At 42.2% G+C, this 144,179-nt stretch overlaps 3 protein-coding genes and 1 long non-coding RNA gene across 7 annotated transcripts; 2 read left to right on the plus strand and 2 right to left on the minus strand.

Annotated features, from left to right (window-relative positions):
- Positions 1-7,736: 7,736 nt before the first annotated feature.
- On the minus strand, positions 7,737-67,264 carry blvra (biliverdin reductase A). The gene is made up of 7 exons (XM_075484190.1): positions 67,109-67,264; positions 45,990-46,109; positions 36,426-36,545; positions 33,246-33,343; positions 32,784-32,891; positions 11,724-11,892; positions 7,737-9,458 (listed from the first exon to the last, which is right to left on the minus strand). Exons 2-7 carry the CDS (start codon positions 46,106-46,108, stop codon positions 9,203-9,205), a joined length of 870 nt encoding a protein of 289 aa, XP_075340305.1. The 5' UTR covers position 46,109; positions 67,109-67,264; the 3' UTR covers positions 7,737-9,202.
- Positions 67,265-79,078: 11,814 nt separating this feature from the next.
- On the plus strand, positions 79,079-114,412 carry coa1 (cytochrome C oxidase assembly factor 1). 4 transcript variants are annotated; one of them, XM_075484191.1, is made up of 6 exons: positions 79,079-79,177; positions 93,336-93,385; positions 93,561-93,668; positions 107,807-107,958; positions 108,321-108,397; positions 113,648-114,412. In XM_075484191.1, the coding sequence occupies exons 3-6, from the start codon at positions 93,575-93,577 to the stop codon at positions 113,787-113,789; spliced, it is 465 nt and encodes a 154-aa protein (XP_075340306.1). In that variant the 5' UTR covers positions 79,079-79,177; positions 93,336-93,385; positions 93,561-93,574; the 3' UTR covers positions 113,790-114,412. The 4 variants fall into 4 exon arrangements, with proteins under 4 accessions (XP_075340306.1, XP_075340308.1, XP_075340307.1 ...); XM_075484193.1 differs by having other exon boundaries at positions 93,336-93,375; XM_075484192.1 differs by lacking the exon at positions 93,336-93,385.
- A 5,974-nt stretch (positions 114,413-120,386) lies between these two features.
- LOC142399485 (uncharacterized) lies at positions 120,387-130,562 on the plus strand. Its single transcript, XM_075484196.1, has 10 exons — positions 120,387-125,998; positions 126,660-126,897; positions 127,167-127,440; positions 127,528-127,705; positions 128,007-128,083; positions 128,188-128,368; positions 128,849-129,097; positions 129,221-129,392; positions 129,481-129,629; positions 129,776-130,562. Exons 3-10 carry the CDS (start codon positions 127,225-127,227, stop codon positions 129,952-129,954), a joined length of 1,401 nt encoding a protein of 466 aa, XP_075340311.1. The 5' UTR covers positions 120,387-125,998; positions 126,660-126,897; positions 127,167-127,224; the 3' UTR covers positions 129,955-130,562.
- LOC142399486 (uncharacterized) lies at positions 129,692-130,638 on the minus strand. The gene is made up of 3 exons (XR_012772871.1): positions 130,567-130,638; positions 130,314-130,468; positions 129,692-130,097 (listed from the first exon to the last, which is right to left on the minus strand). It is a non-coding gene; the product is annotated as an uncharacterized LOC142399486 (long non-coding RNA).
- Between the last annotated feature and the right edge of the window lie 13,541 nt (positions 130,639-144,179).

The raw sequence follows: 144,179 nt of genomic DNA on the forward strand, positions 1-144,179 counted from the left end.
TGGTGTTTTGGGTAAAGTAGATAGGTCAAAGAAAACACAGAAATGATCAGATAAAGCGACATCAACGACATCCACGTTTGAAATAACAACACCCCTTGAAATGAGCACATCCAGAGTGTGCCCCCTGCTGTGGGTGGGCTCAGTCACATGCTGAGTTAGACCAAACATTTCAAGGACAGCAGTGAGCTCTTTAGCTTCCTTGTTATGCGCTACGTCCACATGCACATTCAGGTCCCCTGTTATGACTAAACAGTCAAAAGCAGTGCACACAATTGAAAGTAGTTCAGTAAAATCATCAATAAAACAATTCTGTGGTGGTTTATAAATGGTGATATAAAGTATGGAAGATTGTTTTATCTCCATTTTGAATGACACATACTCAAATGATGAAAAAAACCCAAATGACAACTTGTGGGTGGGTATATTGTCCCTGAACATGGCACAAACACCCCCACCCCTCTGGTTTTCTCGTGTTTCAGACACAAAATTGAAGTGAGGTGGACTAGACTCAATCAGGACTGCATTTGCTGTGTTTTTGTCGAGCCACGTCTCAGTTAAAAACATAAAATCAAGATTGTGAGAGGAAATAAAACTATTAATTAGAGCAGTCACCCACCAATCAGAAGCTCAGTGGATCAACTCCAGCCTCCCCGGGCCACATATCAAAGTGTCCTTGGGCAAGATACTGAACCCCATGTTGCCAACCAATGCATCCATCTGTGTGTGAATGGATAGGAAGCATATAGTTATGCACAGACTAAGACTAAGGTGAATGTGGCATGTAGTGTTAGCAGCACTTTGAGTAGTCAGTTAGACTAGGACCTGCTTTAACTTAACGTGCAGCACATTCCAGAAATATTACAAAGGTGCAAACATCCTGCTCTGCATATGATTATTTTGTCATATTATACCATGACAAAATTAAGCTTTCACATGCTAACACCAACATGCATACAGATGAGCCACAAGAGCCAGCCTTTGTTTAAATTTTTACTGTCATTTTGTCCTCGGTGAGCTTACATGGTGAGGGCTGCCCTTTTTGTGTATTTCTTTCTTTTCTCCTATTTACTCAAACATACACACACAGAGAGATTGTCCTTGTAATGTACTTTAGTTGCTTTGTATATTTTATACATTTTGTTTATTAAATCAATCATTGTGCCCAATTTAAAGAAAAAATTAAAAAGATCCTTGAGTATTTGTACTGATAACTGCTGGTTGTAAAATGCTTAGATTCATATTTGTTTCATAGAGAGAGAAACCAATAATGTTATTAGTACCCAGTCTAAGTTGTTCTAATCACCAGGCCAGTGTTAGTAGTTTTAATATTTGTGTGGCAGCGAGGAGATTGGAGGAAGACACTAAGGTGCCAAATGTTACTCAGACAAATATGAAAAGGTCGACAATGCCACTCTGGGAATTTCACTCAGAGAATCACTAGTGCACAAGGAACACGGGTCTGTTTGCTCAGGAAAGCAAGAGACGTGGTTCCCAGTTTACAATATACAGTAAATGTTATTATCACATTATACCATTAAAAATACCTGTAAAAACTCACTCACACAAAAGAAACAAAACATCCATCCATTATCTATACCGCTGAATCCGTCGGTCGGAAACAAAACAGAATTAACAAATTAACTTAAATCACCCAACGCACGTGTCAGACTCTGTGAAATAACCCTACTTCCCAAGAGCAAAGCAAGACAAGACAGGAGGACGCCACCACCAGTCACCATCACCGCCACCACCGGCCTCCAGCAACTCTAAAGGAAAAAGGGAAGAAAAATAAAGGTTACTGAGGTAAAAAATAAAACAACAAAACTCAATTCAAATCATTTCCCCAGCGGCAATAAAGTAACCCACACTTCCACACACTTATAGTAAAAGAAATGTCCCCGCCGCAGAACAATCAGCAAATGCCGTGGAGACAAAGCAGCAGAAGCCCAGTTAAGATGGACACAGCACAAAAACAGCATTAGCTACATACGCTAATATATTATGCGGTTGCACGTTACAATCTCTAGACATACCTTTTAGCGGCGGCAGACTCACAGACTCATGAGGAGGGAGGAAGAACAGGCCCGGCAGCTACCTATGACCACACTAGTATTAGCCACCTGTTAGCATTGACCCTACCGCAGAGCCTGAGAGGACCCTTACCACAGCCAAACAAACACAGCCCACTTACAAGGGGAGGTTAGGAAACGGAGCCAGACACACAGTCGCCCTACACACACACAACACAATTGCTTTTAATGTACTGACAGCACTTCTATGCTGCTACATTCGACAATAACTAAGCTAGCTCCAACAATATCCAGCATTCTTGTTTTTGCCAGGCGCTCAAGCTAGTTCAGAACTTGGCCATTTTAGTCAAAGAACAGCTTGGATCTTCCACAGCACCACGCATGGTGTCCCTTTAAATTTCACTTCCAGTATAGGTTTGTTCCTCCAGGAGACATTTTATCTTCAGGAATTTTGTAGTAGGCTAGTAGTTTCTCTCATTTCCCTGCAGAACAATTGGCCTCATGCAACAACCGTTCGTACGCACAGATTTGTTCTTAAGTCGTGTGTACGAGTGATTTAAGAGAATTTGCGCATTCACCAATCTTTTTGTATTTTACGTTTTCTTTCAGGTACGAACAGAATTTACGAGTGATCCAGAGCTGTCGTAGGAGTTTCCTAAAATAGTCCGCTGTTATTCCAATCAAGTTTGCTTGACTAATGGATTGTATATTTAATTACTTTGAAGCAAACATAAATAAATATACATTATACCCCATAATTATGGTGACATTATTCTGTTTGACTTAAATGATGCACTAATTGAAGGTTAATTTGACTGCAAATAATAAGGTCAATGGGAAGCGTAACTGCTGACTAGTAGCTGACTTGCTACTTTTGGATACCTTAGCGCATGTGTGCTCCAAGACCGTGTAGATACCCACGTGGAGACAGAAAAATGGCTGACATTGCCAAGGACTGTGCTGACATTTAGATTGCCAAGGACTGTGCTGCTGCAAATATGCAGCTTGCTAGAGCCACAACTCCAGAGAAAAACACGCCGATCAAACCCAATTCCACCACACGTCCAGGTCCTCACCAGCCTTGGATTTTGGCCACTGGAACCTTTCAGAGGGAGATTGGAGACAGATCGGGGGTGTCCCAGTCCTCTGTGCGCTCCCCTTGGTCATCAAAGCTCTCATCAGTTTATCACCCATGGTACATCAGATTCCCATACACCGCAGTCCAACAAGTACAAATTAAGAGGGACTTTCATGCCTTGGCTGGACTGCCAAACATAATCGGAGCAATAGACTACACACATATACGCATCAGAGCACCCGTGCTGCTGTGGAGCGCACTGAGCTGAAGGCCAGGTGGGTGTGTCTCCATACAGCGGGGGGCAAACTGCTCTATAGCCCAGGGAAGGCATGCCAGATTTGCACAAAATTGCCATGAACGAGGGTCTCCACCTGAACCAGCCCAGGCAGACCAGAAGGTGTGGTGCCAGAAGACCCCCCTCATGGACCGCCCCATCAAAGTGCCATCATGATGAGGCAACAGCTGATTGCACGGCTTTAGTTGCAGTCATCGAGCGCCTGGCCATGGCGAGACGTTTTTTTTTTAAGCTATTTTCATATCAAACCATTTCTTCTTTATTTCGGTGTAATTAGGAACTACAGGTGACACGGAATTAACAGCACTCGTAATAACTTCCCATTTCTTGGCTTTAGCAGGTCCCGTAATTCCACTGCTGACACTGCTAAAAATGACAGATTTTCCTTTTTGGGCCTCTGAAAGCAGAACTTCAGTCTCAGAGCCCCTAAAGTTGTTCTTTGTGCGCCTTGATGCCATTTTCATGACTCAACACTTCCTGCCACAGGAGAGAGGAAGCACAGCCTTATATGGTATTATTTTGGGCGTGGAGTATGCAAATCTACTATCCTCGTGCACTTAAATACGCACGCGTGGCATTCATCATTTACGCAGGTCGTTTACACACTTTTTCCAAAGTTAAGAGCGTTTGTTGTATCTGATGTGGCGTGTTCGTACCAGACCATCGTACGCAAAAAAGTAAGAGAAATTTAGAATAAAAATACGAAAATGTTCTTGCATGAGGCCCAATATGCGTTCAAAAGAGTAATACATTTGCATCACAAAATCGTTCTCCAGGAAAAAGTCAGAGCTCACGATCGCTTGGCGCTATTTTCTCTCCCTTCGTATCACTGCCTGCTGCCGCCTGCCGCACCTGTTACGGTGTTTGCTGCTCGGAACCAGGGGACTGCTCCGTCTGCACTTCGGTCTGCACGGTCTGCACAGCACACAACCCAATAGAGGCTCCAGAGGCTGGAGCAGGTGCAAATAGAAGTAGACTAACTGGGATCCTTTAAGTCAGAAGAGTATTTTAAAATACTATGTTGGAATTTTGAGATACTAACTAAGATTTCTGCAGTAAATCAGAAAACTAAGACAATTTCTCAGATTTTTTTTTAGATAATTTCACACAATTTAAGACATCAGGAGTTTTAATGAGGGAATTGCTTGTGTATTTAACAGTGGTGGAAATGTGCTTTCATATGTACATCCATAGAACTCAAATTATCGGATGAACAGATGATTGTCTATATACACTCCACACACTTTTGTTTTGAAGGTTATTTATTATTCATTTCAGATTATCCAGCCTGTCAGCTGTGAGATAAAAAGGTCACTCTCATGTTCTAAGGCAACTGTGAGTCAATTGATGTCTTGGTTCCCTCACATTTTCTCTCTAGTATATATTGGGTATCAAAATTCATTTTAATCAGACTGTCCCATCCATATTGTACATTGTATAATATATCCAAATGACTTGCTGCCATCCAGTGTTAGAGTTTTACAACTACAACTCCTTCTTCTCCTTTGTGTCAGTTCAATTAAATTCAATGTGATTTTTATAGCACCAAATCACAAAAAAATGTCATCTCAAAGCACGTCATTAGCCAGGCTTTCATGTTTGACTTAGTTTGAAACAAATTGAGTGAGAAAATTAAGATCAAAAGAAGAAAGCTACGATTCAACCTAAAATGTAGTAACTGTCACTCATAACTGAAGGCTCTGCCTCCCATTCTACTTTTAGACTCTGGGAACCACAAGTAAACCTGCAGTCTGAGAGCGAAGTGCTCTGTTAGGGAAATATCTAACAACAAAATCTTTTATGGTGGAGCTTAGTCATTAAGAGCAAGAACATCTCTAAAGAAGCAGTTTCCTGATTTTCTCTATTGCAAGTCTTAACCTGAGCTCGCCACAATATTTTACAAAAGTATTTTCAGTGTAAACAAAATTCAAGTAGACACAAAATACGGAGTGATGATTATACCTGTGTAAAATACTACACCAGACACTTAATGTTGCTGTAGACCCTGAAAAATTCACTTTACACATCCAAACCAGAATCTTGGAACAAAAAGCCCAAAAAGGACAATGTTCTTGATAGCATCCACCTGCTCTATAGATCTGGAGACAGTCTCCTCACCAACAACATTCTCCACACTGCTGTCCACCTGAAAAAAAAAATTACTGTTATGCCCACCCACAGCGCCACAGTTACTCATAACCATGTGTTATTTGAAAAGTTTTTTAACCCTTAGGAGTCTGCGCCTGCGTTGCACATTTAGCTGATTTTTCAGCAATTGAATCACCCACAGAAATAATTTTTACATCAACTGATGTAAAATGTGGTAGTTAGTAAGGCGGTTCCAAACCCAACCAAGGGGAGGAAGTGGAATCCAAGAACGGCAGCTCCGGAGGCAGAAGCAACTCTTAGACATGCAGAGATTGTGGGTAATGTGCATTGGGTTATGGTTATCATTTTATCTATTTTCGCCTCTGTCATGTTACTTTTCCTGTGAGCCTACCTCTGAACCTGCCTCTGAGCTGCCTCTGAGCTGCCTCTGAGCTGCCTCTGAACCTGCCTCTGAGCTGCCTCTGAACCTGCCACTGAGCTGCCTCTGAGCCTGCCTCTGATCCTGCCTCTGAGCCTGCCTCTGAGCCTGCCACTGAGCTGCCTCTGAGCCTGCCTCTGAGCCTGCCACTGAGCTGCCTCTGAGCCTGCCACTGAATCTGCCTCTGAGCTGCCTCTGAACCTGCCACTGAGCTGCCTCTGAGCCTGCCTCTGAGCCTACCACTGAGCTGCCTCTGAGCCTGCCTCTGATCCTGCCTCTGAACCTGCCTCTGAGCTGCCTCTGAGCCTGCCACTGAGCTGCCTCTGAGCCTGCCACTGAATCTGCCTGAGCTGCCTCTGAACCTGCCTCTGAGCTGCCTCTGAGCCTGCCTCTGAACCTGCCTCTGAGCCTGCCACTGAGCCTGCCACTGAGCTGCCTCTGATCTTGTCTCTGAGCCTGCCTCTGAGCTGCATCTGAGCCTGCCTCTGAGCCTGCCACTGAGCTGCCTCTGAGCCTGCCTCTGAACCTGCCACTGAGCTGCCTCTGAGCTGCCTCTGAGCCTGCCTCTGAACCTGCCTCTGAGCCTGCCACTGAGCTGCCTCTGAGCCTGCCTCTGAACCTGCCACTGAGCTGCCTCTGAGCCTGCCACTGAGCTGCCTCTGATCCTGCCTCTGAACCTGCCACTGAGCTGCCTCTGAGTCTGCCACTGATCCTGCCTCTGAGCCTGCCACTGAGCTGCCTCTGATCCTGCCTCTGAGCCTGCCACACTCTTGCGGTCCTCGTCAACTAAATGTTAATATCAGATGGAAATTATTCATACAGTATGTCGCTAACATTACTACAATCAACAGGACCTGGATGTTTTACGTTACAGGATTCCCATCCCTACCGATCACCACAGAAAAGACTTTCTGTCCACAATAAACTCAACTTTTTGCACTTCATCTGTCTCTCCTGCCTCTGAGTCTCCGCACTGGGGTCTTTACAACAACGAAGTGTGACATAGTGTGATCAACGACTTTCAGGTCATTCTCATAGTTTATTTTGTTCTTTTCAGATGCAGGGGTCTTATAGTGGAGGTTGGGACCTTCTAGTGGCAGCATCTCCTTCCATTGTGCTGTGTGGTCTTGAATCTCCTAGTTTGGGTGACACTATTGTGTAAGTCAGTCACAAACTATGTCAATAGATGGAACATGTCTCCTGTATTAAGTATAACAAAGCTGAATGCCTTTTTGGGTGGAGTAAATGCATTTTCTTTAATTTTCTGTGGGTGAAATTCCCAGGGTGATGTTGTCTCTTAATCTGACCCCCTAACCTTAGTATTGCCACACAATGATAATTCCTTTTTTTTAATAGAAGTTTTATTTAATTTGTTTGTTTTGCATTGTTACTTAGTTTGTAACCTGTAAATAGTCAATAGGAACAGATATAGTCTGGACATGAGGCCAGTAAGGTTTCAGGGAGGAATTAGGTGCATCTCCCTGATCTATATGAGGCAAGTATGAACCATGTTAAAATATGTGTACAACCGGATGCTACTGTGGTACTTGGTGTCTGGTTGTATATTGCATGAGTCTATGGATGGAGATATTTTTAACAATGCTTCGTTAAAGGACAAATTAAAATAAATGAACATGGTTTCTGCTTCCTCAACCAGTTAGTAAACAATTGCCTGGTAAGATTCACTGTTGCTAGTTTTTCATATTTGGAAAAGAAATCTGTCTCAGTGAGGAGCTGTAGCTAAATGGAGTAAAGAAGATGTGAGAGAAAGAAGCATGTGTGGGAAAGAATGTCCAATTAAACATGTTGCAGCAAAGTATTGTTTAATACAGCAGAAAGGGGCCGAAAGGGGCAGTGCATGTATCTTTCACATCATTTTCAAGTAATAATTCTTCGATCTTTATTTGAGCCATCATTGATTTAGTTATACTGTTCAAACAGAAGCTTCAACACCTCATTAAAAAGGAATAGGCAAATAAAATGGGTTTACCTCTGAATGTCTGAACTTCTCAATATTGTAAATGTAGTGACATCCGATTCATCAGGTTGACTAATCTTTTTTATGGGATCATCTGAGCTTCCTGAATCATCTTCAGACACTGACCAAACCAAAACTAAATCTTAAATTTAAAAAGTAAATCATCAAATTCAAGATTTCAGACTGTACCCTGCGAGTACTTAACAGAGGCCGAAAGACAAAATAAAACATGCTCCATGCCATTTTGTATTTCACCCAAGAATGTAACTCCAGAATGAATGAGAAAAACAGAGAGAAGAAAGGCCTGACTGATGTGCAATTTGAAAAAGAAAGAAAGAAAGAAAGAAAGAAAAGTACAAAATAAACTATAGCCCCTTTCACACTGAGGAAGAACCCACGTTTAATTTGCAAATTTAGCGTGTCCGCTGTTCCTTTCACACTGACGATCCGGGCTGGCGTGTCAACTGGATTCGCCATTCGACCCGCGTCGGACCCTAGTCTTTTTGCCGAGCCGAGTTTGGTGTGAAAGCAATTGACGCGGGATGGACGTGGGCGTGGCGTGACTTGAGGGGTTTAAAAGAGGTTTTAAAGGAGGTCCGCGAGCTCCTCAGCCTCCGAGCAGAGGACGTTATTTACCGCCACATGTCGGGGACGGTGAAAGATGGACCTCTGCTGGAAGGGCTGGCGAGAAAGATGGGAGAGCGCGGTTTCCCACGCAGCAAGACGCAGGTGACCAACAAACTGAAAGCCATGAGGAAAAAGTTCCACGCATGGCTTGTGCCTACGTCATTGTACACGCCCAGCATTTTATGTGTTTCGTGTGACGCTCTGCCACTAGGCAACGCCCCCTGAACTCGGCTTCAGGCGACACGGGTCACCCTGACACGCCAAGCGTTCACATTGCTCGATGCGGGATGAAGTGGCAATTTGGACCCGCTAAGGTAGCGGATCTCAGTGTGAAAACAGCTTATGGTTCTTTTATTAGGGCTGGTAAACATTCTGTTGACACTGAGATCTTAGTAGTGTCATCTATTTATGCCCCCACATGGCAATTAATCAGAACCTAGCCACCCCAATCTTTGCTCAGTGCTGGAGACCAGCCCGATATGTCCCCCATGTGTTATTCAATTAAAAAAAAACACAAAAACCTTTAAACTGTAATCTTTGATCTAAAAAGTAACGTTAGGATTTTACAATTCCGAACAAAAACATAAGGACATGGTGATGGAATAAACGTTGATTCAAGTTAAAATAAAACAAAGCATTATGAAGAACAATGAGTGGAGAAGCCCCTTTAATTTTGGCAAAGTTGCTGTATCCTGTCAGCCAACTCCAGGCAGTGCAGGATCCTGACTTTCTCTCTCTGAAGCTCCTTGGGGCTCACTTGGCCTAATAACTTGGCAGAGAGTTGGATCAGGTCTTGCATGAAGAGTCCCACTGTTGCTCTCGGTGCAGGAGGTATCTGGGTCACGGTGCAGGAATCAAAAACAAAGTTGATCTTTTTTTCCCTTGGTAGGCCTGTTTGCCGCTCCTCAACCCACGTCAGAGGTCTACAAGTAGAAGGAAAAATGACAGTTAATGACACATGCCGCCTGGATCATTTTCTCTCTGTATTTCTCTCTGCATTGACACATGATAACTTTCTGTTCTCATGTGTCTATGCATGAAATCTGCACGCTATCTTTTAACTTATCTAAACTGTTGCTTGTTTTTAAATTCATTTAAATGATTTTATTTGTTTCTCTTTATATTCTTTTATGTATTTTTAATGCTTCTTCCACTCCCTGCTGCAATGCTTTTATTTTATGTAAAGCACTTTGAATTGTTTGTACATGAAATGTGCTATATAAATAAATTTGATTTGATTTGATTTGATAATTCTCCACGACTGACTGAAACATGCACAGAAGCATGTGCAGGATTTCTCTTTCAATATTTAAGTTCTGCGGTATTTAGGACATGGGTACCATCATTGAGCATTGTTCTTTTTTGGGTGTGTGTTGAGATTATGATTTGTTTCCTTCTACTGATGTGCATCATCTAATTCAAGTTTAAGTTTAAGATATTGTGTGTTTGGAAATGCTCTTCCACATACCTTAGTTGTAAGACATGTTTGGGTTACTGGTGCCTTTCTACCACTTCAAACATGTCTGGCAATTCTCTGACTCCTGGCATTGGTGAGTCATTTTCAGCCTCTTAACTGGATATTTTCTCTTTTCAGACCATTTTACGTACACACACGATAGATAGCTGGGAGTGAAAATCCCAGTAGATCAGCTGTCTTTTAAATACTTAAGACACTTAAATACAAGCCTGCCTGCACCAACAACCATATCTTATTCTGAAGCCCTGTAATCACCAGTCTTCCTCATTCTGATTCTCAGTTTGACCTTCAGCCGTTGTCTTGACCGTGTCTATATGCCTGCTGTGTAACCAGCTGTTAAATATTTATGTAGAAGATGAGTTGAAGTGATGTACCGAATGATATTAGCGGTAAGGCAATGAAGCAAATCTAAAGCAATCTTCCATTCATCCATCCATCGTCTTCCGCTTATCCAAAGTCGGGTTGCAGAGGCAGCAGGCTCAGGAGGGAAACCCAGACATCCTCCTGGGATCCCAAGGCGTTCCCAGCCCACAAGGGACACATAATCCCTCCAGTGTGTTCTGGGTCTTCCCCGGGACTCCTCCCAGTTGGACATGCCTGAAAAACCTCCAAAGGGATCCTAACAGGTGCCTGAACCACATCAGCGGCTCCACCTGAGCTCCTCGCCCCTTCTCTAAGCCCCCCTCTGAAGGAAACCCATTTCAGCTGCTTCTACTCTCATCTACGGCCACCAGATCTGGGTGGGAAGAAGCAGCTAAAGCAATCTTTTGAAACAAAAACAAAAAAGAGGGTGGCTGTATAGCTTACATTTCTAGGTTTTTACAGTTTCCATTCTCCTTTTCTTACATTTTCTATGTGCACATCAAAAAGTGCAATGGAAACCCAGCCACTAGCCACGTCAAGTAGACTCCATTTGCCAGAATTTGCTCTAAAGAAAAAAAAAATGTTTTCACTATAAATTTTTTTTTTTTTTAACGTTTCAACAAATGTTTTAATTCTAACCAAAAGATCACCAGCAAGTATTTTGCTGTTGACATTTTCTAGTTCTATTTGTTGAATTGGGATTTTCATTGTATCTATTTATATGTTTTATTTTGGACAATTAAACCTATTCTTTATGAATGGATAACATCCGATTATTTGAAACACTTGGACTTGCATGAGTAACGTTTATCTGGTGTTTTAAGGCAAATTAATTATGTGGTTTGAAAAAGTAAATCATTTGCAGTTAAAAAAAATACAAAAGAAATATTGTGCGACAGGGAATGTTACGATCCGGCCTCTGGAACAGTAACTCTGAGTCGTCTATACCAAGTCACGGTTAGATCTGAAACACAGCAGTATTCCATACTGTTTTTAAGTAGTTACCTCAACTCAGGTTCAAGTACACTATACTAAATAGACATATGTTAGCAAAACACTCAGTTGCACTTGTTTTTAAGGAAATCTGTTTCCATGTCATTTCTAAGGTAAATAAGTGGGTTTTACAGTGGTCCAATTAATTCAATTTCGAAAATAATGCTTGTCTGGATATATATATGTATACTGTAACTGTAAAACTAAAGAAATGAACGTGGATTACTCCATCAATGAACACAGTTTCCAACAAATGCTCCGACTATTTCCTCCTGCTGAGGTAAGTCCGTACGAGCTGAAAAACACGAGCAGCTGCATGTGTGTCTCTGTGGAAAGCAGATCTATACCACCTCACCGGTTGTCAGAAGTTAGCAGCTTTGCAGTCATCTTGCTGTAGCTGTTTGCAGAGTCCTCCTCCAAGGAAGCTGCTGTTACGGATAGTTCACCGAACAAGTCAACCAACCAGGTGAGGCGAGCAATCCCACTGAAGGCTGGAAAACCAAATCCAGGCTTCAGAGCTCCACCTGGGACGGATAAAGGACATTTACAAGCAACGAAAGGGCCGTTATTCAAGAAAATTATTTGTATGTACGTAAAGTGTGCTCTCAGTTGTGTTATGTCTTATTTTCTTATGTTTATTATGTTCCATGATGAACAGTGATAACTGCCTGTTCCTTTAAAAAGGGTGCACCAAAAATAAAGCTGAAATCTAACTGCAATACAACTGATGCAAGTCTAATACAAGTCTCTCTTCTCCGTAGATTTAGGCCCCTTTAGGTATACATGTGAGGACTGCTGCATATCATTTAGCTCTGCTAACAGTCCAACATCAACAACTAAAGAGCTCTTTTAACCCATTTAGCATTGCCGCATTTCTACCTTTAAACCCGGGGGCGCTGTTGCGTTATTCTACCTTTAAGGCCGGGAAAGCGTACACGTCTTTTTTCCTGTATGTAGAAAACATGGCTGTTATGCTGATTAACCTCATCCCAGCACTTCTGTCACCTGAAAATCTGGTGGAAAAAGAAATTGGAGGAGTAAAACTCACCTGCAGTGACCTGCTGCACTACTGCAAAGTGAGTTTACGTTTTATACTCGGTACACTGAGTTTGTAAGAATCACACCTTTCTGCTACATCAGGGGTCGGGGAGCCGCAGCTTCGGAGCCGCATGCGGCTCTTTCATCCTGATGCTGCAGCTCCGCGTGGCTTGGGAAAATAAATTCAAAAAGTATCCAATTGAAGTGTATTTTATTTGTGTTTTAACTTTTTTTTTTTGTAGTTCTAAATTGGAAGATTATTGTGATCTTGAAATATTAAAATAAATTATATATATATATATGTATAAATTAGTGGTGGGCATAGATTAATTTTTTTAATCTAGATTAATCTCACTGAAATCTTGAAATTAATCTAGATTAATCTAGATTAAAATGGCTCATTCAGGGGTCCGGCAATCCGCGGGGTTCGCGGAAACAGACGTGTAAACTTTGGTTCCTATCCAAACAATAGTCGTTTAATCCTGAGACTGTTGCAATTGCCGTGTCGAGTGCTTCAATACAATAGTGTAGTAACCCCACGCATACCTTTCTCACTGCAATTAAGTTTTATTTCGGATTTATTTCGAATTTAGTTTCTTTTTCACAGCTGCCTCTGCTATTCCTGCTCTTCTCAGGTGTACCTAATGTAGTTTTACATCATTTGTAACGTGATGTATATCTTGAAAAACAAATTGTAAAAAACAACACGTTTATGCGTGTCCCTGCCCTCTCTTTCCTCATGTTTTTTTCTCATGGGGGTGCTGCACAGCCGTTACCTGACTCCCGCCCTCTGGTATTCGCATACGGTTGTGTGAGGAAAGGGAACGCCCCCGCGTGTAGTTGGTGAACGCAGCCAGATGACGTGAGTCAGGTTAGCACAGCCGCGGGGCCTTAAAGAATTTAACATTCTAAATGTGACGTCACGAGCTACCAAAGCTACCAAAGCAAATTCTCAAGCGAAGCTTCTCCAGCGAGGTCGCTCTTGGTGAACACGCAGCAGGCAGACCAGCTTATTCACATGTATGGCTCCAGCAGTTTCTCTAGCTTCGCCAACTTCTCATATTCAGCACTTGTTGGGAGGGCCAGGTGGTGCTGCTGTTGAGATAGCGTTGTGTGCAGTGCGTCTCTGTTGCGCCACACGCGCTTGATCATCTCGAGGGTGGAATTCCACCGTGTTGGAACATCTTGCACGAGCGGCTCCTGAACTTGCCCAGGGGAGGTTTGCTGGACTTTCAGCTCGTCTGCGTTGGCCGGACTGTGTTTGATATAAACTGATATAAAGTTTGGTAAAAGTCATCACAGTTTGCTTACCTATTTTGACCCAGTTCCCAACCCAACTTTGAGAATAGATTAACGGCGATATTCTTTATATCGCCCGATAAGACTCTCAAATTATCGCAGCACGTTAACGCCGATAACGGCCCACCACTAGTATAAATATATATTTTATTTTTTTTGTCGCTCAAAATATGAGTCACACTCGCCAAAAGCCGGTATATGCCTGCTAAAACGCTGTGCATTTATCGAGACTTTCAACCCCAGGTAGGCCAAGTACGGAGAAATGTAAGAAAATAAAAGTATCTGAAGAAAATTGGTGCAAAACGTGAAAAAAGACGTGTACGCTTTCCCGGCCTTAAAGGTAGAAATGCAGCAATGCTTTCCCGGCCTAAATGGGTTAACACTAAAGGTCATTTTTCAAGAAAAATTCCAGAACCTAAAATGTCGCTGAGAGGTAATGTCCATATTTCTCAATGTGTTCCTCAAGCCAGGGATTAAAGCAAAAAAAAGTCGTCTGACCGATTAAACATCAGATTGAGTACCCCTTCGTAAACCAATGTAGCCATACCTCTGCCCTCAATACAGAACGTACATTGGTTCTATGCAAGCAATGGAGGGATAATGGAGATACTTGATCAGATGCCTCAGCAGACTGTATGATTCTATAACATGTGAAAGTGTGTCCTTTATGCTGTCCTAGCCCAATTTTACACATACCTTCCTAAGACCTAATGCAAGTGTTCAGTTTTGTTTCCAAGGGATAAAAACTTTCACAGTGGATTACACACGCATTCATTTTAACCGCCTGGAAGGGGGGAAAAGTTTTAGTCTATGCATTCTTGTGGCAGCACATTAGATAGTTATTCTGGCTATTTAATGGCATTCCACAGAGTGTTAGCTTTGTGAAAAGGCTAAGTAGGTTAGTTTATGATGAACTGTAACTCCTGTAGTTGGCGCAGTGCAAAAATGCTAGAATTCTATAGAATAGAATTCTACTGAATACCAAGTGGTTTTTAATTGAGCTGTGTTTATGGAGGCCTACACTGTCATAGGTGCCCTTCTTTTTGTTAATCACCTACAAATGACAAAAAAAAAAAAAAACGAATTAAGTGCAGAGATTTATTGCTTTTGGGCTTGTTTTCAGGACGGCAGTCGCTTATTTCAAAGTATATGCTATATTCTACATGAATTTTTATGAATTTTTATGTTGTAGAGTTGTGAATTTATTTTATCAATGGAGAAATTGAGCAGCCTTGCTTTGTTGTCTACAGTAGTAGATCAACCCTCATCTTACTTTGAAGCTCCCAGATCAAGGAAGTGACGTCGACGCAGCTTTAGCAGCAGAGAAGCTATCAGGCTTGTGTTGATAATAATAAACTCCTGGACTATGTACAAACTTCCAAATGCATCGTTTTGTGAGTACAGACCATATTTGTACTACTGTAGAAGTTTGGTGTCATGGCATGTGATTTTAGTGTGGTAATTTTGGAGATACTGCCTAGGTTCCATTAGCGCTTGTACGAAGCTATTCGGGATAACTCAGTAACTCAGCTGATGTTCAGCCAATATCGGAAAAACTTCGGGTGGGCTACTTGGCTGGATGTCACGGTTCAAATGACCCCAGGGTGAATCTAGTCCGAACTATCACTTTCACAGACTTGACAAACGCCTTTTCTAATGGGGGTTTCCAATATGTAAAGGCCTCAGGTACCAGTCCAGCATTCCTTCTATATTGCTCTAACGCAGGGATGTCCAAAGTCGGTCCTCGAGGGCCGCTGTCCTGCAGGTTTTAGATGTTGCCCTGCTTCAACACACCTGATTCAGATCAAGACATCATTAACAGGCTTGTGCAGAACTTAACAATCTGTTGAAGAGATCCATTTAATCTGAATCAGGTGTGTTGAAGCAAGGCAACATCTAAAACCTGCAGGACAGCGGCCCTCGAGGACCAACTTTGGACATCCCTGCTCTAACGAAATACTATTTTAAGGCGTGTATTTGTAAATTATGGCTAGCTAGGACTAATAATTACTGTAAGTCATTTTTCCACGCAGTTGTAGCCCCAGCCCCCACGCCCTGCCCCCGCCGTTGACAACTCGTGTTCCTTTTTTTGCCGCACCTTACTTATCAGGGGAGGGCGCAGCTCAAACATAAAGGAATCAAAACAAATACTGCTGTTAATTTAATCTGTTACATCAGTATTATAATAAAATCCATACACCAAACACCCGTCACAACCCACCCTCCCCTTTCTCGATCAGGACGATCTCCCATTTGAGTTCAGTTGACGGAAATCCGTCTGGACAAACTATGCAGGCTGTTCAGCTGACGGAAATCTGTCACAGCGACGGAGAACTTTAATCCATGGGTCCTCAAGCACTAGGGTTACGACCCGTCCCTTGAAATACGGAATCGTCCCTTATTTTGCAACAAAATGTTGCGTCCCGTATTGAACTAATACGGGACGCGATTTGTTCCGTATTTTCACAAATATCCAATACATGTCTGTCCCACACGCATCCAAACAAAGCCCCGCCTCCCCGGCTGAGCTCCTCTGTGAGTCGCAACGGTCTCGCACCCTGCGCGAGGTGCTGTCACTCACAGTTGCTTAGAGACACACACACCAGCGCGGCACAAAACCCGCGAATTTTTGAAAATGTCAACTACACCCGACGCTCAACAACAGCCTAAGCGAAAACGCTTACAAAAATACAGGCGTGAATGGGAAGAGGCTCATCTATGGCTGGACAGAGTCAGTGGCGATGAGTACAAAGCCAACTGTAAATCGTGTCGGCGAGTGTTTTCTGTGGCTCACGGTGGGCTGTCTGATGTCAGGCAACATGCATCAGGAGAGCAACACAGCAGACAGATAAGAATGCACACCCAAGCCTCAGTGTCACAGTTTTTCATTCCCCAATCATCTGCTGACTCTGATAAGGTATGGAACAGTAAATAAATAAATTAGTTATATATAAATGAATAAATAAAAAAATATATATATATAGAGAGAGAGAGAGAGAGAGAGAGAGAGAGAGAGAGAGAGAGAGAGAGAGAGAGAGAGAGAGAGAGAGAGAGAGAGAGAGAGAGAGAGAGAGAGAGAGAGAGAGAGAGAGAGAGAGAGAGATTTTATATTAGCTTTAAAATATTTTGTGTGAGGAATACAGTCCTGCAACCTTAATCAGGCCAGGTACTCTCCTTTATGGTCATAAGACAGGTAGAAGACAAATACTGTTTAATTAATTGACAATTTGTTTAATTTAATTAACAATCCTACTTCTCCCTCTAGGTTACCGCAGCTGAGGTGACACAGGTGTACCACACAGTCAGACACAACCTAAGCTACAACAGTGCTGACTGTGCACATAAACTGAATCAAAAAATACTATCTGATTCACAAATTGTAAAAAAAATGACAATAGGGAGAACAAAGGCAGAGGCATTGGTTACAGATGTCCTTGCTCCAAAGGCAGTGGGTGATGTTCTCAAGGCCCTAACATCAGATAAACCCCTCCATTCTCAATTCAGACAGATGCATCAAATAAAGGCAACAGGAAGATGTTTCCCCTTGCTGTTCAATACTTCAGTCCAGAATGTGGAATCACCAACAAAATGCTGGATTTCAAAGAAAATGCAGATGAAACCGCTGCTGGGATTGCATCTCTTATAGAACAGTCACTTGAAAAATTTGGCTTATCATTTAATCAAGTGACAGCATTTAGTGCAGACAATACAAATGTGAATTACAGAATTCACAACTCTGTCTTCACCAACTTGAAAAAGAAACAAAAAGATCTGTTGCAAGGAAACTGCCATGCCCACATTGTACACAACACAGTGAAACATGCTCTTAACCAGCTCACTGTAGATGTGGAAAATGTTGTGCTGAAGGTCTATGGCTTCTTTTCCATATCAGCCAAACGAAGAGAATTGCTAAAAGAGTTTTGTAGGTTTTGTGATGTTGAGTTCCAGGAAATTTTACACAACCAGGTGGCTCTCCCTTAATCCTGCCATCACCCGGCTAATGAAAACCTGGACTGCACTGAAATCAAACAAACTGAAATCTGATAGATTTCAGTTTGTTCTTGTAAATGAAGAATCTTCCTCACACACCAGAGTAAGTCATGGAGTTCCCCAGGGTTCTGTGCTTGGACCGATTCTTTTTACTTTATACATGCTTCCATTAGGTAACATTATTAGACAGCATGGCATAAATTTCCATTGCTATGCTGATGATACTCAGCTGTACTTATCTATAAAACCAGATGAAACCAATAGGTTGGTCAGACTACAAGCATGTCTTAAAGACATAAAGACCTGGATGACTCAGAACTGTCTGCTGCTAAATTCAGACAAAACTGAAGTCGTTATCTTTGGACCTGAGCGCTTCAGGGAGAAATTGTCTAGCTATATAGTTACTCTAGATGGTATTTCCTTGGCTTCTAGTTCTACAGTGAGGAACCTTGGAGTTATTTTTGACCAGAACTTATCATTTGACTCGCATATAAAACAGGTTTCTAGGACTGCCTTCTTTCACCTTCGTAATATTGTTAAAATCAGGAACATCTTGTCTCAGAGTGATGCAGAAAAACTAATTCATGCATTTGTTACTTCAAGATTGGACTACTGTAATTCTTTATTATTGGGCTGTCCTACATATTCTCTGAAAAGCCTCCAGCTGATCCAAAATGCTGCAGCCAGAGTTCTGATGAGAACTAACAGGAGAGATCATATTTCTCCAGTTTTAGCTTCTCTTCATTGGCTCCCTGTTAAATTCAGAATAGAATTTAAGATTCTTCTCCTTACATATAAAACTCTTAATGACCGAGCTCCATCATATCTTAAAGATCTCATTGTAAGATATTTTCCTAACAGAGCACTTCGTTCCCAAACTGCAGGTTTACTTGAGGTTCCCAGAGTTTCTAAAAGTAGAATGGGAGGCAGAGCCTTCAGTTATCAGGCCCCTCAATTGTGGAATAAGCTGCCAGTAAATGTCCGGGAAGCAGACACCCTTTCCACTTTTAAGACCAGGCTTAAAACTTTCCTTTTTTATAAAGCTTATAGTTAGGTCTGTTGAATCTGATAGTGTGTCTGCTAGTGTGTCTTGTTCTGCCTCCACCTCTGGCACCCTCTATACTTTCATTACCCCCTACCCGAACCAGGGTTTGAATCCCATTCCCGCTTCTCTTACCTCTTTTATTTCTCCCCCTACCTGAACCAGGGTTTGCATCCCCACCCCGCTGTGACTGGTGTGCAGTTGGTGAGAGGCTGAGGTAGCTTGTGGCTGTAAAAAGATGGTTGTTGTGGTGTGAGGAGCAGATCTATATAGGGAGTATAGGGAATTACTCACTGAGTCTGGTCCTTTACTTTATTTTATTATTTATTTTTTCGTTAGCACAAGTTTCTTGTGTTTACCTTGAATAGGGATGGCTCATGTGATCCTGAAACATCCCATAGTTAAGCTGCTATAGGCCTAGACTGCTGGGGGGCCTCATCTGACACACCTTTCCTCACTTTACTCTCTTTATGTATATGTGATATTATTGTGGTCATTAACTCGTGTTTCCCTGTTCCAACAGATATCCTTTGAATGGTGTTACAGTGCCGCCGTCGCGGTGGCCCCCTGCCCCCCTCCCCCCCCTTTTTCTGTCTTCTCAAACCCCAGCTGGTCGAGGCGGATGGCCACCCTTCCTGAGTCTGGTTCTGCCAGAGGTTTCTTCCTGTTAAAAGGGAGTCGTTTCTCTCCACAGTCGCCTCAGGCACGCCGCTCAGGCCGGGAGATTGGACCGAAAAACAAAAAGTTTTCAGTGCAATCTGTTGGTTTTCTTAGCTAGGAAATATATGAACGAATTGGATTATTTTATGAATTATGATTATTATTAATTAATTGAATTCCAATTGGCTTGAATTGGACTTACTATCTAAGTGCCTTGAGATGACATTTGTTGTATTTGGCACTATATAAATAAAAATGAATTGAATTGAATTGAAATCATACTTCAGCAGCATGGGGGAGGAGTGTCCCAAACAACTTCGAGATTTGTTAAAGCTCAGTGAGGAGTCGGACTCAACTGAGGAAGATGGAGACATTGTGGAGGTTTACCTTCTCTTCTGCAATAATATCCTCACTCTATTTGAGGATGTTGTAAGGAAGCTGGAGAGTGATGATACCACCTGTGTTGAGTTATATTCCATTATGAATAACTTCAAGCAAAAGCTCACACAGAGACGAGATGACCAGTTCTATGGCTACTTAACTAAATTGAAGCAGCAGCGTCTCCGTCCATGTGATGCAGACATGGCAAGGGCAGATTTTACTGCATTTCTCAACACAGCACTCTCATATGTTGAGAAATGGTTCAACTTCTCAGAAGACAGCTGGCTGTTCTCACTGCAACCTCTTTCTCTGCACCATGGCACCTTGACCTTTAGTGACATTGAGAGGGTGACCGCCAAGCTCAACCTCATCCATAAAGTCAACATGGATGAACTTTATGATGAATGCTCCACAGCAAAAGCTCTTCTGAAGAGAATCAAAGAAGATGCTGGAGATGAATGGAAGTCCAAAGGTGTGGCTGCCAGGTGGGTGGCTCTTTTTCAAGTAGATGACCTGCCCAACGTGCTGTCTATCATCAGCCACATCCTGAGCATCCCAGCATCCACTGGATATGTAGAAAGGATATTTTCCAGAATGGCCAACAAATGGAGTGACAGCAGGAACAGGTGCTCCATGGAGCTCATGAGAAGTGAGCTTCTGATCACTCTCAACTTTGACCAGTCCTGTTCAGAGTTTTACAACAGTGCTTTGAAAGACAAAGAGTTACTCAGTGCTGCAAGGAGTAACAAAAAGTACACCTGGAAAAATAAGTAAACACTTCTGATGAAGATGGTTGAGGGAATAAGTAAAATTTTGCACTTCCTTTTTTCTAAGTGAATGAGCAGAAAAGTTTACAAATGTTTTTTTTGTTCTGTTTTTTTTCCCTCCTGTAAGTAAAAATGTCCAAGAGGTTCATATGGTTTTGCACTTAAAAAGTTACATTAAGTTATCAATTTATTTATTTTATAATTTAAAAGTTCATTGTTCCACACTCCACACAGATTTAATTTAAGATTTAATGTGTGTATTGGTAATAAAGCATTTCAAGTCAAATCAGTCAAGTTGCTTTTTTTTTTATCATCACCACTGTACTAAAGACACTGGCACAAAATAACATATTACTGCTGCGAGCAGTGGCCAAAGGAGTCGGCGGTGGTGGTCATAGCCCAGACGAGCCATGGTGGGCGTCCCTTATTTTCATTTCTGAAAGGTGGCAACCCTATCAAGCACATCTTTCTTTATAGCCTCTTTTACAAATGTGCCTTTGTTGCATTGAAAAGAGACGAAGAGAGAAAATAGTTGGAGTGATGAATCCTGTCGAAGCTAAATCTGTGCTGATCGCACGTGTGAAAGAACAGGGACAGGACCAAGGGTCAAAGGTGAAAGGATCTTTAATTATGAGGAGCAGCAGTTTAACAGACATCTTTTTTTCACCACGAAGGCACAATCATAGTGGGAAAGAGGCTCAACGGTTCCACAACAGGGCCAGAGCGTTCCAGAATTAGACTCGCTGTAATTGTTGTTCACCGCAACAACGGACAACAAAGCCTGCACTCCATCCAGTGGTTTAAACATTTTTTGCCTGATTCCATCTTGTTCACTGTCTATAATGACTTTTTTTTTTGGGGGGGGGGGGGGGGGGGGGGCTTTTTATGCCTTTATTGTATAGGACAGTGGAGAGAGACAGGAAGCCGGGGGCAGAGAGAGGGGGAATAACACGCAGCAAAGGGCCGTCCGATGCGGGATTTGAACCGGGGCCAGCTGCAGCGAGAACTGTAGCCTCTGTACATGGGGCGTCCGCTGTACCCACTACGCCACAGACCGCCCCAACTAGTAATTACTTTTGTCAGGGTTTGTCAATATACACATCCCCTCATGAGAGCCAGCCCACACGGTCTGGTCAATTCAGAAAACTCATCCAAACCTGACCCAAACCCTAATCCCTTTTGAAGAAAGGCTTGATTGAAACATCGCATCCTACAATTTCACTCTATCAAGTTAACTCCCGTCTCACACATCAAATAGGGACTTTTTTAAAAACTGACTAAAATCACCATAAAAATAGTACGCACTGAACCAGGTTTACCCCGGTTTTCAGAATCAGAATCAGCTTTATTGGCCAGGTTTGACTAAACAAACAAGGAATTTTACTCCGGTAAAACTTCACTCGCAAAGTACAACACATAACACACAAAGTGCAACACAAAGTACATAACATAAAAGAATAAAAATTAGAAATGCAGAACAGTAAGAATGCAATTGAGTATGGGTGGTTAATAGGGATGTGTATGAGAATAATAAATACAGTATGTACATTTGCAATAAATAGACACTGTGGCTGGGAATGTCCGCCTTCTTGTTGTCCCCGTCAGTGTACCATGGTCATGGACACCTCAACAGGTGCAAGCAAAACACTTGCTTCTCCTAAAGTCCATTTTCATCTCCACAGTCTTCTTGGGGTTAAAGGTCCTATGGCATGAAATTTTCACTTTTTAAGGTTGTTTAACATTAATATGAGTTCCTCTAGCCTGCCTGCGGTCCCCCAGTGGCTAAAAATGACGATAGACCTAAACCATGCACTGGAAATTATTCTCCGCCTTTGGAAATGTGACCATGCAGATGGCCTGATCGGGAAAGCCGCCACTTATGACGTGGGCGCCGCTTATGACGTGGAGGTTGTTTCCACCCAGAGCCAATGAACTGCCTTTCCCCGCCCACAGCTCTTTGGCCAGCTCATTGCGCTTTATGGATGTAAAAAATCTGTTTAGAGCTCCTGCATCAGAACCTCTAAAGAGCCAGTGGACAGATTTTGTTTTTTTCTGGGAAAGTGACGACAGAACTGAAGAGATTTGTGTATGTGTGCGCCAAATATTTCACCAACGAATGTTTCCAGAACTTGGGCCAATACCGAGCCCAAGGGAGAGCCCAGACACCCTGCGGAGGAAACTCATTTCAGCCGCTTGTATTCGCGATCTCATTCTCTCGGTCACTACCCACAGCTCGTGACCATAGGTGAGGGTAGGAACATAGATTGACCGGTAAATCGAGAGCTTCGCCTTCTGGCTCAGCTCCTTCTTCACCACGACGGGCCGGTGCAGAGCCGCATCACTGCAGACGCCGCACCGATCCGCCTGTTAATCTCCTGCCCCATTCGCCCCCTTACTTGGGGAAGGATCTCATTCCCGATAGTAAGTAATTTAACGCTCTATTATTGTGTTGCTTTCCTGTATGTACAGTATAGTTATATAGCTTGTTACCACAGGAAAGGGTTTGTATCGTTAGCAGCTAACGTTAGCTAACGGTTAGCTATGCAGCTAATAGCATCTGCAAGCTCTTATCTTTGCCAACTGGGCTGTTGGAGGTGTTTGCATGCCCATGAGATGGTTAGCTCGCTCATTTTAGACCAAAACCCCCTACTTCAAGCTTCCTGAAGAAGAATGAATCCGCAAATTCAGTGCATTTCATCAGGATAATGATTCATTCATAGTTCCAGAGTCAAAACGGTCAGTCTGTCTGTGTCGTTAGCTCTGCAGCTAATAGCTCGGTCACTGTCGCTAATGTAACGGTAAATAGCATGAGGTATGCGAGTGGACACCTCATTTACTGTAACGCGAGTGTTGTGTACTTATTTGTTGTTTTGATAGCCGTCCTGCTGTTGGTGTTATGGCGCGCACGATATCTGCCTTTCCCCTGATTGAAATGACTCGCGCTACGTGCATCTTTGCAAACCAGAGCAATCAGCTGAGAATGTCAAAATCCTCACTCCTGCTTTCCCCTTCACGCACGCCTTTTTTGCTGTGTCTTGTGTAGCACTTGCTTGATGTTTGACTGTGTTAGGAGAGTTGTTCAGTAACTAGTTCGTCATATTGTCAAAGTAAGCTCATATCAACAGGTTTCGCTAGTTTTACGGCATAGGGCTGCAGCGCCATCTACGTGCCATAGCGATTCACAAAACATTTGCGCAAGGTACCACGGGCGTAAGTAAGGCCACACCCCCACTAAACAGCTCATTCTGAGGATCCTAAGGAAAGCTCATTTGGACTGGCTGTAATTCTGCACCAAGGCAGAATTTTGGGGAAAAAAACTCAGATACAGTATTAGGGGACCACTAAAGCCTATAAAAATACATAAAAGCCTCCATTTATTTTCATGCCATAGGACCTTTAAGCTCCAGGTGGTTCTGACTGCACCACTGGACCAGCTGCTCCACCTCCTGTCTGTAGTCAGACTCCTCACCATCCTGGATCAGACCAATGAAAGTGGTGTCATCCGCAAACTTTTACAGATGGGCTCTTTGAGGTGCAGTGGGGAGAGGATACACCCCTGTGGGGCGCCTGTACTGATAGACCGGCTCTTTGATGAGGTACTCCCCAGTCAGACAGGCCTGTCTCATGTTTTACACAATACTTCACAAATCGGTCTATTTTTATTGATTCTAGAGATTTTGATTGTTGATGTGCCCCAGCACACTGGCAGCAGCAGCAGCTCCAATATTGTTGTGTGCATTTTGTATTTTGTTGAGATTTTCCATTGAGCTTTTTTCCCAAAAAACATTTTGACAGATTTTTTATGCTGCTCGAGTGATTTCACTTTGTCCTCGTACTTTTTAACATGATGAGTTACCATGCCTATGGAAGAGTGAGAAGCAGAAGGTAAAGTTTTAAAAAGAAAAATATTGCTTCCTAACCACAGATGGGGTAATCCTGAACCCAACACTACCCAGGGAGTTCCCCTGGGTTATTTTAGTAGCAATGTATATTTTCTCCTGCGCCACTGCAGACAGACTATGATGTCATCAGGTCAGTCGTTGCCAAGTTACAAACAAAAAAACATACATTACAAACAAAAAAAACACATCTCAATGCATTCATGGCGGCTTATGAAGATAGCAAACATGCCCCCTGAGTTTGTTTGTCATGTGCTCGACTGAATCATTTCTATCCTTTATGCTCACATGATCATTAGCAGTTTTTACTGTGTAACTGCTTATGTTGCCACTATCTTACCTCTAAGTAGAATAGCAGCTGCACTCGGAGGTCGCCACTGTCTGCTCTGTGCTCCAGAAAAGAATGTTCCACCGCCTCAGCATAGTCAACACCACTGTCTGCTCTCAGTAGGGGTGGGATGATATGCTTTGGTCACGATTCGATTTGTATCACGATTCTTGATAATTGCGATTCTACAAGTATTGCGATTCAATATAATCAGTAGGGGTGGGAATCGCCAGAGACACCACAATACCAAATATCACAATATATAGCAAAATTTTCAGCTGCAAAGGATACCAACATAATTAATCTTGATCAACATGCTTATCTGTTAAAAAAAAGTTTTCAGTCAATTCATCTTACTTCAAATATTTACTCCAATAAAATGGACAACTCATTCAACAAGTGCAAATACTCAGTTAAAACTGAGTAGAAAAATAAAACATGTCTGTCTTTTCCCAACTACAATAGAAAATGTCCTCTTTATCTGACCAACGTAACTGTCTGTATTTCAGTCTAGTCAATTTCTTCCGCGTGCGTGATGTCCGTCTCATTCAAAGTGAAGATTTCACTACCACTCCTTCTCACAGGAGACAACAGGGCTGCACAAATCACAGGCTGTTGTCCAAGAAACCTCAGAAGCATTTCGTATGCACTATTCCATCACGTGGTTACGTTAGTTTTGAGTTTGTTGCTCGGAAGCTGCAACATTTTCTGCTTTAATTCCAAAGCGTGGTTCGCCACCGTGCTTCTGTTGAAAAAGGCAGTGATGCACCACACTCTCGCCATAAGCCTGGCTACTGTTGGCAGCTTTAATGCCAGCTGTGATGCAAGATTAAGTGTGTGGGCGAAACACTTGACATGGACGTATCCCGCTAACTGAATGGCGACACACATATTAGAAGCGCTGTCTGTTACTACAACCAAGTGTTTATCTGCAATCCCCCATTCTTCTGCTGCATTTCACAGGTCTGCGATGTTGGCCCCGGTGTTGCTTCATGTACCGCTCGCGTTTGGAGTCGGCTACATGAGACTGCAGTTCCCAGTCCTCTGTGATGTGGTGCGATGTTACAGTCATGTATGAGTCCACTGACCTCAACGTCAAAGCGTCACTAGTTAATGCAACCCTTCCTGCTGTTCTCAAGGATTCTTCCACTTCAAGCTTAGTTCCTCGGTAGAGTTTAGGCACAGCCGTCTCGGCAAAGAAACGGCGAGACGTAATCACATACCTGGGCTCAAGCGTCTTTAACATGTTGCAAAACCCGGCATTTTCCAACACGCTGAATGGACGGAAGTCTTTCACCATGAAGTAAACAATGGACTGAGTTAACTTTCTTGCACGCTCAGAATGTGAAGGTAGCTTTGCTAATCTCAGAGTGTCCAGTGTCGGTTGTTTTTTTTTTGTTTGTTTTTTTTGCAAGCGCTGGTTTCGTTTGGCTCCCCTGACCTGCCTGTGCTGCTGGGTGGTAGCGGGAGGGGTGAACTCGTAAGGCGCTAGCATGGTTGACGCGTCTGTCACGGCGGTGGCGGACCGTGACGTCAAAATGACGTATCAAGCATGGCTCTTGCCTTGAAAAGACGGCGCAGCGCGTTGTCGTGCACCAGTCAATTTTTGTAACTTGGCGGCGCCACCAACGAAAAACCGGATGGACGGTTGTGAGACCAGACTCAGTGAGGAGGTGCATTTGTACAGGCAGCTGTACGAAATTGCAGTGAAACAGCACAGGGAGCACGTAAACCCCCAAAACTGGTGGACAGAGATGGGCAGAACTTTGGGGAAAGAGGGAGAGTTCTGTAAGAATGTGTGGAAGAAGCCACAGGACAGATACGTGAAGGCAAAGAAGAGGGCAGAGACTCCAAGTGGTGATGCCGGGGGCTTCAGACCATCACCTCTTTTAACTGAATTAAAAAAATAAAATTATCCGAATACTGCAGCAGTATCATTAATGACAGTATTCCTGCTCTTCATTGTTTTCTTCTCCACTTTCGTGGTTGTAGCGCTAACCTTCACGTAGCAGCCCCACCTCTGTGACGGAGAAAATTGCAACTACTGGCGCAACGACTTGCGCCACTATATATGGTGGGCATGAACTCGTGACGTCATCAACACCGCTCGCGCGAGCAGACGCGACAGCCATGCTAGAGCCTTTATGTTAAGCTGAGTTTATGCTTTCGACGCATAGCCTCTGCAACCGTCAAATCTGTCTCTGTGCGCGACCATGCCCCCCCGCGCAGAGGGTCTGCACCCGTAGTCGCGCACCTCAAAAAAATCCTGACTACACGTCGGACGGACGCAAACCCACGCAGAGCTCAAGCGGAAGTGCGCAGACAAAAAGCAGCTGTGATTGGTCCTTGGTATGCCTTTCCGGTTGTCTGTGTGGTTGTTCCTCTCGTTCAGTGCTTTGCATTTTCGCCAACTCCAATAAAAGAAGCTGTTCTTCTTCGATGTCGAGCAACTCCAGATCCATATCTTGCATACACGCCATTGTTGTTTTGAAAGATAAACACTTCCGCCAGCGCCGCCGAAGTTCTCGTCACCGCCCACCGAAATTCTCGCGAGTTCTCGAATACTTTTGGGGGGAAACTGCTGTGCGTCCCTAGAAATTCCAGACCGAGGGCGCAGATTAGGGCTGAACGATATGGACAAAATTTCATATCTCGATATTCATGCCAGATATCTCGATATCGATACGATATGACTACGGGTTCGGTGAAAACCAAGCATTTTTCAGAAAAATAAAAACATCATAAAACAAAAGAGTGCAGTTTTATTGATTAATTTTTGCCAAGCACGACCTGCACAACACCTCGCTCTGGTCGACATCATCCTTTCTAAATCCAAAATACCTCCAAATAATGGAGGATGATTTATGTTTTGGCACAAAATTAGATTCTGCACTGCCACCGGCCGAATTATCTTCCGCGCTCATGTCACTTTTCTTTCGTTTCTTTCGTTTTGATTTCGCCGTGAATTCCCCGTGAATGTGTGTGGCTGTGTGCGTCTCAGTCTACTTCTCCCTCACTCCCACCCTCCTATGTTTGTCATTGGTTGGCTTCAGCTGTCGATCCACAGCAAGCGTGAAATAAGCTTTGTGGTTGGCTGGCGGTGGGGTGCGTTCAAGCGCAATCTTAAAAGTAATGTTTATGGTGACTGCCGGAGCTGTATAAGCAGGGCGAGCGCGGGGGAAATATATCGTTTATATCGTTGCTTTTTCGAAATTACTTTCTTGAATGTTCATATCTCGATATAGATACGATAACGATATATCGTTCAGCCCTAGCGCAGATGCATAACAGCAAAACTGGTTCGCGACCAGACCCAAGCGACAATTGATGTGCGCAGTTGCAGAAGTCTAATTTGCCCTTTAGTTGTGTTCCCGGAGTATTTCACTTTCGCACGAGAGTCCCTGCAGATCGCATGTGTCATCTCAATGTCTTTCTTTCCCTCTTTGTTCAAAAGTCCAAAATAAGTCCAGACATTTGACTTAAATTTTGATGGCACATTTATCAGTTCTCCTTCCTACATGTTGCTGTGCTCTGATCACCTATGACCTAGTTCACGTGCCAGCCAGATCTTACAAGAGCCGCGCTTCACTGTGTTGAGCTCACCAGACAGTAAACGGTTAGCACCATTTAGTGGACTAAAGCAGCAATTGATTTTATTTTGGTGCATAATACAAAGTTTATTTCTTTATGTGTATGTGACCAAAATATCGATATTTGGTGTCTCTGAATCGATACAATATCGCCACGCGAAATATCGCGATATGACTCCTGAATGAAAGACCTCCAGCACGACGTTTGCTGACAAAAAGAGGCCGGGACCCGCTGGACTGCGGAGGGGTGACGAGATCCACGAATGTTGATAACTGACAACTTAGCAGGATGTCCGATTCATAAGGTAGGACAAAAGATTTCTACTCATTTTCTCCTACTGCAATAGATTTAAAGTCGAGACTTTAGAAACAAGATCCGGGTTAAGTCTGGGACTTGAATTTAGAAATAAGATCAGGGATCCTAAAAAGGTCAAGGACTTCAGAAAACCTTATAAAAGATTTAAAGTCGCAACTTTAATTTTAAAATGAAATAACATTTTATTGGGACTTAAAAAATATATATGAATAAATAAAAAATTAAAAATCTGGATTAAATCTGGGACTTTAATGAAAATCATTAAAAATTAAAAAGGAAAAAAAAAGAAGTACAGAAAAAAGGTCAGGGACCTTACATCCTTAAATCCTAGGGATTTAAAGTCAGGGAATTCAAATAAAAAATGTAAAAGATTTAAAAAGAAAAAACAAAATGTGAAAAAAAGGTCAGGGAGCTGATCAGTTCATAGTCTGTGTGAGAAGAGGACAGAGGACTCCGTGCACACGTTACAAAGATATGGGTCAGATATTGCAGAATTTTAACATCAATTATCACAGTTATGCAGACGATACACAGCTTTATGTGTCTCTGTCACCGGACGACTGCAGCCCAGCAGACGTACTGTGTCAGTGTCTGGAGGAAGTAAACACCTGGATATGAGAGAATTTTCTACAATTAAATGAAGACAAAACTGAGATCATTCTGTTTGGTAGCAAAGAGAAGAGGGTCAGCGTTGGTGAATCGGGCCCTTACAATCACTGACCAAGTTGGTAACCTCGGAGTGTTGATAGACTCAGATCTGACTTTCAGCAGCCACATCAAAGCTGTCACCAAGGCAGCTTTTTACCATCTCAGAAACATCAACAGAATTAAAGGTTTCCTCTCCCAAAAAGACCAGGAGAAACTCATCCATGCATTCATCTCCAGTAGACTCCATTACTGTAATGCTCTTTTAACTGGACTTCCCACAAAGAGCATTAACCATCTGCAGCTCATCCAGAACGCTGCTGCTGGAGTTTTAACCCGGACTAAGAGATCTGAACACATCACAGCAGCTTTAAAATCTTTACACTGGCTTCCAGTTAGTCACAGAATAGATTTTAAAAGCCTGCTGATGGTTTACAAATCCCAGAACTGTTTAGGCCCAAAATACATCTGTGATATGTTCAGAGAATATAAAGCCAGCAGAGCTCTTAGATCCAAGGACTCAGGTCAGCTGGTCCAGTCCAGAGTCCAGACTAAACATGGAGAAGCAGCATTTAGCTGTTCTGCTGCAAACAAGTGGAACAAACTGCCAGTGGAGATTAAACTTTCACCAAATGGAGACATTTTTAAATCCAGGTTAAAAACATTTCTGTTCTCATGTGTCTATGCATGAAATATCTTTTAACTTATCTAGACTGTTGCCTTATTTTATTTGTTTCTCTTTATATTCTTTTATGTATTTTTAACGCTTCTTGCACTCCCTGCTGCAATGCTTTTATTTTATGTAAAGCACTTTGAACTGTTTGTACATGAAATGTGCTATACACATAAATTTGATTTGATTTGATCAAAATAACAATGGGGAGAAAATGATGAAATGCAATGAAGATGCAAAATGAATGTTTTGTAGAAATAAAGATAATATAAAATACTTTTGAAAAATGGGAAAAGAAATACAGGTTTTCAGGAAGGTTAGTAGTGATTAAGAGAGAGAGAGATTGGAGACTGTAGAAGAAAAGACCTAAGAAATAAACCTAAGAGAAAAAGGCAAAGAAGGTGGAAAGATGGATACAAAGACAGAAGTGATGACTCTGACTAACAGAGAAGACGACAACGTAGATGCTCCACTTGGACCTATGCCGAAAGGAAGGAAAACATTTAAGGTCAGGAAGTACAGGCAGCCGTTTTGTGACAAAACACGTGATAGACCGCCGCACAGGACATTTGACCAGCGCATGATAAACATGCTGACAGTCACTTTTAGGACAAGAAAAAGATGAAAAAAGCACAAGTCATTAATATGTTAACTGATGAGGAGGAAGAGATTGTGTATGAGCATGGCTGGTGGATGAGCGGGAAGAGGCAAACCTCAAGGTGACAGAGACTCCTACTATGTTTGTGGTAAGCCGGGGACACTGGAGAAAAAGAAAGGACACACCTCCGGGAGGTGAAGAAGGCAGCAACCACTGGACTGCGTGACTAAAAAAAAAGGTCTGACATCACATACAGAATACAGATTAAAGCTACTTTTAGTTTCCATCTTTGTTCAAACATATTCTCCATGATAAGTGTGGCCTGATGTGGAGGAGAAAAGGTTCGACACATTTAGAAGATGAGACAGAAAATGTCTTTGGAAGAAGTGTTATGGATTTGATCCCAAATTTCATTGACAGGAATTCATTATTTTCATTCATCATCAACTTTGAGCTCAGACCTACATAAAAGAAAAAGCAAAAAAAGAAAAGATCAACAGAGGTGGAAGCTTGGCCTGAGAGCAAAGTCTCTAACTGCAGATCAGCTGGGCAGCATCACAGGAAACAATGAATCACAGAGATTAAAAGCTCCAAACGCCTTTTCAGATGACAGATAACCTCCAACAGGAAACCAACAGATTGCACTGAAGACAAGTTTCGGTTTAATCTGTTGGTTTCCTTAGCTTGGAAATTGTTTTTGAATTGGCTTTATATGAATGAATTGGATTATTTTTAAATTAATTAACTGAATTTCATTGGATTATGATCACAATGAATTGAACTCCATCCATCCATTATCTTCCGCTGGTCCGGGGATCGGGTCGCGGGGGCAGCAGCTTGAGCAGAGAGACCCAGACGTCCCTGTCCCCGGCCACTTCCTCCAGCTCTTCTGGGGGGACCCCGAGGCGTTCCCAGGCCAGCCGAGAGACATAGTCTCTTCAACGTGTCCTGGGTCTTCCCCGGGGCCTCCTCCCAGTGGGACGGGCCCGGAACACCTCACCAGGGAGGCGTCCCCCCCTTGAGCTGTCACCTTTCCGTGGTGGGGGGAATTGAACTCCAGTTGGCTTGAATTGGACTTTATTTATAAAGCGCCAAATTACAACAAATGTCATCTCAAAGCACTTGAATAATAAACTGAATTGAAATTGAATGACCTGACTTCACCTGATTTCAAGATTTAAGTGTGACTAATGGCTTTCTTGATCACCCCTTTACTAAAAACACTTGCAGAAAATAAAACCACTGCTGCAGGTCATGGCCCGGAGGAGCTGTGCTGGGCGTCCCGTATTTTCATTTCTGAAAGGTGGCTACCCAACTCAGTGGTTCCAGTGGGTCGTCCAATAACCGGAAGGTTGGCAGTTCGATTCCCACTCTAGCCACTTAAAGACTGAATCACTCAAATTGGTGAAACTGACAGCTGGAGGTTCACCTCCTTGCCACGGCCGAGGTGCTCTTGAGCAAATCGGCAAGAAAACTGCAATCGGTGCACCCCTAGTTTTTATAGTCTGTAAAGGAGAGATATGTTAATGATATCCGGGAGGTTAGGAAACTGTAGACTTTTTCTTTTAAAAGAGGTGTCAAAGTCATTGCAGACTTCAGTAGATAAAAATTCAGTGGCTACAGGTTTTTAATCTGTCGGCAGGGAAACGGTAAGCAAGAAGGAGCGTGCATTGTTATTGTTCTTGGTGAGGATGTCAGAAGAAGAGGACTGTCTTTCATACCTCAGAAGATAAATGAAGTCTTTCTTAGTAAATCTGATGGTGAACATGGAGATTGGTTTTTCACCACCGACATTCAGCTCGTTGTTTTTTCCATCCTGACTGGCATGGTGTTTCTCCATCAGCTAGATGGATGTAAAGCCATCCGTAACCTTTCGTTCTTTAGAATTGTGAAGTTCTACGAGCAGATTACCTGAAACCAGGGTCCAGGGATGAGGGTGTGGCAGAGTGAACCATGAATAATTCTCTGCTCTTTTCCATAGACATGCCATATTTGGATGCATTTAGCCTTGGCTACTTGAGTACTGCAGATAATAAACAGGAAAGGAACAGGGCAGCCACCGTGTATGTGAGTGCATTTGAGAAAAAGAGGATGCAGAGTGGACCAGTAATCTATATCTTCCTAATAAGTTCTTACAATGTATTTGTAATATTTCTCCAACATTTTAAACCAAGTCCCCAGTCTCTTACCTGTGAAGTGAAGAGTCCCCTCCTGAAGAACTTTTCCCTCTGCTACTTTCTTCAGTTCTTTGAAGTCCTCCGTCAGCAGCTCTATGTGTTCTTCATGAAGAGTCACTCCTAACATGCACAGACACACACAGTTATTGGAAACCATTTGGCAGAAGAGGCTGCATACACTTTTGGCTTTGAGAAACATCATCAAACCAAGAGCTGATTCAAAGTTCCAAGTACAGATCTGAGGATGCAGTTTTCATGGAAGGAATGAAATCACCAGCACAGATTTATTACTAGCAGCTTCCTCGCCCTGTCAATCACCCTCTAAAGCTAGAGTTGATAATCATACTGTATCTGGAAAAAATAACTGACTTACATTTCTTGGGAGATTTATCACAGCTGAATTACGCTTTTACTCTGAAGTTGGGTTATATACGTTTTTTTTTTTATATATACAGTATCATTTAATAGTATCACCTTTTTTCTGAGCTAAATCCCAGAGATCCAATGCAGCCTTGTGGGACATGGTCATGGGATACTCCACACAGACGTGTTTCCCTGCCTGCAGAAACGTTCTGATGACACAGCAGAAGGGAATGTTGTTGTAAGATAACTGGAGCTCCCATTACAAATCGTATTCTTCAGCAGAAGAAACAGACAATTTTGTAACAATAAAAATGATTAAAAACACATGATTGCTTTGCTCAGAAAAAATACACTGCTCAAACATGAAGGGAACACTAAAATAACACTTCCTACATCTCAATAAATGAAATATTCCAGTTGAAAATCGTTATTCATCACATAGTGGAATGCTTTGAGAACAGAATAACATAAAAATGATCAATGTGAATCTAAAGTATTATCCATGGAGCTCTGGATTTGGAATCTTACTCAAAATGAAAGTGGAAAATCACATGACAGGCTGATCCAACTTCAGTGGAAATGAAGTTAAAACGAGGCTCAGCAGTGTGTGTTGCCTCCACCTGCCTGTGTTGCCTCCACCTGCCTGTGTGACCTCCACCTGCCTGTGTGGCCTCCACCTGCCTGTGTGAGCTCCACCTGCCTGTGTGGCCTCCACCTGCCCGTGTGAGCTCCACCTGCCTGTGTGAGCTCCACCTGCCTGTATAACCTCCACCTGCCTGTGTTGCCTCCACCTGCCTGTATAACCTCCACCTGCATGTGTGAGCTCCACCTGCCTGTGTGAGCTCCACCTGCCTGTGTGGCCTCCACCTGCCTGTATAACCTCCACCTGCATGTGTGGCCTCCACCTGTCTGTGTGGCCTCCATCTGCCTGTATGACCTCCACCTGCATGTATGACCTCCACCTGCCTGTGTGTTGCCTCCACCTTCCTGTATAACCTCCACCTGCATGTGTGAGCTCCACCTGCCTGTGTGGCCTCCATCTGCCTGTATGACCTCCACCTGCCTGTATAACCTCCACCTGCATGTGTGGCCTCCACCTGTCTGTGTGGCCTCCACCTGCCTGTGTGAGCTCCACCTGCCTGTGTGGCCTCCACCTGCCTGTGTGGCCTACACCTGCCTGTATGACCTCCACCTGCCTGTGTGACCTCCACCTGCCTGTGTTGCCTCCACCTGCCTGTGTGGCCTCCACCTGCCTGTGTGGCCTCCACCTGCCTGTGTGACCTCCACCTGGCTGTGTGACCTCCACCTGGCTGTGTGGCCTCCACCTGCCTGTATGACCTCCACCTGTCTGTGTGGCCTCCACCTGCCTGTGTGGCCTCCACCTGCCTGTGTGAGCTCCACCTGCCTGTGTGGCCTCCACCTGCCTGTGTGGCCTCCACCTGCCTGTATGACCTCCACCTGCCTGTGTGGCCTCCACCTGCCTGTGTGACCTCCACCTGGCTGTGTTGCCTCCACCTGCCTGTATGACCTCCACCTGCCTGTGTGGCCTCCACCTGTCTGTGTGGCCTCCACCTGCCTGTGTGAGCTCCACCTGCCTGTGTGGCCTCCACCTGCCTGTGTGGCCTCCACCTGCCTGTATGACCTCCACCTGCCTGTGTGGCCTCCACCTGCCTGTATGGCCTCCACCTGCCTGTGTGGCCTCCACCTGCCTGTGTGGCCTCCACCTGCCTGTATGACCTCCACCTGCCTGGGCTCCTGATGAGGAGGCGGATCTTCTCCTGAGGGATCTCCTCTCAGAGCTGGATTAAAGCTTCAGTCAGCTCCTGGTGCAACGTGGTGTTGGTGGATGGAACCAGACACGATGTCCCAGATGTGCTGGACTGGATTCAGATCTGGGGAGCGGGCAGGATTCAGGTCTGGGGAGCGGGCAGGATTCAGGTCTGGGGAGCGGGCAGGATTCAGGTCTGGGGAGCGGGCGGGCCGGTCCGTAGCATCAATGCCTTCATCATGCAGGAGCTGCTGACTCACTTCAGCCACATGAGGCCGAGCGTTGTCATGCATCAGAAGGACCCCAGGGCCCACTGCACCAGCATGTGGTCTCACACTGGGTCTGAGGGTCTCATCTCGGAACCTAATGGCAGTCAGGGTACCTCTGGCTGGCACATGGAGGGCTGTGCGGCCCTCCAAAGAAATGCCTCCCCTCACCATCACTGACCCCCCACCACCCGGTCCTGCTGGAGGGTGCTGCAGGCAGCAGGACGTTCTCCACGCCGTCTCCAGACTCGTCACGTCTGTCACATGTGCTCAGTTCTCTGGTAAATGCTAATCTCCCTGCACGCTGTTGGGCTGTGAGCACAAGTCCCTCGCCCAAAGGAGGAGGTAGGGGTCCTGCTGCTGGGTGGTTGCCCTCCTATGGCCCCCTGCACGTGGTCTCCTGGTAACTCCTCCATGCTCTGGACACTGTAGTCCCCACCTGCAGACCCACTCCTTTATAGGGGTGGTCTTGCTAACTGCCTTTCACTCCCACCTGCTGTCTGTTCCATTTGCACAACAACTTATGATGCCTCCCTCACCTGCCTGTCTGTTTCCTGTGGACAAGTGAAGAGGCAGATGTGAAAACTGAAACAGGTCCAGGGTCCCGAAGGCTTGCACAAACAGCTATGTGGGAATCTACAGGACCCTTTCAGCCTTAGTCTGAATCAGGAGAACGCTCCAATGCTGTAGAAAACATTCTGCCCCTTTCTGGTGCCTTAAAAAAACCTCATCCATCTGCAAACCAGTTGCCTTTCCATCCCACATCCTCAAAGTCCTGGGGAGACCATAGGGAGGATATTCTCAGTGACTTTAAGAGTATACAGCCTATAAAAAGAGGAAACTCCAGAACATACAGGTGGATGTTTCCACAATCTCCTGGATTACTGACGACCTGATAGATGCAGAGGGCTGGGGGAGGGCTGGCTCTGTGTCGGTGACTGCTCTGAGGCCCCCGGGGCTCTTTGTTGGAAAGATGGATGCTGCATACATGATTACATGTAACAAACAACATTGCACACCCTGTATGCAACTTACAGATGAAACGGCAGAGCTGCAACGAGGACCTTTGGCTGCCTGAGTTCTGAGATGCTGCAGTCCCAGACCAGTGACAGGGCATCTTTCCATTCAAACTTTGAGCATTTCTTTCTGGTTTTTAACATTGAGCAACTCATTCATAGATAGTACAGAGGTATTTTGTGCAGCAAATATTGAGGTCAAAGACTCGTATCTTGTTGCATCTCACATCCATTATAGTACCTGACATTGTCTTCATGGGAGTCATTCTCTGTGCAGATAAAAGCCAGATGAATGTCTTCTCTGCTCAAAGCTTCCTCCATTGAGATCTGACTCACTCCCTGGTTGGTGTCCAGGCTTCTCCTGTTGGCAAAAACATTCTAATGAGAACATTACTTTGAACAGAAACAAAGAAGATCTCTGCACTGACAGCAGAACGACTGCTTCCTTTTCACAGATGATGCTGTATATAGAGAAATGTGAGCATGTACTGCAGTTAATTAGCCCTGCAGTGTTTAATATATTCCTGGGTTTATCAGAGAATATAAAGCCAGCAGAGCTCTTAGATCCAAGGACTCAGGTCAGCTGGTCCAGTCCAGAGTCCAGACTAAACATGGAGAAGCAGCATTTAGCTGTTATGCTGCAAACAAGTGGAACAAACTGCCAGTGGAGATTAAACTTTCACCAGATGGAGACATTTTTAAATCCAGGTTAAAAACATTTATTTTCTCATGTGCATGAAATCTGCACGCTATCTTTGAACTTATCTAGACTGTTGCTTGTTTTTAAATTCATTTAAATGATTTTATTTGTTTCTCTTTATATTCTTTTATGTATTTTTAATGCTTCTTCCACTCCCTGCTGCAATGCTTTTATTTTATGTAAAGCACTTTGAACTGTTTGTCCATGAAATGTGCTATACAAATAAATTTGATTTTATTTGCAGAAATATCAGAAATGATCAGTACTCTACTCTTTAAGTAGATAAAGAGAACCCAGTTTACTATACTACAAAAGTTTCATGTTTACAACATGTTTGTAGAAGAATAAACAAAGAGAATTCCAATTCGGGGGCCGGTGGTCTGGAGCCCATCCCCAGAGAGAGGCACGGCACACCCTGGACAGGTCAGTCCATCACAGGGCCAACACAGAGACAAACCAGACACACAACCAAGCATGCTGACATGTTTTTGGACTCCAGGGAGAAGCAAGTGTCTGGAGAGACGTCACACATGCAAACCTCCAGAGATTCAAACTGGGAGCTCTAAACCACCACACCACCTGGGCCAGTTATGGCTGTCCAGGTGTGTGAAAAAAACAAGGCAAGGGAAGCATCTACTCACACAAAGAGCATCTTTTATATATCAGTATATACGAAAACACACATCAAGCTCAGATAGCATCAAATACTGTTCCTTTTTCCAGATAAGTAGGAAAGTGTTTCTCACTCTGGCTCTTTTTGTATTTCCCTGTTCGGAGCGTGTTTTAGCCCTCTGGCCTTCTTTAAAAAAAGCAATGGAAGTAGGACAGAAACTACAAATACAACTCTTTTGAAAAACTGTACATTGAAATGATTTATTTCAGGAAAGGTTTGCTTTATTTGGAATGTGCAGTTGAAAGAGACCATTTTATTTCATAGTACGAGTTATGGTGATGTTTTAACATGAATAATTAGTTGTTCAGCAGACTTTATCAAACCACCTGGAGTGATGTTTGGTTGAAAAGACTTCTAAGAGAAATGTAAATGGCCCATAGACGTGGAGCTAAAACAGAGGTTTTGGTTTAGATGGTAAAGTTTACAAGACATTTAGGTCACCTGAAGAGGTTGATAAAACATTCACATTTAAAATGAAAATTCACTACATAGATTTAACTAAGCACATAGATAAGATCCCCCCCCATTGGTAAAGTATTATAGTGGATAAAATGTTTCAGCTGGCAAGTTATTCAACCCTAACTGCTTCACATAATAACTCCACATCGCTTCCTTTAGCAACAACTATGGAAAATACATTCTTTGGTCCTGAAAAACCGAGGGGTCATGTTTCAGAGGGGTCAATTCATTGGTCTGCATCACGCAAACAAAAACAACTAACGAGATTAGTGCAACTATTAATCAGAATCAGCTTTATTGGCCAGGTTGGACTAAACAAACAAGAAATTTGACTCCGGTACAACTTCACTCACATAGTATAACACTCAACAATAACATAAAAGAATAAAAATTAGAAATGCAGAACAGTAAGAGTGGAATTGAGTATGGGTGGTAAATAGGGATGTGTATGAGAATAATAAATACAGTATATACATTTGCAATAAATAGAAACTATGGGTGGGGATGCTTTTCAATATGCAATATTGCAATATTCAAAAATTATGGCCAAACTCTGTTGTGTGCAATATATCCACATACTTGAACCTACTAACACCTTATTTTATCTATTACCACTAACACCATATTTGATTTTATTTATTTTATTACCGTAAAAAACTGTGCATCTTACATCCTTCCCTTTTTTACATTACTTATATATTTTTTATATTCGCACTCTTTGCACTGTTTTTGGTGGCTTTAAATTTCGTTGTACCACATACTGTATAATGACAATAAAGGCATTCTGATTCTGATTCTGATTTTCCTGGGTGTTCAACAGAGTGACTGCTTGGGGGAAGAAGCTGTCTTTGTGTCGTATGGTTTTGGAGAGCAGTGCCCTGTATCGTCTGCCAGAGGGGAGGAGATTGAACAGTTTGTGACCAGGATGTGAGGGGTCTGCAGAGATTTTTACTCCCCTTTTCCTGGCCCTGGACATTAAATAATAATAATAATATACATTACATTATATTGGCTCATGTGCCTTTACACACATATGAACTTCAGTGACCTCCCATTCTTAATCCAGAGGGTTTAATATGACGTCAGCCCACCCTTTGCAGCTATAACAGCTTCAACTCTTCTGGCCAAGCTTTCCACAAACTTTAGGAGTGTTTATGGGAATTTTTGACCATTCTTCCAGAAGCTCATCTGTGAGGTCAGACACTGATGTTGGACAGAAGGCCTGGCTCACAGTCTCTGCTCTAATTCATCCCAAAGGTGTTCTATCGGGTTGAGGTCAGGACTCTGTGCAGGCCAGTCAGGTTCTTCCACACCAAACTGGCTCCTCCATGTATTTATGGACCTTGCTTTGTGCACTGGTGCGCAGTCATGTTGGAACAGGAAGGGGCCGTCCCCAAACTGTTTCCACAAAGTTGGGAGCATGAAATGGTCCAAAATCTCTTGATCTGCTGAAGCATTCAGAGTTCCTTTCACTGGAACTAAGGGGCCAAGCCCAGCTCCTGGAGAACAACCCCACACCATAATCCCCCCTCCACCAAACTTTACACTTGAACACGTCTCCACTGCTGTAGAGTCCAGCGGCGGCGTGCTTTACACCGCTGCATCCGACGCTTTGCATTGCACTTGGTGATGTATGGCTTGGATGCAGTTGCCATGGAAACCCATTCCATGAAGCTCTCTACGCACTGTTCCTGAGCTAATCTGAAGGCCACATGAAGGTTGGAGGTCTGTAGCGACTGACTGCAGAAAGTTGGTGACCTCTGAGCACTATGAGCCTCAGCATCCTCTGACCCGCTCTGTCATTTTACCTGGCCGACCACTTCCTGGCTGAGCTGCTGTCGTTCCCAATCACTTCCACTTTGTTATAACACCACTGACAGCTGACTGTGGAATATTTAGCAGAGGAAACTTTACAACTGGACTTGTTGCACAGGTGGCATCCTATCATGGTACCATGCTGGAGTTCACTGAGCTCCTGAGAGAGAAAATTCTTTCACAGATGTTTGTAGAAGCAGTCTGCATGCTGAGGTGTTTGACTTTATACACCTGTGGCCATGGAAGTGACTGGAACACCTGAATTTTGTTATTTGGATGGGTGAGTGAATACTTTTGGCAATAGTATGTTCAAGTGCTATTCGCTACCTTATTAAAAGCTGGATGTACACTGGTGAACCGTCGTTTTCAGATTGAAATGTGGTTGTAAGAAAATCTGGAATGATCTTTATTGGAGATCTAGATCATATCACTTAAATATTTTATTAAATCAAGTTGAACAAAATCTACAGCAGAATGTTCAGTGTTTAACAGTGAAAGGTGGGATTTCCCCCTGCATAATAGGAAGAGATTTAAAACTTTATTAATCCCTGAAAGGATTATATTATATATTGCACTATAAATTGTAATTGCAATATTTTTCTAGACAGATAGTAAATAAAATTAGAAATATTGGTTGACAAACTTTTGGAAAGTGCAGCAGAGAGAGAAGTTGGTTCAAATCTTCAACGACAATTGGGCTGTTATTTTTTGTAGCTTGGCAACAACCTAGCTTCTAGGAGAGTCCCACTCTGTCTCAGCAGGTAACACAAGGGAACTCTTTCAGGAGACAACACAGCCAACAGTTTAACATCTGAGGTTGGGGGAGACACTCCTCAGACACACGTCCAAGATTACACCATCTGTTGTGAACCCTCCTCCTTGTGTCTACAGCCTTTTATAGCAGCTGTCTCTGAAAGTCAGGTAGAGAGGTGTCAGAGTTGTCCCTGCAGCCATGAAAAAATAACCCTGCCCTTCTGATATTCCTATTGTGTCCATGCCAGCTCTTCAATCTCGTCCAGTTTTTCTGCCACTGACCAAACATTTCCCATGACAATGAAGGGAGGAAATGGTTTAAACTTTCTAAACGACTACTTTCTAGACTAAAAAGGTTTCAAATGTTGCTAAAGTTATATATTTACAGAGTTTATAGCTTAAACGAAATCAGCTTCAGGCCGGCTGATTTCGGCTTGGGCAGGATGCATTGTGGGTAAACGCTCCGCATACTGTCTGATCGATCAGTATGCCGTTTGCAAGTATGTAGTATGTAGTATGTAGTAGGCGGTTTCGAACACAGCCCAGATTTTTCCATCAACATGTTTTTTAAAAAACGCTGGTGGTACAGGCATTCTCCAAAGTAACAATACTAGAAATCATCATGCTTCAATTATGAAAGAGTAGTTCAGGAAGCAAGAGACATCTTTTTCACACAAAGACCGGCCACCACAGAGTCCAGACCTTAATCTTTACAATCTTTGGAGTGTGCTGGACAATAAAATATGCATCTGTCACATTTTCCCATCATTCATTTAAGGTCTTGGGGAAAGAAATGCAGCTCTGAATGGAAATGAATGTTGTAACATTGCATTAGCTTATCAAGAAGGTAGTGTAGCTTTCTCACTATTAAATTAAATAATCCTCAATAACAGGGGGGCACCATCCTTCTAAAGAAGGAAAAAATCCATAAGTCTTCAATCAGTCTCACAGTGCTACTTCAGGAGTTCTTGCTTGAATTGACTGAAATTACATAAAGAAACCTTCAACAATGACTTGTTAAATACATTTGAACTATTTATTGAAAGATGTAACCAAAAACATGAACCTTAAAGTACAAACAGGAGAAATGTGTGTTTGTGGGTTGGAAAGGGGCAAGAGAATGGAGAAATGTACCAGAATTGCTCAGAATAATCACTACTTATGTTTAAAGGTTAACAACTTTGGAGTCGTTTATCATTTTAACAGTGAACTCTCTCGACACCACCGTACCGTCTGAAAAGGAGAAGAAGATGGTAGACCTGACTTTGGTTGGCCCTTAGCCCGGTTAGTCAGCTGTGAACACACCAGGTGATGGCCAGCGGTGTCCAGGTGGGTCTCTCTCGGCTCCGCTGTCTCTGGGCCTTTCTGCAGTCAGTTGATGGTGAGTGGGTTTCTGTGGACTTTCAAGGTGCCTGGCAAGTTGTGGTGGGTCTCTCTTCTCCACAGGGGGCTTCTCGTTGCCAAGGAGACGGAGGTTTGATAACTGTATGTGCGTTCCCCTGAGAGTTGGAGCTGGTTCCTTTGTTTGGTCAAATAAGCAACTCTTCAATTCACAAAAATATTCACAAAAAGTTGACCAGCTGAGCTGGCTTTCTCTGCAGGGAAAATATTCCTGTGGTAACGTATGCAGCAGCAGAGGTTAAAGCGGGCGCTGAAAACCCAGAAACAAAACCAGTACAGCTTTCTGTTACTTCATTCTTCTTTCTCTCAGATCTTTTTTTTCTTCCTCATCTCTCTATCTGTCCAACCCACTTTCCTTTTTCTTCCAACTTCTATTCCTTGTAATCTTCTTCTCGCGGGTCTCCTGAGTTTGACTAGCAGAGGCGGGTCATCACTCAAACTTGCGGTCCACTCTCAGCCAATAATAGGCCTGAAACCGTGATGGCGTTTGCCTGGGCGTGTAAAGTAGAAGTTTTAATTCTAGCGTTAAAAGTTTGATAAAAACAAAGAAAACTACATTTCTCCATTCTTTTGTCTTGACACACATTTGTTCAGAGGATTCTGAAATCACCTTATTAAGATATGAAGGTAAAGACATGGAATAAACGTATGAAAATGAAAAGACATCAAATAACACCATAGAATAACAGAGATAATGGTTGTGGATCTTGAATACCTCTCAAATTCAGATGGATATCTGTAAAGTTATGACGTATGAATAAAGAACTCTTCCTCTATCTATCTTCCTGTGTTTAACAATGGAGCACAAAAAGAAACAACAGGGAACATCAGTTAACAGCTGACTTACTTCATATAATATTAGGGCTGGGCAACGATTAAAATGTTTAATCTAATCACATGATTTCCCTGATTAATCGCATTTGTACGCAGAATCCAAAAGTAGTGTATAGCTTTTAGCATTTAGCTTTATTTTAAATGTGCTGCCATATGAATGAAAGTGCCATAACATTTGTTGTGCAAACACACTTTTAACATCAGCATCTTTCTGTAGTTTTTATGTAGAAGCCTCGCTCCACTGTCTGTTTCCTTGAATGACTTGCTGCTATCAGTTGTGTGTTTTGCCTTTAAGTGATATTTTAGACTGGAACTACTACGCTGAGAAGACAATTCAACTTGGCTGTAAATGCAGGAGTTTTTAAAAAAAAATTATTTTATGTTGAAACAAGTAAAACAGGAAGTAAAACAGGAAGTTAGCTCCGTGAGCGTCACACCTGTAGCGGTGATGTTACCTGCTAGTTTATCTTTATTTTATTACTCCATGCTTCGTGGTGTTTGCTGTAACTGCGTGAATGTGATGCAGAGGAGAAGTGGAAGTTAAAGAATGCCTCTGGGGAATGACTCTGCCGTTGGTTGAGAAGCAGGCTAAAGTTGATTATTTATTGGTACTAGCGACAATACTAAGAATGCTATTTCTTTAATGATTACAACAGCTAATGTCGTCTTTTACTTTGTTCACTTGAACTTTTAGTTCTACGGTGATGTGGCATTAATAAACATCTGTGAAAAGAACCGGAGTCTCGCATCCAATCAATGGGCGGCATATTGGCAGAGTTTACAGATGACTTTGGTTCTGTCGACTCCGCCGTATGGAAGAACTTTAAAATGAAAATGGCCGAGTAAAAGTTCCGTACTCTTCTCCATGTTTGGTGAATTCGCCGATTACTTTCTTTTCCGGTTTCGCAGCAGACAGCAACAGACTTTTACAAAATAAATCCTGTGAGCAACAGACTTTTACAACAATAAAATAAATAATAAAACCTGCGTTAATGCGCGATAAAATATGTATTGCGTTAAATAATTAACACGTTAACGCAATAATAACGAGTTAACTTGACCAGCTCTATATAATATATATTACTTCATTCAAATGCAACTTGGGATATCACTGAAAACCTGAAAGAACCTGTAGAAATATGTTAAATACATTTAACAGTTTTAAAAATCCAACTGAAAGTGAGTCTGAATGAAAAAGTTGGTAGAGGTGTGAGAGGTCTGTTTCTCGTCCTGTTCGATGAAAAGGTGGATATGTGTCCCTTTTGATTTACATGTCCAGATAAGGAGGAACAAACATTGGTCCATTTGAACAGAAAAGGGTTCCTTTCCATTTTAAAGTCCTCCAGATAAGTTATGGGACAGGTCTGGTGGGAGAGAGTCTCTCAAATTATCTCCAAAGGACAAAGGCCATTGTAAATAAGCGATAGTTTCTGTCTCTTACTGGGGTGGAAATCCCCCATCTGCGTCTCTGAATCAACATTACCACACAGGAATGTTCATGAGGCCTCCCAACGACTAAGTTCCATATTAAATCCACACTTGAGTTTGCAACAATATCATGGTGAATGTGTGCTGTAATCAAAGCTGAAGGTGTTCCAACCAAATATTAAGAGTGTGTATGTCTTTGGGCTAAATGCTAAACCCCACAATGCCCCCAATGCGTTTCTCACTTGTAAGTCAGTTTAGATCAAAGCATATGCTAAAATAATTCAATAAAAGTATAATTTGAGTTTGTGCTATTATTTCAGAGCACCATTAGCTTAACTTATATTTATATAAGCTTGGGAGGATTCAGGACTACAGAAGCTTGACTGGTGAAATTGTCAAGATATTGTCAAGAAATTGCTAAAAGATAAGGTCATACCAGTTGCTCAATGGCTTCTTAACATTGAGCAACACAATCCACAATTCTTTTCATCTGTCAGCAGAGTTCATTGATGTCAAAAGGCAAATACACAAAAATATAATTTCTCGTCAGTTGTCTGAAACCCAAATTAAAGGGGAACTCCGGGGCATTTGAAGCGCATTTCCATTGCTAGAGGTTGTCAAATACTGACAGTAGGACACAGACTGGTGCAAATCTGCGCTCCCTGTGCGGCGATTGCGCTGTTTGCGCAGCCTGTCACGCTAGCCAAATACGTGGTGGCCAAGGGGCAAATAATAAACCTTCCACGTAAAACAACAACTTGCACACTGCAGAAACGTCACACCACTTTATAAACCATCCGACAATAAAGTCACAAGCCTTACCATCAAAACCATATGCATGGTTCTCACATTACTGGCATGGGGACGTTACAAAACAACTTTATAAACAGCATGTCACTTACCTCTTGTCGGTATGCGCGCGCATGTGAAAGCCCAACAGAGTCAATGGACGATACTCCCATATACAAAGCAATTATCTTCTCTAGAAAAACTGTGTTCAAGTATTTAAAACATTACAACAATACATGCCCAGTAATATTGTTGTAATGTTTTAAATACTTGAACGCAGTTTTTCTAGAGAAGATAATTGCTTTGTATATGGGAGTATCGTCCATTGACTCTGTTGGGCTTTCACATGCGCGCGCATACCGACAAGAGATAAGTGACATGCTGTTTATAAAGTTGTTTTGTAACGTCCCCATGCCAGTAATGTGAGAACCATGCATATGGTTTTGATGGTAAGGCTTGTGACTTTATTGTCGGATGGTTTATAAAGTGGTGTGACGTTTCTGCAGTGTGCAAGTTGTTGTTTTACGTGGAAGGTTTAGAATTTGCCCATTGGCCACCACGTATTTGGTTAGCATGACAGGCTGCGCAAACAGCGCAATCGCCGCACAGGGAGCGCCGATTTGCACCAGTCTGTGTCCTACTGTCAGTATTTGACAACCTCTAGCAATGGAAATGCGCTTCAAATGCCCCGGAGTTCCCCTTTAAGTTCAAACATAAAATACAACAGATGTCTGTATCACACCAATTTATAGCTTCATCAAAATCTTACAGCTTTAAATAAACAAAGTTTAAATGTGGTCAAGTGTTGCTGTTGAATTAACTTGAGAAAGGTCATTTTCAATCATTGTTTTAACAAATAAACTATCAAATTTACTACCTAAATATAATACCTCTGTACCAATGATTGGAACCATTATTGCTTGAGTGTATCTGTGCAACCATGTGTGCATTACCTGGATATAAATCCTTTGACAGCAAGTTTCTCTGCAGCGCTGCCAGGCTGTGGAGTCAGCATGTCTCTGATTCGCACCCATCCTGCGGTGCCAAGGCCAACCACCACTGCCCCAAACATCCTGCATGAGAAATGACACAAAAAAAGATCCTTTAAAAAAAAAAAAAAAAAAGGTTGGCCAGCAGGGAAGGCCCTGGACACACTAGCCCCTTTCACACTGAGGAATAACCCGCGTTTAATCTGCGAATTTAGCGTGTCTGCTGTTGCGTTCACACTGCCGACCCGGGCTGCCGCGTCGACTCACCTTTCGACCCGCGTCGGACCCTAGTCTTTTTGCCGAGTCGAGTTTGGTGTGAAAGCAATTGACGCGGGTCGGACGTGGGCGTGGCGTGATGTGAGGAGTTTAAAAGACAGAATGGACAGCTGATTCAGAACAACAGCGACAGGTGAGGACAAGTTTTACTCTGTTTTAGCCTACATCAAGTTCGAGACATTTTTGAAGATGGCCAACTGCGGAGACAAGGAGGTCCGCGAGCTCCTCAGCCTCCGAGCAGAGGACGTTATTTACCGCCACATTTCAGAGACTATAGTGCTCTTGTATTCTCCGCATATGTTCTTCGGCGGCATCCCACGTTGTAACCATCCACATCCCGTAAAATAACATCTCCATGAACTGCATATACAATTAGCAATAGCCGGCCCGGGACTAGCCGGAATCAACATTACCACACAGGAATGTTCATGAGGCCTCCCAACGACCAAGTTCCATACTAAATCCACACTTGAGTTTGCAACTAGCCGGACTACCTTCATCAACACCAAAACGAGGCTGGAACTCTGCTCACAGGACGCAGCAGGTGGTAAGAAGATGTTCATAAATGATGCTGCTGATATGGGATGTCATACAGGTTCATGTCAAAAGACGCAAACTATCCCTTTAACATGTGAAATGATCACTCCTCATTCCCAAAGCTGAAAAGGACAGCATGCAACAGACTTGAGAGTCTTCATCCACACATCTGGTTCCGCTGACAGAAAAGCAACAGGAAGTGCTGCCTTTTAGTGTTTAGCCAGCGTAAACAAAAGTCTTCTGAGATGTGTTTTTGTTGTTGCTGTTTGTTTGCTTTACATTTCTATAAGAAACATTTCTAAACAGTAGCTGGCTAATCCAGGCAGCCGCTACGCTCCATTCACTGGAAACACTCAGTGAAACCTTGCCTTCGTTAACGTAAGGAGGTGGGAACATGAAACCAGGCTGTCTTCCATCTCTACAGACTGGATGCATAACATGAGCACGAAAAAAAAAAAGTTTGCTTGGTTGCTTTTACTTTACAGAGTGCACCCATGTCACTGCACTTGAGTTAATTAACAAAGTATATGCTATATTCTACATGAATTTTTATGAATTTTTATGTTGTAGAGTTGTGAATTTATTTTATCAATGGAGAAATTGAGCAGCCTTGCTTTGTTGTCTACAGTAGTAGATCAACCCTCATCTTACTTTGAAGCTCCCAGATCAAGGAAGTGACGTCGACGCAGCTTTAGCTGCAGAGAAGCTATCAGGCTTGTGTTGATAATAATAAACTCCTGGACTATGTACAAACTTCCAAATGCATCATTTTGTGAGTACAGATCATATTTGTACTACTGTAGTTTGGTGTCATGGCATGTGATTTTAGTGTGGTAATTTTGGAGATACTGCCTAGGTTCCATTAGCACTTGTACTAAGCTATTCGGGATAACTCAGTAACTCAGCTGATGTTCAGCCAAGATCGAAAAAACTGCGGGTGGGCTACTTGGCTGGATGTCACGGTTCAAATGACCCCAGGGTGAATCTAGTCCGAACTATCACTTTAATATCACTGGCAGAACACACCAGAATAAACTTTGTGTTGAAATAGATGGCCCTCCCCAATTAAATGCAAGCAAAAACATTGCAGTTACACAAAGTATGAATGAGAAATGCTAAATACCATGTTTACGTACAATATTGTAAAAGAATGAACTCTACTCAAAAATCAAAGGTACCAGACACAACGTGTTGACTGCCTGGATTAAAGCCGTCTGTGAATGGCAGAGTACAGATTTTGCTCTCACCTCTACTTTTTCCCAAAGTTTCTGAATCTGTTGGGACAGTTGGTTACTCAGCAGCTCATCCCAATCATCCAGCTGTGTGCGTTTTACTGGCAGCCCAACAGCTTGTGGTCATTGAGGCAGCTTTTTCACACTCGGTTGGTGGAACCAGGCGTAGGTTACAGTTGGCATACCCAAAGTCAAATGTCTCATGACATCACATGCATTCCCTCTACTGAGAGTAAAGGAGTGCCAAAGCAGACAAAAGCTGGTCAAAAATGGCAAGATGGAACAAAGGGGCACGCAAGATGGATCGAGGAGTGGGTCGCACAAAAGCCACTGAGATAGAGACGAGAGAAGTTCCATCCCGTTCCGTCATTCTGACGGCTGAAACTGCTCAAAGCAATTTCTTTCAATACAAGGCAATGATGCTGAGCCATAATTCTACTAAATATAAAACCTGTTTGCTGAAGGAAAAGAGCAAAGAAGAGATTTGAATGATCTCGTGCATCTGCACCTTCTCCTGCAACAACACAATGAAGAAATCTGATTAAATCTATTTTGGTAGGGAAAATAATTTAACTAGCTCTTACTGCACAATGTTTTAAGGGTGGTGAGACATGCGACATTTCTGAAACAATTCACTCACCACGAGTTTAAGTTTAGCTACTAGTTCAAAGTTTGCTCCTTCCAGCTGTGATCTTATTAGACTATTCTACCTGCTATAAACCTTGTCAATTATTCAGCCTCATCATGATGCATTAAATGTTTGGGGAGAATGATAACTCTTCCGTGTTGTTAGATGGAAACTTATAAGCTGAAATCCCTTGTAATTTTGAAACCAACTTTGCAGTAAAAATCTGACAGTCTTGCTCTCTCTCTAACCCCAACCTACTGTGGAAGATCTTTAACATGCTTTTCCCCAAAAGAAATACTCGACTGAAAACATTTTCCCTTTCATATTTAAGAATAACAAACTGAAACAATCTTTCAATATTAGGCTGTAGCCAATCTTTCAATATTAGGCTGTAGCCAACTTCAGAATGAGTTGCTATAAAGTGAAGAATTGATCATTGATCTGTAAAATTACAGAAAATACAAAAAATGAAAACGTTCTGAAAAGTAAACCATTCCTTTTAAATAAAGTTGGGTTCCGGTTGGCGAGCGGAATGGAGTAGTGTTTTTTTGGGCTCCTGCCACACAACTTATATTTGACCATCTATTCGCTCAAATTTAATTAAATTAGTGCCTACGATCGTCTGAATGTGTTTTACGCACACTACCAACCAGAATGACTTCTAGAACTACATCAAACAAATAGGACAAGAAAAAAGAAAATGTTTCTGCTGCTGGCCACGCTGTCGACAACGCTACATTGGCTAGCATGCTAGACAACCTCAAAGCGGACCTGCTAACTAATCCTGACTCTCTTTCAGCAAGATGTGAAAACAAGCTTGGTGCCATTGAAGCAAAGTTAGGCGGAATCCAGACTACAGTGAACAATCATGATCAACAAATTTCCGATGTGGAATCTGGGCTGAACGATTTACAACGTCTGGAAGCGCAGGTGATTGCTCTGGCTGAAGACAACGCTAAGCTGAAAGCTAAGGTTCTGGACCTGGAGGGGAGAAGCAGGCGGTGCAATCTTCGCCTCATAGGACTGCCTGAATCAATCGAAGGTACGAGACCAACAGTATTTTTTTCTAACCTCTTGGTTGAGGTGCTGGTGTAGCGTGCTCTCAGGAAAGACAGAGAACGGAGATGTTTACATTAAACCTTCCCCCCTTTTTCAAATGTCTTGACATCGAAAACATTCCGCTGTTTATGACCCTTTCAACGGATTACCCAAAGGAGATAAGGACCCAGATGTGAATTCTAACCTACTGGAGTTCCTTTGTGAGATTCTCTCCTCCAACGCCAGCCACGCATAATAAATTATGCAAACTGACACCCTCTGACAGAGAAACAAACCAGGCTTGCTCTTCTTTCCTGGTCTGTTACAAGGAATGTTCAACTCTCCACTTTTCTTTAGAAGAATAGAATCAACCCTAATCGTCACTTTTCTTGACATAAACTGTTGAAATCGGAACTGCATAAATCTACAGATCATTTTGAAACATTCGCCATTCTTTTACATGAAGTATTTACCAAGTTATGGGATATTGGATTTAATAGAATCCCTTTCGTGGAGCCACAGCGCCCCCCAAAGGACATGGATAACGGACACTTTTCACTATGTCAACCTAATGACCATGGACAATTTCAACTGTGGATGTTTAATGTTCTCATTATGTGCAATGCATAACCTAATAGTGTTTAATTCCACAGGCATTGAGTCCAAACAGCTGCAGATCATTCTAATTAACAGTAACCAAAAGTTGTCATACTATTTCTATCATGATAATATGAAGTATTGTATGCTGATAACTGTTCCATGCTCATATGTGTGTTTATGCCTGCTCGTATGCAACATTATTGTCTGTTAGAAACATTATATTATCTAAAATCAATGTCATATGAGTTAAATACGGTATAAGGAAGAAGCAGGAATTCAACCCCTTTTTCCTCAAATTCAGCGTGGTCAACCCCCCTTTTTTCCGTTGGGTCAAAAGCCAGCTGAACTCTGATTGGACGAAAGCTGACATGTGATCTCCAGCTTAAAAAGAGAGGCGCGCATGAAATCGCCCTCTCTCAGTCTCTCTCAGCCTCTCTCAGTCTCTCATCATTTTTCTCTGTTATCCCTCACGCAACTCTTTTGTCCTCTCTCTCTGTAACTATTAATTACCATTTTTTTTTAGACTTCCCCTTTCTTTTGTATAAAAGTCTAGTCCAATACACGCGAGTGTGTGCCAACTCATACAGCCCAGCAAGCCGCCACTTTTCATCCAAGGACGAAGAATAAAGAAGAAGTCGATTCTACGTCATCCCGCTGGTTACCACGGGAACACCGCTTCGACACCAACTCATCAGAAGGAAAGAACCACGGGATCTCTTACGCTACTACGACAAAGTAAGGTGCTGGTTTGAGATCTTTCGAAGCCGTGGATAAAATGAAAACTTTCTCTGAAAGCGACGAATGAGCAGACCTCCGCGGGCAGAAGACAGTTGGCACAATATCCGTGTTACGAACCAGATTTAGTCACATTTTTGATAGGTAACCCTGTTAGTGACCTGCTTCTTTCTTCCCTTATATGCCCTTTTGAGTGTCACCAATAATTCTAATTTCTGTCTCTTTATCAATTGTTTATACACCTATATACCTGTGCAATGTTGAATAAATGTTTAGTATTACTCCATTTAAGAGCGTCACGGACAGTTACTAAAGCCGACTATCACTTCAAACAGAACGTACGAATCAGAATGAGATTGATTATTAATTAATTAATGAGATTGATTATTAATTGATTAATAATTTAATATACCAGGATCGTAAGATTGTAACAGTTTCCTACCTGACTGTAACGTAAATTAAAATTGTAGGTGGGTGGTGCCCTGCTATTTTCGAGGTAAATATTAATTAATAACGTGCCAACGCTACACTGGGGAAAGATGTGCTACCTTCCCCTCCAGAACTTGAGAGAGCCCACCGTGCGCTTAGAGACAAACCAGCCGAAGGAGAAAAGCCCAGGGCCGTGATCATTTGTTTTCACAAGTTTCAAACGAAGGAGGCAGTGATTCGCGCAGCCCAGTGACGGCGAGGCGAGCTGAAGTACAATGATGCGCCGATATATATTTACGAAGACTACAGCCCCGAAGTCCTGGAACAGCGCGTGGAATACAAAGACGTAATGCAACAACTCTACACTCTCCACCTCAAGCCCTCACTGCAGTATCCTGCGCGACTGTTTATCAGGTCGGAAGATGGCAAGAGACGGCACTTGAAATCAGTGAGAGCAGCTGAGCAGTTTCTGGCCACCTACGAGCCTGCTCCAAGAACGGAGGAGGACTGATTCAAGTCAAGGCTCAGCTGAGGTGACGAATTGCTACTATTTCCTTTTTCTGCGAGAAGGGCGAGTCTAATGTAGAGTTGGAATAACGCTGACTTGAGTTTAAAAAATGCGGGTACATAGGGACTGCGATCACTTTGATGGTAGGCTATGCTTCTTTTAAGTTTCACTTTCATTATGTCACCGAGTGGTGTATGGACATAAGCCTGGACTGCCTGTTCATTTTCTATGAATGAGAACCGTAGTCACCTTTGTAGGCCTTCCGTTACCGTTATTGTTGGCTGTGCTTAATTGCCTGATAATGTGTCGGCTAAACGTGCCTGAAACGGCGTGGAAAGTTTAACCAATTCTGTTCTGTGTTTTTTTGGAGTTAGGCTACTGTTACTGTCTAGTCTATATTCAATCATTTTAGTGTCATGCGATGTAGATTGGTTGAATTTACTTTTCTATAACCTTTTTTTATGATTGTGTGGTGGGGGAGAGAGAGTGGAGTAGAGCCCCCGGATAGTTTTGCTAAGTGAAGATGGCACTTTTGTGCAGGGACTGTGGGTATAAGGGGTTACTGGGAGTGGGTTGTATTGGAGACGGGTGGGGTCAGGGCTTTTATTTTTTTTAATCTTTTCTTCCCCTCCTCCTTTCTTTTTCCTTTCCTTTTTCATTTCTCAGACACTGTGCTCCTGCATGTGCTTACTTTCCATGCACTTTAATATCATGGTATATTATGCATACTTCACACAGAATTTACTGCTTGCATGGATGATAAAAAGTCAGTGAATAATATTCGGTTCATATCATGGAACGTCAAAGGGGCAAACCAAGCAACGAAAATAAATAAGATCATGTCTCATATTCAGGGGTTGAGAGGCGATGTGGTGTTTTTGCAGGAGACACACCTGCGTACAGAGGAAATTTTGCGCATTAAAAGGGGCCGGTTCAACCAACTATATCATTCCAAGTTCAGTGATAGGGCCAGGGGGGCTGCAATCTTGATTCAAAGCCACATTCCCTTTGAGCTAGAAAAACTTGTAGCTGATTCATCTGGCAGGTTTGTTATAGTGTCAGGGCTGCTGTGTAACACCCCAGTCATCTTGGCCAGTCTTTATGCACCAAACTGGGATGATGATAAGTTCATATCCAAGTTTTTTACATCCATGCCCAATATTGAAACTTACCATGTAATCATAGGGGGGGATTTCAATTTTGTTCAGCATCCTAATTTAGACAGATCTTCAACCAGACCGTACTCCCTTACTAAGTCAGCCAAACTACTTTCATCCACTGCATCACAGTTGGGTTTTTCAGGTCCATGGAGGTTTAAATTTCCAGACAAAAAATTGTTTTCATTTTTTTCGCCTGTCCACCATTCTTATTCTAGAATAGACTTCTTTCTCTTAGACAACAGATTGCTTTCTAATATATGCTCATGTGATTACCATAGTATTATCATTTCAGATCACGCTCCCACTTCTCTAGACATACATTTTCCTACTTCTAGGCGCCCTGACACGATGGAGATTTAGCTCAAGTCTACTAGCTAATGACCTCTTTGTTGAGCATGCAACAACCACCTCTCAAGTATTTTTTTCAATAAATGACACTCCAGACGTGTCAAGGGGTACTTTATGGGAAACCTACAAGGCATATCTGAGAGGCTATGTAATTTCTTATACAGCTTACCTTAAAAAAACAAATGTGAAAAGACAGACAGAGTTAGCACAAATGATCCTTGAAGTTGATGATAATTATTCTAGAAATCCAGGTCCTGCACTCTACAAAAGACGGTTACAACTTCATTCTGAACTAGTTATTTTAACCACCAACGAAGCAGAACTGCAACTGCTCAGATCTTTGAGTCAGGAGACAAAGCTGGCAAACTCCTTGCCCAGCAATCCAGAGCTGCTGCTGCCTCTAGGCTAATCCCAACCATAAAATCACCATCTGGTATTACCTTTACTGACCCAAAAAGTATAAATGAAACATTTGCCAAATTTTATTCTGATCTATATGCATCTGACCACCTTCAGTTAAATACACCCAATACACTCAATAATATTGTTTTCCCCATGATAGCAGAGGAGTGGGTAGAAAAGTTGGCCAGCCCAACATCTCCATCTGAGGTTGCAAGTGCTATCAGAGCTTTACAAAGTGGCAAGTCACCGGGTCCAGATGGTTTCCCCACTTCTTTCCAAAATCTCAAGTGATGTATATAATGAAGCACTGTCTGCTGGCCGACTACCCCCAACTTTGAATAATGCTACTATTTCTCTTCTGTTAAAAAAGGACAAGGACCCACTACTTTGTAGTAGCTTCAGACCCATTTCGCTCTTAAATGTTGATTACAAGATTCTGGCTAAACTTTAGTCCCTTCGTCTCCAACAGATTTTACCAAGTATTATTTCACCAGACCAAACAGGCTTTATGTTGGGTAGACACTCATTTCACAACACTAGAAGGCTTTTCAATATACTCAACACTCCCAGCTCCAGCATCCCAGAGGTTGTGGTGTCGCTGGACGCTGAAAAAGCATTTGACAGGGTAGAATGGGACTTCCTGTTTGAGGTAATGGATAGATTTGGGTTGGGGTCTGGCTTCATTTCATGGGTGAAATTGCTATATTCATCCCCAGTTGCATGTGTACAAACAAATAATACCTTCTCATCTCCTTTTCAACTCCAACGTGGTACAACACAAGGTTGTCCACTATCCCCCTTATTGTTTGCTATAGCTATTGAGCCGTTAGCGATCTGGTTGAGATCTGCACCAGGATTTCATGGTATTTTTCGTAACAACACTGAACATAAACTATCTTTATATGCCGATGACTTGCTCCTTTATGTGTCCAATAGGGGTGTAACGGTATGAAAATTTAGCATCACGGTTATAGTGACCAAAATGATCACGGTTTTCGGTATTATCGCGGTATTTTTAAAAGTGTGTTCAATCTGTTCAGAAAGCACTGATAGGCCTACACAAGCTGAAAAAAGTGCAACAGTGTTTATTATATAGCAAAATCTTATCAAAAACATCAACAATTAACATTAAAGGAACAAGAGTGCAGCATAAACAGCTTATTTGTCAGAAACATTTCCAGTAGTGCAGGTTTAAATGATACAAATCCAAACATTCAAGCTAAGGCATAAAGAACAATGTGTAAACAAATCAAAGAAACACCACAAATTATGTGCATGTTTTCTTCATCATCAAAATAGAAATGTAAAACTGTTAGTAGCTTATTTGTCGGGAAAATGAACCATTGTGCAAGTTTACGTGAACAATTTAAACTAAACCTTAAATAAGACAAACGTGCATTATGAATTCACAATAAATAGCCACTATAAACAAATTACAAATATAATTACAAGTGTAATCAAATCCAAATGTTCAAGTGTTGATGACATTAAAATAATAAAAAGAAAAAAGAAATATGTAAACAAATCAATGGAACAGAACTGATTGTATACTTATTCTCTCCATCATCAACAATAAGATGCTACTGATCTAGCATCCTGTACGTACACATCTCTACTCACTTGAGATTAAAATGTAAAACATATGTGTCAACATATTTACTTTGCTTGGTTTAAGTTGTGACCTAAGAGGGGAGACCATGTACCTGCTGGCACTGAATAGTCTCTCTGAAGGAACACTGGTTGCTGGGATGCACAAAAGCTTTCTTGCAATCCTGGCAAGATGAGGCAGTTGTGATGCATGGCCCCTCCACCATACCAGTGGATCATCCTCAGCTGGAATGGATGGCAGAGACTTGTAGACCCTGATTTCTTCCTTCACTGTATTTTCTGGGGTGGCTGGAGCTGAACCATCTTCAGATCTCTGCTGCCTTGTTGAAGTAATCTTTTTTAGCAACCCAGCCAGGCCTTTCCCTTCTGATACGGCTGTGGAGCTACTGCTGGTGCTTTGTGGTTCCTGCCTGACTTGTACAGGTGTCAGCTTCAAGGCCTCCTGGACACAGCTGTCAACTACAGCATCCACAGGCTCATCTAAAAAGCTGGTTTTGAACCTGGGGTTAATGAAACAAGCCATTTGCATGACATCCTTTGCCTTCTCTGTGTACCTCTTGTTTAGGTCCTCTCTCATTACCTGTTTCATCTGCTTGGTCAGGGCTGGATCCTCATTTTTTTCCTCCAGGATTTCACCAGTAATGTGGTCAAGGACTGGCTTAATGGCTGATAGAGTAACTCGTGTCTCTGAGCCAAGTGCATCTGTAAATTTGCTCAGAGGTTCAAGGAGCTGGCAGAGTTGTTCCATAACATTTATGTCAGCATCCTTTGGCATCAGATGCCAAACTCCCCTTTCTGCAGCCAGTGTACCACAGACTGCCTGCTGCTGGCTGAGGAACCGTTCAAGCATGTTGTATGTAGATCCCCATCGGGTCACTACATCATGGATGAGATTCCTCTGTGGCAGGTTGAGGGCAGTTTGCTTTACTGTCAGTGCTCGCTTTCTCTTCCAGCTCCGTGAGAAGCCTTGGACCAGGTGACGACAGGCCCTGACTGCTGTTTCAACTCTCTGAATTTTCAAAGCCTTTGCGATGGCCAGGTTCAAATTGTGACCGAAGCATCCAAGCCACAAATCAGGGAAATGTTCAAAGGCCTTGATCATGTTCATTGCGTTATCTGTAGTTATGGAGACCAGATCTGCCTTGTTTATCACCCACTCCTCCAACATATTCTCAAAAAACTCTCTGATATTTTGAGCACTGTGATCTTCTGGGAAAAACTGGGTTTCTAAGCAGTGTGATTCCAGTTGCCAGTCTGGGGTGAGATAATGAATGGTAAAGCTGATGTATGGTTGGCCAGCCCCACTTTCACTGGTCCAGAGGTCAGTAGTTGCAGCAAAGAATGTACCCTGAGCCAAACTCTTTTTAACATCAGTTTTGACTGTGTTATACAGCTTTGGTATTTCAGTCTTTGAAAAAAAATTGCGTGAAGGCACTTTGTAATGAGGCACGGCAACCTTCATCACCTTCAGAAAGCCAGGCCTCTCAACCATCTGGAAAGGCATCATGTCTTTTGCGATGCAATAGGAGATTGCTGCAGTTAGGTCTTGAGCTTTTTTGGATGCAGGTGCATAAGCAGACTGTCTTTCGAATGCTTGCTCAAGTGTCTGTGTCACTGATGAACCAGTAGCAATACTTGGTTGCCCCACTGCATGTCCTCTCTGTAAAAGAGAATAGGCATGTCATTATTATTAATTGCCGCAGTAAGTCTGCACAGTTTCAGACTGCGGATGTTGTTGTGTTTATTTTAAAACGAAATACAGTGTGACAGAGCGAAATACAGGCTAACGGGGTGAAATACAATCTTACAGGGCAAAACACAGGTGAATTAGGGCAATTTTGAATTATTTTTCCGTCTGAAGTTACAATTCCGTTTCAAAGGGTACATTCCGCGATTTCCGTCCGTTTTCCGTTATCGCGGAAAATCGTTGGCTCTACGCATGCAAAGAGATACTGTAGCCTACAACTACATGATAAACGCAACTCAAATGTGCTCCCGTCTAGCTCTGAGGCTAACGTTAAAGATGTGTCCCGATTAGCTCCACACTAACACCACAGAACGAACATGTGCATGTGCCGCAGGCATCTGTTTAGATTATTGACACGTTATTAAAAAGTTAGACAGACGGTTCATTGCATTCTGCTTCAACCCGATGTCCCCACACCATGCATTTATTTATGCATTTGAGCTGAAACGTTAACTTACCTTGCATTGGCTATAAAGTTGTGGGTGATGGTCACGGAGATGAGCAAGGAGATTCGATGTGTTGCCACCTTAAGCGGAAACTTTTTTTCTGCATGTTCTACAGACAGGATACCCATCTTCTTTCAACTGTCCCCCGGCATTCTTAAAAAAAACCAAAATATGCCCATCCTTCAGATTTAGTCCTCTCAGAGGGCTGATAAATGTCCTGACTCTGAGTGCTGTCATCTACACCTTCGGCCATGATTCCAACTTCAAGAAATGCACGTTGTAGGCTGCGCAGTGAGCATGCGCAACAAATTAAGAACTCGGATGAGGCTGGGAAATATTAAACTCACGGTTTTCATGCCGTGTTATTAACCATGATATTAATGATATTTGAAATGAACGCGGTAATTTTTATCGTCAACACTTTTTATCGTGGTTTACCGTCATACCGGTAACCGTTACATCCCTAGTGTCCAACACATCCACATCACTCCCAGTTACCTTAGACATCTTAAAAAAATTTGGCCAACTGTCTGGCTACAAACTCAATTTTGGGAAAAGCGAAATATTTGCATTGAACGAGTTGGTTGGGGCTCTCCCAGACAGCATAGCTCCTTTTAGAAGGGCAGACAGTACTTTTAAATATCTAGGTATAATCATAACCAAGACTCTGACTGACACTTTCAATAAAAAACTTTGTCCCCTTGCTTGCTAAGGTCGAGGATGACTTTGCCAGGTGGTCCACTCTACCTTTGTCGCTGGCTGGCAGGGTGAACCTTATTAAGATGGCCATATTGCCAAAGTTTCTCTATCTCTTTCAACATATCCCTGTACTCACTTCAAAAAAGTTTTTTGACAAATTGGACAAATCAATGTCTAAGTTTCTCTGGGCTAATAAACCTGTGCGTATATGAAAAAAAATATTGCAACTGCCTAAAAGAGTAGGGGGTCTTGCTCTCCCCAATTTTTTACACTATTACTGGGCAGCCAATATTCATAAACTGCTATATTGGACCGATAAATCCATGACCAACCAGCCCGGTTGGGTAGACATTGAAATGTCTTCATCTCAGTCCTCATGGAGGACGTGGCTTTGTTCTCCCTTCACTTTGTCAACGGCGAATGCAAGTAAAAACCCAGTAGTCAAACAGTCCCTCAAAATCTGGTTGCAATTCAGAAGGCATTTTGGCCTGAGAGACTGCTCAATCTATGCACCAATATTAGATAACCATAATTTCAAAGCATCTATTACGGACTCTGCCTTTAAATTGTGGTTTGAGAGGGGCATTGTCACAATTAAGGATCTTTATGATGGTGGCACTTTCATGTCCTTTACTGGCTTATCGACCAAATTTAAGCTTCCTCCCTCCCACCTCTTTAGGTTTTTTCAAATTAGGAACTTTGTGCAGAAAAAATACCCTGACTTTCCGAATATTCCTGCACTAACCTTGGTAGATAAACTTTTCTTGTTGGACCCTAATCAGAGAGGGAATATTTCACATATTTTTAGGGCATTAGACTCCACTACCGCTGTCTTCCCCCAAAAAACAAGATCTGGGCATGACCCTTGAGGAGGACCAGTGGGCTAATATTCTACAATTGGTACACAGCTCCTCTATCTGTGCACGACATGGTCTAATCCAATGCAAATTACTACACAGGATCTATTATACAAATCATAGATTGTCAAAATTCTACCCAAATGTTGCAGACACCTGTAATCGATGTAACCAGTCTCCTGCTGACCTCATGCACACGTTTTGGTCATGCCCTAAGTTGAAACATTTTTGGTCTGAAATATTTGGTACCCTCCACAGAGCCTATGATGTTGGGGAGGATCTCCGTCCTCTCCCAGCTCTTTTTGGTATTCTTCAAACTAAATCCTTTGCAAGCAAAGCCCAACACTGCATGGCTTTCTGTTCTTTACTGGCAAGGCGTTTAATTTTGCTTAACTGGAAACATACTGCACCCCCCTCTTACAGTCGATGGGTCAAGGAAGTTCTTTTCAACTTGAAGTTGGAGAGGCTTAGATTTTCCCTTAATGGTTCATTGAGTAAATTCAACAGGACTTGGGACCCCCTGCTGTCCATCATAGACACTCTAGACATTGAACCAGAAGAGACGCAGGTCTGAGTTGTTGTTTAGTTATTTATTTACTTTTTTTTGTCCCCCTTTTATTTTATTTTTATTTTATTTATTTTTTCCTCCTTCTAATATTATTTATTTTTAGGTTGCTAGTATTTTGGTTTTGTCTCATTCTTTTTCTCTTCCCTTTCTCTTCCTGTCCTCCTGTTTGTGGTTTTAAATTACTTTCATTCATGTACTGTGCTTAGAACATGGGGTTGTTGGGGATGTTGTGTGGGAGGGGCGGGTGGGAGGGTGGGTGTTTTTTCTGAAAATTGTATAACAAAAACAAATGAGCATTTTTTATGTTTGGGGTCCACCCAATCCTTTCTATGTCTTTGTATTGTTGCTCAATAAAGAAATTAATAAAAAGAAAAAAACTGTAAAAAAAATAAATAAATAAATAAAGTAGTTTAAGCAGCTAAATACCGACAGTCAGCAGTCATGTAAATAACAGATAAAGTGACAAATGTACCATATACAGTGCACAGTGAAAATGAGTACACCCCTGTTGAAAAGTAACATTTTGAACAATATTTTAATACACACACACAAGTTATTCCCAAAACGTGCATAGAGTAAGTTTAATACAACATCTGTTCAGCTTACAACAGAAAAGAAAGGTCAATAATATAACTTAAATGACCTATTTGTCCATTTTTGTGAAATTATGCTGGTGCAAAAGTGAGTACACCCCTATGTTAAACTCCCTGAGAATGGGCCGTGTTGGCCCGAAATGTCATGAAATGAAAAGGCATTAAAAGGGAGGTCATCGTTGTGCGTTTCATCCTTGCCTTACATTGAAATTTTACATTTTGAGTCTGCACCAGGCTAAAAGAGACGTGTGTGAGATTTGACTGAAATCCTATGGAGAGTATCATGATCTGCTTCAGTAGTCACAGTACATGTTGACAAGCATGTTTCTTTTGGTGAAATTCAGCTTCCTACTGTTGATGGCATCCATACAGCCCCAAACCATGTCACTCCCACTACTATGCTTGACTTTAAGCATGGGGCACTTTTCTTTGTACAAATCACTTTTTACCACCACACAGGCTTGACACCATCTAAGCAAATTTGTTCATCTTGGTGTCATCAGATCACAGGACATGGTTCCAGCAATCCATATCCTTAGTTTGTTTGTCTCTGATGAGACAATGATAAACAAATTTGCTTTCGATGGTGTCAAGCCTGTGTGGTGGTAAAAAGTGATTTGTACAAAGAAAAGTGCCCCATGCTTAAAGTCAAGCATAGTAGTGGGAGTGACATGGTTTGGGGCTGTATGGATGCCATCAACAGTAGGAAGCTGAATTTCACCAAAAGAAACATGCTTGTCAACATGTACTGTGACCATAGGCGTCGATTACGGGGGGGACGGTGGGGACATGTCCCCCCCACTATTTATGATTTGAATTTTGTCCCCACGACTTTTAAAAAAGTGCTCTGATGCGACCGAAAAAAAATCCCCACATACTCAACCGAAATCGTCGAGTCTAAATCATGCGATAGGCGAGCACGAACATGTGAAAACCCCAATTTGGTATTTAGTCGTTTGATTTGCCGACTGTGAGCCACTGTAGAAACATGACATTGTAAAATGACAGCGGAGTCGGTGCATTCCAATAACGTCACACCAGAGGTCCGTTTCACGAAGCAGGTTTAGTGAAAACTCTGAGTTGATTAACCCTGAAATGAGAGAAACTTTTACTCAATAAACCTTGAGTTTCTCTCTGTCTCCGCCCTCTTTCAGCCATTTGATTTCCTCATTCAGTCAGCAGAGCGAGTTCTTCTACTTCAAGAAGTCCATCAGGCACAGCAGGAGGCGACTGTTTCCACGAACATGTCCTTTTGACAACGATCCCGTGGATGAAGGTGCAGCATTACTGCGCAGAGAATTAAATATTCCTCAGGAGATGGTTATCAGACCGCGCATAGATTTTTGCATTTCCAGACAATTATCTTTTTGAGCGGCACCATCGGAATTTTGTTGGGACAAAAGAAAAAAAAAGACATAAAAGACAAATAAATATTTGTATGAATAGGCTTAAAAAAAATTATATAGGCCTATTATATTTTATAAAGACACTCGTGTCTTGGGGGTGGATTCCCTCCGGGGATTCCCTCAGCTACTGCCCTCCCGTTAGAGGTGGCGGTGCTGGGCAGCACCGGTTTTACGGGCATCTGCCTTCTTTCTGTTGGCTCAGTAAAAGTCTGTGTTAGTTTAAATAGGCTTAATTATTTAACAGAACATGATATAGATGAGAAGACATAGTTTATGTGTGTGAAAACAGCATTATGTTGGGAATAAAATAACTGCACAGTCAAATAGCCACTTAATATTTAAATATAGCACATTGAGTTGCCTGTAGTATGAAATGCGCTATATAAATAGATGCCTTGCCTTGCATTGCCTATTTACTTTACAGTGTAAAACATGATCAGAATGAGGTACCTCCATGCCGAGGTCTCACCTGTTTGAACAATGTTTTTATATTTCATCTTAAACTGCTGCCAAGTGCACTTCTCCCCTGCGGGATTGCACCTAAATGAAATAAATGAATGGGCTACCATTCAAGCAGTTTCCCTGTAATATTATTGGGATTGCAAAGGACTACATTTAAACTTACACTTTTGCTGCTGCAGCGGTGTTGCACTTATTTCTAAAAACGTATTGAAACTCGCCGTATGAGCGCATTAAGATTTCCCATTCGAGGTTGGTGAAAAACGTAGCCCCTCCTCTTCCCCGTTGCCATGGTGACTCGTCGAATCGGGGCTCCATTGATGCTGGCTTTTTATAGTTGTGGCGCACGCGCTAAACTCAAGGTGAACCTACTCAGAGTTGATTAACCTCACTCAAATCAGCGTTTCTGGAACCGAAAACTCAGAATTTTCTATCTCAGAGTAGATCAACTCAGAGATCAGGAATAGACTCAGAGTTTGTTGAACCTGCTACGTGAAACGGACCCCCGGGTAAACCGCTTTCCCGGCGAAACTCATTTAGAGCTACTTCTACACAAACAAAAATGCAGCGTTTCTTCGCAACTTCGCTGGTGGTGGATCGTGGAGTCACACTCACCAACACCACAGTCCAGGCTGAGGAAAGGGTACAAGTTCTTTGTGGAGTATATACACAGTTATCAAGGTAAATTGTCTAACGTTTTATTTTTATCAGTACGCTACTCAATAGCCTTCCACATTCATGTTTTGTAATGATAAGCAAACCATATACGATCCATAGAAATCATCTGAAATATTGTCTGTGTGTGAAATGTGTGTTAAATATTTGTCATGTGTAGACTATAATATTATGAATATAATTTGCCATGGTGGCTATGAAGTCTCCGCGTGCAGCGTTAGCATTTTAGTATTAGGTTAGCCAAGGAAACGTTAAGCTAGTTATTTGCTTGTTTTTTTTTAGCAACTCCTGAAAATAACATTCTGTATATGCTCAGTGTCAAATGTAGTTGATGGAAAGGTGGTAGTGAGAGGCTCGATGAGGAGGAATGAGGAGCCCCACAGACTACAGGTTTCTGCTTAGTTATAGGGCCCGTTGGCCGAAGTCTGTGTTTGTTTTGATAGTCTGTCCGGACTAACAACTGCAGTTGCACTTTTCCCCTTTTTCTGTTGTTCAGATCATTTTCACCGTTCTTTCTTACAAACAGTACAGTAGCGTAATTAATTAACAGTAATTAATTCATGAATAAATACATAATTTCGAATCATATCATAATGATATGGAAACATGAAATTAAAGGATATATTTTAGAAACTCTATATGCGTTCATCAAAAAAAGGGCCGCTTATTAAACATGACGCTGGAATAGATCTAGAATGCGTTACTTTTTAATGTGCTGGATGGTGGGTGGTCCGTGGGGGGCATAGAATGCATTACGTTTTTTGTCCCCACCACTTCTAAAACCAAACTGACGCCCTTGACTGTGACTACTGAAGCAGATCATGATACTCTCCATAGGATTTCAGTCAAATCTCACACACGTCTCTTTTAGCCTGGTGCAGACTCAAAATGTAAAATTTCAATGTAAGGCAAGGATGAAACGCACAACGATGACCTCCCTTTTAATGCCTTTTCATTTCATGACATTTCGGGCCAACACGGCCCATTCTCAGGGAGTTTAACATAGGGGTGTACTCACTTTTGCACCAGCATAATTTCACAAAAATGGACAAATAGGTCATTTAAGTTATATTATTGACCTTTCTTTTCTGTTGTAAGCTGAACAGATGTTGTATTAAACTTACTCTATGCACGTTTTGGGAATAACTTGTGTGTGTATTAAAATATTGTTCAAAATGTTACTTTTCAACAGGGGTGTACTCATTTTCACTGTGCACTGTATTTGATAAAAAATATCAAATTAAGACATCATTTCACCAGAATTATCAAGTTAGATCAGTCTCCCGAGATTTCAACTTACCGTAAATCCTCTAATATAGGCCGGGGCCTTTATTCACTCACGTGCATCTTGGTCCCGGCCATTATTGGAAGGAGGCCAGAATTAGAGACAGGCCTCTATTTCTATTTGAGCAAAACAGACTACCAGTGGAATGAATAAAAACGAGATTTTGTGTCTATTTGAACCTATAAAATAGACAAATACCGGCAATTCAGGCTAAATTCCAGTGTAGTACCGGTAATATGGTAACAGAAACGTAGCAAACATACCGGTACCAGTAGACTGCGGTCAAGTGAGCCGCCACTCGTTCATCCGCGGCTCACTTGACCGCAGTTACCAGTAGTGCACTGTCACTTAACCATGGTGATAATTAGGCTACCGGTATTTCATCTCCTCTTCATCTCTCCCCATAATCTCCTCATCACTCGCGCCAGTCTCTACAACAAGTTCATTATTGTACAGTTCTTCTTCGTCCTCCTCATGTTCTGCTGCCTGTCTGTTCTCTTCCTCGCGCAGACGGGCAGCAGCGCAGGGCTGTAAAAAACGATATCGGTAGTTTGGCCGTTATTGCAAGTCACAGTGGACAGGCTCACTCACGATCGTGATCGCATTCGAATGCGATAGTGATAGAAGTGAATGCTAATTTCAACATACCATATATCTTTACTTAATTTTGCTTTAACTTTGTTGTTACCGGTAATCTGACTGTAAAGCGCATTGAGCTGCAAGTCTTGTATGTTACGATCACAAGTACCGGTATAATGTTGAGGCTGCCCAGAGAAATCGTTGGTTCTAATTATAGACCCGGCCTGTATAAGAGTCCGGCCAGTATTTACCTCCTCCGACAGCGAGACCGGCCAATATTAGAATCCCGGCCAGTAATGGAATACAGGCCAATATTAGAGGATTTACGGTAATTTAACTTCCCAGTTAGCCCGGCAAGAAGCATCCCAACTACACAAGAGGACAAGCATAAAGCAGCCCAACTACACAAGAGGACAAGCATAAAGCAGCCCAACTACACAAGAGGACAAGCATAAAGCATCCCAACTACACAAGAGGACAAGCATAAAGCATCCCAACTACACAAGAGGACAAGCATAAAGCATCCCAACTACACAAGAGGACAAGCATAAAGCATCCCAACTACACAAGAGGACAAGCATAAAGCATCCCAACTACACAAGAGGACAAGCATAAAGCAGCCCAACTACACAAGAGGACAAGCATAAAGCAGCCCAACTACACAAGAGGACAAGCATAAAGCATCCCAACTACACAAGAGGACAAGCATAAAGCAGCCCAACTACACAAGAGGACAAGCATAAAGCAGCCCAACTACACGGGCCCTGAAGACAGAAGAAAGAGGTTCTGCAGCTCTGACCGAAGGTGGAGCAAACTTCTCAGCATCTGCCTCCCTGACTGCTGCTTGGCATTACAAGACAGATGGAAGGCCAGGTTCAGTTCTGTCCCCTCTTCCCCGTCCTCCCAGTCCCCTCTCTCTCTCTTTCGGTTTTTTTAATGGTGGTTGGCAAACAACTTATAGAAGCATTACCGCCACCTACTGATAAGGAGTGTGGATCACATGACAATTATATCCCTATATTTATATATACCGTGCAATATATATATATATATATCTACATACACATACACACATACACTCATCTATACACCCATATATCTACTTATGCCTACACTTTTACATAGTCCCTACTCATATACCCTCATTTATATACTTTATATATACAGTACTAAATTCTATTATATAACCTACACTGTTTTAAATAATAAAAAATTACCTGATATCCTGTTTCCTGATTCTTTTTGCAATAAATCTACTATATCCAATTTCATTTTCATCCTACTAAGATTTCTAACTAAATTATTTCTCTGAGCCTGATAATTCCTACAATATAAAATAACATGTTCAATTGTCTCATCTTCCCCAGATTCACATTTCCCTGACTGATGTTTTCCTATCATGTATAGATTTTCATTCAATCCATTATGTCCAATTCTAAGTCTTGTTATAATTGTCTCTTCTCTCCTACTTCTTTCTGATCTTCTCATTTTCCCTATTTTCCTTTGTATTTATACAACCAACGTCCTTTTCTTTCTTCCTCCCATAACTTTTGCCATCTCTCTTCCATTTTTTGTTTTATAATACCCTTTACCTCTTTTACACTCAGTCTTACATTAATATCAATCATTACTCTTTTTACACTCTGTTTAGCCATCTATCTGCCATTTCATTTCCCTCAACTCCATAATGCGCTGGTACCCATATAAAATGAACTATAAGCCCCATCATATTAATTCTATATAGAGTTTGTTCTATTTCAATTAATACATCTTGTCTACTTTCTGACTTACTATTTTGAATACTAAATAATGAAGAACTTGAATCTGAACATATAATTCTCCCAGTCCCCTCCTCCCTCTCTCATTAGTTGTGTATCACGTGCCTTATTCACAGTGTGTTCTGAGTGATGGTGGTGTTAAAAGTTATGGCTCTTCTTTTTAGAAAGATTCCCATCTTTATCATTTTAATTCAGTTTCAGAGACACAGCTCAAGGTGAAAAGCGTCATTTGGTCTCATAAGAGCCTGGCCCCACCCCTGTGATGTAACTGTTAAATAACCAATGATAAGTACAGCGGTAGCAGCCAAAAAAAAACTAAACTTTTTCTTTTTAATCACGCAGTTTTCTGTGGAACCCTGCCGTGGAACCCTGCCGTGGACCCCTGCTGGAGGCGCTGGGGTCTCCGGGCTCCGCGCAGCTGCAACTCCGGGCTGAGCTCGTGTCATTCAGTCACGGTCACCGCAGAACACGCGACACGTTGTTCTCTTACCTGTCTTTGCTTCACTCTTCCTTCACCGACACGGAGAAATACAGCTGGCAGCGAGGCGCGTGTGTGTCCAGGCAGAGATGACGTGATCTACAGTAATATCCACCGTGAGACCGCGCGCTGCTCGCCCGCTGGAAGTGTCGCGAGGCCTTGCGTAAGACGAGCTGCTGCAGGCAGGGCTTAGCTGAAGGGGCGGGGCTTAGCTGAAGGGGCGGAGCTGGCTGCACACAGCTATCTGAATCGATCTTGAAATGCAAAAGACGCCTTTGCTTTTTTCATGAAAAAAACCCTGGAAAAAGATAATCAAATAAAAACTGCAACCTCAACACGTGTCCTGGCAACGTGCATCCCGGCATGCTTTAATATCCAGGGGGCGTGAACTGAAGTATTAAAGCCAATCAACAAAAGTCTTGTGTTACAAAGGCTTGTGCAGAGGAGACATACTGACTCAGACTGACAGGATAAATATATTATATTTATATATTATTATTATTATAAATATATAATATATATACAAATAAAGTCATTTAAACTTGCATCTCATAATGAAATGTGACATCTTCGTGATATATCACAGGATACTTACCACAATACTAACATTCATGTCCATGTCAATGACCTTTGTTGAAATACTCTTGGGAGGTGATTCAGTTACCATTCAGTTTGGCACACCCACAGACTGACCTAACCCAAACTGAAATGCAGATAAGACAAATGCCAACCGCTCCCCCACCCCACCCCCAAAGTTTTTTTGTTTTTTTTAACTTCCTTTTATTTAAAAATCTTTTTACATTACACATGAAACATTTTTATATTATACGCCAGGGGATAAAAGAGGTTACATTAAAATATTCAAGTGTTCACAGATGTCAACAGTCTTACTCGCTTTCTGGTTGTTTGAAAATTTAATGGAGATCATGTACTGCCTGAGCTCCCCACCCCCAAAGTTAAAGAGCAGACTACTGATGAAGGTCACGCTGGCTTTAGCATTGTACTGTAATGATGACCACTTTCTGAAGAATGAAAAGAAGATCAAATAACTGGTCATATGGACTGCACTTACATACTGTGTCTCTTGTTGTATTGACCCCTCAAAATACTTCACACTATAATTCAAATTCACCCACACATACAACACTCCTCTGGAGCCTATTCCAGCTGCAATCAGACAAGAGTTCCCCCTGGGCAGGTCACCCCTTCATCACATGGCCAACAGAGACAAAAGAGACAACCATGCATGCTTACACTAATTACTGTGGTTCATTTGGAATCACCGGTTAGCCTAACATGCATGTTTTTGGATCATGGGAGGAAGTCGAGTACACACATGCCTTCTCATCTCTAAAGCCTCGTTCCCACTACCAGGGGCAATTTTAGGATCTGGTCTTTAGGGGTGCCCAGACCCCAGTGCTCACAGAGGCACATTATTTCTCACTAATTGAGGCGAACTAGTACATTTATAAATTTTGGAGCCGTATTAGTTTTGCTTTGAGTAGTGTTTTCCCCTACAACATTCAATTTTGACCTCTTCATTTGAAAAGACTGTGGCTCGACAGGGATAACAGAGAGCCTGAGACAAATATTGAAGATAACTCAACATTTATTTTGGGAGTAAAGAGTTCAAACAAAAACAAATGCTAGAAAATAAATAAAATGGTCACTAAAATAATGCATCCTTGAGCAAAAAAAAAAAAGTGTTTTTGCATAATATAATATTTTAAAAATGTGCTGAGCCAGGGGTTGCCGAGCTATCTCACGGTGGTTCCTTGGCACCACTAAAAATACCCTAGCCTCGCCCCTGGTTCCCACTGTACAAAGGGGACCCTCAGGGGTGGGTTCCATAATGTGGAACCACCTCCAAGCTTCTTCAGCTTAATGACACACTGGCTGGTTGAAACCACTCTCTGACATTTTTGTGGCAATCAGCTGGAAAACTTTTTCATTTCCCACAGCGCCATCGAGCTCCCGCCGCACAGTTTCCTCACCAACACCGGAGAGCAGAGCCTGGAACCGGTCCTGTGTGCTGGGTACCCCAAGCAGAAGGGTTACAGACATGGGAACGGGTACCATGGGACCGGTACGCTTTCGTGGTAGTGGAAACACTGAAATAAGCAAACCGTTCTGACCCGACCCGTACCGGACTGCATAGTGGAAACACACCATAAGTATTACTGATACAAAGGTAATTAAAGCTGCAAGCAGCGATAAAGGCCCTTGCACCCAGGTGGCGCTTCTGTCAGTGATGCAACCGAGGGCCCCAGCATCCTTCCCATCGGGGCTTTGGGGCTCCAGCTCATTGGGCATCGCACTTAAAGGGTGCAGAGATTACTTCATTTAAGCAGACATTTCGTGAGAGACATAACACGAGCTTATGCTAACATGATCAGTCCAACTTCCCAGTCTGTTAGCAAAAATGAAAAATATGAGTTGTGTTGGCCAGTGCGTTTCTGAGTAACATCAAATTCCTGTGTCATGGTCAAGGACTGTCATTTAACAGGAAGCAAGTAAACAGATTTACACGAACAGCTATATATTTAGTCTTTAACTGAATGAAAAAAAAGAAGCTAATGTTGGAAAAAGAGAGCTGCTATAAGTGAATGAAGGTCAGAGTGAGAGCTTGTTTAGGCTGACGTGTTAGTTTGGAGTTTGTGAGCGAGACGAGAGAAAAAGGAGTTCCTCGAGCAGCAGAGTGCAGAAGTTAAAAGAAGATTTTGTAAGTGAAAAATGGGTTAATCTGAGGTTCTGAAACGGGACTTTATTGGATTATTAAACGCAGTGAGCTCGCTGAATGCAGCTGTATTCATCAGTGGACCTGTACCACCCATCAGAGGAGGAGAGGAAAGATTCAGCAAGTTGTTGGCACTGAATAAATGGCTTTTATCGGCATGTGCTGACCACATTTTATTAATAATTTTAGCATTTTTTGGGAACACAGGCATCTTTTTAAGGCAAATAGATTTACAGGGGTGAAACTGTTCACTTCCAACTTATTTTACTTCCTACGTCATCCATCTGTGCTCGGTGCCAAGACTGAGATAAACGAGGAGTTATCTCATAGAGAGGAACAAACAAAGCCCAGCAGAAACCCTGAGGAGGAACTCCATCTGCCCCCACCCGAGAAGAGCTTCGGAAAGGAGAGACATCAGAGGTAAGATGAGGGGTCCTTATCTGCCCCCAACCCTCTCAACAGCACCGATGACCAGGACCAGGGCCCAGGACCTTCCCCAGGCCCCCAAAGCCCTGACAGGTCATTGCGCTCCTCACCCTCCCTTTCTCCCTCCTCCCCTTACCTGAAATTCACTGAGCAGATGATGGAGCGGGTCAACGCTGGGCTCAGATCTGCCCCGTTACCCCCAGCCCAATCCCTTTTTGCCCCCCATAAACCCCCCACCAGAGCGGCCAAAGGTTTGCCACCAAGCCCCTCCCCCAGCAGAGCAGCCGAAGCCACAGCGCCCAGCCCCGCCCCGCCCCCTCCTGTCCCTCCACGCCGCCATCATGTTCTGTCTCCGCAGTCTGATGTGTGATGTGCGGAGGGTCCGCAGTCTGATGTGTGATGTGCAGAGGGTCCGCAGTCTGATGTGTGATGTGCGGAGGGTTCACAGTCTGATGTGTGATGTGTGGAGGGTCCACAGTCTGATGTGTAGAGGGTCCACAGTCTGATGTGTGATGTGCGGAGGGTCCGCAGTCTGATGTGTAGAGGGTCCACAGTCTGATGTGTGATGTGTAGAGGGTCCGCAGTCTGATGTGTGATGTGTAGAGGGTCCGCAGTCTGATGTGTGATGTGTAGAGGGTCCGCAGTCTGATGTGTAGAGGGTCCGCAGTCTGATGTGTGATGTGCAGAGGGTCCGCAGTCTGATGTGTGATGTGCGGAGGGTCCGCAGTCTGATGTGTGATGTGTAGAGGGTCCGCAGTCTGATGTGTGATGTGCGGAGGGTCCGCAGTCTGATGTGTGATGTGCAGAGGGTCCGCAGTCTGATGTGTGGAGGGTCCGCAGTCTGATGTGTGATGTGCAGAGGGTCCGCAGTCTGATGTGTGATGTGTAGAGGGTCCGACAGTCTGATGTGTAGAGGGTCCGCAGTCTGATGTGTGATGTGCGGAGGGTCCACAGTCTGATGTGTAGAGGGTCCACAGTCTGATGTGTGATGTGCAGAGGGTCCGCAGTCTGATGTGTGATGTGCAGAGGGTCCGCAGTCTGATGTGTGATGTGTAGAGGGTCCGACAGTCTGATGTGTAGAGGATCCGACAGTCTGATGTAAGATGTGTAGAGGGTCCGCAGTCTGATGTGTAGAGGGTCCGACAGTCTGATGTGTGATGTGTAGAGGGTCCGCAGTCTGATGTGTGATGTGTAGAGGGTCCGACAGTCTGATGTGCGGAGGGTCCACAGTCTGATGTGTGATGTGTAGAGGGTCCGCAGTCTGATGTGTGATGTGTAGAGGGTCCGACAGTCTGATGTGTAGAGGGTCCACAGTCTGATGTGTGATGTGTAGAGGGTCCGCAGTCTGATGTGTGATGTGTAGAGGGTCCGACAGTCTGATGTGTGATGTGCGGAGGGTCCACAGTCTGATGTGCGGAGGGTCCACAGTCTGATGTGTGATGTGCGGAGGGTCCGCAGTCTGATGTGTGATGTGCGGAGGGTCCGCAGTCTGATGTGTGATGTGTAGAGGGTCCGACAGTCTGATGTGTAGAGGATCCGACAGTCTGATGTAAGATGTGTAGAGGGTCCGCAGTCTGATGTGTAGAGGGTCCGACAGTCTGATGTGTGATGTGTAGAGGGTCCGCAGTCTGATGTGTGATGTGTAGAGGGTCCGACAGTCTGATGTGTAGAGGGTCCACAGTCTGATGTGTGATGTGTAGAGGGTCCGACAGTCTGATGTGTAGAGGGTCCACAGTCTGATGTGTGATGTGTAGAGGGTCCGCAGTCTGATGTGTGATGTGTAGAGGGTCCGACAGTCTGATGTGTGATGTGCGGAGGGTCCGCAGTCTGATGTGTGATGTGCAGAGGGTCCGACAGTCTGATGTGTGATGTGCAGAGGGTCCGACAGTCTGATGTGTGATGTGTAGAGGGTCCGACAGTCTGATGTGTAGAGGGTCCGACAGTCTGATGTGTAGAGGGTCCGACAGTCTGATGTGTGATGTGCGGAGGGTCCGCAGTCTGATGTGTAGAGGGTCCGACAGTCTGATGTGTGATGTGTAGAGGGTCCGACAGTCTGATGTGTAGAGGGTCCGACAGTCTGATGTGTGATGTGTAGAGGGTCCGACAGTCTGATGTGTGATGTGCGGAGGGTCCGGGCTGCGAGGATTATGGCAGCTGGGACCCTGTTTATCAGAAGGTTTTAACATTTCTGTACTTTTAGGTGACAGAAGGAGAAATGTGGCCCAGTCAGAACACAGAGAGCTGCACTCTGAAAGATCTTTAAATAAAGTAAACATACCTTGTGTGCCGCAGACTGCTCCCAAACACCAGGGGGCAAATAATACCTCTAAAACACTCAAGTTGGCTTTATTAAATGTTCGGTCTTTAGCTGGAAAACATTTTTAATGAAATTTTATCACTGAGCACACCCTGGACTTTATGTTTTTAACTGAAACTTGGTTAGAGCAAAATAACAGAGCTGCTGTTCTCATGAGTCGACCCCTCCTGCTTACAGCTTTATCAGCGAGGCCAGAGTGAGCAGGAGAGGAGGAGGGGGCAGTCTTATATAATGAATCATTTCAATGGAAGCAGTTATCTCCTGGAAGTTTTCAGGCCTTTGAATATGTGGCTGTACAGCTGAAGGCCTCATCCAGAGTCCTGTTTCTGAATGTTTACAGGCCCCCCAAATACTGGGCAGACTTTTCTGATGACCTCAGTGAACTGCTCTTTATGATCTGAGTTGATTTTGACTGTGTAATTATTGTTGGTGATTTTAACATCCATGTGGACAACCCTCAGGACAAAGGGACTAAAGACCTGAGTAACACTCTGGAACACTTTGGGCTGACTCAGCATGTAACAGAGGCCACGCACAATAGGGGGCGCACTCTAGACTTACTGATTTCTGAGGGTCTGAGCATTTCAAAGGTTACTGTGTCTGATGTGGGCCTGTCTGATCATTCCTGTGTTTTCTTTGACAGTACGATTTCACTGCACACAAATGTCTCAGCAGCAGTGATCTCTAAACGGTGTCTAACTGAAAACAGTGAGATCTTTAAGCAGGTCTTCTCTTTAACACCTGCCCTGTCCAGGGCTTCAGTCAATGAGCTTGTCAGTAGCTTCAATGCTAAAATGTTAAATGTTATGGATGCTATTGCTCCCATTAAGGTGAAGGTTATCTCTGGAAAGAAGAATTCCCCATGGCCAAATTCCACACTGGTGAAAAATGGGACAAGAGAGTGTCGGAAAGCTGAGCGCAGATGGAGAAAAACAAATCTCCAGGTTCATTATAACATCTATAAAGAGAAACTTCACTCTTATAATTTACAACTGAGGAATGCAAGAAAGTCCTACTTCTCTGACATCATCACCAAACACAGTCCTAATGCTCGGGCCTTAAGGCTCGTGTATACTTCGCAGCAGTGTGTCGCAGTGAGCTTGTCGCAGACACGACGCAGTTATTTTTGATTTATGCCTTGAAGTGCTGTCTGCGCTATGTTAATCCCACGCCACAACGCAAGAGGGACAATCACGAACAAGCTAGGATTGTGGGTGTTACGGTTACGGAGGTCATTCAACAACAATGGCGACTGGACGAATGCGCACTTTGATTGAGATGCAGCTGATCGATCTAGAAATAGAAGAAATATTGCTACTACTGGAGCTGGCAGAGAGGCGAAAGAATCGTCACGGTTAGTGTCACCATTAGCCGGTTAGCAAACCGGAAATACGCATAGTGTAGAGCGGATGTAGAGTTGACCAATCAGAGGCCTCCTTTCTCTCCTCCCTGCGGCGATGTCTGCGGCACTGTCTGCGGTGAGTTACAATTTTGAGGAGGTGCACCAGAGTGTCTGCGTAGGGGGGGGGGGGGGGCATGTCTGCGTTAACTGCGACACACACGCAGACGACCTGGTTTCCGAGTATAAATCAGGCTTTATTGGCTACAGTTGACAGGCTAACAAACCCTCCTGTGTTAGTGGCAACTGAACTTCATTCCACCATGGCCTGCCATGACTTTGCCAAATTCTTCACAGACAAAATCCAAAATATTAGAAAAGCAGTTGGTCCATCAGCAGCAGGTTCAGCATATGTACCGTCTCCACCGAAAACCCGTTTAAACACCATGACACAGTTCCAACCCATTAACAGCAAAGACCTGGAGGACATCTTACGTCAGCTGAACTCCTCCTCTTGCTGCTTAGACATCATCCCAACAGCTTTTTTCAAAAGGGTCTCAAAGATTTTGGAGTCAGACCTGTTACTGATCGTGAACTTGTCTTTAATGTCAGGTGTGTTTCCAGAGCCACTAAAAACAGCTGGAATCAAACCTGCTGAAAAAGGACAATCTTGACAAGACACAAATGAATAACTACAGGCCTATCTCAAATCTCCCATTTTTATGTAAGATCATTGAAAAAGTGGTTTTTCAACAGCTTAATTACTTTTTAACACAAAAATAACTGCTATGACACCTTCCAGTCAGGTTTTAGACAGCACCACAGCACTGAGGTGCTGTTTACACATACCCGGGTATTTTGATAAACGCATATTTTCTAACCTTCGTTTGCAAAAAAAACTAGGTGCACACAGCCCCGTTTTAAAAAAAAAACCACGTCTACATTGATCCGCATAAAGACGCTATCAAGAGCTGTTAAATTACGCCAAGCCTGACGGTGGCAGTGTTAGAACAATGAGAATTCCACACAAGCCAATCAGAAGCCTAATAGAGAACCGCTGACAGGAAGAACTTCTAGATCCTTTTCAAGAAGAAAATATGGCGCCAGGCTCATGTGTGTGGACTGATAGCGAGACTGAGCTACTTTTACACGTTGCGCTGGACTATAAAACTGCTAAAGCCGTGAAAAATGTCTTTGTTGTTCAATACATTGTATGACTGTAATTTTCAAAATCACACAAGCGAGTATAGCTCTCAACAACAGAAATGCTGCTAGTACCTCCATGCCAGAGTGGTGTAAAAAGAGAGTGGCGACACTCCCATAGACTTTTATAGAAAGAAAGGAATACGGAAGTCACGTGGGTCACGGAGGCGCCACAGTTCCAAACAAGGGACGCAGCTCCGTTAACCTCAATTGCTCGTCAAGAACAATTACTGGTAAGTTAATACAATAACAGCATTTTAAACGTTTTTTTACATTTTTAAGCATTATCTATCAGAAGTATACTCTTAGACATCGTTATTTTTACATTTGGTTAGCATGAAATGTCGATGTTGATGTTAAAAATGGAATGGATTTAGGGGCCTAGCTTAAAGCTTGGTAACGGAGGCTAACATGAGGTAATTAAGGTGATCATTTCACTAAAGTCCGTTAACTTTTTATTGTCAGGTGACATTGTGTAAAGTTGTTTTGATTGTTAGGTTTTAAAACATTACCAAAATACTATATAGGCCTATAGTAATAATACATTTAATACATTTTTGGTATTTCTGACGTATTTTCTCCGGTAAATTGAATAAATTACAACATTTTTGGCATAGTGAGGCATTAGCTGACTGGTCTTTAATTAAGTAAGTTTTTTTCAGCATGACTTTGCAGCTGTGATAATGAATTTATTAATTTCTCTGTTGTTGTCAGGGAGGTCAGCAGATGTGGTGCTCGCTGCTGTCATGGATCAACCCTCATTAGGACTTCAGAACTTTTCTACAATGTCCAAACCCTTGAATTTGATCAAATACAGTTCATTGTTGCAGATTAATCTACCCAACAGTATAAATAGCAGTAAAATAACTTCTTTAATAAGGCTTGTTTTACATTTTCCATGATGACATTTTATAATAAAATGTTTGGTTTAAATCTGTTTTGTTTATTTTTTTTCACAACTGACACATTTATTTTGTCATTAATATGGTTTTAACCAGAAAAAAAGTTAAATTCATATTTTAATCCATCCATCCATCCATTATACCCGCTGAATCCGTCGATCGGGTCGCGGGGGTGGGGGGGCTCATTGTCCATCCGACACCAGAGAGAACAGACAGACTGAATGACATCTTCTACAGATGGAGTGTTTGGGACAACAGGAGTAGATCCTGGGAACAGACAGTAACATCAGGCTCTGTTGAAGGATGTAGATCTGAAGGTAAGCTGGACCACTGGCATGATTCAGTATAAAGGAGGACGAGGTAGCTGCCCCCTGCTAGCATGCAGGGGTACCCTCTACGATTTAAAATGGTGATAAATGTGTCTCTGCCGCTCCAAAAAAGAAAAACGTTGATAAAATACATCGTCGGTGAAGTGATCAATGCACATTATGGGTCAATATTTACCGAAAATTGCGTCGTAAATGTTAAAGTTATCGTTTTTGTGCTCCGTCCCGCTAAAACCCGTTCAAACTGACTGACAGCGCTGTGATGTTTGGAACTCCGGAGGCTCACATGAACCACATGACAGCCCTAGCGGTGACTTCAAAGCGTGTCGCAACTCTGTATTACTCTATAGCTCTGGCGCCACTATATAGGGTCCTATGGTGGGTACGAACTCGTGACGTCATCAACACCGCTCGCGCGAGCAGACGCAGCAACCATGCTAGAAGCTGAGTGAAGCTGACACCCCACCCACGTGAAAAATTCAAGCAAATAGATTGATCGGTTAGTGCTCCGTTTGTGCTGGTTTGTGCCGTTAAAATTTTCGTTTGTGCTGCTTTGGTTTCTGAGATATTAAAGATTATTTTTTAGGTCATCCAAAGGTCACCATCCCCCCATATTACTCCAAAACAAACCAAAGTAGTCTACTTTTTTAGTGCTCCGTTTGTGCAGGTTTGTGCCGTTAAAACTGGCGTTTGTGCTGCTTTCGTCTCTGAGATATTATGAATTATAATTTCAGCCGATGACGTCACCATCCCCCCATCTTGCTCCAAAACAAACCAAAGTAGTCTACTTTTTTAGTGCTCCGTTTGTGCAGGTTTGTGCCGTTAAAACGGGCGTTTGAGCTGCTTTCGTCTCCGAGTTACGTTTTACTTTCAGTTGATCACATGATTTCACTATATTGATCAGGAGGCAATGAATTTCATCTGCTGCAGGTTGTAGTCATTCTGTTTTGTTCCAGTAAGTTCTTTTCGCCAATTTAGTCAGTGGGAAGTTGTCAGCTGAGTGAAGCTGACACCCCACCCACGTGAAAAATTCAAGCAAATAGATTGATCGGTTAGTGCTCCGTTTGTGCTGGTTTGTGCCGTTAAAATTCAGTCAGTAGGAAGTTGTCGGATATGTTGCTAACGCAGGAGAGAATAGAAGGTATGCCAGTTTGTTTTTTAAAATCCCTTTCTGCAAATAACAGTGACATTAGCCTGATAATGAAGTTATATGTATTTTACGGAGTCAGTATTTTTTTATTTAGTTTATTGATGGTTGGCAAGGAAATTGGTGCATTACCGTCACTGAATGTCACTCAAGGGTTATATGTGTTAATTCTGTTCTCTCCTGCGTTAGCAACATATCCGACAACTTCCCACTGACTAAATTGGCGAAAAGAACTTACTGGAACCAAACAGAATGACTACAACCTGCAGCAGATGAAATTCATTGCCTCCTGATCAATATAGTGAAATCATGTGATCAACTGAAAGTAAAACGTAACTCGGAGACGAAAGCAGCACAAACGCCAGTTTTAACGGCACAAACCTGCACAAACGGAGCACTAAAAAAGTAGACTACTTTGGTTTGTTTTGGAGTAATATGGGGGGATGGTGACCTTTGGATGACCTAAAAAATAATCTTTAATATCTCAGAAACCAAAGCAGCACAAACGAAAATTTTAACGGCACAAACCAGCACAAACGGAGCACTAACCGATCAATCTATTTGCTTGAATTTTTCACGTGGGTGGGGTGTCAGCTTCACTCAGCTCATGCTAGAGCCTTTACTGAGTTATCCCGAATAGCTTAGTACAAGGGTTAATGGATCCTGGCAGTATCTCCAAAATTACCACACTACAATCACATGCCATGACACCAAACTTCTACAGTAGTAGATCAACCCTCATCTTACTTTGAAGCTCCCAGCTCCCTGAAGTGATGTCGACGCAGCTTTAGCAGCAGAAAAGCTATCAGGCTTGTGTTGATAATAATAAACTCCTGGACTATTTTCAAACTTCCAAATGCATCGTTTGGTGAGTACAGACCATATTTGTACTACTGTAGAAGTTTGGTGTCATGGCATGTGATTTTAGTGTGGTAAATTTGGAGCTACGGACCAGGATCCATTAACCCTTGTATGAAGCTATTCGGGATAACTCAGTAACTCAGCTGATGTTCAGCCAAAATCGAAAAAACTGCGGGTGGGCTACTTGGCTGGATGTCACGGTTCAAATGACCCCAGGTTGAATCTACTCCGGAGTATCACTTTAAAGACCAGTCAGCTAATGCCTCACTATGCCAAAAATGTTGTAATTTAATCAATTTACCGGAGAAAATACGTCAGAAATACCAAAAATGTATTAAATATAGTATATTGGTAATGTTTTAAAACCTAACAATCAAAACAACTTTACACAATGTCACCTGACGATAAAAAGTTAACGGACTTTAGTGAAATGATCACCTTAAATTACCTCACGTTAGCCTCCGTTACCAAGCTTTAAGCTAGGTCCCTAAATCCATTCCATTTTTAACATCAACATCGACATTTCATGCTAACCAAATGTAAAAATAACTATGTCTAAGAGTATACTTCTGATAGATAAAGCTTAAAAATGTAAAAAACGTTTAAAATGCTGTTATTGTATTAACTTACCAGTAATTGTTCTTGACGAGCAATTGAGGTTAACGGAGCTGCGTCCCTTGTTTGGAACTGTGGCGCCTCCGTGACCCACGTGACTTCCGCATTCCTTTCTTTCTATAAAAGTCTATGGGAGTGTCGCCACTCTCTTTTTAGGAAACGTTCTGTCCCACAGCCGGGACGCCGACTGAATGACCAACGGTACAAGGTGAGACTGTTTTAGACCCGGGGTTCGGTGGGATGTTCGAAAAGGTTTCTCACATCTGTGTGTTAACGTAATATATGAACGGAGACACGGCTGTAACCAAACTTGTTCACTTTACTTCCTTTTCTTCTTCTACGAACACACTCAGCAGGTTCAATACACAAACACTGGTGACAGACTCCCCCTACTGGTCGGAGTCATATATGCAACATACATCACAACATCCACTCTTAATTCATCTCAAGAAAAAAAGCCACAACGTTAAGGAAATTTGATTGAAGCTATTTGTAAAGACACGATGCAACAAACGTTCGACCGTAACACAAATGAGTCCAAACGCTGTGGAAAACAGGCTTTTCTACAAAAACATATTTTCAGCAAACTATATGGAATTTAACTTCATCACGAAGGCTGGCAATTTAAATTGGATGAGAAAAAAAAAAACCCAAAAGTTCAATAATACTGTCACTGTATGCTCAGTCCCAGTTCTGTTAGTGTTTGATTTTTACTTTTTTAGTTAGTCACGTTTTTAGGCAACTTTACATGAGAAGTTGCAGCAAATAACAGAGTTGAATTTAAGAGCGTGTCAGCACGTGATATTAGACGTTGTCAGAACGTCTGCGACGCCCACACAGACAGAAAGAAAGAATGCGGAAGTCACATGGGTCATGGAGCTGCAGATAGTTCCAAACACTAGCAACTCGAGCGTGGATCCCTATTAATTCTCCGTGTTTCTGAAGTATTTTCTCCGGTAAGTAGATGAAATTAAAAAAAAACCCAAAAGGCATTTTGAGGCATTAGCTGACTGGTCTGTCACAAATTAAGTCAACGGCGTTATTTCATGTTGCCGGTTATAGTTAATTAATCATGTCATATTTTTCCTTTGGTGGTGACTGTATCAGTACGTCTCATTTTAATTCCTGGTAGAATAGAATAGAAAAATACTTTATTCATCCCCCAATGGGGGAAATTCAAATTAGTCAAGTGGCTCAAAAAATGATTCATATTTACAATGATTGTATATTAACAACAACAATAATAATACCAATTCTAATAAAAAAAATACTACTACTAACTAATAATAATAATAATAAATTACTAAATAAAATTTAAAAAAGTCTCAACGAGAAAATATGTTTAGTTTTTGATCTGCAAGAATGATATGATGGTTAATTTCGTTCGAGGAATACATCCTTTGAAAGACAATGGGCCTCATGCAAGAACCGTTCGTACGCACAGATATGTTCTTACATTACATTACATTACGGTCATTTTGCAGACGCTTTTAACCAAAGCGACTTACAATAAGTGCGTTCAACATCGGTAGGCAAAAGAACTTCAGGTCACAAGAAATCATAGGTGCATTTCCTTTCAAAACCAAACAGCTAAGAGCAAAACTAGTGCTAGAGTAAGTGCGATAAGTTAGGTACCTCAGCCTCTCACCAACTGCACACCATTCACAACAGGGTGGGGATGCAAACCCTGGTTCGGGTAGGGGAAGAAATAAAAGAGGTAAGAAAAGCAGGAATGGGATGCAAACCCTGGTTCGGGTAGGGGAAGAAATAAAAGAGGTAAGAAAAGCAGGAATGGGATTCAAACTCTGGTTCGGGTAGGGGGTAATGAAAATATAGAGGGTCCCAGTGGTGGAGGAAACAATAAGTGCGTAAGGAACTAGGACGGAGCAGGTGATGTCCTAAGAGGGCGGATCAGGGTAGTGTTTCCTGAAGAGGTGGGTTTTCAGCCTGCAGCGAAAGATGGGCAGCGACTCAGCTGTCCTGATATCAGTCGGGAGATCGTTCCACCATCGGGGTGCCAGAACAGAGAAAATCCGTGACCGTGTCGATCGTGCGCAGGGACCGCTGAGTGACGGGGCAGCCAGGCGCCTGGTGGCCGCAGAGCGAAGTGGTCGGGCGGGGGTGTAGGGCTTGACCATAGCCTGGAGGTATGAAGGAGCTGTTCCTTCCACTGCCCTGTAGGCCAGCACCAGAGTCTTAAACTGGATGTACGAGTGATTTAAGAGAATTTGCGCATTCACCAATCTTTTCATATTTTACGTTTTCTTTCAGGTACAGACAGAATTCACGAGTGATCCAGAGCTGTCGTAGGAGTTTCCTAAAATAGTCCGCTGTTATTTCAATCAAGTTTGCTTGACTAATGGATTGTATATTTAATTACTTTGAAGAAAACATAAATACATATACATTATACCCGATAATTATGCTGACATTATTCTGTTTGACTGAAATTATGCACTAATTGAAGGTTCATTTGAATCTGTATATAACGAGGTCAATGGGAAGCGTAACCAGCGGCTGACTTGCTACTTTTGGATGCCTTAGCACGTCAGGCTCTTGAAGAGAACGTGTGGGGACAGACGAATGGCTGACATCGCGATTAAGATTCCCAAGGACTGTGCTGCTGCAAATATGCAGAGCCACAACTCCAGAGAAAAACATGCCGATCAAACCCAATTCCACCACACGTCCAGGTCCTCACCACCCTTGGATTTTTGGCCACTGGAACCTTTCAGAGGGAGATTGGAGACAGATCGGGGGTGTCCCAGTCCTCTGTGAGTCGTACGCTCCCCTTGGTCATCAAAGCTCTCATCAGTTTATCACCCATGGTACATCAGATTCCCATACACCGCTGTCCAACAAGTACAAATTAAGAGGGACTTTCATCCCGTGTCTGGACTGCCAATCATAATTGGAGCACGAGACGCATATATGCATCAAAGCACCCGTGCCTCTGTCGTGGAGCGCACTGAGCTGAAGGCCAGGTGGGTGTGTCTCGATACCTCGTTCATGGCGCAATATTGCCATGAACGAGGGTCTCCTACTACCTGAACCAGCCCAGGCAGACCAGAAGATGTGGTGCCAGAAGACCCCCCTCATGGACCGCCCCATCAAAGTGCCATCATGATGAGGCAACAGCTGATTGCACGGCTTTAGTTGCAGTCATCGAGCGCCTGGCCATGGCGAGACGTTCTTTTTTTTTTTAAGCTATTTTCATATTAAACCATTTCTTTTTTTATTTCGGTGACATTACGAATTACAGGTGACATGGTATTAACAGCACTCGTAATAACTTCCCATTTCATGGCTTTAGCAGGTCCTGTAATTCCACTGCTGACTCTGCTAAAAATGACAGATTTTCCTTTCTGGATCTCTGAAAGCAGAACTTCAGTCTCAGAGCCCGTATTCTCATGACTCAACACTTCCTGGCACAGGAGAGAGGAAGCACAGCCTTATATGGTATCATTTAGGGCGTGGAGTATGCAAATCTACTATCCTGGTGCACGTGAACTTAGATACGCACGATTGGGATTCATCATTTACGCAGGTCGTTTACACACTTTTTCCGAAGATAAGAGCGTTTGTTGAATCTGACGTGGCGTGTTTGTACCAGACCTTCGTTCGAAAAAAGTGAGAGAAATTTAGAATACAAATACGAAAATGTTCTTGCATGAGGCCCAATGCCTTAGAGACGGCAGCATAAATGTGGATATTATAAGTATATGTCAAATTTTGTGCAAAACCAAAAATATAGTGATATGTACAACCAGACTATAAACTTTTTTCTTGTTCTACCTTCAACATTGAACACTTAAACTAAGATGAAATAATTGTTTAAAGTAATCTGAATTGTATTTGCTGACAGCACTGTGCAGAAGTGTTGAGAAACCCCTCATTTCTTTATATATTTTATTTTCTTGGTGGTCTGTAATGAGGGCTGGATTCCTCTGACAGTTCAGTGAACAGCTGGATTCCTCTGACAGTTCAGTGAACAGCTGGATTCCTCTGACAGTTCTGTGAACAGCTGGATTCCTCTGACAGTTCAGCGAACAGCTGGATTCCTTTGACAGTTCAGCGAACAGCTGGATTCCTCTGACAGTTTAGCGAACAGCTGGATTCCTCTGACAGTTCAGCGAACAGCTGGATTCCTCTGACAGTTTAGCGAACAGCTGGATTCCTCTGACAGTTTAGCGAACAGCTGGATTCCTCTGACAGTTCAGCGAACAGCTGGATTCCTCTGACAGTTCAGCGAACAGCTGGATTCCTCTGACAGTTCAGCGAACAGCTGGATTCCTCTGACAGTTCAGCGAACAGCTGGATTCCTCTGACAGTTCAGGGAACAGCTGGATTCCTCTGACAGTTCAGCGAACAGCTGGATTCCTCTGACAGTTCAGCGAACAGCTGGATTCCTCTGACAGTTCAGCGAACAGCTGGATTCCTCTGACAGTTTAGCGAACAGCTGGATTCCTCTGACAGTTCAGCAAACAGCTGGATTCCTCTGACAGTTCAGCGAACAGCTGGATTCCTCTGACAGTTCAGGGAACAGCTGGATTCCTCTGACAGTTCAGCGAACAGCTGGATTCCTCTGACAGTTCAGCGAACAGCTGGATTCCTCTGACAGTTTAGCGAACAGCTGGATTCCTCTGACAGTTCAGCGAACAGCTGGATTCCTCTGACAGTTCAGCGAACAGCTGGATTCCTCTGACAGTTTAGCGAACAGCTGGATTCCTCTGACAGTTCAGCGACCAGCTGGATTCCTCTGACAGTTCAGCGAACAGCTGGATTCCTCTGACAGTTCAGCGAATAGCTGGATTCCTCTGACAGTTTAGCGAACAGCTGGATTCCTCTGACAGTTCAGCGAACAGCTGGATTCCTCTGACAGTTCAGCGAACAGCTGGATTCCTCTGACAGTTCAGCGAACAGCTGGACTCCTTTGACAGTTCAGTGAACAGCTGGATTCCTCTGACAGTTCCTCTGATTTAAAGGATCCATCTGCACAGAGCATTGCTGTGGCATGTTGGTGCATTCATACAGTCAGCATGTCAATGTTTACATCTGCATCAAACACCATTCATTCTGAATAATCTTGATAATTCATTGAATAGATGTTATTTACATAAGCACTTCTGTTCTGTCACAAGGCTTGGTCTCTGATCAGGCTGGCAGACCTACTAATTTTCTGCTGTTACCGTCACTTATGACCCTCCAAGTCCCCCAGTATCCTTAATGAGGCCCGACCACCGAAGCTGGTGCAAAGGCCTCTTGTATCTGTAGTGTTTTTTGCTATTTTGGGGGGGCTTGAACATGCTCAAATACTCACTAAATCTTGCATGCACCCCCAAGGGAATGCATCAAATGATGTATTTCTGGGGTCTCGTGAATTTGTGGACAAAAAAAGACTCCACAACGGCACTTTCTGTGGTAGCGCTGTAATCGGAGCACCTGAATTTTCATGAAACTTGGCAATCGCATAGAACACAATTAGACTGACAAAAAATCCTGATGGAGCAGTGTCCCAAACCCAGCAGGAAGTTAGCCACTTTGGTGTTTTACAAACATGATAGTGGTACTCCTCCCACGAGAACTTAGAGACCTGAAAATTGTTCCATATGGTCAAAAGTTACTAAGTTCCGAAAAGCTTGGTTGTAAATAAACCATTGGGTCTGGGCGGGGGAGCAGCCCAAGTTTGATGTTTTGCCATGAAAAAGGAACGTGACATATCTGCCACATTTTACATGCAATGTGTGCTAAACGTTACACATATCATCACACTCAGTTCTATATAGATTTATGTCGCAATGTTTGTCCTCCCCATAGCGCCACCCACTGTTTACCAGAGCATGTGACCGGAGCTGAGAGGTAAGGATTTCCGCTCCTCGCTCACATAGGTGTTTGCTCCCCAGAATGGTGCTTTTCCAGTAGCTCGCCACGGCTTGGTTTGGTTGTGTTTCCATTACACTTCGTGCCTCCTCGACGTGGGCGGGGTCGTCGTAACACGTGTTGCTGCTCACCCTGTGGCTTTTTGTCGCACAGAAGGCAAAAGAAGAGAGCCAGAGAAGACTCCTGGCCGCCAGACAAAACAGTATTGAAAAGTACCGTAGAGTTTTGTTACGAGCTTCAAAAAGACGACGTTTGGAGGCAAGCTAACAGTTGCTAATGCTAGCTTTTATTATCCGCGTTATTCAATTCAATTCAATTAAAAAATACTTTATTTATCCCAGAGGGAAATTAAATGTTGATGTAACTCAATTAAATCAAGGAGTTATTATAGATGCTGATGGCTGTGGGCAGGAATGATTTCCTGTAGCGTTCTGTTTTGCATCCAAACTGAAGAAGCCTTTGACTGAAGAGACTCTGTTTTCCGATAACAGTCTCAAGGAGAGGATGTTCAGGGTTGTCCATAATGACGCTTCCAGTGACGACACTCATCGCCTCAATCAGTGGAAGGCAGTCGGCTGACGTCACGTTTTAGTAACGCTTCGGCCCGCTTGGAACCAGGGCTGAGGTGATACGGAAAATCGTCCCGGTTGCAGGTACGGCGTGCTATTGGAAACACACAATAGCGTGCCGAGCCGAAGCGAGCTAGTGGAAAAGCGCCAGAAAAAGTCGCACCAAAACGCTCCGCTCGGTTCTGCTCCACAGAGAACATATTCCGCTCCGGTGAAATCGCTCAATGCTAGCTCAAATTTTATAGAAAGAGCAGTTCATCCGGGGACACACTGCGTGGTGCTAGTTTGTTGCGGGACACAACAGACAATTTTTTGAAGTGTAGGCTAACAGTTTTGTTAATTATTGAAGGCACAGGGTGGATTTGTGCATGCCCGAGACTCGTGGTGGGAGCAGAGCTGGAGCGGCACGGAGCAGTTACATTTGATAAAGACTTGCTCCACGCGCCAACTATATTTTGCACGCTCCACTCCGTTCAGATGCTCTGCTGTCTACAAGAAGTCACAGGTTTTACTCTTGGACTTATTACTCTGTCATTATGCACAAGATCTATTTAAAATGTGCAGAAGACAGATAATAAATGGCGTATTCCGATATCACTTGATGACAACAAAAGTAATTATAAACCTCTTATATCTCATCTGAGCAGCACCAGGTTTACAGAGTGTAATCTTTTTTGCATCCTACCAAAGCCACAGACCCACACACTGACAACAGGAAGAGATGGTTTTTATATTTTGACATTTTAACTTCTGAACAGTTTACTCTCAACACTTAAAAGCGTGTGCGACAGGGTTAAGCTTATCTTGATGTCCCCTTAAAATTAAGAAACGCATCCATGGCGAGTTGTGATGCATCGCCATGAAACAGATGGTATTATGTCCAGAGTGCAAGTGGTTGATTTCAGATGCCGAACTGTTTCCTCTAGGATTTTTAAATCAACAATATTAATTTGTGACATAACGTCAGAGTTATTTCTAGGTTTTAGACACAGATTAGTTGAATGTTTTGTCTAATTGTTTTGATTATTTTTTTTTTTGGCTAAAAACGTTGGCAAATTCGTTGCATTTCTCAGTGGAGAGGAGGTCTGGGTTTGACTGTTTAGAATAGAAAAATACTTTATTTATCCCCCAATGGGGGAAATTCAAAAAGGAGGATTTGTGAGTTTTTCAACCATAGCAAACAGAGTTGGAGAATTGTTGACATTCTTATTAATCGATAAATGCAGCTGTCTGTTTTCTATGTAAATTAATCTTTCACCTCTAATTAAGAATGTGTACTTGTAGAGTCATGGCGGACGGCAGTGAGTGAGACGTGTAGGTCCGGCCCCAGGGAGAAAACTTTTTGATCTTTAATTCCGAAATCATCATTAGGAAATGGATTACGTGCCTCGTTAATTTAGACATGTGATTTCGGAACATTGACCTTTCTTCGGGACTTTCTTGCAAGACTGGCGACTTAATAGACAACTATCCAAACAATTCCACCTGCACGTGTATGTCGCCCAAGACCCGTTCCAGACCTGAGATGGAGAAAATCCAAGCAACACTGGACAAGCTGGTGGCAACAAATGCTACCCTCACCAGTAAAATGGACAAACTTGATTCTGTTTCTAAAAAATTGGACAAACTACATGACTCGGTGAATTCGATTGGTGTGCGGCTCGACTATACGGAGGCTAACCTGCTCGAGCAATCTAACAAGGTAGCTGCTCAAGAGATTAAAATCAAGGAGCTCAGCAATAAACTTGAAGAAGCTATTAACGCCATTGACAATCTTGAAAATCGATGAAGGAATCTCAAGCCCCTTTCACACTGCGACCCGCTACCTTAGCGGGTCAAATTGCACCTTCGACCCACGTCGAGCAATGTGGACGCTTGGCTTGTCAGGGTGACCCGTGTCGCCTGAAGCCGAGTTCAGGGGGCGTTGCCTAGTGGCAGAGCGTCACACGAAACACATAAAATGCTGGGCGTGTACAATGACGTAGGCACAAGCCATGCGTCGGAGGTTGGGTTAAATACACCTGTCTGTCTGCATCAAATTTTTCAAACAAACGATGGCGGGACACCTCGAGATATCGTTTTTGCAATTGTATATGCAGTTCATGGAGATGTTACTTTACGGTGCGTGGGAAACCGCGCTCTCCCATCTTTCTCGCCAGCCCTTACAGCAGAGGTCCATCTTTCACCGTCCCCGACATGTGGCGGTAAATAACGTCCTCTGCTCGGAGGCTGAGGAGCTCGCGGACCTCCTTGTCTCCCCAGTTGGCCATATTAAAAAATGTCTCCAACTTGATGTAGGCTAAAACAGAGTAAAACTTGTCCTCACCTGTCGCTGTTGTTCTGAATCAGCTGTCCATTTTGTCTTTTAAACTCCTCACATCATGCCACGCCCACGTCCGACCCGCGTCGATTGCGTTCACACCAAACTCGGCTCGGCAAAAAGACTAGGGTCCGACGCGGGTCGAAAGGTGAGTCGAGTTGACGCGGCAGCCCGGGTCGGCAGTGTGAACGCAACAGTAGACACGCTAAATTCGCGAATTAAACGCGGGTTATTCGGCAGTGTGAAAGGGGCTTCAGATTGCTGAATCTACCGGAGAAGAGCGAAGCAGGACACAGAATGGAGACATACCTGGCGAAGACCCTGTCCACTCTCCTGGGCATTCCACTTCAGGAGCAAGACATTGAAATTGCTCACAGAATTGGTCCACTGGACGAGGAGAATCCTAGGCCCCGCACAGTGATCTTTAAACTGTGTCATCTTCCAAAGAGGGATGCCGTTCTGAGGGCAGCGAAGACCAAAACAATGACGCTCAGTGACCTCCCTGACGTGACATTACGGATTTCGGAGGATATCTCGACGCATAGGAGGAAACTTCGGGATCAATACTGGCCATTGCGGGAGCAACTTCATGAGAGAAACATCAAGACCAGGATCCGCGACCCAGGCATTCTTCTTGTTTGGATTGACGAACAACCTCTGAAGTTCCAGAATGTAGTGGTGGCTAAAGATACATTGAAACAGACATTCCCTGATCTGAAGACAAAGTAGCTAACCAGCGCTGATCACTGCACTCTGGGAGGGGGGTAAGTGGCAAGTGGAAAGTGACACTATTTTTCCAATAGGCCTATATTTTTTCTCGGCCTTATTTTTGTGGTGGCTAACCTTCTGATGATTTCTCTCTTTCTTGCTACATGATTTTGTTATCCGAGACTGCATAATATGCCACCTTTTTTTTTTTTTTGTCTTGCCCCTGCCTACTGCGTGATCATCTGGGAATAGTTTATTTGGCATATCCTACTCTGGATTTCTTCTGGACATATCAGATTGCAGTGTTGGCCTATTTGCTGTTGTGAATCGGGATGTAATTTGAGACCTCATAGGCCTATTTCATAGGGTTATCTTTGCTTATTTTATTATGGCAATCCATGCAATAATATTTAGGACTATGTTTATTTTGGCAACCTATGCTTATGGTAATCTATGTTCACTTATACCTATAACATTCCTAATTTATTTTCATCTCAACCTGGACATTTTAGACTTAATATTGACTGCACTGTTTATTGACCCAAGGATAATTATTTGTCTAATCACGCTACAATGATGAATATGAAGTCCCTACTTGCGGAGATGCAATTAACTGAGTTTGGATCTGGGAGATTATGGACTGACGTGTTCCCCTTTTTTTTTTTTTTTTTTCTACCTCCTTTAGTCTCGAAGATAAGGTCTTACTTATTGGACTTTTTTTTTTCTCCCTCTTGGGGTTTTTCTGCGGACTTGCCCTCTATTAGTTTGGTGGGTTGGGGAAACATGGGTACATTAGTAACACCCATGTACTGTAGGGTTTTGTGTTATTTGTTATTTTTTGTTTGTTTTGTCCAGTGTGTAGCGGGTGTGTGTGTGTGTGTGGGGGGGGGGGGCGGCTTTGCTTGCTGCCGTGCGTGGGTGTGTGCGTGTGGTTGAGCATGTGTGTGCGGTCGTGCGTGTGTGTCTGGTTTGTGTGTGCGTGTGCTTGTGTGTTTGGATACATGGGTTGGGAATTACAGGTCTTGCTCTTGCTCAGGTCTTGCTCTCCTGGTTTTTTTTGTTTACTGTACGCTTTACTATTTACAGCTCACCCTTTTTTTTTCCACAAACGATGTGAATGACAAAACTTACTGTGCTTTCTTTTAATGCGCGTGGCCTTAATTTGCCACAGAAGCGCACAAGTTTTTTGGATACATTGAAGAGAAAGAAGGTGGATATAGCCTTGGTTAGCGAATCCCACCTGCTAATAAATGATGTCCACAAATTACAAAACAACCATTATTGTGTAAAGGCAAGTGCTTCTGCTCTTAATAAAACTAAAGGTGTATTAATCCTTGTTCGACGAAACTTTCAGTTCACCAACATAGATGTGGGTAATGACTCGGATGGCAGAATCACATTTATGAAGACCATTATAGAAAATAAGAAAATAGCCTTTTTGTCTGTATACGCGCCCAATACTTTTGATGTTGACTTTAATGCGCGCTTGTCCAATATAATGCATGACCTATCTGACTACCGATTAATAGTTGGAGCAGATTTTAATGCAGTTTGGGACCATTCCTTAGATAGGACGGCTATTACAGAGGGCAGTGATCAGAAGCTAGCGTCGGGTGCATTAAGGAAATGGGCTCAAGATTTTGCATTAATGGATATATGGCGTACTACCAATAACAATAAACGTGACTTCTCGTTTTATTCTGCAAGACACCAGTCATTTTCAAGGATAGATTTTATCTTTATATCTAACAGTTTTCTTGATAACGTGAGTACTGATATGCTCTCCTTGGCTTTCTCTGACCATAAAGCGGTCATCTGTCGAGGTAACATTTCGACGTCTCGGGACCGTGCCCCACGCTGGCGCTTTAATACTTCTTTGTTACACGAAGAGAACTTTGTGAATCAGCTTGAAACAGGTCTGGTCGAATTTTTACATTTTAACGAGCACTCTGTGGAAGACGTTCGTGTATTATGGGACTCGGTGAAGGGATACATTCGGAGCAACTGCATATCGTTTTCCTCTCATTTAAATAAGATCCGTCGGCGCAGAGTCTTTGAATTGGAGCGCGATCTGAAACAACTGGAATACGCTATGCATAATACTGTCTCTGTAGATTTAACATCACAACGTAAAAAGGTTAAAGATGAGCTTGACTCGCTGTATAGACAACGGGCTGATTTCCTTATTCATCGCACACGACAAAACCATTATTTTGAAGGAGCTCGCCCTAGCCGGTCATTAGCCGTAAGCCTGCGCTTCTGCGAAAGCTTTGCGCACATACCATCCATAAAGGCACCTGACGGAACTTTGGTAACAGACCCGAAACTAATTAACCAAATGTTTCGTACATTCTACTCTAATCTATACCGTTCTGAGGTTCCCTATGACCCTATGAAATTTGAAGTATTTGTTAAAGACCTAAATCTTACCAAAGTGTTACCTCATGAGGCTTCTTCTCTTGATGCGCCAATTATCCTGTCCGAACTAGAGTCGGCCTTACACAGTCTTAATAAAGGTAAATCGCCGGGCTTTGATGGGATTCCACATGAACTGTACTTGAAATTCTGGTCTCAACTTGGCCCTTTATTGTTAAACATGATAAACCATGCGATTTCAAGTGGATCCTTTTCAAGGGATGTGAACACCGCCACGATTACATTATTGCATAAAAAGGGTAAAGATCCAAACGACTGCGCAAACTACCGTCCATTATCTCTTCTGAACACCGATATTAAATTGTTCGCCAAAATACTTGCTCTAAGATTGGAGCCACTTATGAACAAACTTATACATCCCGATCAAACAGGTTTTGTATAATCGCGGTTATCCGCTGACAACGTTCGCAGATTATTGCATATACTTGAGCAATCTGCCGTGGCCAAATCTTCTTATGCTGTGTTATCACTAGACGCAAAAAAAGCATTCAACGTTTTGGAATGGCATTATTTATGGGCTGTCCTTCGCCATATGGGTTTTGGTGTCAATTGTGTTGTTTCTCCGCTTTTGTTTGTATTATCACTTGAACCCTTGGCACAGAAGGTGCGTCAATCATCACGCACTCCTATTACTGTACATGGAACGGACCATTTAATTTCTCTCTACTGTGATGATATTTTATTATACTTGGGGGATGTAACTAAATCTACTCCACATGTATTATCGTTATTTAATTCTTTCTCTGATATATCAGGTTACACGATTAACTGGTCTAAATCGGCTTTACTACCTCTGAACAATATTACGAAGCAAGTATCGCTACCAACCAATGTGCCTGTGGTTAACCAATTTAAATACTTGGGATTATCCATTTTTTCTTTATTACAAACTACCTTGGCATTTAACTATAATAAGACACTTAAGCAGGTGGAAAATGATCTAGCGAGATGGATGTCCATTTCCAACACATTTAGCGCACAAGTTTCAATTATTAAGATGAATATCCTTCCACGAGTTAATTTCTGCAGTACCATGTTACCCTTGGCTCCCCCTCCTGATCATTGGGAGAAATGACATAGACTGCTGTGTAATTATGTGTGGAAAGGAAAGCGCCCAAGGATTAAAATGTCTACATTGCAAAGACAGAAAGTCTCTGGTGGCCTTGGGGTCCCAAACTTTGAGCACTATTTCTGGGCTTCAACTCTTCGACCTCTCAGCACCTGGTTTAATACGGGAGCACAAGTGGCCTGGCGACCTTTGGAGGAAAACTTGGTCAAACCACATAGGCTTGAGGATTTAATCCATTCCAATATTCCTCTTAAAATGTGTAAATCCAAGTTTGGCTCCCTTGTCTCACACCTTGTTGCCACCTGGAGAATTGTAGAATGTTATTCCAAAACCCACCTGAAATATCACTCTCACCTCCCTTTATTCAATAACTTTGATCTCTATTTGGGGAAACACCCAATTTCTTTTCCTCAGTGGAGTGATAAAGGGATTAATACCCTCTCCGACATTACATCCAATAATACATTAAGATCATTTCAAGACTTAAAATCCCACTACAATTTACCTGGTACTTCTTTTTTCTTTTACCTACAAATCCGTAGTGCTCTTCGTGCATACGGGGTCCCCTGGGGAGAAAAACTGGAGTGTCACCCAATAAAAAAGATTTGTTTATCCACCAAAGGTTTGGTTTCCAATCTCTATACTCACATTGTCAAATGTGTGGAAAAGCCTATACAAGTTGATACACTTTGGAGCCATGATCTTTCAATTGCACCTTCCACAATCAACTGGACAACAGTATGGCCAAAGATAGTTTTATCATCACATAACCCTAACCATCAGATGATTCATTATAACTTTATTCACAGACTTTATACTACTCCTCTTAAATTATTTTACATGAAAAGGAAATCATCACCGACATGCGAGCTATGCTCCTTAGGAGCTACAGGAACATTTCTACATATGGTCTGGGACTGCCCTGGGGTAAAAACATTTTGGGAAATGGTTTCTAAAAAGATCTCCTCTATTCTTGACAGTACCATCCCTTGCTCTCCAAGGATTTTGCTACTGAACGATTTTCCTGAGCTAGACCTTTACTTGATGCATCAACGCTGGTGTTTGGTAGCCCTAACTGCCGCTAAAAAAATAATCGCACAAAAATGGAAAACTCCCCATGCTTTGTCACAACAACAATGGATTAATACAGTCATAGATCTGGCTAAACTTGAGAAATCTGTGGCCAGTATGCACGGTGCTCAGAGCAAGAATATTAACTTGTGGTCATCTTTTATTGATAGATTATTGGATTGATGGCCTGGGATGATGTCCTGTTGCTTTCTTTTTCACTTTCTTATCCTCTTCTACTTCTTGCATCTACACATCAATTATTTTTTTTTTTTTCTTCTTTTTGATAAACTTTTTTCTTTGTGTTTTCTATTAGGACCGGGTGAGTGAGCTGGGAAGGAGACCTGTGTGTGTGTGTATGTGCTGGTATGGATCTTGATTGTCGTCCATTGTCGTTTCATGTGTTGTGTATTTGTTTTTTTTTTTGTTTGACACAAAATACAATAAAAATTTGATCACAAAAAAAAAAAGAATGTGTACACTTTAATGCTTTCACTCATGGTTTCCAACACACTAAACAGACCATTGTCACTCTTTGTAGGGACCAACAGGACAATGAGGGTTTCTACAAGTCAGCTGCAAAAGCTCACCATCTTCACTACTGTGCTGACCGGTGGGGGGGTTGGCACCATGTATTTTCTGCTGCAGAGTGAGTACAAATACTCCGTGTGTGTGTGTGTGTGTGGTCAGCAGACGTTTTGTTCATTAACAACGTGCATTGCTTAAGCCTGGTTTATAGTCGGTAACGCAAGACGCAAAGCAAGACGCAAGAAGAAACGCAAGCCCTTGCGCGGTTGCAAGCCCCCCATTGCGAGCTTGCGTGTGTCACCTCAATTTTCTAAACTTCACGCAAGAAAAGACGCAAGCCTACTACTTGAAAACGACATACTCATCGATCAGACAGCATGCAGAGCGTTTACACACAGTGCACTTCACTCCTGCCCGAGCCGAAATCAGCCAGCCTGAAAAGCTGATTTCCCTTAAGCTATAAACTCTGTAAATATATAACTTTAGCAACATTTGAAACATTTTCAGGCGAGAAAGTAGTCGTTTAGACCCCCAAGGTGTTGAAAATCTGACAAAATACCGGCTATTTACAAGAAGAAGAAGCATGAATCACTCGAAGAGGTCCTGGCGGTGAATTTCCTTTCATCATAGTAGGCTTGTCATTGAAAAAACCCGCTACTCCACGTACTCTCCTGGCGGTGAATCGCCATGCAGCACACGCAAGCGCCGGCAAAGCTAAATGAAGTATAAACGTCTCGAGCCATTAACATACGCGCAAGACGCAAGCGCAAGGGCAGTTAAAAGAAGTATAACTCAGCCTTTACTCTTACTCATCATTCCTAAATTATTCCATAACCAAACCAGTAATTTTGGGTATGGGCATAATTAGTGTTCCTAAGTCCTTAAATGACTTAAATCCTTTAATGTGGCAGCAATGGCTCAGGTGATTAAAGTGCTCTTTGTTTCTAAAGTGATCTTACTCCAATCAGAAAGTTGGTATTTCAATCCCCACCCTCCACATGTCAAATTCTCTTTGGGATACTGAGGACTCTCATTGCCCTCAATGGGATGGCTGTAGCTCTCTCATTGCTATGAATGGGACAGCTGTAGCTCTCTCGTTGCCCCGAATGGGATGGCTGTAGCTCAGAGGAAAGAGCGAACCACCAGCATTCTGGATGATATTTAACAGCTGTGCCATGGCCTCCCTCATATCACTGGTCACTCAAGATGCATGTGAAAATGTGTTCTAATGCCAGGTGTGAACTGATATGGTCTGAGCTGTCTGCTTGTGAGCAAATCATCCATAGTGTATGATATTGCGAGGTGTGAAAGGCACATCACAGCTGCAGTGTGAATGGTGAAGATCAATATGTATACCTGTCTGCATCTGTGCATTGTTTGCACCTTTATATTAGTATTGTAATCCTTACATCTTATTTGTATTTTTTAAGCTTAATGTAATTTTTTTTGTATCGAAATAGTATATGAGTATTTGATTTTAGTTGTGTAAAAGGCCTTTGGGGACAAATATTTATGATTAAAGTATTTTTAAATTTGGATTGAATTTGAAGTTATTACCTGTATGTACCAAAAAGAGCACAAATGATTGTCTCTAGATTGTCACATTTAACTTCTATAGAATGATAGGAGGGCCTCCAAAAAATGGAAAAATAAATGAATACTGAAGAAATGTATGCATTCTCTTTGCCATTTCTGTTATTTGTCAAGAGCATTTGCTTTTACAATTTCTGTATTCTTCTTTTGCTTGGCTTTTTCTGAATCGCACACTTAACAAGGTGTGTTACCTGTAAATGACATGTTACATGTAAGGCCCAATCCCATTTCTATTTTTCTACCCCTACCCCTTAGCCCTACACCTCGCCGCTTCAATCGTAGGGCTAAGGCGTAGGGCTTGAAACTAACCCCTATGAATTGGGACAGCCCTTCACACTCACGTACATCATAAGTCCGCGCCGTCAGTTGTTACGTAACCAAAAGCGACAGCTTTAGCCAGAAATAAACAAACATGCCTGCTGCTGTGGTGTTGGCGCTCTCCTGCGCTATTCGTATATTTTTAGAAATATCTGCGTCGAATCGACGGAGTGCCATCAGGCGAAGGCGTCTTCGACATCTGGGAGCATTGCTGGATCTTGTTACGGTATGTAGAATGAGAAATTAATGCAAATAACGCGTGTGAGTGAGCACTTTTTCACGTCCAGCCCGCATAAATGGCGTCTTTTTGGTAGCTTCCAGAGCCGGCGTGTGAATATGATAACGTGTGTGTGTGTATTTGAAAGTGCTTCTAACTGTACATTTGTGATATCGTGTAATATAGAAACAATTTGCTTGTCTCGTTGGATTTGCTGATTTATTGACTGGAGTAGTATCCTAACCTGGCTAACCTAGCTGAAAGCATAAGCTAACGTTCAGCCTTTGTTACTCGCCTCGTTCCGTTTGGGATAAACATGCAGCTCATGCGTTTTTGAAGCGGTTTTCTTTGTACCAGGTTCAGATTTGATGACATAAATAAATGCACTGCATTGTGTGTGCTATCAATGTGTTGGTTTGGGAGGATGAAAGCCTGATCTTTCCATTTTTTTCTTTCCAGCAGACGGGTCATCCTACAAATTATTGCCGATTGGACCACAACATGCCTGTTCTAAGGTTGTGGTTCAATGTTGAGGCGGACTTAAAGCAGGACTTTCGCCTCAGCAGAAGAGCCGTAAACGCTGTCCAAAGGCTACTACAGAGAGAGCAGGACCATGGTTGGGGCAGGCAACTGGAGGTCCTGATCTATATATACTGGTTGGCACATGGACTCTCTTACATCGTGGTGGCTCGTGTGTTTAACGTTCCCAAATCCACGGTGCACCGAGTCGTTCACAAAGTGGCGAATTACATATGACAAAACCCACGGCGTGCCATTGCATTCCCCCAGGCTGGAGAGCTGGATGCAGTTGGCCAAGGATTTGTCCAGCTATCTGGGAGCCCTGCATTCAGAAATGTTGTGGGTGCAATAGACGGTAGCCACATTAGAATCAAGCCACCAACACGGCACCGAATTGACTATCTGAACCACAAAGGCTTTTATTCAATCAACATGTAGGCAATTTGTGATTCCACTGGAAGATTCCTGGACATCTTTGTTGGTTACCCGGGTTCCGTTCATGAAAAACAGCACCTGCTACAAGGCGAGGCGGTACCCTCCACCAGGCTACGTTCTCCTTGGGGATGGTGGCTACCCATGTCTAGACACACCCATCAGCCTCATGCCTCTGTACAAGGAACCAGTCAATGGACCAATACAGGGGCGCTACAACTACTACCATGCCAAGGGTCGTAGTATAATTGAGCGAGCCTTTGGGGTAATGAAGACCAGGTGGCAGTGTACCCTTTTAAAGGCACTGGAAGTGAGGCCAGTGTTTGCTCCTCAGGTTATTGCATCCTTTGCCTTTCTCCACAATGCGTGTCTGGACAATGGGGACCTGCTTGAGCCAGATGAGGATGTGGCAGAGGACAACCTGGATCCCCAACCTCCCCGAGAGGCCCTAGCAGTTAATGAGGCGAGTGGAAATGCAATGCGGGACAGATTGGCAGCCCTGGTGTCACAGTAAGATGTGCAATGCATATAGTTTTTGGTGGCTTTTTTAATGCTGGCTTTTTTTACAATTAGTTTTATTTTTCATGCTGGGCCTGGGCCTTGAGCTGTGCGATGTATATATTTTTTGTGACTTTAAATGCTGAAACACTGAAGACTTGTTTAAAATGAATTGTTAAGATGTTATTTTTTTTGTTTGAGAATGTACCCCAATTTTTTTGTTATCCCTTGTATAATAAATCTCTTCATACCAATATCCGTTCCAGTCGTTCATATGATGTTGATGTGATAATCATGCTCACAAACCTTTTGTCCTTAATTTCTTTTATTAGGAATAGTGCAAATAACAGCTTAAAGTGTCTGGTGGTGCAAATATGGACAATATGATTATAAACAGAAATTAAATGAACATAAAAAGACAACAGTGCAATAAAATAACAATATGAATATAAACGGGCAACAGTGCAATCATTGAGAACGAGATGGTGGGGAGAACAAGATGGGGGGGTGACCGGAGCAGGAACAGCGAAGGTGCATGGCACATCGGAGGTGCTGGGCTCAGTGATGTTCTGGGGGAACAAGATACGACATGACATTATAGCATGCACTTTCATCCATTGTAAAAAGTAAAAAATAAAAAAAGGTGTTTTAGAATGTAGTGGTGTAGTGTAGTGGTGGCTGTGTGTACAATAGGTGCATGGCGCATCAACTCACCTTACAGTTTGTCAATCATGCGCTCAAACAGAGCTAAAAAGCGCTCCGTTTTCTGCTCCGTCTCTTCGTGGCGCTTCTCCTCCTTCTGGCTCTCCTGGAGCAGGTAATCCATTATAGGATTGGACTTCCTGCTCCTTTTTGGGGATGGGGATGGGGATGGTGGAGAACGAGAGCATGGTGAGGTGACCGCAGCAGGGATGGCGAAGGTGCATGGCGCATCGGAGGTGCTGGGCTCAGCATCGTTCTGGGGGAACAAGACACAACATGACATTATAGCATGCACTTTCATCCATTGACAAAAAAGGTGTTACAGAATTAGGTAGTGGTGGCAATACATGTATGTATTTTTAAAAAACATACCATGCACATTCATTCTTAAAGACCAATAGATACATAAATAATACATGGCAGTATGTTTACCAAAGCATACAAGCATACATCCTCCTCTGCACATGCTTCCACCAAGAGCGGAGGGTCCATTGCTGCTCTTCCTCCCAGCACCTCGTGCATGTCCTCATAATATTGCCACGTCGTGGCGGTCTCCTGGCCTTCAGTCCCACCCCCAGTGGAGAGAGTTCTCAGCTGCTGCAGGAAGCAAAACAATTAAAACTCAATGGCAATTATAAATGCATTTCATTGCTCACTGACGATATTTCAAGAGGACATAGTATTCATCTACTTAAAGGACATTACTTCCTGTTTACCTTGTACTTCTTTTTGAGATTCTCCCATTTTTTTGGAGACCTGCTGGGAGGACACCTTCCCCAGCAACCCCAGCTCCTTTATCAGCTTCCTGTGTTGTAAATACAAGGGATAACGTCAGTTAACGCCTTAAATGCACTAAAACAAACCATTGTGAGCGACCTTTGACCTAAAATAAATTACTCACTCACTGTTGTTTGGCCGAGGCTTTGGATTTTAGAAAACGGGTTTGGTTTTCGACGCGAAACTGGATCAGGCTCTTTGTTTGAGCTTGAGTCCCTGTGAATCACAGTCACTTATATGAATACTTGTGATAATAGGTAGCGAAATGACGCTCAAAGGGAACTTCTCTATGGTTAACCAACTACATTGCTTGTAAATACTCGTTACAATTTCAAAAACGACAAGTTTGTTGTTTTACGACTGTCGCAGCACCTTCACATGCATTGACCGATTACTCCATAGTAATAGCGACTTTTCCCATGTGCGTTTATAACAGAAAACAACTGCACATTGCCACCATGTTAAGCTCACACAATACACCAGTTATCACAACCTAAAACAGTTAAAACAGTTAAATTATGCCCAAAAAAATAGAGCTACTTACATTTGTGTGGTGCTCTCTTTGCTTCCGCCATTTTTAAAAAGACTTGCCTTCTCCCGGTAGTCGCGTTGTATAATATATGAAATATATCATACCCCTTCGAACGTAGTCTGCCTGGCCGAACCCCTCCGTTTCAGCCCTCCCCCTTGGCCTTAATGTGATTTGGGATACCCCTACCCCTACACGTGAACGCGCAAAACGGAGGGGAAGGGGTAAGGGGTAGGGCCAAGGGGTGAAATGGGATTGGGCCTAAATGACATGTTACCTGTAAATGACATGTTAGCTGTAAATGACATGTTACCTGTAAATGGCATGTTACCTGTAGATGGCATGTTACATGTAAATCACATGTTACCTGTAAATGGCATGTTACCTGTAGATGGCATGTTACATGTAAATCACATGTTACCTGTAAATGACGTGTTACCTTACATGTAAATCACATGTTACATGTAAATCACATGTTACCTGTAAATGACATGTTACCTTACATGTAAATGACATGTTACCTGTAAATGACATGTTACATGTAAATGACACGTTACCTTACCTGTAAATGACATGTTACCTGTAAATGGCATGTTACCTGTAGATGGTATGCTACATGTAAATCACATGTTACATGTAAATGACATGTTACCTTACATGTAAATGACATGTTACCTGTAAATGATGTGTTACATGTAAATTACATGTTATCTGTAAATGACATGTTACATGTAAATTACACGTTACCTTACCTGTAAATGACATGTTACCATACATGTAAATGACATGTTACATGTAAATTACATGTTACCTTACATGTAAATTGCTTGTTACATGTAAATTACATGTTACATGTAAATCACATGTTACCTGTAAATTGTCAGGTTGGGTGTGGGAGGGAGGACACGGATGCGGACTTACAAAAAAAAGGTTGATTTATTAATAGCAAAAACAAAGTACCAACATAAAACACGGCTGAGCCGGAAAAAACGTAGTTGTGAACAAAAACAAAACAAAAGCACTTGACATGGCATGGAATAAATACTTAACTTAGTCGTGGCAACGTGGCATGAGAACTAACAGCAACAACATGCAACACAGATCCGGCAAAACTGACAGGGGAAGCAGGAAACTAAATAGGGAGTGAGAGTGATTGGGGAGTGAGTGCAGCTGAGGGAAAAAACACAGGTGAAGTGAGTGAACTAATAAACAGAGTGCAGGGAAACTAAAGCATGACAAAAAAAAACCTAAACCTGGACTGAAAAACAAACATAACCTAAACATGAAACTACAACCAAGAGTCTCTGGGTGTGACAGAGCCCCCCCCTCAAGGGGTGGATCCCAGACGACCCTTAAGGAATCCGAGGGTGGGAGGGAGGGGCTCGAAGCCGGTCAGGCTGTGGACTAGAAACAGGTATGTGGTACCGGCTTCGGGCAGCAGGAGGCAGTGGTCTGGCGGACGCCCAGACCGCAGACAGCGTAGCAGGAACAGGCGGTGGTCTGGCGGACGCCCAGACCGCAGACAGCGTAGCAGGAACAGGCGGTGGTCTGGCGGACGCCCCCCGATGACGTGGCAGCAGGCGGTGATCCGGCGGACGCCCAGACCCCCGATGACGTGGCAGCAGGCGGTGATCCGGCGGACGCCCGGACCCCCGATGACGTGGCAGCAGGCGGTGGTCTGGATGGCACCCAGACTTCCCTCTGCGTGGCGGCAGGAGACGGCCCGGCGGACGCCCGGACCCCCGATGACGTGGCAGCAGGCTGTGGTCTGGATGGCACCCAGACTTCCGTCGGCGTGGCGGGAGGAGGAGCCGGGGACCGTCCCACGGTCGGACGGACCTCCGACGGGGGGGGAGCCCCCCCTTCAAGGGATGGATCCCAGACATCCCCAAAGTCTGGGGGTGGGAGGGAGGGGCTCGAACCGGTGAGTCCATGGGCTCTGAGGCTTGGTCAGGCCCTGGGGCCTCGTGGTCAGGCCCTGTGGCCTCGTGGTCAGGCCCTAAAGCCTCGTGGTCAGGCCCTAAAGCCTCGTGGTCAGGCCCTAAAGCCTTGTGGTCAGGCCCTGTGGCCTCTTGGTCGTGGTCAGGCCCTGTGGCCTCTTGGTCGTGGTCAGGCCCTGTGGCCTCTTGGTCGTGGTCAGGCCCTGTGGCCTCTGGAACGGCTGGGGCCGGGGACTGGGATGCTGGAGTGGTGAGGGAGGGTGTGTACAGCGCGGCTACCTTCTGTGGCTCCATGCCAAAGATATCCAGCATAGCAGCGTGCTGTACACCCCTCACCTCTGCCCAGATGTATGTCACTCCTGACATGTGCTGGAGGACCTGCTTTCGTACAAAAAAGTCAATTAGTTCATTGGCAGAGTTCAGCTTCTCCCAAGAGGTGCAGCTCGATCCCGCGAGGCACCAGAAGTCCCCAGCCAGCTCCCAGAAGGCTGAGTAGTCCGCCGCGTCCATTTTCTGGCCGGATCTTTCTGTCAGGTTGGGTGTGGGAGGGAGGACACGGATGCGGACTTACAAAAAAAAGGTTGATTTATTAATAGCAAAAACAAAGTACCAACATAAAACACGGCTGAGCCGTAGTTGTGAACAAAAACAAAACAAAAGCACTTGACATGGCATGGAATAAATACTTAACTTAGTCGTGGCAACGTGGCATGAGAACTAACAACAACAACATGCAACAAAGATCCGGCAAAACTGACAGGGGAAGCAGGAAACTAAATAGGGAGTGAGAGTGATTGGGGAGTGAGTGCAGCTGAGGGAAAAAAACACAGGTGAAGTGAGTGAACTAATAAACAGAGTGCAGGGAAACTAAAGCATGACAAAAAAAAACTAAACCTGGACTGAAAAACAAACATAACCTAAACATGAAACTACAACCAAGAGTCTCTGGGTGTGACATAAATGGCATGTTACCTGTAAATGGCATGTTACCTGTAGATGGCATGTTACATGTAAATCACATGTTACCTGTAAATGACGTGTTACCTTACATGTAAATGACATGTTACATGTAAATCACATGTTACCTGTAAATGACATGTTACCTTACATGTAAATGACATGTTACCTGTAAATGACATGTTACCTTACCTGTAAATGACATGTTACATGTAAATGAAATGTTACCTGTAATTGACATGTTACCTGTAAATGACATGTTATCTGTAAATGACATGTTACCTTACCTGTAAATGACATGTTACCTGTAAATGACATGTTACATGTAAATGACACGTTACCTTACATGTAAATGACATGTTACCTGTAAATGGCATGTTACCTGTAGATGGTATGCTACATGTAAATCACATGTTACCTGGAAATGACATGTTACCTTACATGTAAATCACATGTTACATGTAAATGACATGTTACCTGTAAATGACATGTTACCTTACATGTAAATGACATGTTACATGTAAATGACATGTTACATGTAAATGACATTTTACCTGTAAATGACATGTTACCTTACATGTAAATGACATGTTACCTGTAAATGACATGTTACCTTACATGTAAATGACATGTTACCTGTAAATGACATGTTACATGTAAATTACATGTTACCTGTAAATGACATGTTATCTGTAAATGACATGTTACCTGTAAATGACATGTTACATGTAAATGACATGTTACCTGTAAATGACATGTTACCTGTAAATTATATGTTACATGTAAATTACACGTTACCTTACCTGTAAATGACATGTTACCTTACATGTAAATGACATGTTACCATACATGTAAATGACATGTTACCTGTAAATGACATGTTACATGTACATGTAAATTACATGTTACCTTACAAGTAAATTGCTTGTTACATGTAAATTGCTTGTTACATGTAAATTACATGTTACATGTAAATGACATGTTACCTGTAAATGACATGTTACCTTACATGTAAATGACATGTTACCTGTAAATGACATGTTATCTGTAAATGACATGTTACATGTAAATGACATGTTACCTGTAAATGACATGTTATCTGTAAATGACATGTGACCTTACCTGTAAATGACATGTTACCTGTAAATGACATGTTACATGTAAATGACACGTTACCTTACATGTAAAAGACATGTTACCTGTAAATGACATGTTACCTTACATGTAATTGACATGTTACCTGTAAATGGCATGTTACCTGTAGATGGTATGCTACATGTAAATCACATGTTACCTGGAAATGACATGTTACCTGTAAATGGCATGTTACCTGTAGATGGTATGCTACATGTAAATCACATGTTACCTGGAAATGACATGTTACCTTACATGTAAATCACATGTTACCTGGAAATGACATGTTACATGTAAATTACATGTTACCTGTAAATGACATGTTATCTGTAAATGACATGTTACCTGTAAATTACATGTTACATGTAAATTACACGTTACCTTACCTGTAAATGACATGTTACCTTACATGTAAATGACATGTTACCTGTAAATGACATGTTACATATACATGTAAATTACATGTTACCTTACATGTAAATTGCTTGTTACATGTAAATTACATGTTACCTGTAAATGACATGTTACCTTACATGTAAATGACATGTTACATGTAAATGACATGTTACCTTACATGTAAATTGCATGTTACATGTAAATTACATGTTACCTGTAAATGACATGTTACCTTACATGTAAATGACATGTTACATGTAAATGACATGTTACCTGTAAATGACATGTTACCTCACATGTAAATGACATGTTACTGTAAGTTACATGTAAATGACGTGTTACCTTACATGTAAATGACATGTTACATGTAAATTACATGTTACCTTACATGTAAATTGCATGTTACATGTAAATTACATGTTACCTGTAAATGACATGTTACCTTACATGTAAATGACATGTTACATGTAAATGACATGTTACCTGTAAATGACATGTTACCTCACATGTAAATGACATGTTACTGTAAGTTACATGTAAATGACATGTTACCTTACATGTAAATGACATGTTACATGTAAATGACATTTTACCTGTAAATGACATGTTACCTGTAAATGATATGTTACATGTAAATGACATGTTACCTGTAAATGACATGTTACATGTAAATGAAATGTTACCTATAAATTACATGTTACCTGTAAATTACATGTTACCATACATGTAAATGACATGTTACCTGTAAATGACATGTTACATGTACATGTAAATTACATGTTACCTTACGTGTAAATTGCTTGTTACATGTAAATTACATGTTATCTGTAAATGACATGTTACATGTAAATTACATGTTACCTTACATGTAAATTGCATGTTACATGTAAATCACATGTTACCTGTAAATGACATGTTACCTTACATGTAAATGACATGTTACCTGTAAATTACATGTTACATGTAAATGACACGTTACCTTACATGTAAATGACATGTTACCTGTAAATGACATGTTACCTTACATGTAAATGACATGTTACCATACATGTAAATGACATGTTACCTGTAAATGACATGTTACATGTACATGTAAATTACATGTTACCTTACATGTAAATTGCTTGTTACATGTAAATTACATGCTATCTGTAAATGACATGTTACATGTAAATTACATGTTACCTTACATGTAAATGACATGTTACCATACATGTAAATGACATGTTACCTTACATGTAAATGACATGTTACCATACATGTAAATGACATGTTACCTTTAAATGGCATGTTACATGCACATGTAAATGACATGTTACCTTACATGTAAATTACATGTTACATGTAAATGACATGTTACCTGTAAATTACATGTTACCCTACATGTAAATTGCATGTTACCTGTAAATTACATGTTACCTTACATGTAAATGACATGTTACATGTAAATGAAATGTTACCTGTAAATGACATGTTACCTGTAAATGACATGTTATCTGTAAATGACATGTTACCTTACATGTAAATGACATGTTACCTGTAAATGGCATGTTACCTGTAGATGGTATGCTACATGTAAATCACATGTTACCTGGAAATGACATGTTACCTGTAAATGGCATGTTACCTGTAGATGGTATGCTACATGTAAATCACATGTTACCTGGAAATGACATGTTACCTTACATGTAAATCACATGTTACATGTAAATGACATGTTACCTGGAAATGACATGTTACATGTAAATTACATGTTACCTGTAAATGACATGTTATCTGTAAATGACATGTTACCTGTAAATTACATGTTACATGTAAATGACATGTTACCTGTAAATTACATGTTACATGTAAATTACACGTTACCTTACCTGTAAATGACATGTTACCTTACATGTAAATGACATGTTACCATACATGTAAATGACATGTTACCTGTAAATGACATGTTACATGTACATGTAAATTACATGTTACCTTACATGTAAATTGCTTGTTACATGTAAATTACATGTTATCTGTAAATGACATGTTACATGTAAATTACATGTTACCTTACATGTAAATTGCTTGTTACATGTAAATTACATGTTATCTGTAAATGACATGTTACATGTAAATTACATGTTACCTTACATGTAAATTGCATGTTACATGTAAATGACATGTTACCTTACATGTAAATGACATGTTACATGTAAATGACATGTTACCTGTAAATGACATGTTACCTCACATGTAAATGACATGTTACTGTAAGTTACATGTAAATGACATGTTACCTTACATGTAAATGACATGTTACCTGTAAATGACATGTTACCTCACATGTAAATGACATGTTACTGTAAGTTACATGTAAATGACATGTTACCTTACATGTAAATGACATGTTACCTGTAAATGACATGTTACATGTAAATGAAATGTTACCTATAAATTACATGTTACCTGTAAATTACATGTTACCATACATGTAAATGACATGTTACCTGTAAATGACATGTTACATGTACATGTAAATTACATGTTACCTTACATGTAAATTGCTTGTTACATGTAAATTACATGTTATCTGTAAATGACATGTTACATGTAAATTACATGTTACCTTACATGTAAATTGCATGTTACATGTAAATGACATGTTACCTGTAAATGACATGTTACCTTACATGTAAATGACATGTTACCTGTAAATTACATGTTACATGTAAATGACACGTTACCTTACATGTAAATGACATGTTACCTGTAAATGACATGTTACCTTACATGTAAATGACATGTTACCATACATGTAAATGACATGTTACCTGTAAATGACATGTTACATGTACATGTAAATTACATGTTACCTTACATGTAAATTGCTTGTTACATGTAAATTACATGTTATCTGTAAATGACATGTTACATGTAAATGACATGTTACCATACATGTAAATGACATGTTACCTTACATGTAAATGACATGTTACCATACATGTAAATGACATGTTACCTTTAAATGGCATGTTACATGCACATGTAAATGACATGTTACCTTACATTTAAATTACATGTTACATGTAAATGACATGTTACCTGTAAATTACATGTTACCTTACATGTAAATTGCATGTTACCTGTAAATTACATGTTACCTTACATGTAAATTGCTTGTTACATGTAAATTACATGTTACCTTACATGTTAATTGCATGTTACATGTAAATGACATGTTACCTGTAAATTACATGTTACCTTACATGTAAATTGCATGTTACATGTAAATGACATGTTATCTGTAAATGACATGTTACATGTAAATGACATGTTACCTTACATGTAAATGACATGTTACCATACATGTAAATGACATGTTACCTTTAAATGGCATGTTACATGCACATGTAAATGACATGTTACCTTACATGTAAATTACATGTTACATGTAAATGACATGTTACCTGTAAATTACATGTTACCTTACATGTAAATTGCATGTTACCTGTAAATTACATGTTACCTTACATGTAAATTGCTTGTTACATGTAAATTACATGTTACCTTACATGTTAATTGCATGTTACATGTAAATGACATGTTACCTGTAAATTACATGTTACCTTACATGTAAATTGCATGTTACATGTAAATGACATGTTACCTGTAAATTACATGTTACCTTACATGTAAATGACATTTGGCAAATGAAATCCTAAAAATAATTGAGTTATACAGATGTTTATCAAATATTTATTCTTATAATTCTTCTTTTGATTTTCTCATTCATTTGTTATTCTTTCACAGATTTCTTATTTGATGGACCACTCCTATCATTACATTAGATGCTCTCGTATTGTACTTGTTGCATTACAACTTGCTTTGAGATTGCACATTTCGAATTTCTTCTTCTTTTTCCTATTCTAATTATTATTATTGGACCTATTTTTTTTTTTTTAAGTGTACATATATATATATATTTTTTAAGTATTTTTTGGGGCTTTTTATGCCTTTAATGTTAGGACAGTTGGAGAGAGACAGGACAGTTGGAGAGAGACAGGAAGCAGGGGGCAGAGAGAGGGGAAAGACACGCAGCAAAGGGCCGCTCGGTGCGGGAGTCGAGCCGGGGCCAGCTGCAGCGAGGACTGCAGCCTCTGTACATGGGGCGGCTGCTTAACCCACTACGCCACCGACCTATTTTTTACGCGGTTATTTTTCTACATACTTACCTGACACCTTTCTGTCTGCTGTTCAATCAGAGAAATTTGCTGAGTCTGACTACCACAGACTGGCTGTGCAGGAGTTGGAAGCATGTCCATTTGCCATGGAGAGCCTCGGAGCTCCACCTTTAAAAGTCCACAATATCCGTCTGACTGATAGACACAACCTTGTAAATCAGCAGACTGCACAGGTACTGTTTCTGCAAATCCTCAACATGAGTTGTTCTGTTCAGCAGCTGCCCCCCCCCCCCCCCCCCCCCAATGGCTGGACTAAATTACATCTCCCATTGCATTTTGAGTTAGTGGCCTTGAACTAAACCCTTTGCAGTATTTGTTAGGGTTGCTGTGTATGCTGTTTGACTTGTGTTTCTTTTGTAATTCTGGATGAGTGATTAAACCAGTTTCCTATCTGGTTAGTAATAAAGTTCTGTAAAGTATTTTCAAGCAACTACACACCAGTATTCAGATGATAAGCAGCAGTAACACATGACCATGTTCTGAATGCTTCCCTTTCTGATTGTGTATATATGTTTGAATTGATCTTGTGTTGCAGATAAAGATACCTGTCACAGGGTCAAAAACTGGAGGTTACCTATATACTTCTTCACTTAGAGAACCAGATACCCACAGGTGAGTACTTTCTATTCTGTTGTGAGTTAACGCAACGCAATTAACGATGGAAAATGATTTGACCCATTTTATTGTACTGCCACAAAATGCATTTGCTGTAATTTGTAATGCTGATGTGATTATTCTGAACTAGATAATTTTTTTATTTTTTTTGGGGGGGGGTTTAATGCCTTTAATGGATAGGGCAGTTAGAGAGAGACAGGAAGCAGGGGGCAGAGAGAGGGGGAAGACATGCAGTAAAGGGCCGTCCGGTGCGGGACTGGAACCGGGGCCAGCGGCAGCGAGGACTGTAGCCTCTGTACATGGGGCAGCTGCTTAACCCACTACGCCACAACCGCCCCTGAACTAGATAATTTAATGTGGCATTATAAAACGAGTTCAAGACGAGTACTACACATGAATTTGGGTATATTTTGAGACCGTCTTTCTATAGTTGTGAGAGCAGACCAATCCCAGAATTGGACCAGATTAGTGGTCGACCTGCTCCAATAAATAGCCACCATAAGATTTCTTCTGAACTCTGGTTTAGTTGGTTAGAAAATAGAATAAAATGCCTTTATCCTCGTTGCATTTAAATGCGCCAACATAGGAGAGCTGCTCCAGAAAGGTGCTTCTTTGCAAACGCCCCCATTCAATAAAAGCACATATTCCCTCACTTCTACATCAATGCATCTCACACTTTATCATTGCAACCATTCACACATCCTTTCTGCAAATATGTATGCCAAAAAAAAAGATGCGCAAACAATCCCATTCTTAAGTGAATGATAAAGCCTTAAATAATATAACTAACTGCTGTGCATGAGAGTAATCTGTATAATAACTGTTATCTGATTATGTGATAACTGACTGTTATCACTTGTGGGAAGAAGCTGTTCCTGTATCTGTAAGTCCTTGACTTTAGACACCGGTAACGTCTCCCTGAGTGCATCAGTTGGAACAGTGAGTGACCAGGGGGAGAACAATGTTTCACAATCTGTCACAAACTTTAGGATGGTGTTACAGGGGGACGGGGGTGCTGTGGTGGGTATACAGTGAGAAGAGCAGAGGACTCAACACACAGCCCTGTGGGGAGCCAGTGCTGAGGACGTGTGGGGGCCAAGCTTCACTATCTGTGGTGGGTTTGTAAGGAAATCCAGCAGCAGATTAGAGGCAAGGTCAGATAGCTTTCTGATGAGGATGTCTGGAATAATTGAACTAAATACTGAGCTGTAATCAACAAAGAGCATCCTCACATATGCCCCACTGTTTTCTAGGTGGTGGTATCATCCATCAAACCTGTCAATCAAAGCACTTCAGGGGTGAGTGCCTCCAGCCGATAGTCGCTTAGACTGCGGGGGGGCTCTTTGGACCAGGATCATGATGGAGGTCTTCAGGCAGGATGGATTGACACCTTGGGCAGGGTATAGGTTTAAGATGTTAGTGAATACAGCTGCAAGGTGGTCAGCACATTCTTTAGCCCCTTTCACACTGAGGAAGAACCCACGTTTAATTCGCGAATTTAGTGTGTCCGCTGTTCCTTTCACACTGACGATCCGGGCTGGGGTGTCAACTCGATTCGCCATGCGACCCGCGTCGGACCCTAGTCTTTTTGCCGAGCCGAATTAGATGTGAAAGCAATTGACGCGGGATGGATGTGGGCGTGGCGTGACGTGAGGACCAAAACACCAACCCTTGTGGTCTTGCCATCTTCCACACTCTTCTTGCAGACACATGTGTGTTCAGAGCCATGCAGCTAAACGTCTTTGTCGATTGCGTCGACGCTGTTCGCGTTCTTCTGCTTCAAATTGTCGATGGATTTCCTCAACTTGGACATTATAGTGCTCTTGTATTCCCTGCATATGTTCTTCGGCGGCATCCCACGTTGTGACCATCCACACCCCGTAAAATAACATCTCCATGAACTGCATATACAATTGCGTGACCGAACAAACAGCCAGCAACAAAAACAAGTCCTCAAGGTGTCCCGCCATCATTGGTTTGAAAAATTTGATGCAGACAGGTGTATTTAACCCTACCTCCGACGCATGGCTTGTGCCTACGTCATTGTACACGCCCAGCATTTTATGTGTTTCGTGTGACGCTCTGCCACTAGGCAACGCCCCCAGAACTCGGCTTCAGGCGACACGGGTCACCTAATACGCCAAGCTTTCACATTTCTCGACGCGGGTCGAAGTGGCAATTTGGACCCGCTAAGGTAGCGGGTCTCAGTGTGAAAACAGCTTTTGAGTACTTTTCCAGGTACCCTGTCTGGGCCGGCAACCTTTCTTGTGTTCATTGATCTGGGCACCTGCCTTACCTCCCACTACTACATTGTGAGAGGGTGGAAGCGGTTGGAGAAAGCACATCTGATGTTGGTCTTTTGACCTTGAAGTTAGCAAAGAAAGTTGGCAAAAAAAACAGTTGAGTCCCTCTGCTATCCGTGTTGGTGAGCGTGAAGTTGCCACCCTTATGTGCTTTATTCCCTGCCATGCCCGCCTAGGATCGTTGTCATTGAAGTGGTCTTTTATCCTTATCTTGTTCTCTAGTTTAGCCTCCCTGATGGATCTTTTCAGGTAGGCTCTGGCTCAGCTGTACTGGGCCGGATCCAGCGTCTTGGTTTTTGAGAAGAGTCTGCACTGCTTTGTTCATCAGAGGTTTCTGATTTGGCATTCTTAGTCACAGTAACTGTGTCTAGGCAAGCTGTGATGTAAAACAGTACAGTTTGGATGTATTCAGTCCGGATGTGCAAAAATGTCCCAATCAGTGCCCGTGAAGCAGCCCTGAAGCTGTGCGAGAGGTCTTTATGTCAGGCTTGTTTTCCTCCTGAGGGGAGCTTATGCTGAATGAGGAGCAGTGACAGATGCTCTGAAGGTCCCAGGTGTAGAAAGGGAACTACTCTGTCTCCACGCTTATGTTACAATAAACATAATCTAATGTATTTTGCCCCCTGGTAGCACATTTCACATACGCATCTATTCCATCTATTCTAGTCTTTAGGCATGCTTGGTGGAAATTTGCAGCTATGATGTGAACACCATCAGGATGAGCCTGTAGCTCTTTACTTATGGTGGAGTATAGGTGGGTCAGTGCTGAACTAACATTAGCATCTGAGGGTTTGTATGCAACCATCAAAAATAACAAAGAAAACTTAAAAAAATAGTTATGAGACAACTTAGGAACTGGAGTAAATTCTGGACAGAGATCACTTCAAGAAAACTGCAAAGAAGGGAAAGAACTGCAGGTTGTGTTATATAAGTAGCACAGGCCAAAAATGAACACCTCCATACTTTTTTTTATCTCAGTACTGCCTTAGCTCTGACTATACCACCTAGATCACCTCCATGGTCATGGACCATCTTGACTGATTCGACTTCAGCGCCCTAAGTATGTTCCTATTGGTACTCTGGGCTATCCACCTGTTTTAGGATCAACAAAGACAATAAAGTTCTAGAAATTTTTTGTTTGACTTTGTAACCAACAGAATGTGTATCATGAACCACATTATTTCCCTTTCTGCAAATAGGTTTTATCGTACCAGAAAAAAATGGTCCAATTGGATTAAAAGTATAATTTGCTCTGTAAACTCTGTAAAAGATGATCCACAATTATGTGCAATGGTTCACAAAAATATGCAAAAGATGATCCACACATACAAGTGGATACCCAAAGTTAAAAATGTTTACTGTACAAATGATCATTTTTTGTAAATCATTCTGTAGTTTTTTATTTATGTTTCAAGATAGTTGTTGCCTGCAGAGATGGGAAGATATGACAGACAAGGACAGAATGTACAGGGCAGTCTTCCCCCAATATAAGGGATAAATGTAATAAGTTAACATGGCTAACAGCTAGTAGTATTGTCATCAATTTTAGAAATCTGATTAAAGATCAAATAGGCTGCAGACCAGTTTAAAATGATTTCTGAACATAGCATAGATGCTTTTCAGCATAATCTTCTAATACTACATTTTTAGTTCTCTGAATGAGAAACTGATGTAGTGAACTGTGGGCCAAGGCCCTCTCAGAGTGACCTGGAGACGTTGTGCACACACCACCACACACACTCGAGTCTTCTCACACCACATCTGCACCACAGAATTATACTGACTGCGCCAGTTGGTGTTGCATGGAAAGAAATCAAATGTCAGCACCCACACAGTCATTATGCTTTATATTATCATTATAGTCTGACTCCAAATCAAATGTAGCCTAAATAAGTATATAACTTTCAAATGAGGGTTTCTACTGCAGCAATCATTTGCTGGGGTGTGAGGGGATCTCTGATTGCTGTAAGCATTTAAAAAATGCAGTGACACTTGTGCGTAATGCTGCATGATGGTTGTCATGGGCTACGTTCCCAATCAGCTTAAACACTTCTCAATAATATCCAGGACGCATGTGATTGATTCCATGAAGTTGACTGAGAATCTTGTGAAACTGGAAATACAGCAAAAACATCTGCATTAATATTATAAAGATACGTTCTGATCTAAACATCAGTCGTAACACACAGAGCTACACAATTTAAATCTTAGCAGTCTTAATATACATACAAACTCACAATTGCCAGATTAATGTTAATGTCAGCTGATAAACAATACTCCCAGACGTTGCTTTAGCGAAGAGGGAGAACAACTGGCGGATTAACAGAAGAATTGAAGACTGCGTGTGTCTGCACCACCGTAGCTGACCATTGCACTGAGAGTTTTCTACATGTCCCAACATGCACCGCTCCCACATTGCTAAGGTAACCAAAAGAAACAAATGACACTGAACTGTGTTTCTAGCAAACGAACAACACATTTTCCAGGGGCACAACACTGGTACTGTCAGAACACAAGATATGAATGGAAGACTTAGGATGGACCATAAATGTTTCCTGGGCCATAAGCGAAACCTCGTCTGTTAGGAATCCTTTTTGCTTTTTCTTGGTCTTCCTCTTGGTTCTGGACACAATTCGCCATGAGGAAGAACCAATCAGCAGGCACATTATCATGCATCAGCATTTAACGCCATTAGCTTTCAATACCCTTAAAGTGAACTTGAGTCTGCACTGTAAGCCCATATTTATTATACACCTGTTACTTAAAAATGTTTTTATAAAATATCAGAATTTGTAATGTCCGAAGTATGTTTATTTTTGATGGTTGCATTTGTTATGTCCGAATCGCAGGATGTTTAAGTCTATCAGATTCTGCTGACCTTCATTGTAAAGTGTGTTCAGTGCTTTTCATGCACCCCTGCCGACCTTTCTGTCTCTCCCTGCAGGTGGAGTCTGAAACAGGCGGTGCTAAAGCTTCGGGAGGGGCAGACCATTGATCTGTTAAATTCGCAACCATCTGCTGCACAAACTGAGGCAGCTGAGCACACACAAAACAGGCCACTGGCAATGAGCAGGTCCAAGAACTAACAAGAACCATAAAAATGAAAGCTGCCACACTGAAACAGATTATCAGCATGATACGAATGCACTGTATATTTGCCAGATTGCAAATTCTTTGCTTCAACATTGGCATTTGAAGGGAGAGAGAGCACTCATAGCTGAGTTACTGATCTTAAAGGACGCCTGGATTACTTTGCTGTGTGTCCAGGTGTTGATTTCATTGTGTAGCCCAAAGCTGGCATGTTGATAGGCTTGTTGTTAACTTCACTTCTGACTAAAAGACTTCAGTTTCATCAAGTTCGACGGGTGCAATTGATAAAAAAATCTGTTTGATGTTGTACCTTAATCATCTTTTAACCAGTACATTTAATTAAGATTTCAAACTGAGAGGCAGAAACTGTGTTAGTCAATGTGAATCCGAGTAAATCCCACAAATCTGGAATTTCTTTGACTTTATTAACCACAGCTTCCTCTGTGAATGTGGTTACAGATTATCTGCCCAATCACGGCTCAGTCTGTTGTGAATATATTATTTCTAAAAAGATGCTATATTGTTGTGACGGAGTGCTCCAGTAGTTTGTGTATTTGCGTCTTTTCTCCTGTTTGAATGTGTTTGCAACACTTCATTAAAACGACGACCTGTAAGATGGCGCCTGTGTCTGACTCTGCTGCTGCTCCAGCTTGCTGGTGTCATTTTACATTGCCGGCCATCACTGTTTGCAATGTTATATTTGCTCTTTTGTGTAATGACTTTGTTGCTGCTGCTCAAATTTCTGATCAGGGCACACCATTAAACATTAATTGGGACAACAGCAGAAAAAGGTTTCCTCCCCCTTTAGTGTATTGCTCACCTGGGGGGTTGCTGCTCTACCCAACCCGTGGGGCTCTGAGTCCCAAGAAGCGTGGACATTACCAGGGACATTGCTGCTCTGCAGTGTCCACATGGTGAAAGAGTCCACACGCTGAAATCTTGTTCCTGACGTACTGCACTCGTACTCGGCGTTACTACAGAAAGTGTGAAGCCCACACTTATTTTAAGAAGGTTAAAGCCGTTTGAAAACTGCAAAAAAGGAACTTATTCATTTTTATATTCTCATCAAACTGCTCTATTTAGCAGTGACAGCTAATGTAATGTACACAATACTTTTGTAATGTTATAGAGTTTTCTCTTTGAAAGCAAACTTGAAGGGGAAATATGTACTCGTACAAATAAATTTTGCCCTGGCTAAACATGTCATAGACTTAGAATTACTATCATATGTCGCTTTTTTCTCTTCTGCTGATTTGTTGTAAGAATTTGAATTTCAAGATAAAATCTTTAATTGTAGAACAAAAATCTTTACACACATTTTAGATATTCTCTTAATTTTTGTCTTAAAACATCACCTTCCTCACACTGAATAAGTCGAGAAATTCTAATTCTGCTTTTTGTCCATTAAAGCAGGGGACAACCTGGTGGCTGAGAAATTCACGATCAGATACCGTTCCCCTTGTTTGGATGGACATGAGGTTCACTCATCTGTCAAATTTATACTGCAGACTTGTTATCCATCCAGTTATTAATCCTTAAATATACATTTACACTATTTATTTATAAAGCACCAAATTACAGCCAATGTCATCTCAAGGCACTTGAAAAAATACAATCCAATTCAATTAATTAAATTCCAAATTAATCCAATTCATATTAAAAGAAAGTAACCTAGCTAAGGAAACCAACAGATTGCACTGAAACTTGTCTTCAGTCCAATCTCCCGGCCTGAGCGTGCCTGAGGCGACTGTGGAGAGAAACGACTCCCTTTGAACAGGAAGAAACCTCTGGCAGAACCAGAACCAGGAAGGGTGGCCATCCGCCTCGACCAGCTGGGGTTTGAGAAGACAGAAAGGGGGGGGGTGGCTGTAACACCATTCAAAGGATATCTGTTGGAACAGGGAAACACGAGTTAATGACCATAATAATATCACATATACATAAAGAGAGTAAAGTGAGGAAAGGTGTGACAGATGAGGCCCCCCAGCAGTCTAGGCCTATAGCAGCTTAACTATGGGATGTTTCAGGGTCACCTGAGCCATCCCTAACTATAAGCTTTATCAGAAAGGAAAGTTTTAAGCCTGGTCTTAAAAGTGGAAAGGGTGTCTGCTTCCCGGACATTTACTGGCAGCTTATTCCACAAGAGAGGGGCCTGATAACTGAAGGCTCTGCCTCCCATTCTACTTTTAGAAACTCTGGGAACCTCAAGTAAACCTGCAGTTTGGGAACGAAGTGCTCTGTTAGGAAAATATCTTACAATGAGATCTTTAAGATATGATGGAGCTCGGTCATTAAGAGCTTTATATGTAAGGAGAAGAATCTTAAATTCTATTCTGAATTTAACAGGGAGCCAATGAAGAGAAGCTAAAACTGGAGAAATATGATCTCTGCTGTTAGTTCTCATCAAAACTCTGGCTGCAGCATTTTGGATCAACTGAAGGCTTTTCAGAGAATATGTGGGACAGCCCAATAATAAAGAATTACAGCAGTCCAATCCTGAAGTAACAAATGCATGGAGCAGTTTTTCTGCATCACTCTGAGACAAGATGTTCCTGATTTTAACAATATTACGAAGATGAAAGAAGGCAGTCATAAAAACCTGTTTTATATTTGAGTCGAATGATAAATTCTAGTCAAAAATAACTCCAAGGTTCCTCACTGTAGAACTAGAAGCCAAGGAAATACCATCTAGAGTAAATATATAGCTAGACAAAGATAACAACTTCAGTTTGTCTGAATTTAGAAGCAGACAGTTCTGAGTCATCCAAGTCTTTATAGCTGCTTTCGGACTGTAGGAACCTTTGGCAGTTCTAATAACCTTTTAATCCGCGGGGCTGTTTTCTCCCGCATTCGGACATACAGGAACTCGGGGCTTTCTCCCTTAGTTCCTATAACCATTTAGCTACTTCTCCGAGGCTGGGTCTTTTCATGGTTCTATAGAACGCATCTGACGGAGGTGTTTGGTGGTCGGTAGCTACGCCCCATGTCATGCTATCACGGCTGAAATGTTTACTCATACAACACGGATACAACCTTGGCGTGTTTAATAAGTTAAACCTCCACGTGGTCTCCTTTGTCTGCAGCGCTCTGCTCTCCTTTCTTCCTTCATGAAATGAAAAAGTATCGTCTCCTGACTCTCTCTGTGAGCTCTTCCAGCCTCCATGTTAGACGCCTGATGTGATCGTCCATGATTAATATCACCATCATGCAGACCATGAACACGGTGGCCTCCCCGCTCTCCATATTAGCTTCTTTGTGGTGTTTTTTCTTCTCTAATTACTTTTACCGGGTTCTGTTTTGTTTTGTTTTGTTGTTGAATGTGGCGCTAAATGGCTAGCGTAACACGTCACTGACACAGACGGCTGCGCGCGCCGCATCAGTCCCGACCTGGTCCCGACTCATGTGCGAATGCAGACTGAAACAGATCCGCTGGGGAAGGACAGTTATCAGAACGAAATTCGAATAGGACAGTTCTGATAACTGCGTTCTTAGAACGGCTCTGTCCGAAAGCGGCTTATGTCTTTAAGACATACTTGTAGTCTGACCAACCTATTGGGTTCATCTGGTTTTATAGATAAGTACAGCTGAGTATCATCAGCATAGCAATGGAAGTTTATGCCATGCTGTCTAATAATGTTACCTAATGGAAGCATGTATAAAGTGAAAAGAATCGGTCCAAGCACAGAACCCTGAGGAACTCCATGACTTACTCTGGTGTGTGAGGAAGATTCTTCATTTACAAGAACAAACTGAAATCTATCAGATAAATATGACTTAAACCAGCCTAATGCAGTTCCTTTAATCCCAATAACATGTTCAAGTCTGTGTAATAAGATACTGTGATCGACCGTATCAAATGCAGCACTGAGATCCAACAGGACAAGCACAGACACAAGTCCGCTATCAGAGGCTAAGAGGAGATCATTGGTAACTTTCAGCAGTGCAGTTTCTGTGCTATGATGCACTCTGAATCCTGACTGAAACTCTTCAAACAGATTATTTCTGTGTAAGTGATCACAAAGCTGAGCTGCAACTATTTTTTCAAGAACTTTAGACATAAAAGGGAGATTGGATATAGGTCTATAATGAGCCAACACTTCTGAATCAAGAGTAGGTTTTTTAAGTAAAGATTTAATTACAGCAACCTTAAAAGTCTGAGGTACATATCCTGTCAACAAAGACAGATTGATCAAATCCAATATGGAAGTGTCAATTAATGGGAAAACCTCCTTGAACAGTCTGGTTGGGATTGGGTCTAAAACACAAGTTGATGGTTTAGAAGAGACTATTGCTGTTGTTAGTTCAGAGAGATCAACTGGGCAGAAGCCGTCTAAATACAAATCAGGTTCTAAAGATACTTCTAAAGCTGCTGTACTTGATGATACATCACTGATAATAGTGGGAAGGACTCCATCAATCTTCTCTCTGATAGAAACAATTTTATTAATAAAGAAGCTCATGAAATCATCACTGCTGAGAGTTAAAGGAATAACTGACTCAGCAGAGCTCGGACTCTTAGTCAGACTGGCTACAGTGCTGAAAAGAAACCTGGGATTGTTCTTATTCTCTTCTATCAATGATGAATAATAAGCAGTTCTAGCTTTACGAAGGGCTTTCTTATACATTGTTAAACTATCTTTCCAGACTAACTGAGACTCTTCTAAATTAGAGGAACGCCACTGTCTCTCCAGCTTTCTTGCAGTCTGCTTTAAAGCACGCAGCTGTGAATTATACCAAGGAGCCAACCTCTTCTGACTGATTACCTTCCTTTTCAGAGGGGCAACATTGTCCAGTGCTGTACGCATTGAAACTATAGTGCTGTCAACAAGAGAGTCAAGTGTTGCTGGAGTAAAGTTTAGGTAGTCGTCCTCTGTCATATCTGCACATGGCAGTGAAGAAAAGGATGATGGAATTAATTCTTTAAATCTGGTTACAGCATCCTCTGATAGACACCTTCTATACGTAAATTTCTTCTCAGAAACTGTATAGTCAAGTAATGTAAACTCAAAGGTTATCAGGAAATGTTCAGATAAGACAGAGTTATGAGGGAACACTGTTAACTGTTCACTCTCAATGCCATAAGTCAGCACAAGATCAAGGGTGTGATTAAGGCAGTGAGTCGGTCTGTGAACACTGAGAAAATCCAATAGAGTCTAATGATCACAGATCAACTCATTCACTAACAGAGACTTTGAAATTAGAGATCTAATATTCAGCAAACCACATTTATCACTTAGATCCTAAATTTTTTATCCTCCAATGTTTTAATTTGTTGGGGGAACGGCTCTTGTTGAGGAAACAGACCGGTGTCCAGGTAAAACTGAGACAGTGTAACACAGAAAGTTGTGGCCATCGTTTTCTGTGACTCTGGGTGGCGCTGTTGCCCCTGAACAGCTTGATTCCGTGTCAAAGAAGAGTATCATATGCATTCATAAGAGCTTGAAAAAAAGCAATTGGACTTCTTCTTGGATCTTGACGACATTTCACATCTCATCCGAAAGGCTTGTCCCTTAAACCTCTTGCTCCAACCTGCCATCACTTTTGAACAAGATTCCCCAACTTGGAGAGAACATACCACCTTTTTTCGATTCGGAACCATGGTCTCAGATTTGGAAGAGCTGACTCTCATCCCAGCCGCTTCACACTCAACTGCAAACCGCTCCAGTGTGCCCTGAAGGTTTGGCTTGAAGAAGCCAACGGAACCACATCATCCTCAAAAAGGTTCTCAAATCAAACACCCTCTTATCCGTGACTATGCCTTGAGATCCTATCCATGAAAGCCACAAACAGGATTGGTGGTGATCCGCCTGAATCCAAGGTTCCACAATGGGTTGGTGCCTCATTCCAACACCCTAGAGTAAACTTTCTCAAGGAGGCTGAGTAGTTTGATCCCCCTGTTTTCTCCCCCTCCGGTGCCCTTTCTTAAAAATTGAAATCAGGCATTATCCCAGACCTCCAAACAACATTGAAGAGGCTTGTCAGCCATGACAACCCCACCAGCCTTTAGTATGTCAGGGCAACTTCTGCCAAGGTGATGGACGAATCTTCCCTCTTCTCATCAGACCCTACCTCCTCAATGGAGTATTGTGGAGCTAGTCAAGTGCTCCTTCCACTACGTGAAAATATCCTCAGTTTGTGTCAGCAGTTCTCCACCCAGGTCAAGCGCAACCTGGGAAGGCCCTTGCTTTCCCTTTGAGTCGTCAAATGGTTTACCAGAACATCTTTTTTTTATATATATATATTTTTTAATAATATTTTTATTTATTCACAGTTGCAGTAAACAATACATCAAAAGAGTCACATTTTCGTTTTTCTGCATAACCCAACACCCATCCCACCCATCCATGAGACCCTTATTACTTTATATAAACAGGTTGGTGTACCCAGTTGAGCTGGATAACAGTGTGAGAAAAAACAAAAAGAACGAAACCAAAATCAAAGACAAAACATAAACATGGTTACCTTCAGTTAAGTAAGTGAATAAAGTAGGCAGAGAAAAAAAAAATAATAAAATAAAATAAAATAATAAAAAAAAATTATAAATATATATATATATATATATATATATATATTTAAAAAAAAAAAAAAAAAAAAGGGGGGGGGGAAAAAACGAGGATTGCAACATAACACTTTTGTTTGTTTGCTGCCTGCGTCTGCATATTCAGTAGATCAGCCCGCTGTTCCCAGAGAATCAAATCTAAGGGGTGGGGGGTGGACCGGGCAAGGTATGGGTAAAGAATCAGGGGGATATTTCAGTTGCAGGGAGTTTATCAATATAGTCAAGTAGCGGTTTCCAGTGTGAGAGAAACTTCTCGGGGCGGCCTCTAAGGCTGAATTTGATTTTCTCCAATTTCAGTAGAAATAATAAATCGTGTAGCCAAGATTTAAAGGAGGGTGGTTGGGAAGATTTCCATAGGAGGAGAATTTTCCTGCGTGCGATCAAGGACGCGAAAGCTATGACATTTTTCTGCAAAGATGTGGTTACGAGTCCATCGGGAGGCACTCCGAAAATAGCTATCTGTGGCGAAGGACTAACAGATATTCCTAGGATGTCAGAAATAGATTTAAAAAATGATTGCCAGTAGTTAGACAGTTTAGATCATGTCCAGAACATGTGTGCTAGGTTGCAGGACGTCTGAGAGCATCTCTCACAAGCTTCAGTAGTACTGTCTGGATAAAGTTTGAAGAGTTTGTCTCTGCTATAGTGGAGTCTAAAGAGTACTTTAAATTGGATAACAGAAAGTCTGGCGCAGCTAGAGGAGGAGTTAACAGCTTCTAACGCTTTTTTCCATAGAGCATCAGAAATGCTTATCTGGAGTTCGGATTCCCAGTCAGCCCTGCTCTTATTTACAGATGTATCATTTGTTGGTGTTAAGAAGTTATAAAGAAATGAGACGTGACCCTTAGGCAGAGACTTAGCCTGGAGTACTAAGTCTATACCGCTGAGGGGTGGGGCTTGAGGGAACCGAGGAGAGTAGGTTCGTGCAAAGTCACGAAGTTGGAAAAAGCGAAAAAAGTCTGTATTACCTAGTCCAAAGGTCGAGCGTAGTTGGTTGAAACTGGCGAACAGTCCGTCAATGTATAAGTCTCTCAGGCATCTCAGGCCTTTATTTTCCAGAGCTGCAAAGCGCGAGTCAATCCTGGCTGGTACAAATAGGTGATTATTACAAAGTGGTGTACTTTGAGGTAGAGAGAGCCATCCAAACCGTTTCCTGATTCGAATCCAAATTTTTAATGTATTAGTTACAATGGGGTTAGATGTAAAATTTGCGAGAGAAAGGGGGAGGGTGCCGCATACTAGTCCCGGAGGGATGTGGAGCATGAGTTTGCCTCCAACTGACACCAACTATGTTGAGGTGAGGTGAACCAGAGCAATATCTTTTGTGCGTTAGCCGCCCAATAGTAGCCAAGGAGATTGGGTAATCCCAAGCCGCCTGATGATCTGCTCCTCTGGAGTAAGGATTTATTTGCTCTGGCTCGTTTACCTGCCCAGATGAATGTGGATATGATGCTGTCGATAAGATTAAAAAACGATCGAGGGAGGTAGATTGGTAGGCACTGGAAGAGGTAAAGGTATCTTGGTAAGATATTCATTTTTACTGTTTGGACTCTACCTGCTAGAGACAGGGGTAAGCGGTTCCACCTTTGAAGATCTTGTTTGACTGCTGCTGTCAGTACCGAGAAGTTCTGTTCTTTCAGTGTGCGCATAGATCGTGTGACTATTATTCCTAGATACTTTATGCCTACCGCAGCGGTTTTGAATGGTATAAGGTGAGTTGGAATTTCTGTGGCCAATTGATTTATTGGGAAACACTCGCTTTTGGTGATGTTCAGTTTATACCCGGAAAATACGCTGAAAGAGTCCAGTATTGAGATTATAGGTGGAAGGCTTGACAGGGGATCGCTTACATATAGGAGCAGGTCATCAGCATACAACGAAACCCGATGTTCCTCTCCATGCCTCCTTATTCCTTTGAACCCTCCTTCTGATTTCAATGCTATGGACAATGGCTCGATGGCAAGCGCGAACAACAGTGGAGAGAGGGGGCACCCTTGGCGTGTGCCACGGTAGAGGGGGAAAGGATCAGAGCGCTGTGTATTCGTGCATACTGACACCTGGGGAGAGGAGTACAATAATTTAATCCAAGAAATAAAGCAGGTGTTAAACCCAAATTGCTGCAAGGAAGAGAAGAGGTAGGGCCATTCCACCCTGTCGAAGGCCTTCTCACCGTCAAGTGATATAACCACCTCTGGATCATTAGGGGAGGATGGAGAATGAATGACGCTGTAGCGTTACCGGGTATTTATATACGTATTAAATATAAGGATTTATGAGATGTTCTTACAGTCTCAAATAAACCTTACCTCGAATTCAGGGCACCACCTACCTAGGTTTTGACTTAATTTAAGTCACAGTCAGGTAGGAAAACTGTTCGAAATCTTACGATCCTGGTGTTAAATTAATATTCAATTAATAATCAGTCTCATATCTCGCTACTTTCGTGAAGTTCTCGTTTGGTTGGACAGACATTACGTAAAGAAAGCATACGACGCAATCTGTGATTATAACATATATATAGATATATGAGCTGTTTATTACAATGATATGATCTTAGACATGAACCTTTAAACAAACAGGAGATGCATGGAATATGGGTGATTATATACAACGCTTAGTGAATATAAAATAAAATATGGGGAATGGAGAGTTACTGGATTTATTCAAATAGTTCGGGTTGGCTGACTATTTGAATCTAAATACTGACATTTCGGATTAATTTATCATTCTGTGAAAGCCTCGAGACATCCATCAAACCCACTTTAAGGTGAAAACGGGTCGGTCTTACTGTGCTTAGCCGGTTCGGACCACGGCAGCGGCCACGCGGGTCCGAGGGGATTTCTCTTCCGCTCTCTGGGCCTTCCTGGCTGTGGTGGCTGACTTTAGCGGACTTCTCAGTTGCTTCTTTCACCGGGAAACCGAAACGATGGTGCCGAGGACTGGGGTTAGATGGTCGAATCTTCTTAGTGTCAGTGGGTCCGTTGCTTCTCTGATGAAGTGAACTTAAGTTCACAGAAGATTAATAAAAGGTTGCTTGGAGTTGGCTTCTTGGTAGGAAAAGGTGATGATGGCGTGAAACAGCGGAGGTTAGGACGTGCGACGTAGAAGGACGTGGATGGCGAGGGACGAACAAAAACACGTAAAACGTGCATCTTCAGAGTATTTCAATCTGTTTCTTTGTTCGGGTCTTTCTTTCTCGTCTCCGGGGTCTCACTGGGTTCTGGAGGGTCTCCTCCGGTCGTCCGTTGCATCGTTATCCACACGTCCTTCCGCTCTCTCCTGAGATTATGGGAAAACTCCCAAACTCCGGCGAGCTCTTCTCTTCTGCTTAAACCATCTCTAAAAGTCTCTGAGCAGCTGTTCTCTGCTCAAATCTCCTTCTGAAACTCTGGGTTGGAACCCTTCTGGAACAAGAGGCAAGAAGCAAGAGAGCAGACGCCTGAAGCGAGCCAGCAAACGAGAGAACTAGCGAGAGACAGAGAGCCAGAGAGAGTGTGTTTTCCGCGGGTTCCGGGTTTTGACTCTCGGAGGCGGGGCTTACACTACTTTTTCAGCCAATGACATGCTTGAACTGTGTGCATGTCTGTGTAAGGTGATCTGTGCTATATGGGGATTTCTGGATTTAGACAAAGAAAACTCTTATTTCTCCATTACTCCCATCTCATAGAACATTTGTCTCAGTGATTGTGAAAACACCACATCTTGTTAAGATATGCAGATTAAAGATATAACATAGACTTGTAATATAAAGACATCAAAATAACACACATGATAAAGACAATTATGACTTTCAAAATTCAGATGAATATCTATGAAATCGTGACATATGAATAGTGAGCCATACAATGCTAATTTCTGTGTTAACAATGGGGACACTAAACAAATACCAAATAGATACCGAAGGGACATCGTTAAAAGTTAAATTGTTGCATATACATTGTCCATTTTACTGAGTCCTCTGGGATTTAAATGTTCAACTAATCAACACTGCAGACCACTAGGGGGCAATGTGGTTCCATCAGGCAGGTTGGGCATTTTCCACCAAAATCAGTTCTTTGTCAATATTTAAGCCAGAATCGTACAAATTGTCTCTATATGCGTCTTGTGATCAAGCTGGAAACCTGAAAGAAATTGTACACGGTTATCAAACACATTTAATATAGTTTTAAGATTCGACTAAAAGTGAGTCTTCTCAGTTCGTGTGTAGCCATCTGGTCGGTTTGCTGGTGAAAAGGGGTGTTAAAGTGTCAACTTCGATTTATGGTCTAGATAAGATAGTAAGTGTCCCACTTTTCCAAGAGTGAGTTCGACTCCCCAAAAGCTCTTAAGGGTGTTGTAAATTAGGCAGTTTCTGTCTCTTTTTCCTTTGTGGAAAGAAAATGAAGATCTGGTTTATATCCACATACGTAAACATCCCCCACAGGAATGTTGGTTTTGTCAAAGTTTGAAAAACTCTTAAAGGTCCCATGGCATGAAATTTTCACTTTTTAAGGTTGTTTAACATTAATATGAGTTCCTCTAGCCTGCCTGCGGTCCCCCAGTGTCTAAAAATGACGATAGACCTAAACCATGCACTGGAAATTATTCTCTGCCTTTGGAAATGTGACCATGCAGAAGGCCTGATCGAGAAAGCCGCCGCTTATGACGTGTGCCCGCTTATGACGTGGAGGTTGTTTCCACCCAGAGCCAATAAACTGCCTTTCCCCGCCCACAGCTCTTTGGCCAGCTCATTGTAAAATCAGTTGAAAGTCTGCGCAACGCCATCTTGATTTTTCTGCGTAGGATATCTAACACACCATGGCTGATCGAAAGCATAACATTTGCTCTGTACATGGATGTACAACGGATCTAAAAAATCTTTTTAAAGCTCCTGCATCAGAACCCCTAAAGAGCCAGTGGTCAGATTTTGTTTTTTCTGGGAAAGTGACAAAAGAACAGAAGAGATTTGTGTATGTGTGCGCCAAACATTTCACGGAGGATTGTTTCCAAAACTTGGGCCAATACCGAGCTGGCCTTGCCGATCGTCTTAAAATGAACCCTGGATCAGTACCAACTCTCTTTGGCCCAACTACAGACCTCGGACAAGTAAGTAATTTAACGCTCTATAATTGTCTTGCTTTTATGTATGTACAGTATAGTTAAATAGCTTGTTACCACAAGAAAGTGTCCTGAAAGTATCGTTAGCTCTGCAGCTAATAGCTAATGCAGCTACTGTCGCTAATGTAACAGTAAATAGCATGAGGTATGCGAGTGGACACCTCATTTACTGTAACGCCAGTGTTGTGTACTTATTTGTTGTTTTGATAGCCGTCCTGCTGTTGGTGTTATGGCGCGCACGATATCTGCCTTTCCCCTGATTAAAATGACTAGCACTACGTCCATCTTTGCAAACCAGAGCAATCAGCTGAGAATGTCAAACTCGCGATTAGCATAGGGCTAAGTCTTCAAACTTGCATTTGGAAGATATACAAAGTAATAACTTGTACTAATTTGACCTTGTTGTATCTACACAGGCCAGCACATCAAGTGCTTTTATTCAGCTGCCTCTCTCAAGGGATGTTGCCTGCCAGACAGACCAACTGGAAACACATACTGTAGCCACACAGCTATCCTTTAGGACTTTGAAGGCCCACATCAGAAGTGAAGGTATTTTGACCCTGTATTTATTTTGCTTGAGAAAACAACAGAACAAAACTTTACTAAAGACCAGTGTTATATTTTGCATGTCTTACTAATGATCGCAAGAAAAATTATTACAATGCGTTGGATGCAGCCTGAGCCTCATACAGTGGCTCAATGGAGACAGAGGTGTAATCAAGTCCAAGTGATGGAAAATATGACAGTTCTACAGTTAAAATTACCCCTTTTCCTTAGGAGATGGACACCTGTCATTCTTTATATTGGTTAAGCATATAATTGTATAAGACGAATGTAACATAAGCTTGCAATCAAGGTGAACCTTTTTTTTTCTAATGTATTTTTATTTTAATTTTATTTTAATTTTCAATTTTATTTGTATATGTGTGTTTTATGTATAATATTGTTATTATTATTATTTGTCTGTTTCTGTGTGGTGTGTTTGTTTGTATTGCCTATACGTTATTGGCAATAAAGTAAAAAAAAGAAAGAAGTGAAGGTATGTTCTAGCCACCTTCAATAAGATGAGATTAACTTTATTGTCCCACATGTGAAATTGGGTTAGAAGAGTGCTGTCACTGTATGAATACATCATATGTCATACACATGAATGACTTGACATATCAAACAAACATACATCCTGACGGTACAATGGTGATATTTGTTGCAGGTGTCCAGGCAACTGTCTCCTGCAAAGACTTTGGTGTTGGGACGTCCAATGTAGACCCTTTGTTCCTGTCATCAACACCAGTAAAGAGACCATCCAAAAGACCTCGATTGGATCTTGAGGAGGAGCAGGAAGATGATGCATTGGAGGGAAGCTCTTTAGTGGATACCCCAAAGGGACAGGATTCCACTTATGACCCTGCAGACTCTGTCACAGCGTCCGAAAACTCTACACTGAGGCTGTAAGTTATCATTATCTGTGTGTGAGTGTGAAGAAAATGTAGGGATTGTGAGAACTTTCATAATTTTTTTTTAATTGTATGGCATTCCAACATGAAGGATTGGTCTCAGCGAGACTGTTGTTGTTTATAGCATTACTTTTAGGATTATTTATGTGCATACAGATTATTCATCTGGCTTCAAGGAGTGTGCTGGTTTAAAGTACTGTCCAGATGAAAGCTCAATCTGATCAACTCAAAATGTGTTTTGCTTTCTTTGTGGTTTTATATAGAGAGGAGTCCTCCACTTCCACACACATCAAGAAGTACATAGTGTACGAGAACTGCATCATGCAGTTGTTTAATGCATGTCCGGTCTGCACACGGGCATGTGATGTGAAGACTCAAAGGCTGGGGACATTCCTGTCTGTGAAGCAGCGGTGTCCCCACTGCACATTTAGAAGACAATGGAATAGCCAGCCTATCCTGGGTAGCACGCCAGCTGGAAACCTGCACCTTTCTGCCGCTGTGTACCTGAGTGGTGCATCTTTCATACAAATAGAAAAGGTAAAGTATGTGCAACTGTAGATACCGTAACTGAAATACTTGTATTTATATCAAATTACATGTATTATTTCTCCCCTCCACACCCAGGTCTTCAAGGCAATGAAGCTGGAGTTGTTTCGGTATGAAACATTTCGCCGGCATGCCAGAGCCTTCATTGAACCTGCAGTTATTCACCACTGGAAAGTCACACAGGATGTGAATCTGCAGCGGCTTACTCGGGAGGAAAAAGTCATACTCGGTGGTGACATGAGGGCTCATTCTCCAGGTATTGTTACTTGACTGAAGTATTGTATTTTGTACAGTGATATTGTTTGAAGTTCAAAGGAATGACAGCAGGCAGGGGGTGGTTTTATCAAGGTCTTTAGCTCCAACTATCTGTAGCCAAAGGCCAGCAATCAGAGTGTAATAGTGCTGGCTCTGAGACACACAAAAGCCAGGGACCAGGTCTGATGGCTCTAAGCAGTGTGTTGTTATGTGAAGTTATGAATTGCACCTAAATATAAGAATACATAATATGTATTGAATAGTGATTCCAAGTGTCATTATTTAAACCCAATTTTTAACAGGTCACTCTGCAAAATATGGGAGTTACACCATGATGGATCTCCAAACTAACACCGTTGTGGACATTCAGTTGGTCCAGGTGAGTTGTTGAAATTGACTCTGTAAAGGGGTTATTTGTTGTAATTTAAAAATCAAGGTCCATAATACATTGTCTACTAATGTGTTTTTTTTCTGTGGTGACAGAGCAACGAGGTTGGTGGTAGCTGCTATATGGAGAAAGAGGGCCTGACGAGGAGTCTGGCCTTGCTCGAGTCGCGTGACGTCAAACTGGATTGCATTGTCACCGATCGTCATCCTCAAGTTCAAAAGTTCCTCAGGGAGAGAAACATCACCCAGTACTACGATGTGTGGCACTTCGCAAAAGGTAACTATTCAGGTTTTCAGGTAACCTAAAGTACTTATGGCATCTGAGGTGGAAAAGACGCTGGCGTTCACCAGTGAATCAACATGTTTGGTCAAAGTCAGATGTTCAGAAATATCAACACCAAGATCTACTCTTTCCACCTCAGAGTCGTTAATCTGGACTGGTTGGTAGACTTTCTGCTGATATTGCCTGAAATCTATATATATCTCCTTAGTCTTGGTAACAATAGGAGTAGGTTGTTGTCTTGGCAACAGTTTGAAAGTCTATCTACCTCATTCAAGTAAGCCTGCTCATTGTTCTTAGAAATTAGGTCAACTACTGCTGTGTCATCAGAAAAATTGACAGCAGTGATGTTGGACAGTCAAATGCTGACATTATGAGTCAATATTATCAAATGCTTTGAAATTGTTTTTGAATTGCTACAGCATAGTTGTCACTCTTACTCTTTACTAAGTGGAATGTTGTTTGCTTTCATTTTAGGAATTTCAAAGAAACTGGAAGTCCTATGTAAGATGAAAGACTGTGAGAAACTGAACAAGTGGATGAAAAGCATCAACAACCACATATACTGGACTGCAGCTAATTCAACCTCAGGGCCAGAGAGAATTGCCAAGTGGAACGCGATCCTCAACCATGTGCAAGATATCCACACGCATGAGAATCCTCTTTACCCCAAGTGTGAGCATGCAATCCGCACAACAACGGACAAAAAGAAATGGCTCCAAGCAGGTATCTCAACCAATATGCAGGCAAAATGTTAAAACAGCAAACAGACAAGCAAACAACGAGGTCATTGCTGTGATATTTGTTACTGTATTGTTTTCTAATAAGATATTTTGTTATTGTTTGCAGCAACTCCAGCTTTCTACAAGTTGGAGTCTCTGCTGACAAAGAAAAGAACGCTGAAGGATGTGGAAAAACTGAGCCCCCACCACCAAACGTCATCTTTGGAGGCTTTCCATGCAGTCATCCTTCGTTTTGCTCCAAAAAATGTAGTGTTTCCCTTTATTGGAATGCTGTGCAGGTAAAACAAATCTTTACTCAATACTTTTAGGAATTTTAGTTTAAAATATCTGTCAATATGAACAAATATTTTTATCTTGTCCTTCCAGACTCTACCTGGCTGCTATGCATTTCAATGAAAATGCGGATCGACCACAGGCCGAAACGGAGGAAGGTGTACCCCTCTTTAAACTCTCCTTTCCAAAGTCTCGGAAGGGAGAGTGCAGAGCTAAACCAGTAAAGACGAAGGCGACCTTTGGTAATGGTTCAAATCAATTAAAATGACACATTGTTTGGAATATTAACATTTATTTCTCTCGAAGAAAAATGGATTACATACAAATGCACAGTAAAAACAAAACTCAACCAATTAAATGGAGATATTGCTTGTGCTTTATGATACAGGTTATGTTTCTGACATGATGGACCTAATCTTCGATGAAGTCTTTTTTAACCCGACACCATACAACGATGCGCTGTTGGCCATCTCTGTCCCAGAAAACTTATCAGCGCAGTATGAGAGGCCGGACAAGGAGGAGGTCATTGCCAGCTTTGTTTCAAGGTTCAAACAGGGGGCCGTTTAAACCCAACATAGTGGCCTTCCTCATCAGGAAACTCCGAGCGGATGCGCAGGACCACACAGGCTGGAATTACAACCCGGATTCTGCGTCCCAAGAAGCCCCAGCACCAGCTCACAAAACTGCGACAGGACAGATACCTGTAGCGACTGAACAATTGATTCAGAAATTTTAGATATTAAATTCTGAATGTATCATTGTGTGTGTGAAAAAATAATTCTATGCACCAATGGATCATATTCGGTCTGTTTTGTGTGTCCCCCCCCCACCCCATCCCTCGCTGTACAAAAATAAATAAATTATTGGAATACAAAGTCAAAACTCTAAACTTCTGTTATTAACTTATCTAACAATGCACAATTTACCGGTGTATTTCTCTGAACTGTAGAGGACCATAGTCTGCTCTGTATATTTGGCTGGCATTTTGAAGTGAGTAGACATTTAGGCAGACAGGCTCCAATCCAGGATGGTCTACCATGCATGGGAGCTGTTCTTCGACCTCCCGAAGTCGTGTAGTAACCTTTTTTAGAATTAGAAACGGTAAGTGACATTTATTAGCAAAATTAGTTGCCGAAAGAAGAGACAAATTATTTTCCAGTGAGGTGGTGAGAATGTTACCTGTGGTATCTCAAGGCAGCAAATATTCTCCACTTCTGTGGGCATAGTTGCACATTTTCCACAATGGCACCTATGTAAAAAATTTAGGTGGATATAAACAACATAAAAAGGTATAATGGCTTGTTAGTGTCTAGCTTGTGGCTGTTGAGTAAGTAAACATCAAATGTGCTCTGGAGTAAATCAAATATTATTTTTCATACGGTGAACATTTATCTTCAGGAATAAATCATGAGTAATGTGCAACATGATTTACATGGATGTGAAGGCTGCATAGCTCTTTTTTATGACAAAGATTACTGATATAACTAGACATACAACTACTTCAGCATAGGTAGCTAAGCCCACATGATAATATCTGTAACAACACATAAGCAAAACAAACTAAATTAACGGCGAAATACTTAACTAACCATTCAGAGACGTCCTGCTGTAGTCGCTGATTTTCAACTTCTTCAACTTCTTCTCCATCTGGATCAGACTCTGGGTCAAATTGAAAAGCTTGAACGACTGCTGTTCTACGTGCCATAGCGATTCACAACGCATTTGCGCATGGTACCAAGGGCGGAAGTAAGGCCACACCCCCACCCTCCGCTTTGCCCCGTCTTTCTCCTCCTAATTTGCATTTAAAGCTGCAGGCCCTAAACAGCTCATTCTGAGGATCCTAAGAAAAACTCATTTTGGGACTGGCTGTAATTCTGCACCAAGGCAGAATGTTGCCTATATACAGTATAATACAGTATAAGGGGACCACTAAAGCCTCTAAAAATATATAAAAGCCTCCATTTATTTTCATGTCATAGGATCTTTAATCCACACGGCACTGTGACTGCTACATTCCCCCATTCGAATCGGATCTGAACTCGTGGCTGATCCGAATCGCAGGTGAAGAAGTCCAGTGTGTCCGAGCCTGGTGGTTGCTAGGACTCTCAAGAGGGTTATGGTGGGTGTCTCGAGACAACCTAATACAATTCTGACACAACAATGGCTATAAACGTACAATGGCTATAAACGTAATTTTGTTAAGCTTACCTAACCTACGTAGCAAATGTCTAATAGCTAAAGATAATGTTCATAAGTAAAGGTTTCTAAGCCTATATAATTTCAAATGGAAAATCCTAGTAAAAGCATGCAGATTTCTTTTGGAAAAAGATCAATGTTAGGGGAGAATTTTACTCATGTTAGGGTCATGATCTAGGATGTGGTATTTCTTAATAGTTAGGAAATGAGCACGTTTACTACCTGAGTGTGAGCATATTCGCAGGACTTATACGAACAGTAATGTGTAACATATTTGTCGCGGCGGCGGTCCTGGACAGGGCTTCACTGTACAGTAGCAACGAGTGATATTCTAACTAAAGGATCCATGGTGAGAGCTGTTGTCAGTATTTCACTGCTAATTTTGCTTTTAATTCAGTTATAGACCAGTTTCCCCCATTTGTAGATGTCACATGGGTGAAATAAGGTAAGTTGAGTGTGTCACCAGATGATGATAGACTTGAAAATTGAAGTTTTGAACACTGAGGTGTCCTGGATTCAATCTTGAGGCATCATGATACTACGGAGTAGTTTTATCGTGATTAGGTAAGTGATATTTTGAGAGTAAGCTTCTTTGCTTCCTTTAAGAGTTAGCTATGGTTAAAGGTTTGGTATTCGGGGTTACTAGAATGTTTGTTGGAGTGTATGGTCCTACCTCCAGGAACAGGCTAGCATTTCTAAGTCTCTGTTAGCACGGTTGGGTTCTGAACTTTTTCTTTTCTTTTAGTAGCAGACTTTTCAGGCTATCGATATCATCTTGACTGATGGCACTTATTTCACTAGACCATTGCTGAGCTTTGATGTGGTCCTTGTCGATGACTCTGCTCATCTCAGTTGTTTTCTGATCTGGTGATGGTTGTGACCATGCAGTGTGTGATGGTTTATAGCGAGACCGAAGTCTATAATTGCAGTTGCGGTTTTGAACAGATTGCTGGTCATGTCGATTTTGAAAAGACATGTCTTTTTGCGGGTTTGAATGAACACTGTGGTTTTCACTGTGGCAGTGAGTTGGGTCATGGCTGGGCCATGAGGATTTGGAATAGTTGTGTTTGGAGCCTTTCTTAGGCCGTTGAGAATGTGGCCAGTGGGGGACCTCTGCTGGAGGTCTGCCACTTTGTCCCACTTCTAACTCTGGGGACCAAGAACCAGGGTTCTGGGTCTGTGTGGTGATGGGTTCTGGCTGTTTAGCTTGTCTATGTTTTTGGAAACCTAGACTGGCCCATTCACGTAGCTGCTGAATGGTAGCAGTGTGAGGGTTAGCTATAACTCCTAAGTGATAGCTGGTAGTTGGATGGAGGTTTTGAAAGAAAAGAGTTTTGAAACTCATGTCTTCCTCCATTCCTACCTTGTTGCTGAAACCAAAATAAGCTTTGAGGAGGCGGTAATAATACTGCTGAGGCAGCTCATTCTGTCCTTGTTTAACCATCATGGCAGCGGTTAAGCCAGATGGGGTCAGCTCGTCTGAAAACTCGCGTTCGAGTGTTTGGCAGAGGAGTGTATAGTCGTTCCGGATGTAATCGGGTTGACGTTCAATGAATCTACTGACTTCACGGCTAGATGTAACCTTAATCAAGTAGAATTTGTTGTTAACTGATGCGTTTGGAAACCTTCGCAGGAAGAAATCAATGTCGTCCAAATATGCTCGGGTGTCATGTGGCGTCCCAAGAGTCGGTTCGAATCTGGGCACATGGCGAGCAATTTTGTCAAGCTCTTCGTCAGAGGGAGCTTGTGGAACGTGGGGTCCTAGAGTAGGAAATGATTGATCCGGTTTACCTGGATCATAAACGATCTTTTCAGATCTGAAAGAATTTGTTGTCGTTGAAGACGGGGGTGAAACAATTGAGCTCTTGTAGGCTGTTTTCACTTCAGGAAAAGGGTTCCCTCTGTCTTCCTGGGGGAAACCATGTGTTTCCTGTTCATGTCCAGTCTCCAAAGACTGACGTAGGTCTATCTCAACACCTTCTGGTTTATCTGATAGGTGTTCCTGCTGTGGATGAGCGGCGGTTTGCTCATCCTTAGCTTTGCTTAGCTGTTCTTTCAACAGCTGCATTTGTTCCTGCTCAACATTAAGATGCTTGTCATCAGTTGGCACTTTGACTGTTAAATCCTGCACTTTCTGCAGAACCACATGTAGAGATTGCTGGGACTGCTTTTGTGCTTGGTCCACCTTCTTCAGTTGGACTTGGGTTGAAATCAACTCTTGTTGGCAGTTTTGAAGTAGCTGTTCAAGCTTTTTGTTGTTTTCATTGAGTTGAATAATTTGTTGGTTTGAGTTCTCAACCTGTGTTGTTAACTCTGTTACTTGGGCATTAGCTTGGCTGGATGCCCTCTCAGTGGCTTTAAGTTGGTGTTGGAGGAATTTGGTTTCCTCCTGAAACTGTGGCTTTTTCTGTGACCGAGTTTTAAGTTTGTCAGCGGCTTGTTCCATCACTTGGTGTGCATGTTTAACGAACACCACAGCTAGACTACTTAACATTTTGGTCAGAGATTCTTCTTTGGACTTTTTAGCTTTTGTCTCAGCCGATGGCTTTAAACTGATTGGCTCTGTTTCAGGTGTTTTAATGCATCTTTTCTTTAAGGCATAACCCAGTATCAACTGTTTTGTTAAGTCCATCATCTTGTTTTTCACTTGACTCAGAAAGGGTTCTTTCTGAAAATAAGTTTGAGTTTGGAACAAGGGAAAATAGTTGGGTTAATATGAAGGTAGTTGGGAATAAGGATTGTTCTCCTGAAATTAATTTCTTCCTTTTGAATTTGTTTACTTGAGAAACAAATAAGGAAGGATGTTAAAATAAACACGACTGTGTTATTTTACTCAAAACTGGAAGAAATGCATTTATTTTAGAAGCTTATCATTAACCGTTATGGTAAAAAAGATGGAAAACATTAATGCTAACACAAAAGGGAACATACAAGCTCTTGGCTGTTGTTTTCTTTAAGCCTTAGTGTCTTATAATCAGTTCCTGTTAAGGTAATCTGATTTGGTGAAAGACACACATTTGAGATAAATTAGCTTCAATTAATGTTTCCAAATAACAAAGTTGGTACTGTTTATGTCAAACAATTGATTCAAATGCATTAAAGAATATTCAAATAAAGCTGGTATTCGTTAGTACTAAGCAAAATGATCAGCTTTCTTTGTGATCCTATTTAATGTGATCCGAAGCGCTCACATGTCAAAAAGCTTCAAGTGGGCGGGTTTGAGAGAAGGGAGTGAGGAGTTGACGTCACTGGTGACGATTTCTAGCACCGCCCACCGATAGTCCTTCAAGGATTCAGTGAATTCGCCTCATTTCCCCTGGGGAATGAGAGGGTTAACTTCTCTCACAGACAGTGCACAAGCGATGTTGTAGTTTGCTCACAAACTTTTAAACACTGCTTTGCCAAACTCACAATGCTTGAGACACGGCGGTCTCAGTTCAGAATGCTTCTAAAAGTCACCAACTTTGATAATAACAACGAATAGAGTCACCAACTCAATTTTTCTGCAGCAAAATTGGTCTGTCCACTACTGCCGTATATTATTTTAGTTAGGGCTTGTAAGCATTTTAAAAATAAACACACCCTCAGTTTTTTCTTTCAACTGGGTTCAACAGACACGGCGTTCCGGTCGTTTATTTAATAATACAAAAACAATTGACTGTTTAAGTCATTCATGCGATCACGTTTTGTGACCGTGTGTATTTTATTTATTTATTTTATTCATTTATTTTATCAGGAGCGACGGCTCTGACTCATTCAGTTAAGCTCAGCAGCTTTAACTTTCAATAAGTAATCTGTATTACTTTATTTTAGGCGCCACAACGCTCCGTTAAACAACGTTTAAACTCGCTCCCCCACTTCATGGGGTTTCAATATAGCACCTTGATGCTTTTTTTATGTCCGGCTGCAAGATTACAGCGGATCAAAACTCCTGTGTTTGAGGAGGCTCTGAGTTGACTAAATTCGACGGGACTCGCGGCTGAATTTGTGATACTCATAAAAATCAAATCAACCGTGTTGGAAACTCGCAACTACGGCCAGGCCTTTAAATTCAGCGTTCTTGCGCTGTGCATGCAATCTTTATTCTGGGAGGAAACAGCGACAGCTGGGCTGCTGGCTGCTCTTCTGCGGTGTGCAATTAATATTGCGCACCCACGGATTTGGAGAGTTATCATGCGTCCACGATTACTCTGATAAAGTGCTTTTAGTCATTCTAAGTTTATAAAGACAGACACAGCCACTGCTTGCATTGCTCACACACAGATAATGAACCAGCCAATATCATGTTTATGCTTTCCTTCACGTAAGTCAGTCTACCGTAAAACGCCTCACACGGGGCACCAAAAATATGTAGCGTTACCGGGTATTTATATACGTATTAAATATAAGGATTTATGAGATGTTCTTACAGTCTCAAATAAACCTTACCTCGAATTCAGGGCACCACCTACCTAGGTTTTGACTTAATTTAAGTCACAGTCAGGTAGGAAAACTGTTCGAAATCTTACGATCCTGGTGTTAAATTAATATTCAATTAATAATCAGTCTCATATCTCGCTACTTTCGTGAAGTTCTCGTTTGGTTGGACAGACATTACGTAAAGAAAGCATACGACGCAATCTGTGATTATAACATATATATAGATATATGAGCTGTTTATTACAATGATATGATCTTAGACATGAACCTTTAAACAAACAGGAGATGCATGGAATATGGGTGATTATATACAACGCTTAGTGAATATAAAATAAAATATGGGGAATGGAGAGTTACTGGATTTATTCAAATAGTTTGGGTTGGCTGACTATTTGAATCTAAATACTGACATTTCGGATTAATTTATCATTCTGTGAAAGCCTCGAGACATCCATCAAACCCACTTTAAGGTGAAAACGGGTCGGTCTTACTGTGCTTAGCCGGTTCGGACCACGGCAGCGGCCACGCGGGTCCGAGGGGATTTCTCTTCCGCTCTCTGGGCCTTCCTGGCTGTGGTGGCTGACTTTAGCGGACTTCTCAGTTGCTTCTTTCACCGGGAAACCGAAACGATGGTGCCGAGGACTGTGGTTAGCTGATCGAATCTTTTGAGTGTCAGTGGGTCCGTTGCTTCTCTGATGAAGTGAACTTAAGTTCACAGAAGATTAATAAAAGGTTGCTTGGAGTTGGCTTCTTGGTAGGAAAAGGTGATGATGGCGTGAAACAGCGGAGGTTAGGACGTGCGACGTAGAAGGACGTGGATGGCGAGGGACGAACAAAAACACGTAAAACGTGCATCTTCAGAGTATTTCAATCTGTTTCTTTGTTCGGGTCTTTCTTTCTCGTCTCCGGGGTCTCACTGGGTTCTGGAGGGTCTCCTCCGGTCGTCCGTTGCATCGTTATCCACACGTCCTTCCGCTCTCTCCTGAGATTATGGGAAAACTCCCAAACTCCGGCGAGCTCTTCTCTTCTGCTTAAACCATCTCTAAAAGTCTCTGAGCAGCTGTTCTCTGCTCAAATCTCCTTCTGAAACTCTGGGTTGGAACCCTTCTGGAACAAGAGGCAAGAAGCAAGAGAGCAGACGCCTGAAGCGAGCCAGCAAACGAGAGAACTAGCGAGAGACAGAGAGCCAGAGAGAGTGTGTTTTCCGCGGGTTCCGGGTTTTGACTCTCGGAGGCGGGGCTTACACTACTTTTTCAGCCAATGACATGCTTGAACTGTGTGCATGTCTGTGTAAGGTGATCTGTGCTATATGGGGATTTCTGGATTTAGACAAAGAAAACTCTTATTTCTCCATTACTCCCATCTCATAGAACATTTGTCTCAGTGATTGTGAAAACACCACATCTTGTTAAGATATGCAGATTAAAGATATAACATAGACTTGTAATATAAAGACATCAAAATAACACACATGATAAAGACAATTATGACTTTCAAAATTCAGATGAATATCTATGAAATCGTGACATATGAATAGTGAGCCATACAATGCTAATTTCTGTGTTAACAATGGGGACACTAAACAAATACCAAATAGATACCGAAGGGACATCGTTAAAAGTTAAATTGTTGCATATACATTGTCCATTTTACTGAGTCCTCTGGGATTTAAATGTTCAACTAATCAACACTGCAGACCACTAGGGGGCAATGTGGTTCCATCAGGCAGGTTGGGCATTTTCCACCAAAATCAGTTCTTTGTCAATATTTAAGCCAGAATCGTACAAATTGTCTCTATATGCGTCTTGTGATCAAGCTGGAAACCTGAAAGAAATTGTACACGGTTATCAAACACATTTAATATAGTTTTAAGATTCGACTAAAAGTGAGTCTTCTCAGTTCGTGTGTAGCCATCTGGTCGGTTTGCTGGTGAAAAGGGGTGTTAAAGTGTCAACTTTCGAGTTATGGTCTAGATAAGATAGTAAGTGTCCCACTTTTCCAAGAGTGAGTTCGACTCCCCAAAAGCTCTTAAGGGTGTTGTAAATTAGGCAGTTTCTGTCTCTTTTTCCTTTGTGGAAAGAAAATGAAGATCTGGTTTATATCCACATACGTAAACATCCCCCACAGGAATGTTGGTTTTGTCAAAGTTTGAAAAACTCTTAATCCACACGGCACTGTGACTGCTACAACGCCCAGAAGTCTTCTGACATTGGAAAAGGATTGCCTCCCACCAATGAACCCCGTTTGGTCGTCCGAGATGACTAAAGGCATAATAGGTCCCAAGCGACGAGCTAAAATTTTTGCAAGTATTTTCACATCTACTGGGAGGAGGGAAATTGGCCTATATGATGCACAGTTTAGAGGGTCCTTGTCTTTTTTATGGATGAGGGAAATGGAGGCTTGCATTAAAGTGGCTGGTAGAGAGCCATGGTTGTGTGAATAGTTGAACATCTCCAGAAGTAGAGGGGCCAGCTGGTTAGAAAATCGCTTATAAAACTCAACGGGGTACCCGTCAGGGCCCGGTGATTTGCCACTATTCATTGAGCTTATTGCTTCTTTTATCTCAGGGAGTGTCAAAGGAGCATCCAGCGTCTGATTGTCATCGGCTGAAACTCTTGGTAAGTCTAGTTTTTGAAAGAAGACGTCCATTTGGGTTTCATCGCCGGGGGATTCCGATTTGTACAATTTACGATAAAATGAATTGAATGAGGTATTAATTTTGATTGGGTCGGTCACTACTGTGCCTGATTCATCTCTAATTTGGATAATTTGGTTGGCTGCTTGTCTAGCTTTTAGCTGATGAGCGAGGAGGCGCCCAGCTTTGTCACCGTGCTCATATAGTGATCCATAGGAACGGAGAAGTAGTCGTTCAGCTTCTGCTGAAAGGAGCAAATCAAGTTCCGTCTTAAGTCTCAGTCTCTCTTTATACAAGTCCGAGGTATTTGTTACTGCTAGCGATCTGTCCAAGTCTGCGATTAATTTTTCTAGTTCTTCCTTACGCATTCTGCGTCGTTTATTAGCATAGGATGCGTATGAAATTATCTTGCCTCTGAGAAAAGCCTTCAGGGTATCCCATAATAATGACGGTGTGGTCTCTTTATTTTTGTTGTTGTCGCAAAAGACTGCGATTGAGTCAGAAATATAATTATAAAAATTTTCTTCTTTAAGTAAAAGAGGGTCGAGGCGCCAAAACCTAAAATGTTTGGGTTTTAGGTCAAAACGAAGATCTAGTACTACAGCTGAGTGATCTGAAACTGTTATCAGTGCCGTAACCAGCATTGAGGACACACAGGTCATGACCTCGGTATTTTCCCCGGTTTTTTTATTTATTTTTTTATTTATTTTTTTTATTCAGAGAAATGTCAAATTAATATAAGATGAAAATCGTTCTGACTTTGATTGGTGGAAAGATCAGCATGCATTCTCATTTGTTTTTCTGAAAATAAAGTCCACATAATCCCTTTATCATCACGTTATATTTTAAAACTGAGCGGAAAAACGCCACCCGACTTTTTTTTTTTTTTTTTTTTTACGCCACCCGACATTGGAAACATGTTTATCATATTACGCGCTTTGACGCGAAAGTCAGCTAGGAAATGGAAGCAAGATGAAGAAATCTACTAAACAAACTAAACTCAGCTTTGGAAAGCCAACTGGGCAGGGGAAAAGAAAGAGAGAAGGAGGTGAGTTCATTTCGCCAATCGCCAGTGAGAATGAGTGACTGTTCATAATGTTCATATGCGTTCAAAGCGCGGCTAGGAATAGGAGGATGCTAGATCATTGTCCTCAGCATTTCAAGCAACAGTCACAAAGCCCCTTGGTTAGGATTTTGTTTTCCAGTCGGCACAAACACACTGCACACAAATCTCTCTCTCAATTCGATTTTCCAAAAAAAAAAGTAGCGACCTGTAATGAAATTATTGGGAATCGTGACACGGCTTGGGCTGTTAAGCTAACTTTTTTTTTTTAATCAGGGCTTGACAGTTTTGTGCCAACTGTGGCTAGTGGTCATTCAGCCTCACTAGCTACAGTTTTGTTCAGTGCTATATGGCTTCCTACATGTAAATAAAGCAGACTAATAGAAACTGGGTCAGAAACTTATATTTTTCATTTTACTTAAAACAATTGATGATGCACACGGGGCAAAATAACAGAATGAAATACCCCGTGTACTCTCTCATATGACACAATCTTGAGGTTAGTTGTGCTGCTCATGGTGCATTATGAAGCCAAGTTTTACCAGCATTTAGCTAGTTGTCAGGCCCAGCATGATACCTCTGTCTTCTCTGTGTTGAGTGAATGGATTGAATTGAGACTATACATCTAAAATACAGCCAACATCTTGTGGTCTGTTTGGCACATTCTACGATGTTAATTTAGTGGGTGGATTCAACCAGTTACTTAGGTAAAATGATTGCATTTTCCCTAATGAACCATTTGGATTTTATTGCAAATGGTGTCTAAAATTTTGCACATCGGTTAGACCAATAACCCAACTCATTCATTTGACCTTTTAGTGGGTCATGCACATGCATGGTGATGATGGTGACAATAGTAATAATAATAATAATGTAATATTAATAATAACAATAATATTAATGGTGATGCTGATATTTTAAAACAGATGACACAGGAGAGGATGAGAATGAGGGAGTTGAAGAGAGAGAGTCAGTAGAGGAAGAAAGGGGAAGAACTGAGTCTCACTCACTCACTCAAATACTCTACTTTTGTGATCACATTGTTATAATAAACTTGTTCACCTACATATTCACCTCCTCGATGGTCTTGTGATTTACCTCTGTTTATTCACATTTCCAAACTGTATTTTAAAAAGTCACCATATTAGGATGTTTTTTTTGTCAAATAAGATCTATCGCAATATTTGACCTCGGTATTTGAAAAATCCTGGTTACGGCCCTGACTGTTATGGGTAAATATTGTACAGAAGTAAGTGAGGAGATAAGATTTTTATCCACTAGGAAGTAGTCAATGCGGGAAAAAGAGCGGTGGGCGTGTGAGAAAAAGGAATATTGACGAGTAGATGGGTACATGAATCTCCAGGGGTCAATGTAGCCAAACTGGTCCATGAAGGTGGACAAAGTTTGTGACATCTTTGAGGGCGGAATAATTCGGGAGCTCGATCTGTCGAGAACTGGGTCAATGACACAATTCAAATCCCCACCGAGAATCAAAGTATGGGTGTCCAGATTGGGAATAAGGGATATTACTGAATTGAAGAAGCTCTGGTCATCCCAATTAGGGGCATAGATCGATGCTAAGACTACATGCTTCTGGTATAATATACCAGAGACAATTGTATAACGTCCTTCCGGGTCTGTGATAATTTTACTGGGAAAATTGGCATATTGAACGTTTTTCTTAATTAATATGGCTGTACCTCTTGTTTTACAATTAAATTGAGAGTGGAAGATTTGTCCTATCCATGGTCGGCTCAACTTCCCATGATCTGACTTTAGAAGGTGTGTCTCCTGAAGAAGTATCACGTCGGCATTCAGATTTTTGATATGAGTCATAATCTTTGTTCGTTTTAATGCGGCATTCAAGCCCCCCGTGTTTAAAGAAGTGAACCTTACCATTTGCCCACCGGTGGTCCCTCCATCTAATGAGCCAGCCATGTTACAGCGGATGGTAGAAAGTTTATCAGGTCGATTCTAAGACGCAGGCAGCAGAAGAAGAGTGAAATCATAACAAAAGGTATCAAAAACTTAACAAACCATAAGAAACAGACAAAAAAGGTCTCTTTACCAACCCATTCCCTAACCCCCCCGCCCCATCTATTAGGAGGCCTAGACTCCTGCCCTTGTCCTCTTTCATAACCCTCCCAGCCCCTAGAAATGTCATCTGAACTAATTTGCTCATACTTCCCTTTCTGAAGCATCTTACCTCAAGAAGTCATCTCAGAGCCCATAACTCAACAAGTGTCATAATGTTTTACATAACCCTTTGAACCTTTAACCAGATACGTCATGTACCCTTCCAAAGTGAAGTGAAGTATATAAAAATAAAATATTCTGTGGAATATGTGGAATATTACAAAGTTAACTATTAACCCAAGTAAAGTATTAAATATATTTGTTTACCATTACTGTATTAAGTGAACTTTCAGAACAGAACAAAGCAAACCAAGTCTACGCTTGGTTATGCTCGACATTATCAGCTCTGTAAAAGATAAAAAATAAGTAAAGAAAGAAAATAAAAGTTGCAGCTTTAAGGAGAAAAAAAAAGGATTAAACAAAATACCCTTATACATTTAGTTGTTCTGTAAAACGGAAAAATTATAATTTGCAAATATGTGCAAAAACAGCAAGAAAATAAAATGTTGGAGTAAACTCAGTTTGCTGCAGAAAAGTGTCTTTGGTGCCCAAGGCAGAGGCACAGCTTGCGCGACCGCTACTGACCAGAGCAGTGAGCAGTCACCAGTAGTCCAAAACAAAAAGTTTTCAGTCCCAAGTTGTTATATTATAATAGTTAGGATTAATAAAGGGTCATACATATTTAACCTGTTGTGCATTTGTGGTCAAAAGTATGCCTAATGGCGACCTTACATCTTACCGGAGCTGCCTTGGTGTAGTGTATGCCTAGCCTAGCTACTTAAGCTAGTCAGACCTCGAGTTCTGTTTGTAGCTTGAAGCGAATGCCACGGCCTCTTCTGGGGAGGAAAGCCTCTTCTTTGTCCCGCCGTCGAGTGTTACCTGAAGGCGAGCCGGGAAGAGTAGTGCGGGCCTGAGAGAGAGGTGGTACAGTTCTGCCATCACCGACCGGTATTTTGCACGTTCTTCAACCACCTCCGGAGCGTAGTCTTCGAAGATCTGGACGGGGTCTCCCTGATATTGTAGCTTTCCTCTCCTTTTGCGGGCCTCTCGTATGATTAGGTCTTTAATCTGGTAACGATGCAGACGGATAATCACCGGTCGCGGCTTCGATCCCGGCTGTGGTTTGGCTGTTAGCGCCCTGTGCGCCCGGTCAAGTTCGGGAGGGGATTCTAAGATCTCCTCCCCGAGTAGTTTAACTAACAGCCTCGAGAAAAACATGGTGGGTGCGGCTCCGGCTTTCCAGGTCCAACGTCTTCTGCTATCAGCCAAAGTTACCAACCTCGCCTCCAGAGTACGAATACGCTGATCATATGACTCGGCACTGGTTTCCAGTGAGATGATACGTTGTCCATGGTCTGACACCGTGGTCTGCATCCTTTCCAGCCTTGATTCCAGGGCAGCGAAGGAGTTTTTAAGATCCGTCGCTATGCTGGCTCTGTGTTTTTCCAGCAAGCCTTCGATGCTAGTTAAGCATGTGTTAGCGCAGGCACTCGGAGTTTCATTCTCGCTCTTCTTTGACTGTTTCGTTGCTTTTGACATTGTTCCTGATGACTTAGTTATACTGAGTTTTGTAAAGTACTTGGGTCGTTGAGGGTATTAGAAAGATACGGGTTTTTGCAAAGTTGAGTTACGGGAGACGGAGACAACGTCGCTCTCACATGCTCACCAAACCGGAAGTGTACCAGAACATCTTTGAGTACAACGAAAGTCCTTCTTTATAGTCTCTCTGAATTCTTCCCACACCCGAGTCTCAACAACCACCAATGTTGCAGCCCTTTTCGCCACTCGGTACCTGTCAGCTGCTTCAGTTGACCCGTGGGACAACCAAGCCCGAAAGGCCTCCTTGTTCAGCTTGACAGCTACCCTCACTGCTGGCTTCCATCAGCAGGTTCCTCCGGTTACCGACACGACTTGAACCGACAATCTTAGGGACAATCGAGATCCTGAACATGGTCCATTCAGATTCCATGTCCCTAACCTTCCCCAGTATATGACAAGAAAATATCTCAAAGGTGCAAACAGGGGCCTCCAGCAGACGTTCCCAGTTCACCCTCACTCTTCGTTTGGGCTTACCAGGTCTATCTCGTAGTCTTCCCCTCCAACGAATCCAACTCACCACCATGTGGTGATCAGTTCACAGATCTGCCCCTCTCTTCACCTGAGTGTCCAAGACATACGACCACAGGTCTGATGACACGACTTCAAAGTCGATCATTGACCTTTGACCTAAGGTGGCCTGGTACCAGGTACACTTATGAACCACCTGATGCCCCAACATGGTGCTATTCATGGAAAATCCATGACTAGCACCGAAGTCCAAAAACAAGCCACCATTGGGATTCA

Source organism: Odontesthes bonariensis, chromosome 14 (genome assembly GCF_027942865.1).
Source record: "Odontesthes bonariensis isolate fOdoBon6 chromosome 14, fOdoBon6.hap1, whole genome shotgun sequence".
In the NCBI taxonomy this organism is placed as follows: domain Eukaryota; kingdom Metazoa; phylum Chordata; class Actinopteri; order Atheriniformes; family Atherinopsidae; genus Odontesthes; species Odontesthes bonariensis.

What these genes read in the sequence shown, in the direction of transcription:
- blvra (XM_075484190.1), bottom strand. Translation starts at nt 46,108, where the DNA reads ATGTTTGGGGCAGTGGTGGTTGGCCTTGGCACCGCAGGATGGGTGCGA. An exon ending in TCCCATGAAGACAATGTCAG is followed by an intron (nt 33,344 to 36,425) that starts GTACTATAATGG and finishes CTGTGTCATCAG; the next exon opens with AACGTTTCTGCAGGCAGGGA. An exon ending in GGATTTAGCTCAGAAAAAAG is followed by an intron (nt 32,892 to 33,245) that starts GTGATACTATTA and finishes TGTGCATGTTAG; the next exon opens with GAGTGACTCTTCATGAAGAA.
- coa1 (XM_075484191.1), top strand. Translation starts at nt 93,575, where the DNA reads ATGAGGGTTTCTACAAGTCAGCTGCAAAAGCTCACCATCTTCACTACT. An exon ending in CATGTATTTTCTGCTGCAGA is followed by an intron (nt 93,669 to 107,806) that starts GTGAGTACAAAT and finishes CTGTTCAATCAG; the next exon opens with AGAAATTTGCTGAGTCTGAC. An exon ending in AGAGAACCAGATACCCACAG is followed by an intron (nt 108,398 to 113,647) that starts GTGAGTACTTTC and finishes CTCTCCCTGCAG; the next exon opens with GTGGAGTCTGAAACAGGCGG.
- LOC142399485 (XM_075484196.1), top strand. Translation starts at nt 127,225, where the DNA reads ATGCAGTTGTTTAATGCATGTCCGGTCTGCACACGGGCATGTGATGTG. An exon ending in CATGAGGGCTCATTCTCCAG is followed by an intron (nt 127,706 to 128,006) that starts GTATTGTTACTT and finishes AATTTTTAACAG; the next exon opens with GTCACTCTGCAAAATATGGG. An exon ending in TGTGTGGCACTTCGCAAAAG is followed by an intron (nt 128,369 to 128,848) that starts GTAACTATTCAG and finishes CTTTCATTTTAG; the next exon opens with GAATTTCAAAGAAACTGGAA.